We start from the raw sequence: 140394 nt of genomic DNA on the forward strand, positions 1-140394 counted from the left end.
TTATATAATCAGAGTGAAAGAAAGCTATTTTCATGGGGGGAGTACTGGCAGGTATAGGTCCTTAGGGGACTTGATTTAATGAGCAAGGAAGATCGATATTTAATTAACATATCAATTGCTGGCATGTCAACTGATGTTTTCCCAAATCCTTGAAGTGTAGGTTCTCTTAAGTAGCCAAACTGTCATCTGAAACATTGTTTATAATTCTTCCATTTAACTAAGGCTGAGGAATGGATTGATTACAAATGCCAAAGCAGGAGAGGATTAAAGAAAGTTTTATTGAAGTGCATCAAACGACTGCCTGTCCAGTGCTCATCCTAGTTTAGAATTCTTTCACCAAGCTATCTCTTGGCACCTTCCCAACGTGGCTACTATTAATTTCGAACTTTTTGAACTTAACATTTTTTTCTCTCTCTTTCCACCCCTCTCTGTAGTGGTTCTTAAAGCTCCGTTTTAAATCTTCTTTCTTGGTTTTGCCATCTCCATTCACCTTACCACTACACCTTACCACTATCCTTTGGGGGACATTCTTTTACTTCTCCTCCTCTTTTCTCTCTCTCCACCATCCTGCCAGGCTCAGGGAAGGCTGCAAATGTCCAGTCCCTGTCTAACACCACGTTGAACAGACTCTGGGGGAATATTGAGGTCAGCTGGGAGCTGGCTTCTCCTGTTTTTTTCCCAACTTTTTTTTCCCTCCCTGTACTGACCCAGGGGACACTGTACCACCGAGCTACATCCCAGTCCTTTTTGTTTTTTAGATTATCATCTAGTTACTGAACTTCAAATTGTTGATCTTCCTGCCTCAATCTTCGGAGTAGTTGGGATTGCAGGCATGGGCCATCATGCCCAGCATCCCAGGATTTCTTGAGCATTGCTGGGTGTCCCACGTGGTGGTAAGGATTCAAAGGCGAATAAGGCAGGATCCCAGAGAAAGGGGATATGATCTGTGCTCCCCTGGACAGTGTGCACAAGCAAAGATGCCGTTGATGGGGGCAGGGAGAACAGTTGGTAGGACTTGGCATATGCTAAGGTCTAGTGGTTGTTCAAGTGTGGTCCCAGACCACCACCAGCAGCATCACGTGGAACTTGCTGAAAATTCTAATTCTCGGGCCCCATCCGTGATTTACCAAAGTAGAAACTCCGGGGGTGAGGACCAGCGATAGTATCTGTTTTATCAAGTCCTCCAGGTGATTCTGACGCAAGCTAAAGTCTGAGAATCACAACTCCAGAAGAGTCGGAAGATGCTTAGGATGAGACAGAAGGAAAGCGGTTCCAGGATGCTTAGGATGAGGGAGTGGAGAAAGGCCAGAAGCTGCTTAGGATGAGGGAGAAGAGAGCAAAGGGTGTTTTTTTGAAGGGCCTCGGAGCCAGGCGACCGGTGAGACTGTCCTGGGTTACGGCATGAAGGTTTTAAAACAGGGCCTTGCGGCACTCACACAACCACTCCCAACTGGCTCTTCTGGGGGCTGTAGCATTCCCTGTGACCCTGAGGCGGAGAGCTTACCCGCAGGCAGAGCCGGGCTCCCCCACGCCCCGCAACACCGGGCAAGTGAGTAGTTGGGCCGAAGACCCTCCGAACCCCTGTACAAGGGGCCTGCTGTCCAGGAAGAGGTGAGCACTGGCGGGGGCGCACACCGAGACGTGGAAGGCACGCCTGATGCAGACCCGGCGTGGGAAGCCACGCTGAAAGCCAGCTCAGGGGCCCAAGCCCACAGCAGCCGGGAAGGGAGGTTCAGCGGTCCGGGCCCGGCCTGCGAGGCGCTGTGCTTCGGGCCCCGCCCTCGGCCCCCGCCCTCGGCCCCGCCCAGGCTCGTGCCCGGCCCGCCTCCCTAGGCCAGGAGGAGGGCTCGGCCCCGCACCCGTGCGCGCGCCCGCGGCGGGGTTGCAGGGCTGGGCGCGCGCCCCGCGTCCCGGGCAGGAAGATGGTGGCGAGCGCGCGGGTGCAGAAGCTGGTGCGGCGCTACAAGCTGGCGATCGCCACCGCGCTGGCCATCCTGCTGCTGCAGGGCCTGGTAGTGTGGAGCTTCAGCGGCCTGGAGGAGGACGAGCCAAGCGAGGTGCTCCAACGGCCAGGCGGGCGGACAGGCCGGGCGCGGGGGCGCGCGGGGTCCTGGCAGGGCTGCGGGCGGCCGGGATCAGCAAGTGGGGCGCCGGCAGCGTGCGTGCGGGTAGCTGGAGGCCGCCTGGAGCCCGACGTCCGGCTCCTGACTCCCCTTTCGCAGGCGGGCCTGGCGGGCTGAGCTCCCGCGTGGTGCGTGACCCAGAGGCCCGGGCCGCGGGCGGACTGGGGGCCCGGGCGGCAGGAGCGGGTCTTGGTGGGGTGGTCTCCTGCCGCGGGAGCGATGAAGGTCAGGCGCGGGGAGCGGAGCTGGGAGGCGGGGCTGGGCCCAGCCTGCTCCGAGGTGGGGAGCCCCAGGCCAAACTTTCTGAAGTTGGGAGGGGGCGGGGGTGTGCGCGCCGTGGGCGGAGGAGTGGGGCGGAGGGACCCCGGTCGTCTGTGCCCAGCTGCGCCTGAGAGGCAACGACCCATGGGAAGGTGGAGCTCGAGAGTGGAATAGGGCCTGTGATGAAGTGTGTACTCGCGAACTGGGGGAACAGGGAGTGACCCTGAGGGGGAAAACTGGAGTGTCCCCCAGGTGTGGTTTCTCAGCTAGGGTTTTGGGAGGGAAAAGTTGAGTTGACCTCAGGACCTTAAGGAATCCGGGAGAGACCCCCCTGTGACTGAGGGAATAGGGACGACAGCAGCTGGTTCAGCGGAACCCAAGTTCCCTGATGCGAGAGGCTTCCTCACTCTTGGCTGATGTGGTTTCAGCTGTGGGCCCAGATACAGCCTCCCCAGTGTGGGTCGGAACTGAAAGGGCAGAGAGGATGGGCCATACTCTTAAGCTGTGGCCACAAGTTAAAATTCCCTGCTCCTCCCTCGACTTCTGGTGCCTTCAGGGTTCTGGACCAGAGGCTCTGCTTGCCCTGTCCTCTTGCGCTTCTCTACCTGGCAAGTGAAGGCCAAGGGAGCTCCCATGTCCACTTAGACTTCCTGCATCTTGGCAGTTGGAAGGCCTCGTGTGGAGACTGGAGAAGAGCTGATCTCTCTTCTTTTGGGGGAGAACTAAGAAGCTGGAATGGGGAGGGGAGCAGGAACAGTCACATGAGACCATAACTCCATAAGGAGCTGAGGGTGAGGATTGGGGAGGCTGGCTCTGACTTCTGAGGGAATGAGCTTGTAGGAGGAAGAGAAGAGTTTCAGGCCCAATATAAGAAGTCTTTTGGGACAGATAAGACACGTCAAGATGGAATGGCTGCCAAGGCAGTTAGAGCCCTCTCACCTTGAAATATGTGAGCAGAGACTGGTGACCACTCTGGGAGGGAGATGTCAGAGCACTTGAGCTTTCTCAGAAGCAAATGACCCTGTACTGCATTCACTTGTGAGTCTCTAGATGGTCTGCAAACCTTGCTACCCTGTTTATACCTTGGCATGGAGAACTGGCCCAGTGGAGAGGTTGGGATACCTGGAGCCTCACCCCTTCCTCCTGCTTGGAAACTGGAGGAAACTGACAGAGGAATCCTGGACTGGAATGGAAGAAGATCCCAGTGACATAATGTTGAGCATCAGGCAGCCTCTGATACTTGAACCCCTCAGCAGCCACCTCACCAGTGGTGAGGTACCAAACAGTATGTGCTGCCTCCACTCGGGTTTCTCTTAGATGGGAAACCTCCCCAGCCCTGATTGGGAACCTCTCAACATCAGAAGGCTGGCTGAGTGCTGGGCGCAGAGGACCTGGGTGCCAGGGTGTAGGAGTGGGGCTCTGGCCTGAAGGTGGCTGTTGGGTTCTTGCTGTGCTCAGATGGGGAGACAGTGGAGGTCCTAGGGAGGGGAAGGGCAGGGAGAGGCTAAGTGTTCGAGGGTCTTGGACCTCTGTTGGCTTCACATCTAATTGTTTCCTCCTCCCCTTCCAATTACTAAAATGAAAAGGATGGCACAGGGGTTGCCAGGCAGCATAGCACAGTGTTTGGGAAGGCGAGTGCTGAAGTGGGACTGCCCTCTTCACCCCCGTTCCAGCTCTGCTGCTGAGCAGACCACCAGTGAATCACCTCTCCGCTTTCCATATCCTCCTCAGTACCCCCTCAAGGCTGGTAATATAGTAGCACATCTCTTGTTGGATGATTATACAGATGAAGTGAAACGATGCCTGTGAGAATTTGAAGGAGTTCCTGGCACATACTAAGCTGTCAGTATGTAACTCTTATTATCTCAGCCCTGCACGTAGGGGACAGGAGTTCAGTCGTTCAATCAACAAGCATTTTTTATGTTGTATTCACACCAGGCACTGTGCTAATATGGAGATGCAGAAATAAAGAATAGGTGAGTCCTGGCCCTCATGGGCAGAGTCTACAGAGAAAGACAGACAGCAAAAAGGTAACTCATCAGACTAACAAGGAAGCTGGTTTAGATCAGGAGGTTGGGAAAGGCTTACTGCAGGAAGAAGTGGGCAGGGGAGTTTGGGCAGAAGGCCCTGAGAATGGGCTGAGCTGGTCACCCTTGAGGAATGGACAGGAGGGTGTGGCACTTTCCCTGAAAATGGATCCATACTATGTGGCTGAAGGGACCACAGTAAGGGGCTCAGGTTTTATTCTAAGTGCAGCAGGAGAGTGCCGCACCGGGATCCAATGTGCATTTAAAATGTGCACTCTGCTGTCTGTGGAGGCTGGAGTGGCTACCTGGGATGATCGCGAACCTCCAAAGAGCCACTTGATAGTTTTCAAAGCTTTCACAAACATTGTCTCCCCACTTGTTTTATCACCACTTGTTTTAAATGCAGTCTGAGGAGTCCAAGGAGGTGGGGTGTGGGGCGGGCATTGCTGTGTTCACTGTCTCCGTGGCTCAGAGAAGGATTCCGAGGATTCTCAGAGCCAGGAAGTGGCCAAGGACTTTAAGTGCCTCTTTGGTGGGGAGGAGGGGACTTTGAGGCCAGAATGCATCCAGGCTTGAGGACCAGTCCCTATCCTTAGTAATCCGAGGGGGCCCTGCAAGTGAGCAAACCTGAGGCCCTGCTGATGCTCACGTGGACGTACCTGGGAGAGGATGGGGTAGGGGCTGTCCACTGGGGCCTCTCTCATTCCTCACTGCTGCCTCCTGGTCCCCTAGCCTCCTCTGGGATTGTCCTTCTCAGGGTCAGCCAGCTCCCTGCTGCAGTGCAGGGCACCAACATGCCTGCCTCCTCCCACATCCTGTCTCCCACCGCAGCCAGCCTGGCCCTGTGCCCTGTGCCCTGCCCTCCTGACCAGCTTCCTGACTCGCTGATACTGGCTTCCACCCTGGGAACCACATCTCTCTGCCATCTCTACTCACCTAAGCTTGGGAATCTTTCTCTGCTTGCTTTGTAGCCAGGCTCATCTTTCTAGAGGGCTTCCCAACCCGGGTGCCCTTCACAATGGGGGTACTCAAACAGTATGTGCTGCCTCCACTCGGGTTTCTCTTAGATGGGAAACCTCCCCAGCCCTGATTGGGAACCTCTCAACATCAGAAGGCTGGCTGAGTGCTGGGCGCAGAGGACCTGGGTGCCAGGGTGTAGGAGTGGGGCTCTGGCCTGAAGGTGGCTGTTGGGTTCTTGCTGTGCTCAGATGGGGAGACAGTGGAGGTCCTAGGGAGGGGAAGGGCAGGGAGAGGCTAAGTGTCCGAGGGTCTTGGACCTCTGTTGGCTTCACATGTGATTGTTTCCTCCTCCCCTTCCAATTACTAAAATGAAAAGGATGGCACATTTAAAAATACCGTATCTAAGGCAAGGTATTGACGTTCACTGGACCAGTGCTTACTGAGGGCCTGTGCTCACCAGACACTCCTGGGCTCTAGGAATGCGTCAGTGAACAAACCAGCCAATATCCCTAGAAAACACAATATAAATAAATGATAAAAGATATCAAGTGCTGTGGGGAAAATAAAGCAGAGGATGGGGAGGGCCAGCATGGGCCAGCATGGTTGCGGGGGGGCTTGCTGAGAGGATCCTGGGCACAGTTGAAGGAGGCAAGGAGCAAGCTGTGGGGAGGGGCTGAAGTCCTGGGTGCAGTGCGTGAGAAGGTGGGATGAGGGGATGCTGAGGAGGCCCTTGTGACCAGGAGAGTGGGACAGAAAGGGTCACAGGGACTGCCAGGTCCCACAAGGGGAAGCCACTGTCTGTTTCCAGCAGAATGGTGAGATGGCACCTAAGTTCTAACAGGAGCCCTGGTGGCTGTGATGAGAGACTGACAGAACAAGAACAGGATCCAGGAGACCGGGGAATCCAGGCAGAGGGCATTGGAGAAAGTCCCGAGAAGTTCTGCATGTATTTTCAAGACAGCTCCAACAGGACTTACTGACAGCTGGATGTGAGGGAGAAAGGGATCCAAGCTGACTCCCAGTGGGTTTGGCCTGAGCCACTGAAGGGTGGGGTTGTCATTAACTGAGGTAGAGAGGAAGGCGGAAGGAGGGGCAGGCTGGGAGGAAGAGCAGGTGCTCCCACTTGGACTTGTGGGTCAGAGATCTTTATGCTCCCAAGAGGGATGGCAAGGAGGCTACTATTTAAATGCCTCAAGTGTGAGGGATGAAGTTTAGACACTGAGACTGAATGAGATCACTGAGAAATGAAGGCGCCAGGCCAAGGACAAGCCGCAGGCTTCTCCTTGGGAGCAAGACTGATGGACGAGAAGTGGGAAGGCCCAGGAGGGTCTCTTGGAAGCTAAGGGAAGAGGGTGCTCCACTGAGGCGTGCTGTCCCCAGGCCATGTGAGGAAACTTTGCTCTAAAGAGCTCTTGCAGGGCTGGAGGAGAGGGGCCGTGAGGAGAGCTCACACAGGGTGGCAGGAGGGGACTGCGCAGTGGTGGAGACAGCCCTCTCGAGCTGCCTGCCTCAAGCTCTCTCTCGACTCTCGCGCACAGCTGAGGGAGTGTGCTCAGGGAGGTTGAGCAGCTGCTGAGGGGGCAGAGCTGAGTGCAGAGCTCTGGGGACTCCAGAGTACTCACTCGGGACCTCTCTTTCCTCTATCACTTCCACATCTACCAGCCAGATGCCTATGTGTGCCAGCTACTCCACTAGGCTCTGGGAAATGGGGTTGACATGGCTCCCCTCAAGGAGTTCACTGTCTGCTACAGGGACATCCAGGGCCTCAGATCGCAGAACATCCCACTCTGGGGCAAATGTGATGGCTGCCCGCCAGGGGACTTGAAACTGGATCTTAAACAATGGGTGGGATTTGGCCAGGCAGGGAAGGGGAGACAGGGACTGGAGAAGAGGGTGGTTCGAGCTGACCAGGCCATCTGGGGAAGCGCCTGGGTTGGAGAAGAGGAAGCAGGCTCCAGAGCACTTAGAGCCAGGAAGCAGGGGTGCGGCTGGCCCGTGGAGCACTTGTTTCCTTCAGGAGAACCTGCTGCAAGTGCAGGGGTGGACAGCCTCCAGCTGTGGGCCTCAGCTCAGCCTCAGCTTTCCACCCAGGGACCAAGCATGGTGGTGGTTCAAGGGTGCACACTTACAGGCAGACCTTGCACCAAGTTCTTGGGTGCACAGGACTTCCTCTAGGGAAAGGGTGGGCAGGAGTTCCTAAGTCTGAGGGTGCCCCCTGCCAAGGTGGAGCTCAAGGAGCCAGAGCAGGTGAGTAACTGCCCCAGTGACCTCTGTCTGCATATCTTTTACAGAAAGGAAGGCAGAGGAAGCCACGACCATTGGACCCTGGCGAGGGCTCCAAGGATACAGACAGCTCAGCAGGGCGAAGGGGCAGCGCAGGCAGAAGGCATGGGCGCTGGCGGGGCCGTGCCGAGAGCCCAGGCTTGCCCGTGGCCAAGGTGGTACGGGCAGTAACCAGCCGTCACAGAGCCAGTCGGCGGGTCCCCCCTGCCCCACCCCCAGAGGCTCCAGGTCGCCAGAACCTGAGCGGGGCAGCAGCTGGGGAGGCACTGGTAGGGGCTGCTGGCTTCCCACCACATGGAGACACAGGAAGCGTGGAGGGTGCTCCCCAGCCCACAGACAATGGCTTTACCCCTAAGTGCGAGATCGTGGGCAAGGATGCACTGTCTGCTCTGGCCCGGGCCAGCACCAAGCAGTGTCAACAGGAGATCGCCAACGTGGTATGCCTGCACCAGGCTGGGAGCCTCATGCCCAAGGCTGTGCCACGGCATTGCCAGCTGGCTGGTAAGGGACAGGGCACTCTGGTCCTTCCTAGGCATGGATGGGGAGGTAGCTTGGCTCGGATATTCACCCTTATTTCCCAGAGGGCCCATCTCTTTGCCCAAGCTTATGTTAAATGTATTAAGTGACAGAAAAGGGAGCAGGGACCCAGGGCTCCAAATATGGGCGTCTTCCGTTGACAGGCGTCTCACCCATACCCTGACCTTGGGTGGACCTAAAAGATGTTCCTGTTTTCTACTCTCAGGGAAGATGAATCCTGGTATCCAGTGGGAAGAGATTCGGGCCCTGCCTGTGGATGGCCCCCCAGTACGCATCGCCTACATGTTGGTGGTTCATGGCCGCGCCATCCGCCAGCTGAAGCGTCTCCTCAAGGCCGTCTACCATGAGCAGCACTTCTTTTATATCCATGTGGACAAGGTACTGGGGGCAGGAGAGAACAGGGTGTCTGGAGTGAACACAGCAGAAAATATAGGATCACAGATATACAGGGTCTCTGACCTGGCTCAGATAGCCAAGAGATAGGGACACTGAGGCTCAGGATGGGGATGTATCTGGCAGCAGGTGGCATAACCTTTAGGAACTAGAGCCCTGCCCTTTGCTTTCTCTACTCCATGTTACTTGCGCTCTACCCCGGGGTGGAGTTGGGGATTATAACCATAGGGCCCAGCCACATCTGCTGAGTACCCCCTCTTCCCCAGCGTTCCAACTACCTGCACCGGGAGGTGGTGGAGCTGGCCCAGCGGTATGAAAATGTACGGGTGACACCCTGGCGCATGGTCACCATCTGGGGTGGGGCCAGCCTTCTGAGGATGTACCTGCGGAGCATGCGGGACCTGCTAGAGGTACCTGGTTGGGCCTGGGACTTCTTCATCAACCTCAGCGCCACTGACTACCCAACCAGGTGTGGGGATGGGGCTCTGAACCTCTGGGTGGGAGGGGGACCCATCCGGGCAGTCAGGGTTGGAGGGCCCTGATGGGCTTCTCCTCCTCTGAGCCTCATTCTGGGATCCACACAGCCTAGACACGATCCACTCCACCCCATGGCCCCAGCCGTGTATTAGAGGAGGAGTCGGTAAAAGACAATCTGAGGATTGGGAGTGATGAGAAGGGGAGGAGCAGCAGCCAAGGTCTGTACCTGGATGCTGAGTCAGACAGCAAGGGCTGGAGGATGGATGTGATCTTTCTTGAGGACCTCAAGTGCCCACCACCAGAGCATCAGCGAGGGACGGGTAGGGCACATGACCAGAGAGCTCTCGGCAAGAGAGAAAGGTTCAAGGGAAAGTGCTGGAAGAAGTCTGCTTGGGCCAGTGACTGAGCAACCGCCCCTCACACCCCATTCCTTCACCAGGACCAATGAGGAGCTGGTGGCATTCCTATCCAAGAACCGGGACAAGAATTTCCTCAAGTCACATGGCCGGGACAACTCCAGGTTAGAGAGGTGTGGAAGGAGGCCCTAGTGTTTGGTCACCACCCCTCCCACACAGGGGGGACCACTGGCCCCAGCACTGGGTTCCTGAGTCTCCAGACTAATCACAGATGGAGGAGTGCTGAACGCCAGGTGGATGAGAAGGCCTGGCTCCCACTCTGCGAGTCCCTCAGCCATGGTCCTTCTGCCACCCACAGGTTCATCAAGAAACAGGGCCTGGACCGGCTCTTCCATGAGTGTGACTCGCACATGTGGCGCCTGGGTGAGCGGCAGATCCCTTCAGGCATTGTGGTGGATGGTGGCTCCGACTGGTTTGTGCTGACACGCAGCTTTGTGGAATATGTGGCGTACACGGATGATCCACTTGTGGCCCAGCTACGCCAGTTCTACACGTACACGCTGCTTCCAGCTGAGGTGGGTGCCTGGGCCGGCCAGAGAGGGTGCGGGTTGGGCTACCCACAGCTCACCTTCCACACCCCTGCCACCTGCAGTCCTTCTTCCACACGGTGCTGGAGAACAGCCCAGCCTGTGAGAGCCTCGTGGACAACAACCTGCGGGTCACCAACTGGAACCGCAAGCTGGGCTGCAAGTGCCAGTACAAGCACATCGTGGACTGGTGTGGCTGCTCCCCCAATGACTTCAAGCCTCAGGACTTCCTACGGCTGCAGGTGCTTGCCCATGGCCTGAGAGGCCTTGTTCGGCCTTCACCCCAGCTTTTCCCCGTGAACCTTCCAGGGTCAGAAAGGCAGGATGGGCCTCCACCTGGAGCAGCCCTTGGGTCTGGGCCTACAACAGCAGCAGGAAAAGCCTGGGGAGGCTGATTTCTAGGCAGTGCTGAGAGGGTCAGCCTCTGCCATGCTTTGGGGCCCCAGAGCCCTTCACCCTCCTTGCCTCTCCCTCTCCAGCAAGTCTCCAGACCCACTTTCTTCGCCCGGAAGTTTGAGTCAACTGTGAACCAGGAGGTCCTGGAAATCTTGGACTTCCACCTGTATGGCAGCTACCCCCCTGGCACACCAGCCCTCAAGGCCTACTGGGAGAACACCTATGACGTGGCCGATGGCCCTGGCGGACTCAGTGATGTCATGCTCACCGCTTACACCGCCTTTACCCGCCTTGGCCTGCGCCATGCTGCCACTGCCGCACCCCCACCGGCCACCTCACTCTGCAAGTGAGACCCCCTTCTGACATACAGCAGGTCCTCAGGGTGTGGTGCCCCATGGGGAGGCAAATCAGAAAGACAATCCCTGCCCTCAGTGAGGCCCCAGTCTAAGGCAAGGAAAAATGCAAAAAATGCAAAAAAATAATGATAAAGAAGACAAGAGCCAGACACATGGGTGCTATGGGTTGTGAGATGTGGGGCAAAGGAAGTGCCTAGGGATGGGACTCCTCAGTGCCCCCTCCTTGGGACTCCAGGCTGAGTCAGGTGTGCTGATGGCATCTCCCTTTCTCCCTGCTGGAACCTTAGGTTTGAGCCCAGGGGTTTGCCGTCCAGCGTGCACCTGTATTTCTATGACGACCATTTCCAGGGCTACCTGGTGACGCAGGCGGTGCAGCCCTCAGCCCAAGGGCCGGCAGAGACGCTTGAGATGTGGCTGATGCCCCAGGGGTCGCTGAAGCTGTTGGGGCGCAGTGACCAGGCCAGCCGGCTCCAGAGTTTGGAGGTGGGACAGGTCCTCCCCCTTGCTTTCTCTTGACCCCCAGCAAGACATGGGGAGTGGGAAGAGAGGGGCAGATTCTAAAGGAGGAGTAAGGACTCCATCAGACCTCTGTGAGCTGGGTTCACTGGAATCTCCTTTCCCAGTAATGGCAGCCTTGATGATGCCCCACACAGACATTCCTGTGTCACCCGCATGGACACACTGAGGAGCCCTCCCAGATAGAGACGCAGGACAGGCAGTGAGGAAATTGTCATTCCATTATAACATAAGCCCAGTCCTAAACTACAAGGATCCTTCTAGAGGGATGAGGATGTTCCAGTTGGGCCATGAGGTTGACCTTTTAAGGTGTCTCCTCATTCCCTTTCCTAGATGGCTTCTGTGGGGATGGTCTGCCTATGGATCCCACCACTGTAGAGCACTTCAGAATAGAAGCCTAGAACAAATCTCAGAGCTGATAGAAATTAAGATTCTCCTAGTCTGACCCTTTTATTTTGCATATGGGGAAACAGTGACTGGCCTGGGGTTACACATTGAGAAGCAGTATCAGAAGATAGTAGGACATTTCCCCCAGGCTCCTACCAGCTCCTTCCTCCCTACAGGTTGGCACTGAGTGGGATCCCAAAGAGCGTCTTTTCCGGAATTTTGGGGGGTTGCTGGGACCACTGGATGAGCCTGTGGCCATGCAGCGCTGGGCCCGGGGCCCCAACCTCACAGCCACTGTGGTCTGGATCGACCCAACCTATATAGTGGCAACATCGTATGATATCACGGTAGATGCGGAGACTGAGGTCACACAATACAAGCCTCCACTGAGCCGGCCCCTACGGCCAGGAGCCTGGACCATTCGACTACTTCAGTTCTGGGAACCTCTGGGTGAGACCCACTTCCTCGTGCTGCCCTTGACCTTCAACCGCAAACTACCTCTCAGGAAGGTAAGGATCTAGTACCTAAATGATGACCCAAAGACAGAATAGGATTTGCCAGGGAGCTGACTCCGAAGAAGGCGTCCATCAGAAATGACCCCATCCTTAAGACAGAGGAAGGAAGGAGATTGCAGCCTTGCTCTTCTGTCCATTAGCATGCAGGGCCCTAGGTGTGATATGGGGGAGAGGAAAACTTTAAGGTCAAGCAGACTTACATTTGGAACAGGCCTCTGCTGCTTTCATTGGACCTTAGAAATTACTTGATCTTCCTGAACCTCAGTTTGTTCACATGTGAAGAAGGACAGTGAAACTATCAGACCTCCTGGGTGTGTGGGACACATATCACTTAAACAAGCTCAAGTTTAAAAAGGGAAATCATTGGAAGAAGGCAGGGTTCTCTTTCACAGAACCCAGAAAACATCTTAGATTTCACTGGGAACCAGAGGTGCTTTCTGTATCCTTCTGGGATAGCTTGTCCCTTGCCCTAGCCTCTCTGAAATCGGCTTCTTCAGACATGGCCTTGCACAGCAGCAGAGCCTGATCAGGCCCTCTGGGTCCCCAAGTTCCATGATCTTGGGACAGCAAATGTGACTGGCCATCCCAGTCTACTGTGTGACTGAATGAGCAGGGTCACATGGCTCTCCCCCGCCTTGGCTGAGGCTACGGAAGCACACTGAACAGCAGCAGAGGCTGCACAGCTTCCTGCAAGGAGCTGGAGATATAGGGATGAGTGCTGGGTAACAGCTGCGGGTATGCAGTGGGTGCTCAAGGCAGATGTTTCCTTCCCCCACCACATCTTCTCACAAGGAGGGGTAACCCAGGATGGGGGGGACACTGGAAGGTTGGGGCAGATCAAGGGCAGATGAGCCACATCCCCAGCTCTCCTGGAACTCAGTCTGGTGAAGGAGACAGAGGAAGGAATGGAGGCAACTCTGCTGGTGGGGACTGGGACTGGGTCTCCAGGACAAAAACAGCATGTTCTAAGCTGACGGAACAGAGCTGGCAAGTGTCTGAGGAGGCAGACCTAGAGTACAGGGGAAGTAGGTGCATGGGGGAGATGGGAAGGCAGGTTGACCAGGCAAGTGGCCACAGGGATGTTCTAATAGGTTGCCAAGGGCTCTGGGAGCCACTGACAATGATCAGGAAGGGATGTGAGTGACACAGACCAGGTTGTCACCTTATTTTCTAAAGTGACTTGAATTTTCTGTTTGACTTAATGAAACAGTTGAGAATTCAGGGAGTACTGCCTTAATTTCATATAACTAACAATTTTATAGACACAGAAGGTTCCTTGGATTAGCCCAAGATGGTCCATGAGATGGGATTCAATGGCAGGGCTGGGAACTGGGTTACACAGACCTGACTCCTGGGGTCTGACCTCGTACTTATTGCCTGCTCTGCACCCCCAGATGATGCCCTCTGGCTGCATGCAGGACCACCCCACAATGAATACTTGGAGCAGAGTTTCCAGGGCCTGAGCGGCATCCTGAACCTGCCTCAGCCAGAGCCCATGGAGGAGGCCGCCCGGCGGCGCACAGAGCTTACAGGTCCTGCTCTGGAGGCCTGGACAGATGGGGAACTGAGCCGCTTCTGGTCTGTGGCAGGACTGTGTGCCATGGGCCCCTCTGCCTGCCCCTCCCTGGAGCCCTGCAGACTGACCAGCTGGAGTTCTCTGTCCCCGGACCCCAAATCAGAGCTGGGGCCTGTCAAATCAGACGGGCGACTCAGGTAGCAGGGCCCCAGCCAGCACACCCGGAGAACCCGGGGAATTGCACCTTACAATGGAGGGCTGTACCCTCCCACGGGCAGGAACCAGAGGCCTCAGTGGTATACCACATCAGCCATCCAGAGCCGGCAGACGGCAGCCAAGGTGGGCTACTGTCTCTAACAGGGACCAGAGGGTTGGCAGGAACGGGAGAAGGGCTCCAACAGCATTCCACACCCAACTCTCTTCCCTGTCCTCTCTAGTTTGTTTGTTATTTTTATTTAAAATGGTGTGTGGGGGAGGAACTAGAAATAAAAGATGTGCAATAGGGCTCAGAGCAGCCCCAGGAAGTGGGCCATGGCTGGGGGGGAGCAGGGCCTGTTGAGCCCATCTGCTACTGCTCTGGAGAGGCTGGGCCTGCCTCACTCTCCAGGGCCTGGTCCTCCAGCCTGGGCTGTGGTGCTCATGGCTGAGGCCCTGCAGGGGTACAGGTGCCGTGCCAGGCTCTGAGGCCCAGAAACAGGTGTGTTCAGGAGCCACTGTGGAGCTGGGCTCTAGAGGGAGCCTCTCCTCTGGTAGCCAGGGGACCCTAGAGCAGTGAGGGGGTCTGGCTCTAGGACTTTCTAGCACACCCTGCCCCTTGATGGGAAAGGCAGGGCATCAGGGCCTACTGAGACCATTACAGTTTCCCAGGTACTCCAGGTGTGCCCTGGGGCAGTGAGCCTCATTAGCAGTGTGGGAAGACTGTCAAGGCGCTCAGAAGAACCCAGAGTCGCATTGTGCCTGAAACTCGGTGTGTGAAGTCTGAAATATGCAACAGAAGAAATATATCTCTATCTCTCTAAGCAGCCTCGTGTTTTTCCTCCTGCATGTTGTCAAGGATCCATCACTGTTCCCAGGGCTGCCGCCTTTTAGAAGTCTTAGCTGCTATTTTGATGGCCCTGAGAAGGCAGAAATCCTAGTCCCCCAGAGCAGGAACAGCTTCAAATCCATCCCAGCAGAAGGCACGCAAAACTCATCCAGTGCAACCCTCTTTTTCTGAGAAGTCAACAGACCCTGGGAAGCTCAGAGACTTCCTCATTGACACCGAATCGGCCAGCATGAGGGGAGCTTAGTTCTTGAGAGTCCTGACCCAGCACTCCCACCTCGCCAGTGGGCCAGGCTACAGCTGATATTGGCTTTTCTGCCTTCAGTGTCACCTGGGCCCATCCTGGAAGCCCTCATTGTTCTGTTTCATGAAGCACCCCTAAGAGCAGAGGCAATAACAGCCATGGCCTGATGGTTACTGCTAGAGTTTGTCCCTTTAAAGCTGGAAGCAGGACTTGGATCCCTGGCCTAGGATCTGAAAGGACCTTATCAAAAAGGTTTATCTATCCCCCTCCATTTCTTGAGCCCCCTCCACACCTCTGACTCTCCTCCTGTCGTTAGCAAGGGCTCAGTATCATTGTTCTTCACACCTTATGTAATGTGGGGAGTGAGAGTGAAGGTTTCTAGACCTAAAATCACCAGTGCTGGTCACGTTGGTCTCAGCTCAGCTCAGCTCAGCTTAGCTTGGTATATTAAAGAGCTCAATTTCTGCCAGGCTGCCACATGTCATTTTCCTAGTTGCCAGGAGAGGGTGCTCCTGAACACCAGTAACAGCAGCAGGGTAGGTTGTTCAGCCACCCTGCTGACTGCATGCAGTTCTCATTTAATCCTCCCAACCCCTGGAGTCAGGCACTTTTATTATCTTCTTGGGGCCGATCAGGAAAATGAGGCTCAGAGCTGTGAAATGACAAGCCCAAAGTTTGTCATTAAGTAGTGGTAGCAGACTTCAGAAGGGGGTAAGAAGCCTGAGCCACTCAGTCACTGTGTTCTCTCCTCCTGAGGGCTTGACTAGGCAGGTAGCCAGAAGGGGCTAACAGCAAGAGCATAGAATTTATGATGTTTGGGTTCAGCAGTATGATTGTGTTTTACTCCTATTTTAGTGAATATCTGAAGCTGTACTTTAGTTCACCATATCATTGGGAGTTTTGTTTCTCAGCATCAACTTTTAAGGGTTTGGTTTGTTTGTTTGTTTGTTTATGGCACTGGGGATGGTACCCAGGACCCTGTGCACTTGAGGCAAATGCTCTACCACTGAGCTACATTTCCACCCCAACTCTTAGGCCAGTAAAAAGAAAAATTACTAACTGGGCTTGGCATATTAAACACAGGCAGTAAATACCAAAACAGTTGAACTGCTGGCCCAGAGCTCGAAAAGCAGCCCACAGTTAATCCAGGCTGCCTAGCACAACGGTTCTCAAAGACTGTTGTTTTGGCTTGGATGGCTCATGCACTGCCATCCCCTGCTATTCCCCATCATGTCACACCAGGACTTAGTTCCACATTGTTCTCACCAGCTGCAAACATTCTGCGTTTGTATTCCTATTTAGCCTGGTAGATCATGATTCTGGTTTAACTTGTCTAACAGTCCAACAATGGTTACATTTTTACTGCCCACCAGGTGATGTTCATTTGCAGGCAGGCAGAAAACTAAGAAAGTCTAGTCTTAGTCCTGCTGCTCTGGATAGCTTGTCTTGGCTTCACTGAACTAGAGCTCTGCAGGACCCAGGACCAGGCTCAGGACTCTTACCAACAGGCTTAGAAAGCAGGCTTGGGGTGGAGGCCCTCCTGGCCTCCCTTCCTCTGTTCAGGTCACTGAGGCAAGTTTGAGAGCAGTTTCTCTGCCAGATTCTCTAGTAATGTTCCCCACATGTCTTTTAGAAGGGAGGGTTAGCTCAGCCTGGAGGCTCAGGCAGGCCAAGTCCCCAGAGCTGCACAATATTTGCTCTGGAAGGAGGAAGAACCCAGGCAGAGAGGCCATTGTATTTTGTGGTCCACAAGCCTGGTTTCCAGGGCAACCATGGAATCCACAGTTCCATCAGAGGTGGGAGCCAAGACCAGAAGACAGCCAATTGACACCCAGAACCCAGTTACCTAAACCAATAAGAAGTGGAGGTGGGCAGAGTCAGGCTGAGAGGGGATCTGGGACTGAGGAGTGCAGAAACCTGGGCAAAGTGGAGCTCCCCTACCTGGCTGTCAGGTTCAGCAGAAGCCAAGCCCTTTCCTACCAACCCATTCTCATGAAGAAGACAGAGGGGCCCTCATAGCTGCAAGGCATGCAGAGGGGAGTGCCACCTACAGGGAACCAGGTCATGGCCTAGTACTGACCAGGACAAGTGGGCGGAAGGGGTAGAGAACCTGGAGAGGCACTCACAGGTGCCAGGATTCTGAAGGGCTTGAACCTCTGGGTTAGGGTTCTGGAATAAGTATGTCCCCTGGGGGAAAACCAGCCCCGTGGTCCTGGTGGCTACCCTCAGGATTGATGTCCTTTCCTGGCACTCCATGCCACTATTTCTGTGTGTGCCAAGACTACCATGGACAACAGCCTCCTAGCCATAGTCATGACCATGGTGAGTACCTACTATCATTCCAAGTTACAGGACTGGAGCAGGTGCACTCTGAGACCCTAACTATAGACCAGAAGCCCAGCCTCATCAATAGGTAACCTATAACAGCCTTCTCAAAGCCACTTGAGAAGAAGGCTGCATGGAGGGTCTATGACCCCCAAGCCACCACCCTCTCCCATCAGTGCCAGTCTGAGAGGAGAGGACTGAGTACCAAGGGTTGAATTCAGGCTCTTGGGTCCTCTCCTGCCTTCTCATACCCACTGTTTCTAGGGCTACTTGTTCTTCCTAAGTGCATCCCTTTGTAAAGCCTCCCTTACAGCACTGCTTCCCTGGGCTGAAGGGAAACATGGGACAAAGCCATTCTGCTCTCCTGGCCCGGGAGTTGATGCAGCAGCAGAAAGGAAGCTGCCTGCATCCCAGTCTGCCCTGTGTGTTAAGTGGGGTCATTCCCACAACAGCTTCTGGAGTGGAATTCTAACCTGGGGAGGAAATGGGCTATAGGCAGTCCCAGGCTGTCCCTGACTGAGCCTCTGGAGGGTAGTTTTGTCCTTGGTATTCCTCATGCCATCCTACTGCTACTGTACCAGTGCTTCCAGTGTACCTCAGTGCTGCCAGGTCCTCTGCTCCTGTATCTTCTTTCATGGTCCCAGCCAATATGTAAGCACCCTTCCCCAGCAAACCCTTGCTCCAAGTCCTTCTCCCCAATTCTGACAAGGGCCCCTGCAGTTACTCAGTAAAGGGGCTTTGGGGATCTCCTCTGAATGCATCTTCCTCCAGCCTAGGTCCCCATGGGTCAGGGCAACAATATGGAAAGAGTTAAAAGATCCTGGCCACTATTAAACTGTGCAGGGAACCCTCAGTGCAGAGTTTCAGTGAAATGGTATTTTCTCAGGTCCCCAACTCCCAGGGGAAAGCCCAGAGGCCCAGCTTCTATAAAAGGGGCAAGTGGCAACTTCAGTCAGGGACAAGGACAGGGCACAAAGGCAATCTTGAGCTACAGTCCCAACTCTGCACCAGGCCCAGGATGAAGGGGGAACAGGAGGATGAGGTCTTTCTGACTCCCTCGAAAGCTCATCAGAGGTGGCTGCCAGGTTGTGAGAAAAAGCCAGTGGCCTGAAAGGGGTAGAATCTCTTTAAACCCATATGCATCTCAGAAATGCTGAGGGTCTGAGTTGTGGCCTGGGACTTGGTGGAAAGGATTAAAGGATGGGGTGGAGGGTACAGGGGACAAGACAGTGCATTTGAACTCTGCTCTCTTGCACAATGATCCTAAGTCCTGAGTATCACCTTGAGTTATCCTTCATGACTCAAGCTTGATGGCTCCAGCCCTACCTCAGCTCCATGAAATGGCACTATGGAGGAGCCAAGAGTCCTGGTATGCAGATGAAGAAAGGTCCTTGGGACTACCATCTGGGAGTATGGAAGAGGTGTGTGCTGGGTTCCTAAAGCAAACAAGGAGCCTGGTGTGGTTAAGGAGACTATGAAGAATGTAAGGGAAGGAAAGGATGAGGTGAAGCCTAGAGAGACTTCTTGGGGAGGGAGTGTGGGACCCCTAGTCTTGGGCTCAGTCTGTTCAGGGGGATCCAGGCAGAAGCTGGATAATGGTGGTGCATGCCTTCCTGACTCCACTGGTTTTTCTCAGTCACGGGGCTATCCCCAAGAAGGTATGCTGTGTGAGGGTGCCCAGGAGCCATCATGGCCCCCGTGCAGCTGGTTCACCTACCCAGTTAGTGCTTGACAGGACTGGCAGCAGCAGACTCACCAGCTGATGGTACAGCTTTGTGCTCTGGGCCTGCAGAGGTGGACATTCAGTCCTCCTGAGATTTGGTTGGAGGCTCCACTTCCCTTTGTGTATCAGGAAGGATGACAAACCTCAGCCCAGGGAGGTCTACCAGATTCCTGCAAAGAGGTTTTCAAGAAGCCAATAGCTCTAGGATCCAACTTATTTCCTGGAAGGACCAGTCACTGGGGGAAGAGACAATGCAGACTCAGCAGTTAAAAAAAAGGATGTGTACATACGTATACGGCTAATACCTTTGCTCTTCTATCACTCCGACTGTTACCAAGTTATGAGGAGGTCCTGTCACGGCCTGAACCACCCCAACTGTGGTTCTGCTCACCTGTCCCAGGAAGCAGTCATGTGCCTTGCTCAAGGAAACATCACTGTAGGAGGGAGTGACCCCATCCTGTCCCTTCCTATTTCTTCAGGGGCCTTGAAGACACAGCATGAGCGGGTGGACAGTCCCCAACCAACATCCCTTACCTAAGGACTAGCCCTGCTGAGCCTTTCTGGTACACACATGGAAGAATGCTAAAGTGGACTCCCAGAAACCCCAGGCTACTTTTGCCAAAGATCTATGGAAGTGGCGATTCTAGGGTCATGTCCTGAGACAACAAGGTGACAAGTTAAGGCAAAACTTCAGAACAGGAAGACTTCTCTGCCTTCAAATAACGAGCTCATGCCTACAGGCAGAGAAGAGTCCTTAAGAAGGAAGTCACTGGACTCTATAAGCTCCTCTCTGGGGCTACAGCCAACCCCACAGGAATGGCTACCGTCCCTGGCTGCAATCGCCTTCCCAGTCCCTCCACTTAAAGCCAGGCCTTTTAAGGTTCTGGTTGAGTTGACGGTGAAGGCCTGCCCCAGCCTGCTCTGAGTCCTCAGTAGGTATTCCTAAAGCCAAATCCTTTGCTGCTATATGGTTTGAGATAGATCAAGAACCAGAGAAGAATGTGGGCTTACTGTGTCCAGCTACTGGGGTAGGCAGGAAGAAGTCACTTGTCACCTACTTGCCTCATCAGTGGAAGGATGCTGGTCAGATGGGGCCTGACTGAGCCTCTTGCCATCCCACAAGCTCCCTCTGCTCTGGGCTCACAGAGGCAGGAGCCTACCATGTAGCCACCTCTGAAGCCTGTCCTTTGCATGTGGCTTTAAGAAGAAATACAACTGTGATGCTTCCTCTATTGTCCTCTCCCTCTTCTAGGACCCAGCCTCTGGATTTTTAGGGGATACAAGGAGAAAGTAGCTATGATAGCCTAGAGCCCAAGCTCTCCCCTTTTCCTCTGGGAAATGGTACCAAAGTAATCCTCTCTACAAAACAAAGCCCCCCTTTTCATTTCCTCACTCTGACAGGCTTCCTTCCTGCTTTCCCCCTTTGGTGTGTACAAGAGAACATGGGTAAGAGCCAACAAAGCAGTGAGCAGTTACATCTAAGTTTGTCCCCAAGCAGCACAGATTTGTGATTCCAGCAAGCTTTATTTAGGCCCAGGTCAGATCTCCCAAAAGGTGTCCTGGCAGTCATTCAGAGTCTCCTGCAGAGTCAACTTCCAACAGACCTCTTCCTCAGAGGCCCTGTTGTGACCCCAACACTTGACTTCTGGCATCACCTTCTCCTGTCACCTGGATTCCAGTCTCTGCCCAAGGCCTCAAACAGGACTTCAAAGCATAGCTACCAGTTTGAAGGTGCCCTCAGGCTTGGCAGGAACAACATGGACAAAAGTCTTGTAGAGCACAGCACCCTTGGGCAGTCTGGTGACCAGATCTACTGCCTCCAAGTTATTGGGACTGGGCACGTAGACTTCTTTAGTGTAGTGTACTATCCCCTCCTCCAGGGCATAGAGGTACTTCTTCTTCCCCAGCCCCACCTGCAACACACAGACCTCGTTAGCTGGATGGAGAGCCAGGTGGTACATCCCAGGGCCTCCACATAGACCTCTCCCCCAGATTCAGGTCCTGGGGTTGAATGTAAGGTTTAGACAACTCCATTTCACGTTTCCCTTCCCACTGCTTGGTACTTTTTTGCCTTCTGCTCCATAAAAGAGAGGGAAAAAGAAAACTCCAACAGCCAAAACCATTGGCTGCTCAGTCTCAGAAGGCTGGTCAGAAGTCACACTAAATGGATCCCAAAACCAGGGCCAGGGAAGATGCCCCAAGTCATTGTCCCTGGGAACATGCTTTATTTAGACTTTAAAAGACTTCAAAGGAATTGTTATATTAAACACCAATTTGATGTACATTTTCATTTATATAAAGTTCAGGTTTTATGGAAAATATAGATCAATGTTATATGGATAATGTATATGTTAATAAAATAATAATAATAATGACATCAGCTAATATAGTGCTTATCATGTATAAGCACAGTTCCAAGCCTATACATGTGTATCTATATACACACACACATATACACATGTGTATCCATATACATATACACACATGTGCATATACATGTATGTATGCATGTGTATATATACATATATACAAACATGTATATGGGAAGATAATCACGTACACACATGTACATCATATGTATATACATACATACACACATAGGAATAGTACATGATTAAAAAAAAAAAGGCGGGGGAACTGAACTATTACTTAAAATAATGTGAAGGGGGCTGGGGATATAGCTCAGCTGGTAGAGTGCTTGCCTTGCAAGCACAAGGCCCTGGGTTCAATCCCCAGTACCGCACAAAAATAAATAAATAAATAAAATATAAAAATAAATACAAATTTTAAAAAATAATAATAAGGTGAAGGGTATGGTACAGTTCTATCTTAACAAAGAACTCTTCTATCTCATGAAATAATCTCAACCTGCTGAAACTGCCTGGTATGAATCTAATTTCTGACACACACACTGAATTGTTTTTATTAAATTCAAGTAATCGTTCAACCATATAGCAGGTTTATACAAAGAAAAATTTCTTAGAAATCATGAAAAATGAATAAATTGAACTTAATTTCCTAAGACTTGAAGAAAATATTTGAACTCACGAGGCATCTCACCCTCTAAGAACTGAGGATTGGAAAGGAGAACCAAAAACACTAGGCTAACACAACTCTAAGGCAAACATGGCTAGGCAGACCCCCAATTCACTACACTGCTGCTTATTGTTTTATTCAAGTTTTTAACAGAAGAAAAATAATTTACTGAATTTGATTCTAGAATTAAAAACTCCTTTGAGTCATAAAAAGAGAAATGTCTACTTTAATATTGTGCATTATTATTATTATTATTATTATTTTTTTTTTTTTTTTTTTGGGTGCTGGGGATCGAACCCAGGGCCTTGTGCTTACAAGGCAAGCACTCTACTGACTGAGCTATCTCCCCAGCCCCTTGTGCATTATTATTTAAAAAAATTTTTTTTGGTAGTGGAGATTGAACCCAGGCGTATTTTACCACTGAGCTAAATCTCTAGCCCTTTTCCTTTTTTTATTTTGAGACAGGGTCTCCCTAAATTGCCTCAGCTACCATCGAACATGTGACCTTCCTGTCTTAGCATCCTGAATAGCTGAGATTATAGGTGTGCAATACCACACCTGGCTTAGAATTGTACATTAATAAGAACATTTAAAAACATGTATCTTTTAAAAACATTTAAAAACTGCCATCTTTGCATTTCTATATTTTTTTTGTTTTGTTTTTAAAATAGCATTTATTTTTTAAATGTTAATGTGTATGCATTTCTATATCTTAAGCATACTGCTTCTCAGTGCTCAGGTAGCTGCAACTGCCCCATACATCAAATTATATAACCCACTCCTATTTCCCACTGAAGAGAAAATGAGGCATAGAATGTGCAATCATCCTCTAATGTTAGACAAATCTCAGCTGTCACTTGGGCCCTGCCACTCTCTGGCTTTTCACCTGTGAAATGGGGATGATCCCCACCTCACAGGGATTTGGAAAGAGAAATGAGATAATAAGGGCAGGAATAAGCACAATGCTCAGCATATGGTAAACACCCAATAAATGCAACTGTTATCATTACTGTACTTAGGGTCACAGAAAGGTTGTTCTAGAAAAGAAAAAAGGGGGGCCCCCAAGTAACTCACATGGGCACCTGGGTGCCAGCGAAATTGGCGTTGAGTCCCAAGGATGTTGCCAGCATGAACATAGTGACCTAGAAGAGAAGTCCACAAGTGTGCTGTCTCTGAGCCCCAGTGATATGGCAGCACAGCAAACTTCTAGGAAAACATGTTGGCCCAAGTGCTGCATACCAACCTCTAAGCAGGTCCCTGACCAGAAACAACTGCCACATGGTCCAACACAAACAGTGCCCAATCCCCTACCCAGCAGCCTTTTTGCTCTAGTTTCAAGGCTAAAGTTCAAACTCACTCCTCTTCCAGGATCCCTCACCCCTCCTCAGATCTTATCTGCCCCCTCAATCTAGAGCCAAATGCCATGGTGAACAAAGAGGAGAGGTCAGAACCAGGCACTTGCAGAATGGGTTTCTTGCTTTTCTAAGAACAACCAGGAGCAGCAGGACAAGGTGCAGCTGGGTAATGGAAGCTAAGATACATTCTCACCTTCCATTTTCTTGATGCCATAATGTTTGCCTGGTGACTTTCCACCAAGGTTTTTGGAGCTACCACCTGTCTTCTTGGACGCACTTCTGACAGCAAGAGTTACCGCTATAGGAGGGCTCAACAGGGCTGTAATTGCAAAGAGAACAAAAACACTGTTAGATCTTTCTCTGCCTCTATGGCCCATTTGCTAAGAGGTGGCAGGGGAGAGGAGAAAGATGTGTGAGGGGAACAGAAATGCTAAGTGTTAAGATTTCAGGAAATGCCTGAAGTCCTTTGGCCTTCTCCCATAGCAGGGGACCACTCATTCCTTGTACTGCTTGGAGATTAAGTGCTGCATGAGGTAGGGGCCTAGGAGTGTGTGTGTGTGTGAGAGAGAGAGAGAGAAAGAGAGAGAGAGAGGGAGAGGGAGAGTATGTGTGTGCGTGTGCATGCGCACATGCAGGAAGGAGGGGTACACAGGGGCGGGGAGAACAGGAAACTATAAATTTAAAAAAAAAAAAAATCACACGCTCTGGGTCCTGGCACATTCAGTACTACTGAAGAGAAACAAAACTGTAGAAATCAAAGAAGCCAGCAAGAGGACACCACAGCGCTGCCTGTTTCAGAGCCTCACTCACCCTCACACCCATGGAGAGGCACAGACAACCTAGAGAGCCCAGTAACAGGGCACTGAGAGGGTAGCGACGGCAGCAGCCTCCCCACCCTATTGAAGCTATCTATTCACCCACTGCACACCAGATACCTGCATACAAAGAGGGCAAGCTGGTTGGAGTGTGGCTCCCATAGGCTCCTGGCCATTTCAGAAAGTTGCTTCGTTTTTCCCCCAAGTACACCAAGCAGAAGTCCAAAAGATCAACACAATGTAAGAAGTTAATCTGACTTCTCTGCACTCATCCCAAAGTGCTCATTTATTTTAAATTGATAAGAACAATTGTAAGGCTAAGAAATCACTGGCATTTATTTTAAAAAGGAAAATTAGTTCAAATTCATACTAACATGAAAGCTTCTTGCTGTAGGACAAACCTAGGACCAGTAGGTCTACCTTTCAGATCTCCAGACCAAGAAGGGTTTGAGTACTATGCAAGCATCTTTAGGGAAGATTTTTGGGTGTCAGAAGCCTGAATTCAGAGTTCTGGAAGCCTAGGTTTCTGAAGTTTTCATGAGGAATAAATCTAGGTGGAACAAAGGAGCATGGATAAGAATTAACAGAGAAGACAGGAAGGGTTGTGCAACCTTTGATCCCAGCAACTGAAGGGCCTGAGGCACGAGAATCCCAAGTTTGAGGGCAGACTCAGCAACTTAGTGAGACCTAGCTTAAAATAAAAAGGACTGGGGAGGGGGGTTGTAGCTAAGTAGTACACAGCTTGCCTAGCGCGTGTGAGGCACTGGGCTTGATTCTGAGTACCGCATAAAAATAAGGGTATTGTGTCCATCTACAACTAAGAAAAAATATTAAAAAATAAAAGGGCTGGGGATGTAGTTCAGTGCTAAAGCATTACTGGGTTCAATCCTGACTACAAAAAAAAAATTAGAGACATATTAAATGTCCAGCAACAGGATCTCTACTCATTCATTCACTTATTAACATAAGAGACTGGGCTTTTGCTTTACCTACACTATCTTGTTTGTAAATCTTTGTTCTCCTCCTTTCTCCCCATCCTCCTCAGCAAGCAGTGCCGTGATCTATCCAGCTCAAGCCAAGGGCGCTCGACCACTAAGATACTTCCCCAGGCCTTTTTATTTTTTATTTTGAGTTAGGGTCTCAGTAATTTGCTAAGATTGTCTGGAAGCCTCAGTCAGTCTCAGTCCCCCTGGGATCACAGGCGTGCGCCACCGCGCCCCGCCTCCTTTTGTTGTTAGGTCTAAACTCAGTTATTTCCTCAAAGAACTTTTCAGATGTACTTTCTTCACAGCATTTTTCCAAATTTACAACTATTTTACTTACACATGCTTATTGACTCATCTACTAGAAAAAACTGTCTAGCGGTTTGAGACCAAGTCTTCATATTTTTTTTTCTGATAGTCGGTACCAGTGTCTGACACAAGGAACGACCTAAATCTGTTGAGTGAATAGATTTACGTTTTTGGATTCAGTCCTTTTCACAGGTAAAAGGGTCCACAAAAACCAAGGGAGAGAAAGCTGCGTGCCAGCGTCACCGACCGACAAAGAAGTCTTCTGTACTCGGGATAGGGAATGACACGTGCTTCTCCAACCCCGCCTTGCCCCCGCGCAGGAGCGCCGACGACCTGTCACGTGATCAGTGACAGCTTCCCCCCACCCAACCCTGGCGTGTCCCCCACTCCCCCGCTACGCATCCAAGGTCATCCGCGGGGACAGTTACCACCTCCCGGCCCCCCTCCCGGTTGCCCCGCAATGACTACAGCACCTCACTTACCAGCTGCCCGCGTCCTCAGCGCCAAAACAGTCGACGCCATGTTTGCCTCATACTCACTTCCGGTCTTGAGAATCTGCTTCCGCTACCGGGAGATTTATTTCCGGGTTCTGCATGCCAGTTGAAGGAGTGGCGCGGGAAGTTACAGGTGAGCTCTCCGCGTAACAGACCTTCGGTGGGTGAAGGCTGTAGGTCTGAACACCACTGCGGAGGGGGTGGCCAGGGCGTGCAGGGAGTTCTGCTGCGGACCGCCGGCCTCCGCCGTGCGGAGCGTGACCCACAGGGGTCCGCTTGTCCCACTCCCTCGTTTTGCAGGAGAACCGAGGCCCAGGGCCCACTCTCTAGTCATTCAACTTACTTACTTAGTCAAATAACCCTGTGCTAGGTAATGCTAAGCACGGTAAACGTATTATTTCATTTAATTCAAATCAACAAAGTTGGCATTGTTATTTCTATTATACTAAAAAATAAAATGAGGCCCAGGATAATTACAAGGGTTATCCAGGGCCACACACACAGTGTTAGTAAATATTTTTTCCAAGAGTGACTCTTGCATATGACCCAGCAATTCCAGTCCTAAGTATATACACAAGAGAATTGTGAAAATATACCCACACAAAATTTATACATGAATGTTCAAAATAATATTATTCATGATAGTAAAAAAGGAAAGAAACCAAATGTACATCAAGTGATGAATGTATACACAAAATGTGGCATATCCATACAGAGGAATATTACATGAAGCTAAGTGAAAGAAGCAAGTCACAAAAGGCCACATATTGTATGATTCCATTTATAGAAAATATCCAGACTAGGCAAATTTATAGAAACCTTTTGGTTGTCAGGGCAATTAATTTTTTTGGCTGTGCTAGGGATTGACCCAGGAGTCTTGCACATGTAGGCTGGTGCTGTACCACTGAGCTATATTCCCAGCCTTCTTATTTAATTTTGAGACAAGATCTCTCTGGATTGCTCATGCTGGTCTCAAACTTGGGATCCTCCTGTTTCAGCCTCCCAGGTTGCTGGAGTAATAGGTATTCACCACTACACCTGGCTAAGGTGATGACTTCTTAATGGCTATAGAATTTCTTTTTGAGGTGATAAAAATGTTCTGGAATTAGTGGTAATGGTTGCACAACATTGAATGTACTAAAACCACTAAAGTGTGCATTTTATTTATTTTTACAATGCTGGGGATCAAACCTAGAGACTTGTGCATACTAAGCAAGCACCCTGCCACTGAGCTACTCCCCCTCAACTGAATTTTTTCTTTTTCTTTTCTTTTGTGTGTGTGTGTGTGTGTGTGTGTGTGTGTGTGTGGTGGTGGTACTGAGAATTGAATTCAGGGTGGATTCTACCACCGAGCTACATGCTCGGCCCTTTTTTTCTTTTGAGGCAGGGTCTCACTAAATTGCCAAGGCTGGCCTCCAACTTGCAGTCCTCCTGCCTCAGCCTCTTGAGTTGCTGAGATTACAGGCGTGCACCACCATGCCTGGCTCATTTGTTTTCATAAAACTTGGCGATAAGAACATATCTAGTGAACTGAATTTGACATTACCACCTATGTCTTTTCCTTTTAGGCAGTTAATGTGATAGTACGTGTTAGTGGCTGTAATGAAGTCACTAGAATCCAGTGAGAGTGATTCCGATGAGTTGCCAACATTTTCCTTTCTGAAGAAGGAACTGTCTTCTACAGAGAGAAGGCAGCCTCAGAGGGCAGAGAAGATTGTAGTGATTGACTCCTCAGATTCTGAGGCCTCCTGTTCTCCATCACCAGGATTGAAAGATCCACCACCTGTCTCAGACACTGATGAAACTTTCACACAACCAAAGCCAGTCAGAGTACTAAGCAGCGAAAGTGAAAGTGAAGAGGAATTGGTTCCCCTGGCTGAGAGGCTTAAGTGTAAGTTTTTGACACACAAGTGGCTGAGCTCTGAGGACTCTAGCTCCCCAGTTGAAAGTGTTTTGGATCATCAAAATAATGAAGGAGCATCATGTAACTTGAAAAAACAGCCCTTTTCAAAGATCCCTGATGTTCCCGTCTATGATACTTCAGAGAGGAGTGTGTTAGGTCACCAGGACCCTGTCTTAGACAATCCATGCAGTCAGCTTCCAGCTTACCGGTTTACCCACCTTGTTCAGAACAACAGGCTGGAAGTAACCAAAACAAATTCTGATGTCCCCCAACCCCAGAAGAGAACCAACCACAGGAAGAAGGTCCTGAGAAGAGACTTGCAGGGATGCCAGCAGCAGGAACAAGGAAGCCAGAAGGAAGGCACCCCAAGACAACAGGAAAGAAAGAAGAAGGCAGCGCTGGTCAACAGGGCGACAGTCCCGAGGCCAGAGGAATGCTTAAAGCACATTGTTGTGGTGCTGGATCCAGGTTCTCCTAGCGTCTGTCTTCACCCTAAACTGAACTGTCTGCTTCCTGGACCACCCTCTGATAGGCTCTTTCCCATCTGTTGCAGTGCTTCTACAGATGGAAGGTGGGGGCCAGCTCCTGGGAGCTCTGCAGTCCATGGAGTGCTGCTGTGCAATCGAAGCACAGGCTGTGCCTTGCAGTATCACTTGGAGAAGGGCAGGACTGGCCGAGGTAAGGGTTTTCTGGCTGATGGCTGTTCTCTCCTTCTACCCTTTAGAGCTACAGCATAAGTAATGCCTTTATGTTAAAGGATATACATCACTTAGGGCTGCTGCAGGAAAACAGATGGCATACTCTGCTTAGGATAATTTGAGGAGGATTTAATAAAGAGATTGTTTCCCAAGGCTTGGGCAGGGTACAAGGAAAGGACAAGGGACAGCACGGTGGCTCAGGGTCTTTTTTTTTTTTTTTTTTTTTCAATATTTTTAGATGTCGATAGACCTTTATTTTATTCACTTATTTTTATGTGGTGCTGAGAATCGAATCCAGTGCCTCACACATGCTAGGCAAGCGCTCTACCACTGAGCCATGACCCCAGCCCAGCTCAGGGTTTTTGATAGCATAATTCATGGCTTCTCTACCTCAGTACTGTTGACATTTTAGATCTGATAGTTTTTTGTTGTTGTTGTTTTGTTTTTTGTTTTTTGTGGGGTGGGGGCTGTGCACTGTAGAATGTTTAGCAGCATCCTTGGCCTCTAACCACTAGATGCCAATAACCCCCAGTTGTAACAGTCAGAAAAATGTCCTTTGTGGGGAAATTCGCCCTGGTTGAGAAGCACTGGCGTAGCAGTTACAGTCCTCCTCCAACCTGAGGAATGAGATGATAAAAGTGGTTAGCAGAATCTGAAGAGACAAAGCCAGGTGCTGTGGCACACGCCTGTTATCCCAGCAACTAAGGAGGCTGAGACAGGAGGATTACCAGTTCAAGGCCAGTCTCAGCAACTTAGTGAGGCCTTATGCAACTGAAGACTTTATTGTAAAAAAAATACAAAAGGACTGGAGATGTAGCTCAGTCGTCAAGTGCCCCTGAGTTCAAGTCCCATTACCCACCCTAAGAAGACCCTGAAGAGAGAGAGAGAGAGACAGCCCACCTTCAGAGAAACTATATCCTATGAAAGGGTATAGCAAATGCCAGATGATCCCACTGGGCGGGAACCAGGGAAGGAAATCCCCTGACTTCACGCTCTTCTTCCCTTCTAGTCCCCTACTTTGGTTCCCAACTGAGGACTCAAGGACCTTGTTGATGTCTGTAGAGATCACCTCGCTGGGCAGAGTGGGGCAAGGGAAGATAATCCACGTAGGATTCTTAATCCTCTAACTGGGCTTTGGGAACGGGGGCCTGTGTTTGAATCCCAGCTTCCTGGTCTTATTGCTGCTACTCTGAGTAAGTTATTTGGGTAAGGCATATTTTTGTGCCTCAGTTGTCTCATGTATAAAATGAGGACACTATTTCATCCCTTTCAGTCCTCCTGATGTGGGAACTAAGATAACCCAGCACCAGTCCCTAGTAGACCTACAGTGCGTGTCCCTCCCCTGCCTAGGCTCCCCAGGTTATTATACTTTACCTATCATGTCTCATATCAGTATGTGAATCCCAGTACTCTGCCCATCATTTTCAAGAGTTTTTGGATGAAACAAGATTTTTCCCCCTCTCTTTTTGGATCTCATAACTTTCTCAGTAATTGAGGACAGTAACCTTCACTTTTGACTTGAGGGTATTAGCAAACCCTTACATTCATCTAGCAGTATATCCTTTCTAAACACTTGCATATCCTCCCTTGTGTTTCAGTCTCAGTTATCCTATAAAGTAGGAGTTCTCTGCACATGACAGGTTGGGAAACAGGTTCAGAGAATTTAAAAGCCTGGTTCAGAACCACAGCCAGAACTAGAACCCAGGGCTCCTGCCATCTACACTTTGCTGTCTGAGGGGTCTTGGTTTTGCTTATAGGGAACCAGTCAGAAACCTTCCTGCTCTGTAATCTCTCCGTCACACTGTTGCTGTTGGATTGTTGGCCCTGAAGCAGCCTTGGCTTTGACTGCGCCCTTGCTATTATGAAGAATTGTTCTCACAGAGGTTCCCCTGGGATTTTTTTCATCCACAACCTGTGTTCATAGGGCCATTCAGCTCAGCCTCCACCTTCAAAGTGGAGTCTTTTATTTGTTTCCTCCATTTCCTATTCAAAACACATACAAAATATGGGCCGTTGCTTCTCAGCCCCTTTAAATGTGCTAAGTTTCCTTTCTTCTCCCTCTTCTTCCTCCTCCTCCTTCATTTTTTTTTTTTGTTTGTTTGTTTGTTTTGGTTTTTGCTTTCTTTTTTCTTTCTGTAGGGTGAGATCTCATTCACTGAGCTGGACCCCAATGCTAATGTTCCTATCTAATTCAGTGTTTCAGAGGTGCAGTGCCCCAAGGTTAAAGAGTTGAGGCTAGGGCTGGGGAGATAGCTCAGTCGGTAGAGTGCTTGCCTTGCAAGCACAAGGCCCTGGGTTCGACCCCCAGCACCGCAAAAAAAAAAAAAAGAAAAAAGAAAAAAAAAAGAGTTGAGGCTAAGGCTAAGGAGGGACAGAACACTAGTGTGTTCTCCTTGCCACCTTGACTTCAGTCAAGAAGAAAAAGATTGGGAGTAGTAGCACGTGGCTGTAATCCCAGCTACTTGGAGGCCAAGGCAGGAGGATTGCAAGTGTGATCCTCCTGCCTTGGCAATTTAGCAAGACCCTGCCTCAAAATAAAAAATAAAATAAGCTGGGTGTGGTTGTGTACACTTGTAATCTCAGCGACTTGGGACGCTGAGGTAGGAAGATGGCCTCAGCTATTTAGCAAGGACCTAAGCAACTTAGTGAGCCCCTGTCCTCAAAGTAACAAATAAAAAGGGTGGGAATGTGACTTAGCAGTAAAGCGTCCCTGTGGGGGATATAGCTTAGTGGCAGAGCACGTGTGAGGCCCTGGGTTTGATACCTAGCACTGAAAAAGGGGATGGGAGAGTGCATGCCTGAGTTCAATCCCCAGTACCAAAAACTAAAAATAAAAAATAAAGGACTGGGGACATAGCTCATTGATAAAGCACCACTTAGTCCCCAGTACTTGGGGGGACAGAGGTTGAAAAAGGAAGCTGGGCACAGTGGCACAGACTTGTAATCTTAGCTACTTGGGAGACTGAGTCTGAGTCGGAAATATCACAAGTTTTGAGTTCACCCTGCGAAACATAGTGGCAACTTGTCTCAAAATAAAATAATAAAAGAACTGGGAATGTAGCTCAGTGGTAGAGCACTTGCTTAGCATGGGTTCAGTCCCAAGCACCACAAAAAAGGGGAGGTGGGGGAGAAGGAGGCAGCACAAGAGGCAAGGAATTCATTCACCCAGAAGACCTGGCCACTCATGGATGTCCCACACCTGCTGACCTCTGTCGCAGTGTTGTGTTCTGGGTCCTTTGGCAGGATGGAGAGGACTGGGTGGAGGAGCAGTTGATCCTTGTGTTACTCCTGGCAGAAGCTTTTGTGTCCATGATCTACAACTTTAAGCAGGTGAGCAGGGCCAGAGGAGCAGGGCTGAGGCGTGGAACAGAGCAGCCCTCTTACAGGGAGGAAGTATCAATGCGCTTTCTGCCCCTTCACACAGGGAGGTCCAGGCAGCACCGAGAAAGGGAAGGACACACTTCGGGGCTTCATAACTGATGTTACAGCACGGACAGCAGGGAAAGCTGTATCACTGGTGGTTGTGGATCAGGAGAAAAGCTTCAGGTTTGGATTTGCCCGGGAGGCTTAATCAGTGTTAAACCAGGTAGCTCTTGGGCCAGTAAGGGTGAGTTTCTTCACCCCAGCTGTAAGTCAGTGCAAGAGGTGTCCCTGACAAGTCCTGTGGGACGCGCTGATTCACTCTTACACCCCCCGCCTGAGTGCAGTCTGGAGCTGCTGTCCTTCACTTTCCTCCCCTGCTCCAGGGCTCAGAATCCTCCAAGGAGAAGGAAACAGGGAGCAGCAAGTAAACGGGTCAAGGAGAAGCAGCAGAGAAGAGAGCCCAGCGCAGGGCCTATGGTGTCCAGGGTAGATGTGGAAGAGGTAAGAACTTCCTGTTCAGGTTGATACTCATTAGTCCTGTAATTCAATTTGCTACTGAGAGAAAAAAGTACCCACTGGACACTGCTTTCTACACTGGCCTAAGTAGGAGAGAGGGGATCAAATAAAGAACCAAGGGGCTGGGGTGCAGCTTCTGTGAACAGCGCGAGGACCACTTCCAACTAGTCTCTTTGCCTTTCCACTCTATTATTGTTTTTGGGTTTCTAGGCATTGGTGGATCTGCAGCTACACACAGAAGCCCAGGTTCGGATTGTGCAGAGCTGGAAAGAACTGGCTGACTTCGCCTGCACGTTCACAAAGGCTGTGGCTGAGGCACCCTTCAAGTGAGTGCCCCCAGCAAAGCCTGCCTCCATGTGGGAACTTGCCTTTGAGGATAATTCTTGCAGCTACATGGGCAAGGTGGCGCATGTCTGTAATCCCAGCAAAAACTAAGGAGGCTAAGGCAGGAGGATCCCAAGTTCAAGGCCAGCCTCAGCAACTTAACAAGACCGTCTCCAAAAATAAAAAGGACTGGGAATGTGGCTCAGTGACAGAGTGCCCCTGGGTTCAATCCTCAGGACTAGTCAACAAAATACTCTCCTTTAACTTACAAGAAGAATCTGGTACCTTCTCCTGTAATGAGAGGGTAGATGCAGTTTCTTTTTTTAAATACTTTTTTAGTTGTAGATGGACATATCTTTATTTTTATATGATGCTTAAGATCGAACACAGTGCCTCACATGTTCAAGGCAAGCACTCTACCACTGAGCTACAGTCCCAGCCGTTTTTTTTTTAATATCCTTTAGTTGTCAGTAGACATTTACTTATATATATGCAGTGCAGAGGATTGAGCCCAGTGCCTCACACATGCCAAGCAAGTGCTCTACCACTAAGCCACAACCCCAGCCCTAGATGTAGTTTTTTAAGGGAAACCACAACTTGACATTGTGCTTGGGAATGAGGTAATCACTCAAATCACTGAAGGCTCAAACTGGCCAGACATAATACAGTATCCACCTCCAGGTCAGTGGACAGAGTGCTTTTTAATCCTTATTTGAAGGGGCGAGTGTAGGAGTAATGAGCAACTCAGCTCCCCAGCTGTGTTGTCTGCAGGAGACTCCGAGATCAAACTGGCTTCTCCTTCTGCCTGGAGAGCGACTGGGCTGGAGGGGTGAAGGTAGACCGCTCTGGCAGGGGACTGGCACTAGTCTGGAGAAGACAGATTCAGCAGCTGAACCGAGTCAGCCTAGAAATGGCCAGTGCTGTTGTGGGTGCCTATCCCTCCCCTCGGCTCCTGGTACAGGTATGCTGTTTCACGGTCACCCCCTACCCTGCATTGGCCTCAGTGGCCCCCTAGATGACTTCCATGGACAGTGTTGTTGAGGACCCAACGATGCCTCATGTGTCAGCAGTGTGGGTTGGCTCTGTTCATGCTGACCCAGGGAGGGACCACAGATTCTCATTCCCCAGCCCAAGCCCACCAACCTTCTGCTCATGGATGGGGACAGCTGTGGACAGTACAGTATTAAGAGGTCATTTCTGTTTTCAGGCTTATCAGAGGTGTTTTTCAGAGCAAGAACGCCAGAATTTGCTGGCAGACATACAGGTGCGCCGTGGGGAAGGTGTGACATCCACTTCCCGCCGTGTTGGGCCAGAGCTGTCTAGGCGTATCTACCTTCAGATGACCACTTTGCAGCCAGATCTCTCTTTAGATGGTGCTGACTGATGCTGGTTCACAGGGACAAGGATAAAATGCTGATTTGTACCTCCCCAGCCTTAGAACCTGACTGTAATGAAGAGAATGGAAGCACCTCTTGGGGCTAGCCAAGAGGTGGCCCAGTCTTTCTCCTTACTTGTCCCCTTCCCTGTGAACTCAGGGCAGAAGGCTGAGACATTTGGTTCTGCTCTTCTCCCAGCAAAAATCAGCTGCTACCCCTGCCCCAGCCAACTCTCGAAACACAAAGAAACAAAGACAGACCACTCAGACATGGATTTAATAATTGTAGAAATCCAAAAGAATCAGCATCAAATCTCGAAGTCGGAGTGAACTCTTGCCTGCAGGTTGGCTCAGCCACTGAGCTGCCTCAACCAGCCAAAGAAACTATGGACTAGGCTGACTTCTGTATTTTCATAATCTCATTGTTATGTATTACGTGTTTAGTTTCAATAAAGCATTTATACCAATGGCTCTGGAGCTTGGAGGAAGACTAAGGAATGTGTAGTGATTCTGAGTAAGGTGTGGACCTGCGTGGCACAGCTATCCTTGGGGAGGAGAGAGCAAAGTCCTTTCTTCTGGTATCGGGACAGTCATGAGTGGGAGAACTACCCAGATGGGCCACTAGGGCGAAAGAGCTGGACCCTGCCCCCTGTCTCTAAACTATGACAGATTTTTGCTCCCTATGGAGAGAGGCAAAGAGCTATTGGGAGTTTTCAGTGAATGAGCACTGAGACACGGTACTTTCTGATCCCTTCATTCAACTGTTTGTAAAAAGATGAGGAAGAGGCAAGAAAATGCTTAATCTAGCAGCCAAGAGAATGGACAGTGCTGCCCTTGTTTGTGCTAGTCTTTAGTTTTATGCACCACTTTTCAGCTCCACGTTGCTACTTGTTTCCCTTCATTTCCTAGTTTCCATTCATTCCTTCCCTTCTGTCATAGGTCTAGAATCAAACAATTCTGAACCTAAGTGTCTATGAAGCTGAGTGTTCAGGTTGCCTCTGAGGTATTTAGTCACACCTAGTGCTAATGGAGCTGTCACAGACAATGAAGCTTTGCAGAGATCCACCTCCTCACTTCCTGGCAAACAGGGAGTTAATGCTCTGAACCTGAGGCGAGGAGCTGGGCCTGCCGCCATTTTTGGAAGCCATTTAAGTTGGGGCAGGACTCCACAGGAACTGCCCAAGACCCTGATGGCATGAGATCTCTGTGAGTCATGAATCTGTCTACTGTGAAAGTTTCTATACTTTGAGAAATAATTCTGGTGTGAGTTCTGTTCTCTGAACATTATAGAGGAGGCCAAATGATGTCAAGGAAAGAATACCAGAGTGGGAGTCTGGTTCTGCCTTAGACTATCTGGGAGACTGTGGGTGAGTTATGGAAGGCCTCATTTTCTCTGCCTACAAGTGTTACGTTAGGCTGATGGTTGTGAAGTTCCTTTCACAGCCAGAAATTTTATATGGTCACTAAAATGCTTGAATGTCTCATAGGTCCTTTAGGAAACAGGTAATCTCCTTCCCAATTTCAAATGGATTTGCTGAATGTGGTGGTCCCTAATCCCCAGTAACACACTGCCTCCTGATCTGCCTGGGCTACCCAGGGAGGAATGAAAGAAAGGGTCTGTGACATACAAAAGTATAAATGTAGTGACAGCTGACCATTTAGTAGAAACAAGCCTTGCCTTCACACAGCTTAGTATAATAACTAGAAAAGGCTGTTTTCTCTCTCCCCACCCCCAAGCCTACTCCTTTAGGCATGCAGGTAACTATCCCTCCCCAGCTCCCATTTCTTCTCATTCCACCAGGGAACCCTGACTAAGGAACAACAAGAAGTCCTACAAAGGGGAGGTCTCAAGTACCAACTGGCAGCCATTTGATGATGGCAGGTAGGTCTGACGCTAAAAAGGTTGTGTCCAGCAGAAGCCAATTCCACAGGAATCCGAGCTCCAAGGCCGGGAGGCAGCAGGTGCAGAGGACAAGCTCACTGCTGGGAGTCGGTCTGCAGGACCCACTGGAGGATCTCGTGGCGGCGCAGACCCTGCACAGCATTGTCGTAGATGGTGTTCACACTGGTACACAGGGGTTGCTGCTGCAGTGCTGTCACCCGACACGCAACCAGCCCACCAGCCACACACAGCAGCAGCAGTGGAAGCAGCAGCTTCAGCACAGCCCAGGACCGAGTGTGTTTCCGGGGTGGTGGCTTGCGGGGACGGGAGCCAGACTTAGATTCTGGAGGGATAAAGTCACAAGGGACAAAATGAAGTTCTGTTAGTTTGAGGAGACCCATTGTCTACAATCTATGCAAGTCTTCCTGCAGATCCACTCCCCTGCTCCTCGGGCCCTAAAGAGAAAGATGTCTTATGGATATTAAAGCTCTTTAAGAGCTTGCTACACAGAGACTGCAACATAAACACCTCACCCCTGGGATCTCAAGGGACTACCCTGGAAACGAACTCATTCTGCATGTCTCCTGTAGCTTAGTCCCCAGGTTCCTACATTCTCCTTAGTAACATGGAGATGATCCAGGCCCCTTGGGAGCAGGAGGGGCTTATCAGGGTGTTCAGCAGGGATAGACCACTGTGCATTTGGGAACAGGGTCCAGATTTACTAATACGGTGAATGTCATCATCATTATATAATACATGTATAAAAAGCCTGAAAGGTAATACAATTCCCTACATTGTAAACAGCAATCACTACTGGGAATGTATCATAGGTGACTGCTATTTTCTGAGATGATATCTTTTGTAAATCTCTACAATGAACACATATTATTTATAATCAGAAAAAATAACAGGCTTTGGAACCTCAGCCCTGGAGAAAGTGAAACTCCCCGCTCCACAGTGCTCCAAGACACAAGTGACTGGCACTGGCACACCCATATGTGGCACTGGGAAACAAGACAGCCAGCACTAGCTCCCTCCATGAGTCCTCCATTCCCTATGACCACACTCTCAGATTCCCACGCTGCTCCCAGGTGTGACTACAGTTTATGTAACTGTGGTCTGTGAGCTTGCTCACTCATTTGTGCCTGAAAACACACGCATGTCTGCCCTGTGCCCAAGCTACAACCTAGACCAGACAGCAACTTACTGGGGGCCTGATTTGCTTCCTTCTTGGGCTTCTTCTCCTGCTCCCGCTTGGAAGCTTTGAGGGCATCATACTCCTTCCGCCGACGCTCCTTCTCTTCTGCCTTTTCTCGCTTCCGCAATTCCCGCTCCTGAGCTTCCTTAGCTCGCTGTTTGGCCTCCCGCTTCTTCTCTGCCTCTACAACAAAATACACTAAAACATAACTCCTCTCCCCCAAACCTTCCAGCAGCTTGCTTTCCTCAGTAATTAAAAGTGAGAATTCAGCTGCCTTTTGCTTTGTGCCATGGGTCACATGAGAAATAGAAAAAGGAGAAGTGGGGATATAGCTTGGTGGTAAAGCACTTGCTTATTAGCACACACATGAGGCTCTGGGCTCTATGCAGCAAAAAGAATAAGTAAATAAATAAAACCCTCAAGAAATAGAAAAAGGAACCAGCCATCTGGGTTCTACTCTCTAGGAAGCTCTTCCTAAAAAATAATAAACTCCCTCAGGACTTGCTGCATGGATTATTAAGGGCTATCCTGTCTACAAGCAGGAGAGACTGGAGTGAAATAAGGGGAACCAAGACAGGCACAGGTGTATGACAGGGCTGTATTCCTCTACAAAGGTACTACTTCAGAAGGCACAGCAAGCCAGGCACAGCAAGCCAGGCACAGTGGCGCACCCTGTGGTTTCAGCACACAGGAGGCTGAGGCAGGAGGGTCTCTTAAGCCCATTTTAACACCAGCCTCCAGAATATCAAAGACCCTGTCTTTAAAAAAATAAATAAATAAAGCAGCCAGGCGTGGTGGCACATGCCTGTAATTCCAGTGGCTGGACAGGAGTCGGGGGGACTGAGGCAGGATTGTAGGTTCAAAGCCAGCCTCAGCAAAAGTGAGGTGCTAAGTAACTCGGTGAGGTCCTGACTCAAAATACAAAATAGGGCTGGGGATGTGGCTCAGTAGTTGAGTGCCCAAATTCAATCCCCGGTATCCCCATAAAAAAGAGCAAACAGCAGAGCAATTGACAACCTTCTAGAACTTAAACATGAGGAGAAGGAACAGTGGAAGGGCTGATCCTACAGGACCCTATCTTCCCAAGCTTTAGAAATCAAATGTGGCATGAGGAGGAGGGCAAGTAAGAAGAACATGATCACTCCCACTTAGGGTTATAGCTAACAGCAATATTTTTCTAAAAAGTGACACAAATGTTTTGTCAGTTATCCACCAACTTTAACTCAGGAATCTGTTACACACTCCGATTTACTTAACAGCTCAAGTATGCTTACACGTAGCACTCAACTTCCAAATTACTGGGTTCTAAGACTGTACTTCCAAATCAGTTATTTGGAAGCCTAAAATACATTTTTTCCAAAGCCTAAATGCCACAAAATGGTGGTTAAATGTTCTTTTGGGGCTTGGAAGCCTATCAGAATCATCATGTAGCTGAACAGGACTGTAAGTACTGGAGCTTTCCACTGCTTCTCTATAGCCATACCAGCTCCACATTCTGACTGGGCACCAAGAATGCCAAGAACCCACCACAGCCAGCCTTGAGAGAACATGCACCATCAAGAAGCAAAACAGGAAGGGTCAGAGTGAACACGGGCATGTCTGCCATGGTGGCTGGGCGTGGAGAAGGGACACCGTCACTTAGGCATTGTGAGCTCAAAGATTGCCTGTAGTCAGTACTGCAGGCGTCCCTCCTCTAACCATACAGTTCTTCCTAAGGGGGATCAGAAGTCAGCCAGTCAACAGAACACACACTTCGTGCCAGGCACCATTTTGAGCATTTGAGAAGCATCAGTGGAAGAGGCAGAGCAGGTTCTAGCACCTAACACAGATGGAGACACACAATACATAGGCAAACCCAGTAAAGACAGGGACATGTGCCATCAGGAAAACAGAGGAGGTCGGGGAGATACAGTAGGATGGGTACTCTAGTTTGGGTGCTCTGGCAAGGGTTAAGGTTGACCTAAGCCAACAATGGAGCAGACATGAGGGATCACAGGAAGCCAGTCATGTAGCCAGCTGAAGGGAAGGAACCAAGCAAAGCCCCAAAAGTGAGATCATAGTTAGTGTATCCAAGCAACAGCAGAAGCCTGAGTGGCTAAGTTAATGGCACTAAGGAGTAGCAGGCAACGTTAGGCCCAGGTGGCCTGTGGGCCCAATGATGAATTTGGACTTTATTCTAAATTCAACAATGTCGTTTGAGGGTTTTAAGCATACAAGTAGCACTGCTTTTTAAAAAGATCCCCCTTCAGGCTGGAGGTCTAGCTCAAGGTTAGAGCATTTGCCTAGCATGCATAAAGCCCTGGGTTCAACCCCCAGTACCACACACACACGCAAATAAATAAGAACAAAAATAAAAAGATACCCCAGGCTGCTGTGTAGAGAATGGGTCTATAGATATGGCACAGTCAAGTCCTCTTTCAGAGGTGGCACTGAAGGTAGAGAAAGTGTCACACAGAGGAATTGCTGATAGTCTAGATGTGATAACAAAAGAAAGGGATCCATCTTTCCTATTTCAGGTTTGAATATCTACAATGATAGTGACTTCCTGTTTAGGGAGAAAGCTAGGAAGGGCCGAAGGGGAGAGGGGTCTGCTTCAGTCATGTCTGAGATATCTTTTTTTTAATTTTTTTTTTTTTTTTCTGAGATGCCTTTTAATCCTCTAAGGACAAGGATGGAACTCAGCAGAGAAGCCAGGACTGGAAACAGTCATCAGATAAAGATGACCCATCTACCAGCATACTGTCCATCAGCACTTGCTCTTCAGCACAGCACCTGAAGCATGAAACTTAACTGGCTGGGATAAGGACTAGAAGATAACCAGTTGGGGGACAGCCACCTACCTCGTTCCACTTCCAGCTGCCGTTGCCTCTCTCGCTCCTGATCCGCCTGCACTGCCTTCATGTGCTGTAGCACCTATCAAAGGAAAGGAGGGCTCTGAACTACTCCAAGTAGCAGTGTTCACAGCTCATGTTTGCTCAGGAAAGAGCTCAGGATCCCAGATTGCCAGGGGCCCTAGCAATGCAGAACTAGATGAGTTAAACCCATTTCTGCATCCTAAGTTATTGCACCAAACTCAGCAGCAGGAGAGTCCTATGAACACAGTTCATTAAAGCTGTCAGGAAAAAATATTTGAAACACAATACTATTATCTGTAGATAATCCTGCCATTTACAATGACTTTCAAGTACATGATTTCATATGATCCTCTCAGAAACTCCCTGGCCATCAGGAACAGCACTCCCTCCAACATGCTTTCCTAACTCTCTCTTGCCTTTAGCTACTTCAGGAACCCTCTTCCCTGTAATTCCTTGCAACCTATCCGTCTCAGTCTTAAGACTGCAACTGCCTGTCCATAGGTATCTCTTGTGGCTAGCATAGAGTGTAGGTAACTGGAGGCATCTGATATGTGACACCTCTTCCAAGAGTTTATAAAAATGGCTGCTCAGCTAAAGAGGGGCAGGGCCTGAAGAAGGGCAAGCACGACAGTAAGGATAGCCCAAATTCAAAGCTTCTGACTCACTCCAAAATCTAAATACTAAACAAACACACAACTACCCAGTTGAGCTGGCTAAGAGTTGTCCCTTTGGACAAGTGCTACCATCAGGAGTTAATTATCTGAAAACACAGGTAGTTCAGAAATAGGAGGGACTGCTCCAATGTAGACTATGAGCCACCAGAGGACAGATTTTGTCCTAGAGACCAGCGACCTCAGTCTGACTGGTCCAACCCACTCCCCTACAATGCCTACAGCATGCTGCAGCTACGAAGCCAATGTGCCACAGACTGTGGCCTAAGTTATGATATCCACAACGCCTGGTGCTACCTGGTCATGTCTGAAAGGCACGTGCAAGCAAAAAAGACCTTTGCATTCAATAAAAACTATTTCTGTGAGTCATAAACTGTGAAATAACAATTTCATATGATCCTACATATCTGCTAAATGAATGAAGAGCTCAATGACAGTGTATGCATGCTGAGTGTTTCTCGTGTCAAGAGAAATAGAGGCAATACCTACTTCCCAGGGTTAGAAGGACTATGAAATGACATACACAAAGCATCTAGCACAAAGGAAGAATAATCAGTGGTAGCTACTGTCAGTTTTCAGAATTGACATCACTTCTAAAGTACCACGTTCTATTTCTTTGCAGTATAGGGGACTGAACCCAGGGGCACTTTACCAGTGAGCTATGTCCCCGGTTCTTTTATTTTTTGAGAGAGGGTATTGTTAAGTTGCTGAGGATGGCCTTGATCTTGCAATCCTCCTGCCTCCACCTCCAGAGTTGCTGGGGTTACAGGTATGCTATTACACTCCACAAAAATGCTGTTCTTAATGAGCAGGGAGGGCAGGCAGGACATCGTCATGGTTACTGGCCAAAGGCAAGGTTTGCCTTGTGTAATGCCTACAGTTCCTCATTCCTCTATCAGATGACCCCAACTATAATCAAATGCCATGTCTGCCCTAGACATGTCTGTTTATAGGTATAAATTTATAAATCCCCTCCCCAACTGCTGGGGATTGAACACAGGTCCTTCAGCATACTAAGAAGCACTCTACCACTCAGCTATATCCACAGCCCTAAATTTAAATTGGAATACTTTTATTATCAAAACTCATACAATAACTGTGCCTCAAAAACGTTATAGCCCCTAACCCTCTTGTCCCATTAAAATAAATATCAACATAGTGTTCTAAAGCAAAGTTCTGTTTTCTTTTCTTTGCTTCATTCAGTCATTCAATTTACTAGGTTTTTTGTTTGTTTTTGCTGGGATGACATCCAGGGCCCTGCACATGCTAAGCAAGCACTCTACCACTGAGCTACACCTCTGGCCCAGGTCCTGGTTTCTTAGGAAAGGAAGTACTGCAGTAAAGCAGAAGATGGTGGTATTACAGTACTTGTAAATGTAGAAACAAATCTCCCCAGGGTTTAACAAATGAATTCCACTGAGACCTTGGTGCTTTAGTCAACAAACAGCTATCAGTGCCCTGGAAGGGTGGGGCGGGGAGAGAGAGGAAAGTCCTAGGGGAACATGTGAAGGAGATGCCTGAGAGTTTCGTACTTACCTTGTTTGCACACTGCTTACACTGCTTCTCATCCAAGCAATCACCAGCCACTTTGGCCAGGACAGGGTCCAAGGGGTTGTCCTTCAGGTCCAGCCACTTTAGGTTCTAAAGAGATGGGCAAAGAGGCTGGCTAAGTCTGAGTTCACACATGTCATCCCTCTAGGTAGAGGAGCAGGCAAGAGGGAAGCTCCTCTGTGTTCCATCCCCAGGATTCCATCTGAGACAGGCCAGCAAGGTGGCATTTTTCACCACTTTCTCAGGGTCACGTGCAATCAGTCCCTGGGCCTGGTCACACATGGCTGTGCAACCACGGTGCATGGATTCTTACCTTGAGCTGAGCAAAGCTGACAGGCAGCGTGACCAGCCTGTTGTTGAGGAGATCCAGGTGCTGGAGGTTGACCAGACGGCCAAAGTCAGCTGGCAGATGCTGCAGCTTGTTCTTACTGAGGTCCAGCTTCACCAGGTGTGTGAGGCCACAGAAATCCGACTAGGGCCCAGAGAGAGACCACTTAAGCCTGGGGTTCACACCCTTTGGTTTAATAGCTGGGGAGTCCCCAAGTTAGAAGTACCTAAGCATAAATCCCAACTCTACCTTTCACTAGCTGTTCCTCCTAGCATGAAAATGGAGAGAAGACCTGCCACTGCTGGTGGTAGTGACTGAAGCATGAGCATAAGACAGCTTAGTACCAGGAGCAAAAAAATATGTACATCCCTTCCTCCTCTGTTCTCCCTCCTGCTCATCTTTCCTACTGCTACTAGAGTGACAAGGGACCTTTCTGTCCTCCCACAGCACCCTATCTTAATCTTTTCTAAGATCTTTCAAAATACAGTTTATAAGCATTGAGTACTCAATCTCAGTCTTGTTACTTGTAGCACCTAGCACAGTACTTTGCACAGGTACTCAATGAGTGCTCTTGGAACAGGTGGCTGACTGCCTAGGGCCCACTCTGCCTAGAACCCGGCTCTTCTTCAGTACATGCCAAAACATCCCCAAAATTCAAACTTTGCCCAGCACTCATCTGAAAGCAATGGTACTAGCTGGCTAACAAGGCACTACTTATGCTCTCTGGGGACTTGTAAATGCCAGGGGATCTGCACTGCAGAGTAAAATGGAAACTGCTGGGACAGACAACAAAATAGATTGAAAAGTGCACTTGCGGGTGCTGAATGACTCTGGTGATGTGCACAGCAGGTGAGAAGCTGTGAGGAGTTGCTACCCTTCTTTAATTAGAAACAATACTTTCCTGGAAGAAGTGGGACTTCAGATGCTTCCTGAACTGTTAGAAACAGTTTTGATGAGCTGTGAAAAGATGCTACAGACAGTAAGTGAGGCTCAGGAGAATGCCAAGAGGGAACTGGACTAATGATTCAAAGAAGAAACTGCCAACTTCTGAATTTGATCCCTAAGTCGAATCCAGTGGGAATCTACCCTGGAATAAAGCAAGGAGTGGCAATGCTGAAGAGAAGGGTGGAAGAGGCAGCATCGACAAGCAAACACAGGCTAACTAAGAAGAAGCAATGCTATGAAGGAGAGAGTCATTACCCAGCAGAGGTTGAGGAGGCTGAAGGAATCTAGCACCTGCCCAGGTGGAGCAAAGGGAGAACTGGGAGAAGCGATGCAAGCAAAATCAAAAGGCTTCAACACAGGATGAATGTGCCCAACAAAAAACAGCAACAAAACTGAAGTAATTCAAGTCCTTGTTTGGGAGGACAATGGTAAGGCAGTCTTATAAAATCACGTTCTGTCTTGTGCCTCACCAAAAGATGCACGGAGGGACTGGGGGTATACAAGGAAACTATTTCAACTTTCTCCGTGAAATGCAAAGCAACTAACAAAATGGTCTCCAGCCTACTCTATGAAATAGGGAGGTAAACTATTTATCAAAGGAAAAAGCAAGAAAAAAGATGAGCCCTGTAAGTGACTCAGTCAGCAGCTTGTCGACTTTAATTTTCTGTGTCCTGACTTCCCCACTGCTAGAATGAGGCCTGTACCTCAATTCCGTTCCCTCTGAGATAAGTCACTCCCCTCCACCCCCTCCCCAACATACTCAGATTAGCTGGAGCCTGCCTGTAGGCCGATCCTGAAATTATACCTTATGACACCCCCACCCCCGGCAACAGGAAGGCAATGCATCCAGGCTCCAGAAGTCATGGTTGCTTGCCAATCTTACCGGTAGACTACTCAGTTTATTGCAGGATAGATCCAGTATGGTGGCCTTTGGCAGTGCAGCCTAGAAGAGATGAGAAAAACATGTCAAACCAACACCTGGAACAATTCAGTGACATCTGCTCATTTTCCAAAGAAAGTTCCCACGATTAAGAAAGGCTTTAAAAAAAAAATGGCACTAAAGTATCATGTTCCTGGGGATAAGAGGAAAAAATGAGCCAGTCAATCGCAATCTAGTGAAGAATGCACAAAGGAGGGATTTAGTTGTGGAATTTCTGAGAAAGAAAAACGTCAATTCTTAAGAAATTCACCATAGCATTTTGAAATTTTTCTCTATCACTCCCCTTACTAGGTTGTGGAGCAGGGACGATGTTTTAAAAATCTCTGCAATTTGCATACTCCCCAGTTTAGGACCGTCCTCAGAGAAGGCACTGAATATCCCCTATGTGATGGCCAACTCATGGCTGAAGGAATGCCAGAAGGAAAGAAGGTCCTCATGGCCCACCTCAATTTTTCCATGGTGTCCAGTGCTGAAGCTCTGCAGAGTTGACCACTGCCCCCCACACCCCCGGAGATAATGTGCACTGACCGTTGGAATAAACAGTTTCAGAGAGCAGGCCTAGAGCCAGGCTAAAACAACGTTGGCCATCTTTCTGGGGTGGGAAGTGAAGCGAACATTCAATTAAAGATCCTGGGTCAATCTGACCTTTCCAACTGTCAAAAGTCCTCAGAATAAAGTGTGACCAACCAAAAAAGTTTTGGATACTACAGGGAGAACACCACAATAACAGCTACATATATCAGTACTTACTACCTTCCAAGCATTTTACATTATAATTTTAATCCTCATAAAAAGTATATGAGCCTGGGGCAATGGCGCATGCCTGTAATCCCAGTGGCTTGGGAGGCTGAGGCAGGAGGATCATGAATTCAAAGCCAGCCTCAGCAACTTAGTGAGGCACTAAGCAACTCAGTGAGACCCTGTCTCTAAATAAAATACAAAATAGGGCTGGGGATATGGCTCAGTGGCAGAGTGCCCCTAAGTTCAATCCCTGGTAGCCCTCCTCCAAAAAAAGTTTATGAGATGGGAACTATTAGTATCATTTTATAAATAAGGAAATCTAGACATAAAGGTTAACTAACTTGTCAAGGGTGCTCAGCTATTAAGCAATGGAACTGTGATATGAACTGAGAATCCCATTCTAGTCGCCACACTAAAAGCCACAGTGGAAGGAAGACTGGGCCAAGAGTCAAGGGCAAATGTAATTCGCTAAAGGAAGAAAGGAGAGTGTAGGTCATCCCAAGTCAGGCAGGCCAGAGGGGTAGGGGTGGGGGTGGGGAGCTCTGGTTTATAAAAGCAGGGATGTGGGACCCTGCTCTACAATGGCAACAAACTAGGTGTGTGATCTCCTTGGGGCCCCAGACCTTAGCTTGGGGATGGAGTGGGTGGTCGGCCGGGATTCCTGCCAATTTCAGCTCAGGTGGGAAGAAACCTTGCCAGTCAGGCAGAGGGACTTCACCTTCTTCACGGAACGCCGTCTCAAGGCTGGGGCAGCCAGCTGGGATTGCCAGCTTCCTAGAAAAGCTGGGTTCTGGGCCACACCCAGGTCTACCAGGAGGCCTACTTTCCCGGACGAGTCATTCATTCATTCTCAAAAACACCCAGCAACCACTGCGCCCGCTCCTACCTGGGGTCCAGCACCGAGCGAGGTGCCGTGAAAGCCCCCAAAACGGGGGCAGATTCACTCTTGGCCCTTAAAATGCCCAGGGTCGGACAGGAAAATCCTCCCTATCTTCTGGAACGGCGCCAAAGTGACACGTGTACGTCCCAGGAACACTGGGACCGGACGCAGCAACGCACCGAGCACTTAGCACTGCCCCCGCCACTTCGTTTTAAAGATGGGAAACTGAGGCTTGAGGAAGGAGGCGACCACGCAGGGGCCAGCGCCAGGCACAGTGGGCTCCTGGGCCTTGTGGGACTATACTGACCAGCTCCTTCACCGGGACCTCATTCAGGTCGCTGAGGCTCAGGTCCAGCTCGTTGCCGTCCAGCTTGTCGCGAAGGTTCCCGCCCTTGCTCCCGGCCTTGGTCATGATGACGCCGGCTGAGCGGGCCCCCTTCGACCGGCAGGATAGAGAGGTTGAAAGGTCGCTCGTCGTTCAGCAGATGAGCACCCAACGGACCACGCCTGTGCCCTCCGCCGCCGCCGCCACTGCAAGACCGCCGCCCGTCCGCCCGCTGGACGCACTCCGAGCCCCGCGCCCCGCTCCCACCGGTGCAGCCGCGACGACGACCACTTCCGTGTCCACGTCACCTTCCGCGGCCACTGAGAAGGGCTGGGCCAGAGCGGCCCGAGCGGGTGCGGGCGCGCCCCCTGGCGGCCAGGACCGTGCACGGCGCCGCTCGGCTGGAGCAATTCGGTTGCCAGACGTGGCAGTCCTATTCCCGGGTGGCCTGGTGCCAGGTGGCGAAAGGTCATGGTGCTGGAAGTAACAAGACGTGGGGTGGCAACCCAAACTGACCTCATCAGATCACCCCAGCTCCTGGATTAGGAGCATAAACTGGGTGTTCTCCAAAATTGTTGCCTTCTTAACCCCAAATAACCATTGACTTCCTGGATTTCTCTTCTCTCCTCCCCACTGCCTCGCCCTTGTCTCTGTGACTCCCATCTACCCTCACCCAGCTTCCGGGATGGGTTTTTAGAAATCGAAGTTTCTTCTCTGCTTAAAACACTCGAAACCTCCAGCTGCCTCTGGGATATGAACCACTGTCGTTTCTAAGCTGGGCCCTGCCTGCTCTGTGCCTCCTCACAAGCTCCTGTCCCTGCCTAGACTTGATGTTGTGAACATTTTCTCCCAAGTGACTTCCATGCTTTTTCCTCTCCAGCAGTAGCTAACTCTCAGTCCTTCAGGAAACCTCCCCTGACCACTGTCCCTTCTTGGGGCTCTGGCAATGTCAAAGGTGTGCAACCTTATTATCAGAGTAGCATTAGAACTTTACATGGCTAAGTGGAATCTCTGGCACTAAACCAACCGGGTATGAATTCTGCCTCTTCCACCTGCTATCTATGAAGCCTTATGCAATCACTGTACTCGGTCTTATCTGTCAATCTCTGAGAAATGTGGATAATATAATTGTCTAACTCATAGTTTGAGGAGGATTGAATGAGTAAAACACATGACAAGTGACAGTCTCTTCATAAATACCAATGAGTATAAACTATAATTCTCTGTCTACTTTAGTCCACTTTGTGTCTGTCCACAGTGGGCTGTGAGGGCAGGGGCTGTCTTAATCATCTTTGTATCCCTGGAGTCTGAGCCTCCCATGCATGGGAATTACTCATTCAGATATCTGTTGAATGAATGAACGAGATGCTTTCCCCCTTCCAAACCTCAGTTTACTCCTCCCAAAATGGGAATTTAAAGTTTATCTTGGGGAGAAACTGGAGACCAATAAAAGGCAGTGAAATCACCTATTATTTAATAAATGATTATACACAAACCTCCCACTCCAAGCCAGACACTGTACTAGGCTGCTAGGAGGAAGACAAGTGCAATTAGAGAATAATACATTAGCATTTGGCAGTCCCAATCCTCAGGCATCCATTATCCTACCTTGATAATGTACATGAGATGACAAGGAGGCCCATTCTATTGTGATTCTGATCTAAACAGAGGAAGAAACCAAAGCTCAGAGAAGAAAAGTGACTAGTCCTCAGCCATCCAAGCGGTTGAGGGATGGACCCAAATCTTGTGATTTCAAATCCTGTTTCTGCTGGGGATATAGCTCAGTTGGTAGAGTGCTTGCCTCACAAGCACAAGTCCCTGGGTTCTAAATCCCCAGCACCACAAAAAAAAAAAAAAAAAAAAAAAAAAAAAAAAAAAAAAAACCACAAACCAGATTCAAATCCTGTTTCTTTTCATTGCACCATGTTTTTCCTGCCTCACAGAAACCTACAGTCCACACAAATAATTATCATAATAGGTGTGTCAATGTGTAGGACTGTGTGTGTAGACGCTTGGCGTGTGCTACGTGCAAGAGCATCCTTTGTGCCTAGAACTGTGATTTACATATACTGTTTCTTTTTCTTTCTTCTACTTTTTTTTTTTTTTTTTTTTTTTTTTTTGCAGTGCTAAAAATTAAAACCAGACCTCAGGGCCTTGAGCATGAGTACCCTGCACTGAGCTACTGTCCATAGCCCCCTGTTATTTCCTTTTTCTTTCTTTTCTTTTTCTTTTTCTTTTCTTTTTTTTTTTTTTTTTTTTTTTTTTTTTTTTGCACTAGGGCTTGAACACAGGGGGACTCTACCACTGATCTACATTCCCAGCCCTTTTAGCCCTTTTTATTTTTTATTTTGATCCAGGGTCTCTCTAAGCTACCCAGGCTGGCCTCAAACTAGAATCCCCCCTGCCTCAGCCTCCTGAGTTGTTAGAATTACAGGCACTATTATTTCTTTTAACTCAGTCCTCCTACAGTTTTATAAGGCACTTTTCCAGGTGAAGAAATGGAGACTCAGAGAGTTCAATTAGAGGACAATTACAAGAAGGAAGTGAATGTAGGTAGCTCATTTCCAGTATGGTGGGAGGAGGAGCCTGAGAGGAAGAAAGAAATCTGAAGGAGGAGGAGCAGATAAGCTGGGCTTTGAAGAATGGGTCAAGCCTGTTTGGTGGTGCAATTTGTAGTCCCAGCTACTCAGGAGACTGAGGTGGGAGGATCACTTGAAACCAGGAGTTGGAGTTCAGCCTGGGCAATACAGCAAGATGGATGGAGGCAAGGAAGAGAGGGAGGTGGGGAGGGAGGGAGGGAACAGGGCTGGAAACCAGTAGCTTTGTGAGAAAGGGAAGACTCATTCATTGGCAGGCTTTTCCCTGGGAACAGCTACTGGCCCTGTACTGTACCCCCTGCTAGATCAAGTGCCTGTGTGTCTAAGGCTGTTGGGAGCTACAAAAGAACACCCGTACCAGCAGCCCTGGAGAAGCCAGAGATCATGATCAGGACAGGAGGCAGATGCTCTCCGAAAAACCCTTAGATGTCAGACCAGCACTGCCACTGTCAGCCCTAGGGCAATCTTGGCAAGTTACCACAGACTCCCAAGTCACTAGGATTACAGACATGCACCACCGCACCACCAGCAGAAGCACAGTGTTTTAAAAAGGCAGATGAAAGCCCTGAATTAGAGACCTCAAAGTATTGTTTTGTTTTGTTTTTTGTTGTTTTTTTTTTTTGGTACCAGAAATTGACCCCAAGGGTATTTAAGCTCTGAGCCACATCCCCAGGCCTTTTATATTTTTTATTTTGAGACAGGGCCTAGCTAAGTTGCTGAGGCTGGCTTTGAACTTATCCTCCTGCCTCAGCCTCCCAAGTCTCTGGGATTACAGACATGCACCCTCACACCAGTTCTCAAGGTATTTTTTTTTTTAATACAAATGATCTCTGTTTAGAAGTTTATTTATATAGACTCGCTTTAAATAAATCTACCTATAGAGAGAAAAGTAAAGTCCCTTCTCAAGGTAACCTTCCCATGTGAGACAACTGCAATTAGAAATTCCTGTAACAAGCTGGGCCTTCTAGACCAGCCTGGGCAACAGAGTAGAACTTGTCTTAGAAAAAAAAAAAATCTTTATAACAAATTAGATTTTTGTTTTGTTTTTAGAACAATGTAAAAATCATCTTAAAATGCATCTGGAGGGATATGGACACGATTGTATTTATTTATTTATTTATTTATTTACAGTACTAGGGATTAGAACCCAGGGCCATGCACATGCTAAGCAAGTGCCCTGCCACTGAGCTACACATCCCCACCCCAAAAAAGTATTTTTAACACAAAGATGCATCTGAAGGGAAAAGAAATAAAGTTCATATGAAAATATGAATATTCAAAAATTACCAAGAACACTTTATGAAAAAAAATAGCAATGAAGAGGATGTGGCAGTGCACACCTGGAGTCCAGTGCTCTGCAGGCTGAGGCGGGGTGATGGCTAGAGTGCAGGAGTTCCAGGTAACTCAGGTGACAGAGTGACTCTTCATCTCAGGGAAGAAAAAGAAACAGAAAGAAAAGAGGGAAGGAGGGAAGAAAGGAAGGGACGGACAGAGGGAGGCAGGCAGGAAGAAAGGGAGGGAAAGAAAGGAAGAAAGAAGGAAAGAGCAACCACATCCTGTCCTACTAGCTATCAGACCTAAGAATAAAAATCCAGGGGTGCCAGGTGTGGTGCTGCACACCTATAATCCCAGTTACTCAAGAGACTAAGGCAGGCAGATCATAAGTTTGAAGTCGACCTGAGCAACTTAGCAAGATTTTGTTTCGAATTAAAAAAAAAAAAAAATTTTTTTTCTTTCATTTTTTTTTTTCTGGTTCGGAGATTAAACCACTGAGTCCCATCCCCAGCCCTTTTTTAATTTTTTAATTTTGAGAAAGGGTCTTACTAAGTTACCTAGGCCTCCCTAAGTTGCTGAGGCTGGTTTTGAACTTGTGGTTCTCCTGCCTCAGCCTCCAGAGCTGCTGGGATTAGAGACATGTGCCACCAAACCTGGCAAATTTTTTTAAAAATTTTTTAAAAGACTGGGGGATGTGACTTAGTGATAAAGTGCTTGTGAAGCCTTTGGCTTGATCTCCAGCACTGTAATCATCATTATCGCTGTATGGATGTCTTTAGTATATAATGAAGATTCCGGGGCTGGGGCTGTGGCTCAGTGGTAGAGCACTTGCTTCGCCCCTGTGAGGCACTGGGTTCCATCCTCAGCACCACATGAAAATAGATATTGTGTCCATCTACAACTAAAAAGTATTTTTAAAAAAGATTACATTCATAATCAAGTCCATGAAAAGGGGAGTGGCTGAATAAATTAGAATGTATTTATACAATGGAACATTACTGTGGAACATTTTTTGTCTTTAAAGAGAGTCAGTAGGAACTATATATGTTGACTTGGAAAAAAATGTTTGCTGTGTATGATCAAGTAAAAAATGCAAGTCACTGAGGCCAGCATGGTGGTACACACCTGTAATCCCAGTGGCTCAGGAGCCTAAGGCAGGAGGGTCACAGGTTCCAGGTCAGTCTCAGCAATTTAGCAAGGCCCTAGGCAACCTAGCAAAAACCTAGCAAAGGAGAAAAAAAAAAAAAAAAAAAAACAGGGCACAAGTGAGATGCATGGTGTGATCTGCTAACACTGTAACACTGCACAAGAGTTGCTCTATCTCTCTGTTTCCCTCTGTCTCTAGCTCTGTTTCTCTCTCTGTGTGTGCACACACTCTATACAGACACATATCCACGTGCATGCAAACACATTTCTGAAATTAATTTAAGAATACAGACAACCCCCAATTTCCAATGGTTCAACTTACAACTTTTGTTAATTTTACAAGAGTATGAAAATGCTATGCATTTAGTAGAAACTGCACTTTGAATTTTGAATTTGGATCTTCTCCTGAGGTAGCCATATGCAGTACAATACTATTACACTACATCTAATATAAGGACTTCATTTGATTTCATCAACTCTTTGGCATGATCATATGTATATATAATCTTATATATTTTTATAAAAATAAAGGAAATAAATCCTCATCTATATGTCTACATGTTCATATCAACCTAGGAAAAGATACAGAATAATGTGAACACTTTTCAAAAATTTTTTTTAGTTGTCAATGGATCTTTTATTTTATTTATTTATATGTGGTGCTGAGTATCGAACACCGTGCCTCACACATGCCAGGCAAGTGCTCTACTACTGAGTCACAATTCCAGCCCAAAAGTGCATAGTTTTAACTTTGTTTACCTTGAAGATTTGTTACAATGAACCTTATTACTTTTGTAATAAATTATAATATAGAAGAGTCCAATATAAATAAATAAGCACTTAAAGAATGAATGAATGAAATAATATATTGAGACAGATCTGAGATCAAATCTAGTTCTACCAACTTTGGACACATACATAATCTCTCTGTATTTTTTCACTCATAAATCTCCATCTATAAAGCAAGCTATAAAAAAATACAGACTTGAAGATACACACACACACACACGCACACACACACACATACATACACCAGGGATTGAACCTAGGGGTGCTTAACCACTGAGCCACATTCCCAGCCCTTTTTTATATTTTATTTAGAGACAGAGTCTTGCTTAGTTGCTTAGAGTCTTGCTCAGTTGCTGAGACTGGCTTTGAACTCTGAATCCTCCTGCCTCAGCCTCCCAGGTAGCTGGGATTACAGGCATGTGCCAACATGCCCAGCTGAGCAAGCTATACTTTAAATAAGGATTAAATGGAAAGAAGGTTACCTGAAGTTCACAGTTCCTAGAAAGTGCTCAAAAAATAATTCCTGTGAAACTTTCCAACTCACCTCCTCTTCCACGCCCCCATCTCCTCCCCTTTGCTCACTCTGTTTGGCTTGGGATGCCCACTCCTCTCTTGCTACCTCCCCAGGAAAACTTGCCTAGTCACCCTGACCATGAGTGAGCTATTTCTGCTGATGCCTCACAGTGCTTTTGGCCACAGCATGGCTCACAGCACTATGTCCTGTTTGCACTGGAGTTTTTGGCACGGGTCACTATGATGACAAGGAAATCCAAGGCAAGTCCATAGGGAGAGCTCCAGAAAAATGCTTCCCTTGCTAATCAAAGACTGCAGAGCTTCTACGCTGGTTGCATTTGTGTGTGATGCTTGAAACTGACACCTTGAGATCATGAGGAATGACACTAGCTCCACATGGCAGATGACAGAGTGGCAAGATGGATTGACTTGGGTTTTGGTAGTAGCATCTGGAAGCCACCTGACACCCAGTCCCAGGCCTGAACACCTCACCTCTTGGTTTGAATCTCCAAATGGAAATCCTCTTTATGTCTCTGACAACTACATGGTAGCCATTCTATGAACAGTCTTCATTGGTCATTTATCCTACTCAAGTCATCCAAAGTATAATGAATACCAACCACATGCCACATACTAGTCAGGGGCTTGCTAGGAATAAAATCCATAATCATTATGACATAGGTGCTGCCTGCCTCATTCATAAGGCTCTACCTTATTTCTTACTATTCTCTAATAAGTGCTTTTTATTCTCCTAACAAAATTGCAAGAAAATTCCAGAATGTACATGCTTCTGCCTTTACATATGCTTTCCTCTTATAATCATAACATCCCATTGACTGTCCACAGATTCTCCTGCAAATCCTATAAATGGTGGACTGAATAATGGCTCCCAAAGAGATCCATGTCCTGATCCATTGAATCTGTGAATATCTTATATGATAAAAGGGGCTTTTCAGGTGTGATTAAATTAAGAACCTTGAGATGGAGACATTATCCTGGGTAGGCCCTACAAGTATTTAAAAGTACAGGGACACTCTAACACTGAGTTACATCCCCAGTCCTTTCTTGTTTCTTTTTTTAAATTTTGAGATAAGGTCTCACTAAGTTGCCAAAACTGGCCTTGAACTTTCAATCCTTCTGCTTCAGCCTCCCAAATTTCTGGGATAGCAGGTGCGTACTTATAAGAAAGGAAGAGGGAAATTTAACATAGAAGAGGTGGCAATGTGACCGTGGAGGCAGAGATTAGGGTGATGTGACTACAAACCAAAGAATGTCTAGAGCCACCACAAACTGGAGACCAGGGATGGATTATTTCCTGGAGCATCAAGAAGAAACCAACCTGGCAAACACCTGAAGTTTAGTCCTATAAGACTCACTTTATATTTCTGGCCTCCAGAACTGTAAGAGAATAAATTTCTGTCATTTAATCCACAAAAATGTATGTAATGAGTCCAGCAAAAAATAGCAGAATAACACTGCTCATTTCTCACGACTCAGCTCAGACCTCCAAGAGGCCTTCGGCAATCTGCCTAAGGCGAGTGGCTCTCCCCAGTCACATAGCACTGGTCACACCATGTGACATTGTCAGTCCCAGGGTTAGGGTCCTCTCCTAACAGTGAGGTCCTGGGGGACACTCTGTCGCATTCATCTTTCCAGCCCTAAGCTCAGGATTTTGCCTGCCATTAAGTGGGCATTCAATGAATGTCTGTTGAACTAATAAATAAGTAAAAGATAAATTAAACTTGGTCTTATAACATGGGGTCTTTACCCAAGATTTCACATTTGACTTTAGCTCTTGACTTTGACCCAAGAAGAAATAAGTTATATCATCCAAAGAGAGATATTTGCTTTCTTCTCTTTACAAAAGTAAGGCTTTCACAACTTTTGGCAGATGCTGGGGTTGTGGCTTATTTAGCTTTTCAATTTGGAAATGTCAACAAGACAATACTGATAATTTAAGATCACAGGGCTGTGGGGTGAAGCTCAGGTGGTAGAGCTTTTGCTAGCATGCAGGAGGCTCTGAGTTCAATCTCCAGCACAGGAGGAAAAAAAGATGTCAGATCACATGTGCCCATATCTACCATCAATCATGAGTTGTGATCAGACTAGTTTTACTCTACACAGTAGTTCAGAGCAAGTTCCTTATTTTCACTTTCAGTTTGAACATCAGGAACATCTGTTTTTAGAACAATTTTTATCAGTCTTGTTTTTTGTTTTCGGTTTGTGGGGTATTTTTGGTACTGGCTACTTTTATCTGTTTGGCTCCTTTGACAGAATGTAAGCCTATGGTTTCCGCCATTTAAATTTCTTTTTTGAAAGTTAAAACTCCCCCATCCTTCTCTCTGCACTTTTCTATGTGAATGATAGCAGTCCCTCCTGCCTCTCTTTCTCCCTCTCTCTCTCTTTCTCTCCCCCCCCCCCTTTCCCCCTCTCTCTTTCTCTCCCCCTACCCCCTGTTAGTTCTGGTGATGGAACCCAGGGCCTTTCACATGCTGGCACGTGCGTCACCTCTGAATTACATCCCCAAGTCCAGAATCTCACTTTACCTCCACTCTTTCCTGATCATTTCTTCTTAGACAGCTTCTTTCTTAGATATTAAGTGAGGAACCTTCTTTAAAAGGGACATTTTTCACCTGCTGCTTGGAAACAGTCAATTACAACAGAGAGCTATGAAAAAAAATTACACCAGAGAAAAGTGATTTCTTCCAGGCCATTGCCAGCAGCCAGCTGGAGCCTCTCCAGATCCAACTTCGAGGAACCCCTTTGCTCTAATTCTTCTTAGCAATAGGAACCTTATCAAACATCAGTCCCTGCCAGGCATGGCGGCACACACCTGTAATCCCAGGGACTCAGGAAGCTGAAGCAGGAGAACTGAAAGCTTGAGGTCAAATTCTACAACTTAGTAAGACTTTCAGCAACTTAACAAGACCCTATCTCAAAGTAAAAAAAAATAATAATAATAATAAAAAGAGCCAGGGATGTGGTTCAGTGTTGAAGCATCTCTGGGATCAATCCCTAGTACTAAAAAAAAAAAAAAAAAATCAGTCCCTGTAACCCATGGATGCCCCTAGCAGGAGACCTCTCTTGGGCCTGTTAATAATACATTTTAAGTTAAAACATGTAGAGTTGAGGGTGTAGCTCAGTGGTTGAGCATTTGCTAAGCATGTCTGTGGCCCTGGGTTCAATCCCCAGGACATTGGGAAATAAGAGGGGAAATAAAACATGTTTACCATCTTAGAAAATGAAAAAAGAAAAAAATATTTTTTTAATAAAAAGCAGCAGGTCTCTGGCCCCTCCTGTCCTGAGAGAACTTTGACTCTCTAGGTTCCTCCTGCAGGTGAAATCATCCAGTATTTCTCTTTTTGCATTTCTTATTTCACGTAACGTTTCTTCAGGGTTCATCTGTATTAGAGCAGGTGTCAGCCTTCCTTTTTAAGGCTGAGTAATAGTCTGTTGTATGGATGCACCACATCTGGGCTGTTTCTGCCTTTCTGTTCTTGTAATTCTGTTACCAACGCACTGTCCCTACTTTCAATTCTTTGGGGTATATTTTCAAGAGTGGAATTGCTGGATCATACTGTAACTCTATTTTTAATTATTTGGGGCCCCCATGCTGTTTCCCACAGTGGCTGCACCATCTTACATCCCATCACGCACAAGGATTCCAGTTTCTTCGTGTCCTCGCCAACACTTGTTGTTTTTGCAGTGCTGGGGACTGAAACCAGGGCCTTTAAGGTACCAGGCAAGCGCTCTACCACTGAGTTACAATCCCAGTTCTTTTTGTTTTTTTGGGTTTTTTTTTTTGTTTTTGTGGTGCTGGGGATCGAACCCAGGGCCTTAAGCACCCTACCAACTGAGCTATCTCCCCAGCCCCCCAGTTCTTTATTTTATTTTATTTTGGCATGAGGGATTGAACCCACGGGTACTTAACCACTGAACCACATCCCCAACCCTTTTATTTTTTATTTATTATTATTTTTTATTTTTTTAGTTTGAATATCCACAAATATTTTCACATACATACTCCTATATATGTTTATATACATTCATATATATATATATATAATATATATATATATATGAATATACCCTAATGGCAACCAAATTCCTGCTCGTACATTTTCATATCTATTCAGTTTCAGAAAAAAAAAAAACTATAACTAAAACAAATTGTACACATCCATCACAAAAGAAAAATAACTATATACACATTTATATCCATTTAAATATTTTCATATATATTTTTATATCTGTATTCCTATAATATGAACAAAAATGTTCAATCCCTAAACTAACCCTATTTTTCTACATTAGTCCTATACCTACCAAAACACCTCAGAGAAACCTCTCTCTATATAAACCATAACATTTTACATGAATGTACTTATGTATTTAGGGGTATGAGTTCATAAATTCATATTAAAAACCCATAGACATTTTGGGCTGGGGCTGTAACTTAGTGGCAGAAAGCTTGCCTAGCATGTGAGAGGCACTGGGTTCAATCCCTTACCACCACATAAAATTAAACAAAATAAAGGTATTCTGTCAATTTACAAAAAAAAATTTAAAAATTTGTATATGTATATACATATTTTATATATATACACTCATTTCCATAGGCATAATCCAGATTTCACACGTAATATAACAATATTGCTTACCTTAAAAAAATAGGTAGAGGAGAGATCCAAGATGGTGGACTAGAGGGAGGATGGATTTCTTGTCACTCAGTAACTCAGGTTTCAAGTAGAGGAAACACTGTTTCTCTGTGAGACAGTCATCATCCGCTGTTTACCCCATTTGTCCACCGTGATCAACGGCTGTCTGCCAGCACATTGCCTGCTTTTTGAGTGCGGATCACTCACTGACTGCCACCTATCATCCACCATTTGCCCGTTTGCCAACCTCTTGCCTGCTCATCACCCACCTTTCACCTATCCATTGCCCGCTGATTGTCCGCCATTAGCCTCCAGACCACCCATAGACAGCCAGCAGATCTCCTGCTGCCCACTGCCTGGGAGTCCACTGTCACAGTACCCACAGGTTTGGTTACACATGGCTGCTGCCATCTTGGGACACTAGCCAGGGCCTACAGGTTTGCCAAAATGGCCACCACCATGGCTATTAGGTCTTTAGGTCAAAGTAACTCCATTTTGAAAATCAGCACCTGCCCACCCAGGCATAACCTTCCTGGTAGGCCCCACCCAAAAGAGTCCCTAACTACCCAAACCACAGCAAAGACGTCAAGTAACAGTCACAGGGCCAGACCAGTTATGTTTTCTACTCCATTGTACATGACTATATAGTTTAGAAGTTTTCCCTGCAGGCTGCTGCGCCATGCAGAGGGGCAGCCTGGCAGACTCCCTCTGTCAATAAACCTTTTGCCTTAACTCAGAGCTGTGTGTCTTGTGGGTATTTGTGCCAGCTACCCTAACAGTGACCACCTCGGTCTGGGGACTCAGGCCAGGGCCTGGAGATATATTGGGGTATCTACAGGTCTGGTTGCACCTGAGGTCTTTCTGCCACTGGAAGTGGCTGCCATCTAGCTGCCTCTTTGCAGGTTGCTCCTTTGTGTGAGCGCATGCCTGGTGGTCTCTCTGCAAGTTGGAAGGGTAGTGAGATCTTGGAACTGTAGCAAGACAGGGTCTGGGAAAGCTGAAGCCCAGGTCCATCAGATTGCAGCTGGATTTGTGTGGGCGAGTCTGGGTCTGGCAAGCCTCTGGAAAGCTGGAGACTAGGGGCTGTTCCCCAGGGGGAGCACAGGTTGAAGAAACTGGAGAAAACTGGTCTCTCTCCACCCACTTCTCCATTCCTGAAGTGTGCGGGAATGGTAGGAGCCAGCTACAAAGGGTGAGAAGACTGTAAGAGGGTGTGAGGGCATCTTGCTATCAGTTCACCCCGACCACTAGTCTAGCACCCACTGGACTAGAGCTAACATCAAACTTCAGACAACCCCACCTATCAGTGGAGAAGGGAAGTTGAGAAAATTTTTGAAAACTAATGGAAGCAATCATTCAATTTTCCATTGAGACTTTCCTTTTCTTCTTCTTTTTTTGCCCTCTGTCTCACACCTCTACCATCTTTGAATCCAAATACTTTTCATGCATCAATTTATGGAGGAATGGGATGTCTGAATAGTATATGACAATTTTTTGTGTATTCCTATATTTTTACTTTCTTTTTAACAAAAATCTGTACATATTTTTTTCTCTCACCTACCTGACTCCCAAGATTCTTTCTCACTTCTCTCATACTAACAGCCAACCTCTATTAATTCCTCCCTCTTACTATAAATTTTTGCCTCTATATTCTCTCCCTCTCCCTCATAAACATCACATCTTACACTACTTCTGTTCCCTCATTGTCTATCATTTTAAATGATAAAATCCTTTTAGCACACTTATCGTTTATATTGTAGACAATAATTGAACACTTTATTTCTGTCTATTGTGACAAAACTGTAAATGCCTTAATAGGAGTCATTTGGTTTAAGTGGTATATCCTTTGCATTGGTTGCTGTTAATATTGGTCACCCCCTTAAAGGTAAGGTACTGGAAGCCTTCAGGGACACTAAAAACTACAGGGTAGAATCTGTACTGCCTTAGCTCCATTCTGCTAGATGAGAAGACACACAAACATGAAAAAACAAGGGAACAAAGTGCTTCAAACAAACCAAGATGTTCCAATAATAGAAACCATAGACATCACAGTAGAAGAAATGTCAGAGAAGGAGTTTAGAAAATGCATAGTTAGATTGATCTTCAAAATAAAGGATGGTATTGGAGAGAAAATACAGAAAGTGAAAGATCACTTCAATAAAGAGGCAGAGATTATAAGAAGGAACCAGACAGAAATCCTTGAAATGAAGGAAATAATGAAGTAAATTAAAAATTCAATGGAAAGTATCACCAACAGACTAGACCACACGGAAGACGGAATGTCAGACAATGAAGATAAATTACACACTCTTGAAAATAAAGTTGAATGCACAGAGAAGATGTTAAGAAACCCTGAACGGAACTTCCAACAAATGTGGGATAACATGAAAAGACCAAATTTAAGATTTATTGGAATAGACAAAGGCATGGAGATACAAACCAAAGGAATGCACAATCTTTTCAATGACATAATATTAGAAAACTTCCCAAATCTAAAGAATGAAATGGAAGTCAACTACAAGAGGCTTACAGAATCCCAAATGTACAAAATTACAGTAGACCCACACCAAGGCATATTATAAGGAGAATGACTACCATACAGAATAAGGATAGAATTTTAAAGGCTGCAAGGGGAAAAAAATCAAATTTCATATAGAGGGAAACCAATTCAGATTGCAGCTGATTTCTCAAACCAGACTCTCAATGGCAGGAAATCCTGGAAAAACATATATCAAGCTCTAAAAGAAAATGAATGCCAACAGAGAATTTTATATCCAGTAAAATTAAGCTTCAGATTTGATGATGAAATTAAAAACCTTCCATGATAAACAAAAGTTTAAAGAATTCACTATACCCTGCATAACAGAACATTCTCAGCAAAATATTCCATGTGAAGGAAATGAAAAACTAAAAAAAAAGCAATGAAAATCAGTAAAGGCAGGAACTACACTAAGGGAAAGGTCAATCAAAGGAGAAACTAAGTCAAGCGGAAAACCAAAAATAAATCAAAATGATCTGAACACAAATCATATCTCAATAATAACCCTGAATATTAATGGCCTAAACTCATCAATCAAAAGACATCAACTGGCAGACTGAATTTTTAAAGAAGACTCAACAATATGCTGTCTTTCAAGAGACTCACCTCCTAGGAAGACATCCACAGATCGAAGGTGAAATGTTGGGAAAAAACATATCACTCACATAGACTGTATAAACAAGCAGGGGTTTCCATCCTCATATCAGACAAAGTGATTTCAAACCAAAGTTAGTCAAAAGGGATAAAGAAAGACATTTCATAGTGCTTAAGGGAATCACACAACAAGAAGACATAATTGTAAATATATATGCCCCAAACAATGTAGTATCTACATACATCAAACTAACCCTTCTCAATTTCAAGAATCAAATAGACCACAACACAATAATACTGGGTGACTTTAATACATCTCTCTCACCACTGAATAGATCTTCCAAACAAAAACTAAACAAAGAAACTGTAAAAATAAATGATACAATCAATGATTTAGACTTAACAAACATATATAGAGTATTTCATCAATCATCAAGCAAATACACTTTCTTCTCAGCAGCACATGGATCCTTCTCTAAAACAGACCGTGTTATGCTACAAAGCAAATCTCAACAAAAACAAAAATTTGTATCTTATCAGATCATAATGGAGTCAAACTAGAAATCAATGATAAAATAAAAAAAAAAATAGAAGCTACTCCAACACCTGGAGATTAAATAGCAAGCTATTGACTGATGAATAGATAAAATAAGAAATCAAGGAGGAAATAAAAAAAATATTTAGTGGTAAATGAAAACACCAATACAACATATCAAAATCTCTGGATCTCGATGAAGGCAGTGCTAAGAGGAAAGGGGAAAAGTTCATAGCATTGAGTTCATACATTAAAAGAATAAAAAGTCAACAAATAATGACCTAACATTACATCTCAAAGTCCTAGAAAAAAGAACAAATCAACACCAAAATCATCAGAAGACAGGAAATAATTAAAGTCAGAGCTGAAATCAATGAAATTGAAACAAAAGAAACAATTGAAAAAATTGACAAAGCAAAAAGTTGGTTCTTTGAAAAAAATGAATAAAATTGGTAAACCCTTAGTCACACTAACAAAGAGAAAGACAGAAAACTCAAATTACTAAAATTTGTGATGAAAAAAGAAATATCACAACAGATACCACTGAAATACAGAAGACAATTAAGAAACTATTTTGAAAATTTATACTCAATTAAAATAGAGAAATTTGAAGACATTGACAAATTTCTAGAGACATATGTTCTACCCAAACTGAAGCAGGAGGACATACACAAATTAAACAGATCAATTTCAAGCAATGAAATAGAGGATGCCATCAAAGGTCTACCAACCAAGAAAAGTCCAGGACCAGACAGATTCTCAGTCAAGTTCTACAAGACAATCAAAGAAGAATTAACACCAATACTCCTCAAATTATTCCATGAAATAGAAAAGGTGGGAAGCCTTCCAAACTCATTCTATGAGGCTAGTGTCATGCTTACACCAAAACCAGACAAAGACATATCTATGAAAGAAAACTCCAGACCAATATCCCTCATGAACATAGTCACAAAAATTCTCAATAAAATTCTGGCAAATTGGATACAAAAAACATATTAAAAAGATAATGCGCCACAATTAAGGGAGGTCCATCTAAGGGATGCAAGGTTGGTTCAACATACAGAAATCAATAAACATAATACATCACATCAATAGACTTAAAGACAAGAATCATATACTTATCTCAATAGACACAGAAAAAGCATTTAACAGAATACAGCACCTCTTCATGTTCAAAACACTAGAAAAACTAGGGATAGTAGGAACATACCTCAACATTGTAAAAGCTATCTATGTTAAGCCCAGGGCCAACATCATTCTAAATGGAGAAAAATTGAAAGTATTTCCCCCCAACTGGAATAAGACAGGGATGCCCTCTTTCACCACTTCTACATCATCCTTGAAACCCTAGCCAGAGCAGACAGATTAAAGAAATTAAAGGGAATAGGAAAAGAAGAATTCAAACTCACTATCTGCTGATGACATGATTCTATATTTAGAAGATCCAAAAAGTTCCACCAGAAAACTTCTACAACTCATAAATAAATTCAGCAAAGTAGCAGGATATAAAATCAAACACCCATAAATCAAATGCATGTCTATACATAAGCAATGAATACACTGTAAGAGAAATTAGGAAAACTACCCCATTCACAATAGCCTCAACAAAAATAAAATACTTGGGAATCAATCTAACAAAAGAGGCAAAAGGTCTGAACAATGAAAACTACAGAATGCTAAATAAAGAAATTGAAGAAGACCTTCGAAGATGGAAAAATCTCCCTTGCTCTTGGATAGGCAGAATTAATATTGTCAAAATGGCCATACTACCAAGAGTGTTATACAGATTCAATGCAATGCCTATTAAAATCCCAATGACGTTCTTCATACAAATAGAAAAATTAATCATGAAATTCATTTGGAAAAATAAGAGATCCAGAATAACCAAGGCAAGAAGAGCGAAGCAGGAGGCATCACACAACCAGATCTCAAACTATACTACAGAGTAATAGTAACAAAAACAACATGGTATTGGCCGCAAAATAGACATGTAGACCAATGGTAAAAAATAGAAGACACAGAGACAAATCCACATAAATATGGTTATCTCATACTAGACAAAGGTGCCAAAAATATATATTTGAGAAAAGATAGCCTTTTCAACAAATGGTGCTAGGAAAACTGGAAATCCGTAGGTAACAAAATGAAATTAAACCTCTGTCTCTCATTCGGCATAAAAATCAACTCAAAGTGGATCAAATATTTAGGCACTAAAACAGAGACCCTGAACCTAATAGAAGAAAAAGTAGACCCAAATCTTCATCATGTCGGCTTAGGACCAAACTACCATAACAAGACTCCTAAAGCACAAGAAGTAAAATTAAGAATCAATAAATGGGATGGATTCAAACTAAAAAGGTTCTTCTCAGCAAACAATCAATAATTTGAAGAAAGAGCCTATAGAATAAAAACAAAAATCACCACAGATAGAGCACTAATCTCCAAGATAAAGAACTCAAAAAACTTAAGACCAAAAAAACAAATAAGCCAATCAATAAATGGGCTAAGGAACTGAACAGATATTTCATAGAAGAAGAAATACAATCGATCAACAAACATATGAAAAAATGTTCATCATCTCTTACAATTAGAGAAATGCAAATCAAAACTACTCTAACATTTCATCTCACTCCAGTCAGAATGGCAATTATCAAAAATACAAGCAATAAGTGTTGGCAGGGATGTGGGGAAAAGGTGCACTCATACATTGTTGGTGGGACTACAGATTGGCGCAACACTTTGGAAAGAAATATGGAGATTCCTAAGAAAACTTGGAACGGAACCACCATTTGACCCAGCTATCCCACAAGGACTTAAAATCAGCATACTATAGTGACACAACCACATCAATCTTCATAGCAGCTCAATTCAGGATAGCAAAACTATGGAACCAACCTAGATGCCCTTCAACAGATGAATGGATAAAGAAAATGTTGTACATATGTACAATGGAATATTACTTGGCCTTAAGGAAGAATGAAATTATGGCATTTGCAGGTAAATGGATGGAACTAGAAAATATCATGCTAAGTGAAATAAGTCAATCCCAAAAAACCAAAGGTTTTCTCTGATAAGTGGATGCTGATCCATAGTGGGGAGTGGGTAAGGAAGAATGAAGGAAACTTGGAATGTACAGAGGGGAGTGAGGGGAGGGGTAGGGTGGGTGGGGATGGGAAAGACAGTAGATTGAGACAGACATTATTACCCTATATACACGTATGAAAAAATGTTTTAAAAATATTTATCACTGTCAAAAAAAAGATAATGAAAAAGTAAATCAATAAAAGTAATAAAAAATATCCATAGAGCCAGTCTCAGTGGTGCAAGCCTGTAATTCCAGTGGCTGGGGAGGCTGAGCAGGAGGATGGCAAGTTCAAAGTCAGCTTCAGCAAAAGTGAGATGCTAGCAACTCAGTGAGACCCTGTCTTGAAATAAAATACAAAATAGGGCTTGGGGTGTGGCTCAGTGGTTGAGTGCCCCTGAGTTCAATCCCTGGTACCCGTCCAAAATTATATCCATAGATAAAAGTATATATATATATATACTTTTATATATATGTACATATATATAAATTTTGGTATATATTACTTACATATTCATATATATTAATATATATGTTCCAAAGGTAACCCATCCCCTAAACCAAAGGCATAACTCAGAACTAAACCTAACCCTACCCATAATCATGAACCTTTTAAACAAAAATTATAAATATTACTGAATATCCATATATGTTTTCACATATATATTCTGTGGATACATTCATATATTTATGCATATATGTACCCTATGGCAACCCAAATCCTACCCATATATTTTCATATATATTGAGTTACATAATCATATGCTACATCTTACCAAAACTGTAAACATCGATCTCAAAAGAAAGATAACTACATATAAATCCATATTTATTTAAATATTTTTATGTATATTTTTGCATATATTCTCATTTGCATTCATAGATATGGGTAAAAGTGTTCAAACCCAGTATTATTGTGTTGTGGACTATTTGATTCTTGAAGTTGAGAAGGGTTTGTTTGATGTATGTGGATGCTCCATTGTTTGGGGCATAAATATTTTTGATTGTTATGTCTCATTGATGCATAATTCCCTTAAGCAGAATGAAATGTCCTTCTTTGTCCCTTCTGATTAACTTTGGTTTGAAGTCCACCGTATCTGATATGGGGATAGAAGCCCCTGTTTGTTTACACAGTCCATATGGGTGATATGTTTTTTTCCCATTCTTCAGGAATGCCTTTGCCTATGAAGTAAGTCTCCTGGAGATTGCATATTGTTGGAACTTGTTTTCTAATCCAATCTTCCAGTCTATGTCTTTTGATTGATGAGTTTAGGCCATTAATGTTCAAGGTTATTATCGAGATATGATTTGTGTTCCCAGTCATTTTGGTTTATTTCTAGTTTTTAATTTGAATTAGTTTCTCTTTGATTGACGATTTCTTTAGTGTAGTTCCTCTCTTCACTGGTTTTCACTTTTTGTTTTTTTCTCATTTCATCTTCATGGAACATTTTGTTGAGAATATTCTGAAGTGCGAGTTTTCTGGTTGAAAATTCTTTTAATTTTTGCATATAATGGAAGGTTTTTATTTCATCTTCAAATCTGAAGCTTAATTTTGCTGGATATAGGATCTCTAGTTGGCATCCATTTTCTTTCAGAGCTTGGTATATGTTGTTCAATGACCTCCTAGCTTTGAGGTTCTAGGTTGAGAAATCAGCTGAGGTTTGTACTGGTTTCCCCTTATATGTAATCCGATGTTTTCTCTCTCACAGCCTTTAAATTCTATCCTTATTCTGTTTGCTAGGCATTTCCATTATAATGTGCCTTGATATAGGTCTGTTGTAATTTTGCACATTAGGGATCCTGTAAGCCTCTTGTATTTGATTTTCCATTTCATTCTTTAGATTTGGGAAATTTTCTGATATTATGTCATTGAAAAGGTTGTGCATTCCTTTGGTTTGTATCTCCATGCCTTCATCTATCCCAATAAATCTTAAATTTGGTCTTTTCATGTTATCCCATATTTCTTAGAAGTTCTGTTCATGATTTCTTAACATCTTCTCTCTGGGGTCAACTCTATTTTCAAGATTATATATTTTGTCTTCATTGCCTGAGGTTCTGTATTCCAAGTGGTCTAGTCTGTTGATGATGCTTTCTATTGAATTTTTAATTTGATTTATTGTTTCCTTCATTTCAAGGATTTCTGTTTGTTTTTTTTTTTTTTTCAGAATCTCTTTTTATTGAAGTGATCTTTTGCTACCTGTATTTGCTCTTACACCATCCTTTACTTTGCAGATCAGTTTAACTATGTATATTCTAAACTCCTCTGACATTTCTTCCACTGTGGTCTCAATGGATTCTATTATTGGAGTATCTTGGTTTGCTTGGGGTGATTTGTTCCCTTGTTTTTTTTTTAATTTTTTTAATTGTAAACAAATGGGATACATGTTATTTCTCTGTTTGTACATGGCGTAAAGGCATACCATTTGTGTAATCATAAATTTACATAGGGTAATGTTGTTTGATTCATTCTGTTATTTATCCCCTTCCCCCCACCCCTCCCACCCCTCTTTTCCCTCTATACAGTCCTTCCTTTCTCCATTCTTGCCCCCCTCCCTAGCCCTAACTCTAACCCTAACACTAACCCCTCCCATGCCCCATTATGTGTCATCATCCACTTATTAGCGATATCATTCGTCCTTTGGTTTTTTGAGATTGGCTTATCTCACTTAGCATGATATTCTCCAATTTCATCCATTGGCCTGCAAATGCCATAATTTTATCATTCTTTATGGCTGAGTAATATTCCATTGTATATATATATACATATATATATATATGTGTATATATATATATATATATATATATATATATATATATATACCACAGTTTCTTTATCCATTCATCAATTGAAGGACATTTAGGTTGGTTCCACAATCTGGCTATTGTGAATTGAGCAGCTATGAACATTGATGTGGCTGTATCTCTGTAGTATGCTGATTTTAAGTCCTTTGGGTATAGGCCGAGGAGTGGGATAGCTGGGTCAAATGGTGGTTCCATTCCAAGTTTTCTAAGGAATCTCCACACTACTTTCCAGAGTGGCTGCACTAATTTGCAGCCCCACCAGCAATGTATGAGTGTACCTTTCTCCCCACATCCTTGCCAACACCTGTTGTTGCTTGTATTCTTGATAATCGCCATTCTAATTGGGGTGAGATGGAATCTTAGGTTGGTTTTGATTTGCATTTCTCTTATTACTGGAGATGTGGAACATTTTTCCATATGTTTGTTGATTGCTTGTAGATCTTCTTCTGTGAAGTATCTATTCATTTCCTTAGCCCATTTGTCAATTGGATTATTTGCATTCTTGGTGTAGAGTTTTTTGAGTTCTTTATAGATTCTGGAGATTAGTGCTCTATCTGAAGTATGATTGGCAAAGATTTTCTCCCACTCTGTAGGCTCTTTCTTCGCATTGCTGATAGTTTCCTTTGCTGAGAGAAAGCTTTTTAGTTTGAATCTATCCCAGTTATTGATTCTTGCTTTTATTTCTTGTGCTATGGGAGTCCTGTTGAGGAAGTCTGGTCCTAAGCCAACATGTTGAAGATCTGGACCTACTTTTTCTTCTATAATCTGCAGGGTCTCTGGTCTGATTCCGAGGTCCTTAATCCATTTTGAGTTTAGTTTCATGCATGGTGAGAGATAAGGGTTTAGTTTCATTCTGTTGCATATGGATTTCCAATTCTCCCAGCACCATTTGTTGAAGAGGCTATCTTTTCTCCATTGCATATTTTTGGCCCCTTTGTCTAGTATGAGAAAATTGTATTTATTTGGGTTTGTGTCCGTGTCCTCTATTCTGTACCATTGATCTACCTTTCTATTTTGGTACCAATACCATGCCGTTTTTGTTACTATTGCTTTGTAGTAGAGTTGAAGATCTAGTATTGCGATACCCCCTGCTTCACTCTTTCTGCTAAGGATTGCTTTAGCTATTCTGGGTTTCTTATTCTTCCAGATCAATTTCATAATTGCTTGCTCTATTTCTGTAAGGTACGTCATTGGGATTTTAATTGGAATTGCATTGAATCTGTACAGCACTTTTGGTAGTATGGCCATTTTGACAATATTAATTCTTCCTATCCAAGAACATGGGAGATCTTTCCATCTTCTGAGGTTTTCTTTAATTTCTTTCTTTAGTGTTCTGTAGTTCTCATTGTAGAGGTCTTTCACCTCTTTTGTGAGATTGATTCCCAAGTATTTTATTTTTTTCGATGCTATTGTGAATGGGGTAGTTTTCCTAATTATTCTTTCCAAAGATTCATCTCTTATGTATAAAAATGCCTTAGATTTATGTGCATTGATCTTATATCCCACTACTTTACTGAATTCACTTATGAGTTCTAAAAGTTTTCTGGTGGAATTTCCTGGTTCCTCTAAGTATATAATCATATCATCAGCAAATAGGGATAGTTTGAGTTCTTCTTTTCCTATTCGTATCCCTTTAATTTCTTTGGTCTGTCTAATTGCTCTGGCTAGAGTTTCAAGGACAATATTGAATAGAAGTGGTGAAAGAGGGCATCCCTGCCTTGTTCCACTTTTTAAGGGGAATGCTTTCAGTTTTTCACCATTTAGAATGATATTAACCATGGGCTTAGCATAGATGGCCTTTACAATGTTAAGGAATGTTCCCACTATCCCTATTTTTTCTAGTGTTTTGAGCATGAAGGGGTGCTGTATTTTATCAAATGCTTTCTCTGCATCTATTGAAATAATCATGTGATTCTTCACTTTAAGTCTATTGATATGGTGAATTACATTTATTGATTTCTAATGTTGAACCAACTTTGCATCCCTGGGATGAAACCCACTTGATCATGGTGCACTATGTTTTAATGTGTTTTTGTATGCGATTTGCTAAAATTTTGTTGAGAATTTTTGCGTCGATGTTCATTAAGGATATTGGTCTGAAATTTTCTTTCCTCAATGTGTCTCTGTCTGGTTTAGGTATCAGGGTAATATTGGCTTCATAGAATGAGTTTGGGAGGGTTCCCTCCTCTTCTATTTTATGGAATACCTTGAGAAGTATTGGAATGAGCTCTTCTTTAAAGGTTTTGTAGAACTCGTCTGGTCCTGGACTTTTCTTTGTTGGTAGGCTATTGATGACTTCTTCTATTTCATTACTTGAAATTGGTCTATTTAAATTGTGTTTGTCCTCCTCATTTAGTTTAGGCAATTCATATGTCTCTAGAAACCGTTGATGTCTTCAAAATTTTCTATTTTGTTGGAGTGTAGATTTTCAAAATAGCTTCTAATTATGTTTTGTATTTCAGTTGTGTCTGTTGTGATATTTCCTTGTTCATTCCGAATTTTAGTGATTTGGGTTTTCTCTCGTCTTCTCTTTGTTAGTGTGGCTAAAGGTTTATCAATTTTGTTTATTTTTTCGAAGAACCAACTATTTATTTTGTCAATTTTTTGTATTGTTTCTTTTGTTTCAATTTCGTTGATTTCAGCTCTGAGTTTAACTATTTCCTGTCTTCTACTACTTTTGGTGCTGGTCTGTTCTTCTTTATCTAGGGCTTTGAGCTGTAGTGTTAGGTCGTTTATTTGTTGAGTTTTACTTCTTTTATTAAATGTGCTCCATGAAATAAATTTTCCTCTAAGTACTGCTTTCATAGTGTCCCAGAGATTTTGATATGATGTTTCTTTGTTCTCATTGACCTCTAAGAATTTTTTAATTTCCTTCCTAATATCTTCTGTTATCCATTCATCATATAATAGCATATTGTTTAGTCTACAGGTGTTAGAGTAGTTTCTGTTTTTTACTCTTTCATTTATTTCTAACTTCAATTCATTATGATCTGACAGAATACAAGGTAGTGTCTCTATCTTCTTGTATTTGCTAACATTAGCTTTGTGGCATAATATATGGTCTATTTTACAGAAGGATTCATGTGCTGCTGAGAAGAAAGTGTATTCGCTCTTGGTTGGATGGTATATTCTATAAATGTCTGTTAAGTCTAAATTATTGATTGTGTTATTGAGATCTATGATTTCTTTGTTCAATTTTTGTTTGGAAGATCTGTCCAGTGGTGAGAGAGGCGTGTTAAAATCACCTAGTATTATTGTGTTATGATCTATTTGGTTTCTGAAATTGAGAAGGATTTGTTTGACATACATGGATGAGCCACTGTTTGGGGCATAGATGTTTATGATTGTTATATCTTGCTGATTTATGCTTCCCTTAAGCAGTATGAAATGTCCTTCTTTATCCCTTCTGACTAACTTTGGCTTGAAGTCCACATTATCTGAAATGAGGATGGATACTTCAGCTTTTTTGCTGAGTCCATGTGCATGGTATGTTTTTCCCCATCCTTTCACCTTTAGTCTATGGGTATCTTTTTCTATGAGGTGAGTCTCTTGCAGGCAACATATTGTTGGATTTTTCTTTTTAATCCAATCTGCCAGTCTATATCTTTTGATTGATGAATTCAGGCCATTAACATTCAGGGTTATTATTGAGATATGATTTGTATTCCCGGTCATTTGGTTCATTTTAAAAATTTTATTTATTTATTTATTTATTTATTTATTTATTTATTTATTTTTTGACACGACTTGGTTCCTCCTTTTTTGACAATTCCTTTAAGATAATTCCTCCCTTTGCTGATTTGCTTCTTTGTTTTTCATCTCTTCCTTACAGAATATTTTGTTGAGAATGTTCTGTAATGCTGGCTTTCTTTTTGTAAATTCTTTTAGCTTTTGTTTATCATGGAAGGATTTTATTTCATCGTCAAATTTGAAGGTAAGTTTTGCTGGGTATAAGATTCTTGGTTGGCATCCATTTTCTTTCAGGGCTTGAAAAATGTTGTTCCAGGTCCTTCTAGCTTTTAGGGTCTGGATTGAAAAATCTGCTGATATCTGTATTGGTTTCCCCCTGAATGTAATTTGGTTCTTTTCTCTCACAGCCTTTAAAATTCTGTCTTTATTTTGTATGTTAGGGAGTTTCATTATAATGTTCCTTGGTGTGGGTCTGTTGTAATTTTGTGTATTTGGAGTCCTATAAGTCTCTTGAACTTGATTTTCCATTTCATTCTTCAGATTTGGGAAATTTTCTGATTATTATTTCATTGAATAGATTGTTCATTCCTTTGGTTTGTTTCTCTAAGCCTTCCTCAATCCCAATAATTCTTAATTTTGGCCTTTTCATGATATCCCATAGTTCTTGGAGATTCTATTCATGATTTCTTACCATCTTCTCTGTTTGTTCAACTTTGTTTTCGAGGTTAAATATTTTGTCTTCAATATCTGAGGTTCTGTCTTCCAGGTGTTCTATCCTATTGGTTATGCTTTCTATGGAGTTCTTAATTTGGTTTATTGTTTCCTTCATTTCAAGGATTTCTGTTTGTTTTTTTTTCAATATCTCTAACTCTTTATTGAAATGATCTTTTGCTTCCTGTATTTGCTCTTTTAACTGTCGATTGGTGGTATCATTCAATGCCTGCATTTGCTCTTTCATCTCATCATTCAATGCCTGCATTTGCTCTTTCATCTCATCGTTTGCTTCCCTGATCATTTTAATTATGTACATTCTGAACTCCCTTTCTGTCATTTCTTCTTCCATGCTGTCATTGGATTTTATTGATGTAACATCTTGATTTGTTTGGGGCATTTTCTTCCCTTGTTTTCTCACATTGTTCAGGTATCAGTGGACCACTAAGATATCGCAGATTTCCTCTATTGACTTATAATGTCCCTGAAGATTTCTAGTATATCCCCTTTTAGCCTTCAGTAGCCTGAAGTCTTGGAGGAAGTTGATAATGCGGTGCTCCACAAGGAAGCTGCCTCTCTAAGGGTGGTGGCCTTCAGGTGGGGTATATTCCCTGCTAGTGGGTAGAGGTGCCTCCACTTGTTGACCAGTGGTCATCCAAAGGGGACCGAGGCTGCGGGCTGAGGCAAGGCCTGTTTGTGCCTGTGTTTGTGGTTTTACCGTCCTTGTGGGAAAACCTCACCTGGCAGGGAAGACTCACCCGGTGGGGAGGTCTTGCTGGTCAGTTCCCCTCCTAGAGGTTCCCCTCAATCTACAACTACTGCCTGGGCTGGGCTGCCTTCCTCTGCAACGTTCCCAGGGGCCCGGACCTACCTCCTGGGCCTGGGAGCCTCACCCTTCGCAGACGAGTCTCCTTAGGCTGCCTCTCCTCAGAGAAGCTGCCCGCAGTCCTTGAACCTTCGCTCCGCCCCTAAGCGTGTCTCTGTGCGGCTCTTCCACCAAGAAGCCTCCTAGGTCCTGGGACCCTGCTCTGCACCTAATCACCTGGCTATGCGGCCCCTCCTCTGAGCAGCCACCTGGAGCCCTGTATAGTCGCTCCGAGTTCCAGCGACCCGCCGCATGCCTCTTCCTCTGGACAGCTGCCCAGTGTTCCGGTGCGGTCACTAGGAGTCCAAGCAACTCACTGCGTGCCTTCTCCTCACGCCAACCACCCGTAGCCATGGGCAGTCACTCCAAGTCCAAGTGACCCGCCCCGTTCCTCCTCCTCCTCCTCCGGGCAGCCCCTGGTGTTCAGGAGTGGTTGCTTTGTGTCCAAACAACTCACCACTCACCTCCTCCTCTGAGCCGCCGCCCGGAGCTCTGATGCAGTCACACTGAGTCCAAGTGACCCGCCGCACTCCTCCTCCTCCTCCGGGCAGCCCCCTGGTGTTCAGGAGCTGTCACTCTGAGTCCAAACAGCTCGCCACGCAGCTCCTCCTCTGGCAACCGCCTGTAGCTCTGGTGCAGTCACTCCGAGTCCAAGCGACCCGCCGCGCTTCTCCTCCTCCTCCAGGCAGTCCCCCGGTGTTCAGGAGCAATCGCTCTCAGTCCAAACAGTTCGCCTCCCGAAGCCCCAGGGGTTGCTCCAAGTCCAAGCATTGTGCTGAGCCGCCTCCTCTACGATACTCTCAGTTGTCTGAGTTCACTGCTCCAGCAGGGGGAGGGGTGTCTCGTTGGGCAACTCTACTTCACAAAGTTCCCTGCGTTCCGGGACTACCGCCCCATTCAGGACGCCTCCCAACGGGAGAGACTCACCTGGCTGCTTTGAGTTGGTCCCAAGTCTCTCAATATCTCCTCTTTTGAATCCTGAGTCCTGGAGAAACATGAAATGCAGCCACCCTCTAGTCCGCCATCTTGAAACCTTCCCTTGCTTTTTTATGTTGTTTGTGTGTCTACTCATCTAACAGTCTGGATTTGAGGCAGTGGAGTTTCTATCCTGTGGGCTTATAGTGTCCCTGAAGATTTTCAGTACTTCACTGTTTTGGGGGAAATAAATAATAACAATGACAAATGCAAACAATTTACAGCATGAAACCAGATAATTCCTACTATGACATCTACAATGTTAATTATCACAATAAACAGAAATGATGTGATTCATTATTGCCTATAATAAAAACAGCAAGTTTGCAAATGGGTTTACATTTTCAAATGGTAGATAGGGAGAGAGCAGAAGTGATATAGGATGTGATGATAATGAGACAGGAGGAGAGAAGACAAAAGTAAAAGACTAAAGGAAGAGTGAAAGAGAGAATAATAGATGTTATGGTGAGATTGCAATAAATCGCCGAGTCAATCTCAATGCAGGACATGGAAACATTTATTCACCAGAGGGTAAGCTGCAAGTCTGCACTCTCCAACCTACTCCAGTGGTAGAGCAAATCTTTTATAGTTCAAAGCCATCAGCAAAGCATATCATAGCTGTTACTATGGTTCAAAATTATAAACGCAAATCATGAGATGTAAAATCATAAACAGAAGGGGAAGTGGGTCAAAATGAACCTAGTTGAATACAATTTAAAGAATGGTTACTAATGTCTAGACAAACATTCTTTGACATTCTATACTATTAGGGTACATGGCACAAGTACAGTATATAAGAATTGCCATTTTGCGTTGCCAAACATGCTATGCTAAGCAACTGTTGGTGGGTACAGAGAAGCATTTCTTGGATGACATGGAGTCTCAGGGTAAAATGGAGTCATTGTCCACATAGCCTGGCCCATAACACGCCCTCCCCCACCCTTTTTCTAGAAACAAGCAAATCCTTGGTTCATCTTCCAATTTACATATGGGGTTTTAATGGCCATGCATACACATTAGTTTGACTGAAGAAATGCATTGCTTGATAAATTTAACAAGCCAGTTTAAAATACAGGGAGCAACAAGTAATACTATAAGCATTAGGGCATGGGTCCAGCTAGGCCAAGGAGGAGAGGGGTCAGTCAGGGATTCCATTCAAATAACCTTTGGAACCACGGCTCTTTTTGTTACAATTCATGGTTCATTCTTTGAATGTTTTCTCTAACCTTGGCCAGGGAACTCTTAGTAACTCCAGATTTATTGTTTTAAAAATTACAGGATTTTTCCAGGGCTACTCAGAGTCCCCCTTGGGATATGAACAAAAGATCTAGACCCTCCTAATTTGAAGTAGTTCTTCAGCCAGAGTTTGAACTTGCTTACATAAGTGGTTGATAATTTGTTTCAAATGGTCAAAATCTTCATTTACCTCTTGGGTTAGGGAAGTGAGCACTTGTTCTCCCTTTATCAGGCAGCCATCCCAAATGCAGCTGATCCCATTATACCCAATCCTATTAGAGCTGAAATAAAGATGGGAACTGTCTTTTTAGTTTGGTGATATGCATCTTCAAGTTCCCTGGTTGATAGAAGATGAGTTCCCTCTGGCACGCTATAAGCATAAATCTGGGGCAATGCAAGTACAATAATGTAAATACTCGCATAATGAGTAAGGGAAGTGCAGTGAGTTAATCCAGTATCACAGGCAAACCAAGTCTCATTGGGAGTAAAATAGGACATAATAGAGCTACCAGTAATATTATAAGAACAAACATCAGCAGGGAAGAGTGGGGACATTCTTCCATTATTAGGGAAGGTGAGGCAAGTTGCATTTCCTGATACATTACCTAGAGTGAGGTGTGGTCCCGGGTTAACACAAGCAGAAACATTATTTTCTGTTAGGGGCTTTTGTGTATGGTGAAATTATACCAAGGAGGTTCAATAGCCTGGGTACTATAACATAGTTTAAGCAATAGAAAAAACAAGATTAGCATCTTTTCAGTCTTATCTTTAGAGGATGGTTGGGTTCTCTGAGGGCTGTCCATTCTTCTGTAGGAATCCCCTTTGCTGTGTTAACTCAAGTGTGATGGATGCATGCTGTAAGTCTGTCTACCTTTATGGCCATTGGAGTGGTCAACATGACTGAATAAGGTCCTCTTCAGTTGGATGCTAGTCCTTCTTTTTGGAACTGTTTGACATAGATATAGTCTCCTAACTGAAATGGGTGCTGGAAATCAATAGTCTCTAGGGTCTTTTTGTTGTTGTTGTTTGTTTTGTTTTGTTTTTTAAGGAATTTGTGAGCTTCCAGTTGAACATGTTGGAGAGACTTAGCAACAAGTTGGAGAAGAGCAGATTATCTTGGTAAGTGTGGAGAAAGGACTCTGGAGGTATCAACATTTTAATCCCCCAGAGGTGGTCTCTAACTTTCTAGACCCAAACAGGTATCCATTTTTGTGATCCAATCTGATTACCTATCTACGCTGACTGGAATTCTTGCTTCATGGCCACCTCTAATTTTAGGAACCTCTTATTGCTGTAAGGAAAAGGGTGATGACCACTCTTACTGCTTGGAGCTGAGAGAGAGTGGGGCAAGCAGTTTGGAGTCCCCTTTTGTAAAGTCATCTGGGGGTGGGTGTTTCTTTCTATGAGAGAGAAAAAAAAAAAAGACTTGAGTAGTGAACTGAGATTAATACAAAATAAATGTTGCAGCATCTGGAAAATGTCAATGAATATCATGAAGATGATAGAAATCAATGATCTCTCACCAGGAGGTGTAAGAGTTGAGTTGTGCCCATAATAAGACCTGAACAAAACCTAATAAAGTCAGAGAGGACAAGGACTTTATTTGGGAAGGTAAATCTTTAACATTGCCAGACTTATCAGGAATGTAAACACAACATTTAGTTAAGCTACTTAATGTCATTTGATTTTTATTGGCATGACCTCTGTGTTTAGTAGATTCCTCTGTCTTTGTTACTCAGGATAGATAATCATACCAGCAAACATTGATTAAGCCTACCTGTGAGGATGTTAGGAAGATCTGTAGGTCTTAAACTGACTAAAATCTTCCAATTCTGGCACTTTCTTTTGGTAGTTATTAGGCATTTCTGCCTAAGAATCTCTCTTTGGTAGCCTCCAGCCTTACTTATTCTTGGGGAGGCTAACACAAGTGTACATCTTAAGTTACATTAAAATAACTTTTTTTTTTAATGACCAGGAATTGTTGTGTTTTTGGTTTAAATGGTTTTGCTAGGTGTTTAAGATCAAGCTGGTCAAATTGATCTTGTTCCTATCTATTGTTAAGTGTCAGCTGAGTTCCCTTGGGGGAACACTCTCGGGGAACTTGTGAGCAGCCTTTTAGTTCCTCTAGTGCCATCTGCCAGGATAAGTCAAGGTCTTGCTGACCATGTGACTTCCCTGGGAAGCATCAGGGATGTCTCCCTTTTTTGCAGTATAAGCACTGATTGGCTTTTTTTTTTTTTTTTTAAGGTCTCAGTAATCCCCCTGATTGGGAGGTCATGTGACCCAGAGTTGTAAAGCTCTTAGAGAAGTTCCCTTATTTCTTGGGTTCAAGCCAACTCAGAGGGCAAGAGCCAAATATTAGTTTTCTTGACTCCTTTATTTTAACCTTACTCTGTAAGTCTTGGTCTTAAACATTCAGCAAGCCAGTTTTACCAGTCTTAAAGTAAGAGTACTGGGTTTCAACTTTAATGTTTATAACCTTACAGTTATTTTTATTCCTTTTATTTAATTGGGGTCTGTATTAGTACTGGAAGTTAGTATTATATACTATCTGCCTATAGATGTTGGCCTAATATTTCAAATTAACCTAGGTTGTTATATTGAATGTTGTACTTTTGTAAGACACTAACAGATAGCAGTTAAAGTTTATAAGGAAAGCTCAAAATGAAATTAACAAGAGTAAAAACAGAATTTGTACAAAATCTTGAACCTTGACTGAGTTATACATTATATCCCCTGTTTGAGATCACAGCAATCTTTACAGTAAAAACCAACCCTTTGCTACAACTTTAAATGAAGTGAAGTCTGGTCTGTTTTGGAGCCGTTTTAACATGTAGTAAGGTGGGAGAAAGAACTTTACCAGATAGGGCGGGGTTCTTCATAAATCTTAAAGTGTTCTAGTTCTGAAACTGATCTTTGCCTCTTTTTAAAATATCATTTTATAAAGTTTACATATATCATTTCCTGAGTCTATATGAATGTTAGCTAACACAGTATGATATTACATCTACAACATGAATCAAAGAAAGGCTAAGAGAGCCTTTAACTTTTTTGTGTGTGTGGAAAAGTGGCAAAATGTTTTTATGTCTTTCATTATTAACCTTTAAACAGAAATATATTTACATTTTTATATCACTGTGTAAAAGATAACACAAGGGTTAGGTTCAGTTACAGAACATCAAATGATATAAATAAATTTCCAATTAAATTTGTTATCCTTATAAGTCTAAAATTATCATTACACATAACTTTAGTTTGAAGAACACCAGCTTGATGAAATGTTCTTTTAAACCTTCTACTTTAAAGGTTTGTATACCTGGAAGATATGAACACATTTACTATAATGTAAAGTTGCTCCCCTGCCCTTTACGCTGCATTCATTTCCCCGCCTCCCAACTACTGTCAGTCTGTGAACATCCTAGCTAGCTATTGGTTCATCAGTCAGCTTGCAAGTGTCCTTCTCCATTATTGGTCCCCTGTGAGCCCTGCGGAATTCAACTGCTTAAAGATAGCTTCCCTGCCATCTTTTCTCATGCTCTCTCTTCTCCTCTCCTCACTTGCATGCTTCTCTCTCTCTCCTCCTCGCTTTCATGCTGTCTCCTCCATTTCTCTCTCTCCTGCGCACGAGCCCTTTCTCTTTTCCTCTCCTTTTCTCTCTTACCCTGCAGGGAGACACTCTCTCTGTGTGCTTAATAAACTCCCTTATGAGACTTCCTGTGTCCTGTGTGGTTTTCTAGGTTCTTACATTTACTATATAAAGAAGAGTACTATCACCACAATTGCTTGAGGTTTTTATACTAACCAAATTTAGCTTTTAAAGAAAATTTAGATTTTGTAATGTAGTACTATACTCTAAAATAACAGTTGCTTTTTAACCAGAGTTGTACAAACCCTAATTTCTTTAAGACTAGACAATAAAACTTAACAGACACAATATTAAGAGTGAATTAATGTTTTAAGAAATCTTTTTCATTTTAACACATAGATTAAACTTTGTTTAGTTTAGTTCATTAATATTTGATCTTAGGGAAAAACCATGAATACTTTAACTGCGTTACTTATATATAACCAACTTAGTTACACATAAACCTTTTTAAATAAATTTACCCTTTATTTACACAGACCTTCTATCACTTAAGTAGAACCTCTCATTGTTTACTTAGATGTATTATAACTTTGGCACATAAAGACTTTCTTACCTAGAAATGTTTTCTTTTTCCTTTTACTACATATATATTTTGCCTTAAAATTTTAATTTTTTTATCAATTTATGAAAACATTAATAATGTTTAAGTATGTTACCCTATGGAATTTAAGGAGTTAAGAGTAACAGCATTTTAATTTTGTAAGTTAAACAGATATTTTAAAAAATATTTTTAGTTGTCAATGAAACTTTCTATTTTTATTTATTTATTTATATGTGGTGCTGAGAATTGAACCCAGTGCTTCACACGTTAGGCAAGTGCTCTGCCACTGAGCCGCAACCCCAGCCCCTAATCAGATGTTTTTAACAAACACATTTATAATTAATCTCAGATATGTGAAATCTAATTTATTTATTTTTTAAAAACCAAGATATCAGACAAGTGTATTGAACAACATTGGCCATCTCTTCCTTGTTGAAGAAAAATCCTATAAACAATGGTATTAGACTTTTTATAGACAATAACATTTTATCAGTTGTTAAACCACCTAGGGAAAAAAAAAATCTGTGAGTGAGTAACTTTTAAGATATCTTGGATTTAATTTATTTATACCTGTTGGGACTTTCAACTCTTAGTAACCTTGTTTTTAGTGATGACACAAAGCAATTTTAAACCCTTTTTTATTTATTAAACACATGTAGACATGACAATACGCTGGTGTACATACATACACAAAACAGACAAAGGTCTTGTAGATTTCTTTTCTTTAAACTTATTAGACTGAGAGTTAACCCTTGCAAATTGACCTCTGAATAAAGCAGAGTGTCGAAAAAATCTTTATAGTTGGATCATGAACTTAAAAATATTTAGAATTTTAAAAGCCTTCCTTTGTCCTGAGGCAGTCCCGCTCATCAGAGGTGAAAAGAGTTTGAGAAGAGGAATGAGGAATTGTGGACACTCAGAGAAAGGAGGATTTTTGATTAAGGGGATATAGACAAATCCATGATCCCAACCATTCTAGAAGGAATTTCCCCAAGAGGCCTCAAGGAAGCCTGCTTTCATTGGTCTTTTCCAGAGCGTGGTCTAAACCGGTTTTTCTGGTCTCTTGGATAGCTGCTACCAAAATTTCAGCCTGGTGTTTTGCAGCTTTATCAGCCGGACTGTGATGATTGAAAACCTTCTGGGTCACCTCTGTCATTGCATATGCTTGCAAATCCTTTAAGTTTTGGAGTTTTCTGTGAACATCTGGGACTGACCAAGAGATAAAAGCCAAATTTATGGCCCGAACATTTTTCCCCCCGAGGCAAAATGATATGGCCGTTAATTATTTTAGTAAAGCAGCATGAGAGAGGGAGAGAGAGAGAGAGAGAGAGAGAGAGAGAGAGAGAGAGAGAGAGTGTGAGGGAACGAGAGAGCCCTGAAATCATTTTTCTCCCTGCTGCAACCAGGGAGAAGTTAAATGGACACTTTTCCTTTCTTTCTTTCTTTCTTCTTTTTTTTTTTTTCAGTTGGTAATCAGGCCAGGTTCAAATTAGGTTTCTCATAACAAGGCTAACAATTAAACCAATAGGCAGAAATAAAAGAAAGGTGAAAGACAAGAATTTGACAAAGCACTGAGTTTAAAGAGAGCAGGCCGGGAATTGCTAATGAGTCCAATCTGTCAAAATAAAAGGAAAGTAGGTGCTGGGGTGGACAGTCAGATGACTGTCAGGAACAGAGATGGACATGAACAAACAGAAGAACAAATGAAAGAATAAACACCAAAAAACAAAACATGGGACAGACACTCTCTCCTCCAATCCCAGACCCCAGATGGTCGTCACAGTCTATTTACCAGGGTCTCTGGGTCAATGACTGGGGGTCTTGTCAGACACCTCGTCCCAAGTGCTGGGATTATAGGCATGAGCCACGCCAGACACCTTTAAAATGGAGAGCACAAATGAGGTACCTCCAAACACATGCAGTTCCATGTCCCTTTCTAAAACCTCTGGGATTACCGGTGTGAGCCACACCAGATGTCTTTCACAGGCAAGCTCGAATTGGTCACTGCAGGGGACCCAGACCCTTGCAAGGCAGATAGATAACTCCAACAACTAGAGAGCTACAGCCCGAACTCAGGCGAATCGCTGGGGCCTCCAAAATGTTATGTCAAGATTGCAATAAATCACCAAGTCAATCTCAATGCAGGATATGGAAACATTTATTCACCAGCTGGTGGGTCCCTGGTGGGTCAGAGGGCAGGCTGCAAGTCTGCACTTTCCAACCCCCTCCAGGAGTTAGAGTAAATCTTTTATAGTTCAAAACCACAAGCGAAGTATGTCAGTACATCGATCATAAGTGATTGTTGCTATGATTCAAAAATATAAACAAAAATCATGAGATCCAAAGTCATAAACAGAAGGGGAAGTGGGTCAAAATGAAGCTAGTTGAATACAATTTAAAGAATGCTTACTAACAACTAGACAAACATTCTTTGACATTCTATGTGGTTAGGGTACCTGGCACAAGTACAGTGTATAAGAATTGCCATTTTGTGTTGCCAAACATGCTATGCTAAGCAACCTTTGGTGGGTACAGAGGTGGGATTTTCCCATGGCAGAAGCATTTCTTACATGACATGGGGTCTCAGGGTAAAATGGAGTCTGTTTGGTCATTGCCCATATAGTCTGGTTCATAACAAAGAGAGAATCAAAGGAAACAGATAAATAAATAAATAAATAAATAAATAAATATATATATTATATGAAGTAAGATTTTTTAAATATTAAAAATAAAAATAAAAGAATACAAAACCAAAATATATGAATCAAATAACCTAGTTCACCAAAAACTAATCCATTTAAAATAACATGCTAGAGATTAGAAGGAAAAAAAAATAGGAAACTGTATAAATGTCCATGTACCATTAAGGTCACAATTAAACAGCAAAAAACAATTAAAAAAGAAAAAGAAAAAAAAATCTTGATGAAAAGTTAAAGAATTCTTTCTGTTGGAGTTCAAAGTATTCTCAGTTTCTCTTCTCAGCAGTGTGATGCTCCACCCTCTGGGTTGCTGGAGCGAGAGAGGTAGTCCCATAGTTGGAGTTCCTGGAAGCAGGTTTAGGCTTAGGCGGGCTCCAGGCTCTTTGCTGAATGCTAATTGGAGATTTTAAATCAGCACACCTCCAGTGCCCAGTATTGCTGGTCCATGCTGGAAGACTTTACCCTAGGGATCTCCCCTGGGTTTAATTCATGTGATGGGGGAGCCAATGCTTAGTCCCCTACATCACCTGCAGACCCCATGTTTCCTGGTCTTGGATTCACTCTCCAAACAATTTCTCCTGCCCCACCCCCCTGTCCCCACACCCCTGCCAGGCCAGATGTGTCTCTCCCAGCCTGGCCAGCAAGCAGTTGGATAGTCAGATTCCAGGGAGAGGGTAGAACCAGGTGGGTTTCCATGACCAGTTTTCCCGTAAACCTCTCTCCATGTCTGATTTTCTTCTGGTCACCTAAGCACACTCTATGTCGTGCGGCACGTGTGTACTGGGCCTGTATCTTGAGCCAAACCTGAGTTTGCCAGAATTGGCTTTCTCAGTTGCTGGTCCCTAGAGCCCCAGCTACAAAATGGTTCCTTCCTTTATCCTCCGCAAACCCACCTGGAGAGATTGCGGCTTCTTTCCCCACACATCTTGCCGCAAGTCCTTCAGATTTGTTGGGCAATGTCCTTGGTCTCTAAATGCTGCTTACCCAGACATGCCCTGGGCCTCCAAAAAATGAAGGTTCCTTTAATTCCCTCCACTATGCTCACAGAAGGACCCCTCTGGCTGTGCCACTGGGGATTTTTCCCCTTATTTTATTATATCCAACCTCCTGTGTCCCTGGTCTGCTTTGAATGTCCAATTTTAAGTTCCAGTAAAGTACACCACCCGCCTCTTTTTTTTGTTCACCCACCTTGCAGAGAAGCTGCCTGTCTGCTTTCTTGGTTTCATGGCATGGAGCAGCCAGGAATGTGACCTCCTCTATTCCGTCATCTTGGATCTCCTATTTATTATTTTGATACAGTGTCTAGCTAAGTTGCTGAGTCTGGTCTCAAACTCTTGATCCTTCTGCCTCAGCCTCCTGAGTAGCTTGGATTACAGGCATGCACTACCATTCCTCGCTTGTTGTTTTTTAATAGTAGTTATCCTAATGGGTATAATGTGGTATCTTGTGGTTTTGATTTTTTTCCTTACTAATTAGTGATATTGAGTACCTTCATGTACTTATTGGTTATCTGTATATCTTCTTTGGAGAAATGTCTGTTTAAGTTCATTTGACCTATTCTAACCTATTTAATCTTCTCTTGCTACTTACCTCTAAACATTTTCCTAGGCTGCCATTTTTTTGATTTTCTGTTTGAGAAAAGAATTAGTCTATCCTGATATAGCCTCCTAACACAGTTTTGTTGTTGTCGTTATTATTAATATTACTATTATTTTGGCACTGGTGACTGAACCCAGGGGTACTTTACCATTGAACTACAACTCCGGTCCTTTTTATGTTTTATTTTTATTTTATTTTTAAAAAATAAAATATTTTAAAAAATAAAAATATTTTTAGTTGTAGATGGACACAGTACCTTTATTTCATTTATTTATTTTTTCGTGGTGCTGAGGATCAAACCCAATGCCTCACAAGTGCTAGGCAAGTGTTCTACCACTGAACTACAACCCCAGCCCTGTTTTTTTATTTTGAGACAGGTCTTGCTAAGTTGCTGAAGTTCTCACTACGTTGCTAAGGCTGGCCTCAAACTTGCAATCCTCCTGCCTCAGCCTCCTGAGTTGCTAGGATTACAGGTGTTGGTCACTGTGCCCATCTATCATCATTATTTTTGTACATAATAGCATGCCCCTTTATTTTATGCACTATCATCTATAGACAAGATCTCTTGACGCCTCATTTTATAATGTAAGCAATTGTGCTTTCACCACCCCCCTTTACCTTTCAACTACTGTCAGGTATAACTTCTAAGATTAATAACAATATATTCTGTTCCCTAACAGTGGTTAAGATTTCTGGACTTTATTCATTTGTTCATTTAATAATTTTTTAAAAAATCAATAAATGGTGTTTATATGATGAACTGGTTTTTGAAGCAGAGAAGGGAAGGATATTGGAAAATGGGAAGGAATTGGGGTTTTCTTGGGGTAACCAGTGGCATGAGCAAAATCCCAGGGACCATAAACTGTGCAAGTCCTGTGTTGCATCTGGCAGACACACTTAGCTAAGACATAAAGACCCCCAGGGAGCAAGAGGGTCTGAGTTGGTATAGGAGGTTGGAGGGCCTGAATGGTCTCCACCCTGCTCCCTACTTCCAGGAGAGCCCAGTGTCTGGAAGCTCAGGATGGAGCTCAGTTCAAGACGGAGCTCCTCCCTTGCCCCGGCACAGACCTTTAAACTAGCAAGGGAGAGCAAGGGCCTGTGGGACCAATATCTACCCCTCACTTCATAGGGAAAATGATTTACTTGGAGCAGGGCAATGATTTACCCAGGGTCACCCAGCAGCCAGTGGCAGAGAAGCCAGGCAGGACTGGGAGCCTGGATGTGGGATACGTGCCAGCACTCCACATTCCCTGGATCCCGCTATCAGGGACAACCAGTTTCTGGTTAGGAAGACATGTTTGTAAGTCCAGCTCCTCAACATCTCTCTGATCCTTTGATTAGCTGCCCCGATCCCATACAATGTAAAATGTAGGGTCCATCCTCACAAGTCAGTTTTCCAAGGGGATTTGAAGTCACTCTGAGTATCATAAAGAGGAACAGCTGAGTGACCTCCGTTGAGCCAAAGCTCAAAGGTTCCTCAGGCCAGGCTCCACTCTCAGGGACAGCTTCTACCTGGCCTGGTTTACTTCATGACCTCCAAGTCAGGAGAGGAAAGGTCACCTGCCATGACCTTTCTCCCTTTACTCTTCCCTTCCTCCTCTGGAGGAAGAGTCAAGGACAGTTCACGACCTAGAAGATATATAAACTGTGCCAAATTTTGATACCCAGTGCCACCTTTTCCCGTCAGGCCCAGATATGGACCCTTTCTCTGAATTCTGCAGCTCTGATCCAGTCTTTCTACCCTTTCCACACCTCTGGACCTCAGAGGACCAGGAGAAGGTGCAGGGGACAGAGTGAGGAGGCTCCAGCTGAGCCTCCCGCCTGGGTGCTTTCCATTCAAGTCTCAGGGAGACTCAGAGAATTGAGTTTTAGGCCCTAAGTTAGGACAGGAAGATGGCAGATAGGATACACATGTCCCACCGGGCAGTGCACTGTCCTCTAGCCCTACTCGGTGGCGGGGGAGGCGTCAAGGCAGAGACATAGGGGGAGAGTGTGAGATGGGGGCACTGGCTGAGGCCGATGCCTGGCCTCCCCCGGGACTTGACCCCGCGCCTGCCGGCACAGAGGATTCTTTCGCGGCACTCTTTGTCCCGGCGCCTCCCGCCTGCCTCGGGCTCTCTGTTCCAGCTGGCAGGTCTCGGGGCACTCGGCGTCGCCTCCTTTAGCCTCTGGCCCGCCACCCGCAGTGGGTTCCCACGTTGCCCGCGCGCTAAACGGGGTGCAGGGGACTGATCAGCCTTGACCTTGCCATCTGGCTCAGCACTGAGGCACCGCTGTCTTCCCCTTTATAAACTTAACAGACTTCTCGGTCCCCTACGCCCGGGCCCCTGATGGTTGGGAGGGGCCGGTCTTGGGCTGCAGCCAGGCCTTCAGAGGGAAACCAGGGCAATTCTTGGAGGGTGGGCCCAGAGGGCCACGGTCCGAGGCGAAGGTGGCCCTGGGCGCAGAGTCGCCACCTCCCGCCTCGCCTCGCTCCGCCCCGCCGGGACCCAGTCCTCCGCACCCCATAGGCAGAGGCGACCCTCCCGCCTCCTAGCCCGTTCCGCGCTCGCCCCGCCTCGGCTCACTTTAAAAGTTTCCTCGGGCCCGGACTCGCAGCGAAGCGAGCCGAGGCTGTCTATGCCGGGATGCTGCGCCTCGGGAGACTGTGTGCCGCCAGCCTGGGGCTGCAGGGGCCCCGGGCCGTCCTCTCTCGGGGTTGGAGGGAAGCGAAGTGGCAGCACGTCCGTCCGCTCAGGTACCCGCCCCGGGGAAGAGAGGGGGCTGGGCAGTACCCCGGAAAGGAACTTGGGGGATCCTGCAGAGCTTCGCTGGGGACCCATCCCACTTGCTGGGAGGCCCGTGGCTGGGCCGCCTCTGGATGGTCCTCACTGGCACTCCCACCCCGTTCTCTAGCACCGAGGCAACAGGAAAAAACTGGCCAGGCCCGGGACTAGGGCCGCCGAGGCTACAGTGGTCCTGCCTTGAGTCTGATCTAGTCCACGACTGTAGATTCTTCCCTTTATGGCCCAGGAGTGTGGGTCTTTAGCAGTCTACCCTGAGGGGCAGGGGCAAGGACCAAGGCACGACTGCCTCTGAACTGCAACTCCCTGGGAATAAACTTGGGGATCATCCTCTGTGCAGCCCCTCCCCCCACTCAGGCCACTGAACTCAGCAGTCTCCCCTGTCCTCATCAGCTGCTGGCAAACACTGTCCTCTATTCCTTGCCATCTACTTCTGGGCCTGTTCTCTTCCATCCTCAGTGCAAAGGGTTGGGGACTGGCAGGTGGAGGGTGTAAGTAAAGCTGATTGGGAAGACCCCATGAGGCTGCAAGAGGGAGGCCTTGGTTAGGTGGAGCTGGCTCTCCCAGGACATTAGTGGTGGTATTACCTTCATCACCCAGCAGGGGGAAGGCCAGGGTTCTGCCTGCCCTGCCACCCCTCTGGGCAGGGTGCTAAATCTGTGATCAGGGCACCATGTTTCCACATCATCTGGGCTGTGGGCCTGAATGTGGAAGAAGCCTAACAGGACTGGGTCGCCAACAAGTAGATTTGGTATTTTAAAAAAAAAAAAAAAAAAAGTGGCTAGAGGGGTTCAAGGGAGATGCACATTCCTTTTAGGCCAGTAGGCCAGAACTCTTAGGATCACAATTTTTTTTTTTTTTTTTAACTTACTGGTGTTCCTAAAAGCCTGAAAACACAGGATACTTTAACATCACTCTGTTTCATTTTGTGAGAAAACCCAGGGGATCCAGTCCTGCCAACAGATGGGACCTGGCAGGAGAGAGCTGGGTTCTCTTCCATCTGTGTCCCTCCTTCCCTCCCTCCCAGTGCCCTCCTAGCTAGCTCAGCCCTCCCCCACCCGCAGCCTCCAAGCCTCAGTTTGAACTCCTGTGTGCCCCTCTCAGGCCAGAGGACTCTGAAAGTTACTCCCCAAAATGTATGATGCTAAATCAGGTTCATAGGCTCCTAGGGCCACACAGCAATATTCTTGACCTTTGACATTTTCCTGTGTTAAACAAAGCTAGTCACTTTCCTGCCCCAGGCCTCTGATCTCTGAAAGAGGGGGACACCAGGACTTAGAGATATTGTCTCTGTGTCAGGAAGAGATATTTATGTAGGGAGATAAGATTTCCTGAGTGTTTGGTCTAACTGTTTTCATTCCTTCCATTCCCCCTCTCTTGTGCTCTTACCCAGGGATGGTTTTGTCTGATTTCTTCCTTACTTTTCTGTTCAGAAGCCTCAGCTGTCTCAGACATTCCACAGGCATTCCTGAAAACACACACTGTGTCCAGCACCTAGTAGGTGCTGTGGGTATGGAAGCCTTAGAACTCAGTTTCTAAGTCTTCTAGGATCTTGTAGTCCATCGAGTTAAAAAAGCAGTCCGTTGAATTAAAAAAAAAAAAAAAGAAAGAAAAGAAAAGAGAGAGAGAGATCAAGATGATTCCTGTGTAGCGCTCCAGGTACCATGGTGTGGAAGCTTCTGGACTTCTACCCTCCGCTCTTTCTGATGTGGTCACATGTAGTTTCTTTTCTGCTGCCCAGCACACGAGGTCTGTGACTTCAGGTCACTGGGGTTGCCTGACAGGAAAGAGCAATAGCTTTGAAGCCAGACCATCTTGAGTGACAGGCCTGGCTCCTCCACTTCTGGGTCATGTTTCCTAACCTCTGAACCCGGGTTAGTTTGTTGCTAAATCACTTGCTGGTTTGTTGAGTATATGGGCAGAAACTTGCTTTGGGTTCAGCCTTTCCTTTGAGGCAGGGCTCATTCTAGAAAGCTAAGCTCTACAAGTTGTATGCACCTTAGCATTTCCATCATGTGACAGTGTTTTGACAGTGTCTACCCCTGTCTGACACCTGGGCTCTCTTCCCCTGGGGCTCTGTACCAGTGTGTCTCAAGGGGAAACCTGAAGCATTGATGCCTCCTGAATCCAACTGTTTCAGGCCTTCCAAAATGTCCCCTGTATTTTTTGTTTGTTTGGTTGGTTGGTTGATTGGTTTTGGTGCTGGGGATCAAACTGAGGGCTTCATACATGCTAGGCAGAAACTCCATGACTGAGCTACACCCCAGCCTCATCCCCTTTCTTTTTGAGGGAGTTTGCTGGACCCAAATAACAACTTCCTATGTCCTATATACTTTCTCTACATATCCCAAAGACACACACACCATTTGAGATGCTGAGAATGGATACCGCCACCAATAGACTAGCTCGTTCAAGAGCTTTATTGTAACCCTTCCTTCCTACGCAGGAAGTCTTTGTAGTCTGCGTCTTTCATAGGCTGTAGATTCCCTCAGGAGGGTTATGTTGGGCGGTGATCATAGGGCTTTATGATATAATTACATACAGTAAATTATACTATAGTTCACTAAATTTTAATTGTCTTTGTTTTCTGTTGGCCCTAACTGAATACTACAACCTGAGCAGTGTATAAAGAATAGAGGTTCACTTTGCTCACAGTTCTGGAGTCTGGGAAGTACGAGAGTATGGAGTCATATTGGCTCAGCATTTGGTGAAGGTCTTCCCACTGGTTGGGACATAGCAGAAAGCATCACATGATGAGATGGGGAAGACAAGCCAGGGAGAGTTTTTTGTTTTGTTTGTAGTACTGGGGATCAAAGCTAGGTCCTCAAACATGTGAGGCAAGTGCTCTACCACTAAGCTATTTCCCTGCCTGTTTTATTTTTGAGACAGTGTCTCACTAAGTTGCCTGGACTGGCTTTGAACTTGTGATCCTCCAGCCTCTGCACATGCGCAATTACACCTGGTTTTGAGATGTTAATTGATGATATATTTTCTTTTTCTTTTTTTTTTTTTTTTTTTTTTGCGGTACTGGGGATTGAACCCAGGGCCTTGTGCTTGCGAGGCAAACACTCTACCAACTGACCTATAGCCCCAGCCCGCTAATTGATGATATATTTTCTTTAACTTAATGTGGCTAACATGTTATTTCAATGTGTAGTCAATCTTTTAAAAATTGTCAGTGAGATACTTTGTTTTCTCATAATGTGTTCTAAACAGGATGTGCATCTAATATATATGGCATATCTTAATTCCAACTAGCCACATCTTAAGTGTTCCATAGCCACATGTAACTAGAGCACCATATAGAGCATATAGCTCTAGAAATTTCTCTTCTGCCCCTTTCAAGTTAATTTTTTTTTTTTAACCAAAGGCAACCACTGTTCTGATTTCTGTCTCCTTAGATTAATTTTGCCTGTTCTTGATGCTAGAATATATACTTTTGTCTGGCTTCTTTGACTTAAAAACCAAGGGGAGTTTTGACTAATTAAGTTGACAAAAATGCATAAAAGTGAGATAATATATTAAACAGCTCAGTGTTTCAGAATTCCTTATGTATTCTTATCCCTTGTCAAATATGTTGTAGTTGGCAAATATTTTTTCTTACTCTGTAGCTTGTTTTTTTTTTTTTTTTTTTTTGCTCTTAATACACTTCTTTGAACAGCAAACTTTTAAAATTTTGATGAAGTCCAGCTTATTAGTTTTTCCTCTTATGTATCATTCATTTGATGTCAGGTCCAAGAATTTTAATTCCCTGTTCATTTTAAGTTATCATCATTATCATTATTTTTATTACTATTTTATGTAGGTTATAAGACTTGATCAAAGTTCATTTTTTTTACTGAGAACCTTTTCTTTTCTCCCCACCTCACCCAGTACTGGGGATTGAACCCAGGGGTGCTCTATTACTGAGCTACATCCCCAGCCCTTTTTATTTTCTATTTTGAGAGAGGGTCTGGCTAAGTTGCTTAGAGCCTCACTAGGTTGCTGAGGCTGGTCTTGAACTTGTGATCCTCCTATCGCAACCTCCCAAATTACTGGAATTATAACATAGGCCATTGTGCCCAGCTATGCCTTTTTTTAAAAATTGATGCCTAATAATTACACAGGATAGTGTGTTTCATTGTGGCAAATTCATACATGCACATACCACACTTTGATTAGTTTACCTCCTCCCTTTACCCTCCCCCCCCCGTCCCCGCCCTCCCTCTGGCCCTCTTCTTCTACCCTACTGATCTATTTTCATAAGATCCCTTTCCCCCTTTTTTCTCGCTAGCTTCCACATATAAGATATATGAGAGAAAACACAATCCTCAACTTTCTGAGTCTGGCTTATTTCACTTAACATAATGCTCTCCAGTTCACTTGCTTTTCTGAAAATGATGTAATTTGGTTCTTCTTCATGGCTGAATAAAACTCCATTGTGGCTGGGTGTGGTGGCTCACGCCTGTAATCCCAGCAATTTAGGAGGCTGAGGCAAGAGGATCACAAGTTCAAGGCCAGCCTCAGCAACTTAGTGAGATCCTGTATCAAAATAAAAATAAAAAGGACTGGAGGTGGGGGTGAGAGGAGAGGAGGGAGAGGGAAGTGCTGGGGAATGATATTGGCCCATTTATGTTATTATATTGTTTGCATGTATGAATATGTAACAACAAATCCTACTAGTACGTACAATAATGCACCAATAAAAAAATGTGGAGAAAAGAAAAAGGACTGTGAAAAAAGAAAAAGGACAAAAGAACAAGCAACCCTGGGTTCGATTCCCAGTGGCGATTTAAAATAAAAACGAAAGAATTCCATCATGTCTATTGTTTTCTTTGTCCATTCATCTGTTGATGGACACCTAGGCTGGTTCCATCACTTGGCCAGTGTGCATTATGTTGCTGTGAGCATGGGTGTGTATGTATCTCTATTGTATGCTGACTTTAGTTCTTTGGGGTAAATACTGAGGAGTGGTATCACTGGATCATATGGTGTTTCCATTCCTAGTCTTTTTTTTTTTTTGCGGTGCTGGGGATTGAACCCAGGGCTTTGTGCTTGCAAGGCGAGCACTCTACCAACTGAGCTATCTCCCCAGCCCCAATTCCTAGTCTTATAAGGAAAGTCCACACTTATTTGTATGCTTGATGATTGTTATTCTTTTTTTTTTTTTTTTCTGTGGTGCCGGGGATTGAACCCAGGGCCTTGTGCTTGCAAGCACTCTACAAACTGAGCTATATCCCCAACCCCCATGATCGTCATTCTAACTGGAGTGAGATGAAATCTCAACCTAGTTTTAATTTTGCATTCCCCTGTTGGCTAAAGACATTGAACAGTTTTTTGACCATTTGTATTTCTTTTGAGAAGTGTCTGTTTAGTTCATTTGCCCATTTATTGAATTGGGTTAGTATTTTATTTTATTTTTTTTTGGTGTTGAGTTTTTTAATATTCTTTATATATTCTGGGTATTAATCCTCTCTTGGAAGAAGAGCTGGCAAAGATTTTCTCTGATTCTGTAGGTTCTCTCCTCACACTATTCATTGTTTCCTTTGAGGTTAAGAACCTTTTTAGTTTCATGCCATCCCATTTATTGGTTCTCAGTATTATTTATGAGCAAGGAGTCCTATGAAGGACATTGCTGCCTATGTCTTTGTGTGTGTGTGTGTGTGTGTGCCAGGGATTGAACCCAAGGTACATCCCCAGCCCTTTTTATTTTTTATTTTGAGACAATGTCTCACTAAGTTGCTCAAGGCCTCTCTTAAATTGCCAAGTCTAACTTTGAACTCGCCATCATCCTGTCTCAGCCTCCTGAGCCACTGGGACTACAGGCCTGCGCCACCACACCTGGCGGTTGTTGCCTATGTCTATTTGTATTTTCCCTATATTCTCTTCTAGCAGTTGCAAAGTTTCTGGTCCTTTTCCAAGGTCTTTGATCCATTTTGAATTAATTTCTGTGCAGGGTGAGAAATAGGAATCTATTTTTAATCTTTTACCTATGGATATCAAGTTTTCCTAACACATTTGCTTAAAAAGACTCTTCTCCAACATAAGCTTTTGGCACCTTTGTCAAGAATCAGATGATTATAGCTGTGTAGGTTTGTCTCTGTCTTCTATTCTGTTCCATTGGTCTATGTGACTATTTTTACGCCAATACTAAGCTGTTTTGGAACTATGGCTCTGTAGTGTAATTTGAAGTTGGGTATTGTGATGCCTCCAACTTTATTCTTTTTACTCAAAATTGCTTTGGTTTTCTGGGCCTTTTGTTCTTCCATATAAATTTTAAGATTTTTTCTCTAGTTTTGAGAATACCATTGGTATTTTGCTAAGGATTGCATTGAAGCTGTAGATCTCTTTTAGTAGTATGACATTTTAACAATATTAATTCTGCCTATCCACATACATGAGAGATCTTCTGGTATCTTCTTTAATTTCTTTTTTCAGTGTTTTATAATTTTCCTTGTAGAGTTTTTCATCTCTTTGGTGAGATTTACTTCTTTTGAAGCTATCATGAAAGGAATTGTTTTTCTGATTTCTTTCTCAGCAGATTTTTTATAGAAAAAAAGTGGTGGACAGAAAAGCTGGTTTTGTTTGTTTGTTTGTTTGTTTGTTGTTGTTTTTAAATGTTGATTTTGTATCCCGCTACTTTGCTGAAGGTATTTATCAGCTCTAGAAGTTCCCTGGTGGAACTTTTAAGACCTTCTAAGTACAGGATCATGTCATTTGCAAACAGGGACAATCTGATTTCTTTCTTTCCTATTTGTAGCCCTTTCCTTGCCTTCTCTTGCCTAATTATTCTGGCAAAAGTTTCAAGCACTATATTGAATTGGAGTGGAGAGAATGGGCATCCTTATCTTGTTCCTGATTTAGAAGAAATGCTTTCAGTCTTTCTCCATTCAGTAGACTATTAGCTTTGGTTTTGTCATATAAAACCTTTATGATGTTAAGGTAAATTTCTTTTGTCCATAGTTTATTCAGGGCTTTTATCATGAATAGGTGTTAAATTTCATCAAAGGTTTTTTCAGCATATATTTCAGCATATATCGTGTGATTTTTGTCCTTGATTCTGTTTAAGTGGTGTATAACATTTATTGATTCATGTATGTTGAACCATCCTTGCATCCCCGAAATGAAACTAACTTGATCATGATGTACAATATTTTTAATGTGATGTTAAATATTATTTGCTAATATTTTATTATGCATTTCTTTTTTTCCTTGCAAAATTGGCAGTTGAGTCAGGTGTGGTGGCGCATGCCTATAATCCCAGCGGCTCAGGAGGCTGAGGCAGGAGGATTGGGAGTTTAAAGCCAGCCTCAGCAAATTTAGCGAGATACTTAGTAACTCAGCAAGAACCTGTCTCTAAATAAAATATAATGAAGGGCAGGGGGTGTTACTCAGTGGTTAGGCACCCCTGGATTCAATCCTCAGTACCAAAAAAAACTGGGGATTGGACTCAGGAGTGTTTTACCACTGAGCTGCATCTCCCAGCCCTTTGCATTTATGTGGCTTATTGTTAAGCACCCCAGGTTCAATTTCTGGTACAGAAATAAAATAAATAAATAAATAAATAAATAAATAAATAAATAAATAAATAAAAAAAAAAAACACACACACACACACATATATATAATATCTGTTAAGTGCACTTGATCTATAGTATGATTTAATTTGATAGTATCTTTGTTGACTTTATGTCTGGATGACCTATCTGTTAGTGAGAGACAGGTATTGAAATCACCCAGTATCATTGTATTGGGCCTATCTGAGCCTTTATGATGAATACTATTTGTTTATGTAATTGGGTACAGTGACATTTGGGGCAAAAATGGTTACTATTGTTGTATCTTGTTGGATTGTTCCCTTTACCAATATGTAGTGATTTTCTTTATCTTGTCTAACTTATTTTGACTTGAAGTCTGCTTTGTTGGGTATGAGAGTAGCTACTCCTGCTTGTTTTGGGATTATATTTGCATGAAATAATCATTTCCCATCCTTTCACTTTTAATCTGTGGGTGTCTTTGCCTTTGAGATGTGTTTCTTGCAGGCAATGTATCATTGGGTCTTGTTTTAAAATCCAATCTGCCAGTTTATGTCTTTTACTTAGAACAATGAGTATATTTACATTCAGTGTGATTATAGAGGTGTATACTATCTCCTGTCATTTTGATTTACTTCTAATAATTGTTTTGATTCTAATTCTCATTTGCTTATCCAGTTTTCTAATGACACTTATTCTTTTTTGAGCACTATTGGCTAATTTTATCTTCTTCAGTTTGTAGGAGTTCTTTAAGTATCTTCTGCAATGCTGGCTTAATAGTCATGGATTCTTTAGTCTCTACTTATCTCGGAATGTTTTTATTTCTTCATTGAAGATATAGCACTCTGGATATAGCACTCTTGGTTTGTAGTTATTTTCTTTCAGGGCTTGAAACATGTCATTCCAACCCCTCATATCTGATGTTCTTTTGATTGATTTTCTACTAAATGTGACCTGGCATCTCTCTCTTCTGACTTTTAAAATTCTTTCTTTGATCTTGTACTTTTCTCATTTTAATTATAAGGTGTTGTGGAGAGGCTCTGGTCTTATCTATTTGGGGTTCTAAATGGATCCAGTATCTGAATACTCATTTCATTCCCCAAGTTTGGAAAATTCTCTTCTATTATTTCTCTGAATAAGCTATCAATGTCATTAGCCAGTATCTCTGCTCCTTCCTCAATGACTGTTAACCTTACATTTGGTCTCTTAATTTTGTTCCAGAGTTCTTGCATATTCTAATCACAATTTCTTATTTTTCTTTAATATGATTTGATTGTTCAAGGCTGGCCACCTTGTCTTCAAGCTCCAAGATTTTGTCTCCCACTTGATCTGATCTAGTCAAGAGACTTTCAACTGAATTTGTCATTTGATTTATTCAACTTCTCATTTCCAAGATTTTTTTTTGAGAATCTCTATCTCTTTACTGAAGTGCTCTTTGGTATCCTTTATTTTCTCCTTTAGTTCATTCCTTAGATCTTCTTTTAATTCATTGATCATTTTAACAATCAACTTTTAAAACTGACTTGTTTCTTAAAATTTTCAAAGGTTCTATGTTGTTTAGCCATCTGTTTTGATGGATTCCCCTTATTATGTAAGTAGATATCTCTTTACACTCTTCCCTGAACTGGGGGTATATCTGAGAATGAAAACCTCCAGATTAGCATAATCAAGATAATCAAGATTTCAATACACCTTACTCACTAATAGGTCATCCATTCAAAAAATCAACAGAGATACTACAGAGTTAAACTATACTTCAGATCAGATGGATTTAACAAACAGCTATAGAAAATTTCTTTTTTTGGTGGAGAGTACTGGGAATTGATCCTAGGGGTGTTTGACTACTGAGCCTTTTAATTTTTTTTTTATTTTGAGATAAGGTCTCACTAAGTTGCTTGGGGCTTGGCTAACGCTGGCTTTGAACTTGCAATTCTCTTGCCTCAGCCTCCCAAGTTGCTGAGATTACAGATGTACACCACTGCTCACAGTTTACAAAATATTTCATCAACAACAGCTGAATACATTTTCTTTTCAGCTGTTCATGAAAATTTCTTTAAAATGGATCATATTCTAAGCCACAAAGAAAGTAATAGCAAATATGAAAAAGCTGGAATAATTCCTTGCATCTTATCAGATCATAATGGAATGACATTAAAAATCAACAGCAGGAAGAACTACAGAAACTGTGCAAACACATGGAAGTTGAACTTTCGAATAATGAGTGGGTCATTGAAGAAAGCAGAGGAGATATTTAAAAAACAATCATAAAAAAATCAGTTTTCTCCTTGCTGAGGTTTTAAAAGTGGAGACATTTCTTTCCAGGGTTTCAATTTTATAATCCCCCCAGCTATAAGAATGTTTGTATTCTTCTATTGCTCATTCACAGCTTTGACTCAACCTAGCCAAACTTGTTAGGGGAGTCTGTGTGCTGAGCTCCACCCGCTCCTGGCCTGCCCGCAGGTTTTGGTGGAGTATTTCTTTTGGAGAAGAATTTGCCCTCAATTTGGTTGACTGTGTTTTTGTTTCTGAGTATGGGAACAGGGGCTTCTTACCCACGCTCTCACCTGGGGAGCCTGTGGATCACCCTGGACTGCCCGGTACTCTTTATTCTGAGAGCCTCAGTCCATGCACTGGGCAGAGCTGTATGGAAAGTGCCCAGGCCACTTCAGCAGATCCTTCAGATACTTCTGGGTGTTGGGGAGGTGGCCAGGTCTGCAGTATGACGTGGTGGGTGCAGCTTTCCACTCCATCCCGACCCAACCCAGTTCTACTCTATGTTGCTCTTTCTCCTTAGCACAGATTTCAAACAGCGGTGCTCTTTGCTCGTCTCCATTCTGCAGACCCCTAGACTGGAAGCTGCTGCTCTGGGTCAGTACCTAGAGCTTCCCCTGCGCCCATGTTACCGCCTCACACCTGCGCTCACATCGACACAGGTCGGGTGTCCACCGATCCAGTGGAAAGTAAAGCATTAGTGGGTGCTACCCAGAAAGAGAACAAACCAAGAACAAGACCAACAAAAATAAATAGAGGGACAAAAAAGAAAAGTGAACAATAACTGCGGGGACTTCTAATCTCCCACTCAGAAAGTCCAAACAAAGAATCTCGAAGCTGGGACTGCTTCCTCACTTGTACTAACTCCACTAGGAAGTGCCGGGCCTCTGTCCACGCCTGCTCACTTCACAGTACCTCAACTTTTCCTGTTCAGATTGTGAATTTGCTGGACGGTGGATCCTGCTTTTCTTAAACTCACTGAGAAATTTTCTTTCAGGTCATTGGAGGGTAGGGTCCCCTTTTCACTAGTCACCGCACGCCAGCTGCTACTGCAGTCTATGCCTTTTATTAATTCTCTTCCCTCTAAAACCCAGTATTTCTGGTTTTCCCCTGGTTGCTGGCTCTCTGAGTCGGTTTCCTGTGCTTTCCCACAGTCTTCCTACCTCATCATACTGCAGAACTGCCATTTCAATTCAGTCTCAGAGAGCAGTTACCATGTGGTGGGTTCCTCTAGTCCACCATTTTCAGAACCCTCTAGAGCCTGCCTTTCAACTGCCGTGAGTTCAGAGGTGCACTGGACCATTTTGCTGGAACATAGAGTGTGGTGGATGAGGCTTCCTACAGTATGGCCCATGAACTTCATGGACAGAGTGGGGCTCTTCCTCATTGCCTTAAATGTAGGTCTCCTGTCCTGCCAGGAAGTTACTCAGTCTTTCTAATGTTTTAGATACCCTTCTTAGGATGCCATGAAGCCCCTGGATTTATTTACTTTTTTATTTATTAATTTATTTTAGGAGACAGAGCCTTATTATGTTGCCAAGGCTGGCCTCAAACTCCTGAATTCAAACAATTCTCCTGTCTAAGTCTCCCCAGCAATCCCTTTGTATTTTTCTTCTTAAGGATTTCATATAAGATGTGTACCTATAATGGTGACTCACCAGGCTGAGGCGGGAGGATTGCAAGTTTGTGGCCAGTCTAGGCAACTTAGTGAGACCCTGTTTCAGAAAAAAAAGTGTGTGGTGTATGGTGGGGAGGCTGGAGATGTAGCTTAGTGGTAAAGCACCCCTAAATTCAATTCCTAGTATCCCCCCAAAAAATAAGAAATAAAGAGAATTTCATATAAAAATTTTTTAAAAATTAAAAATTCAAACGGAAAATATTTTAAACACAGTCACATGATAGAATAAGAACACCTGTATACCTGATTCAGAATTAAAATTTAACTGTGCTTGTTTCAACAAATTATAAATAGAAGAAATAAATCATTGCAGATGAAATTAAAGTCCATTTTATATCCTTCCTATGATAAATTTAAATTATGTTGTTTAGGAGCATGTATTAGATTTTTCTTAAAGCTGGGGATTGAACTCGGGCTTCAAGCATGCTCAGTGCTCTCTACCACTGAGCTATACCATAAGGTCCAGTGCTTTTTACTTTTTTTTTTTTTTTTTTGCAGGACTACGGATTGAACCCAGGGGTGCTCTACCATTGAGCTACATCCCCGGCCCTTTATTTTAATTTTTATTTTGATACATGATCTCACTGATTTATCCAGGCTGGCCTCAACTTGCAGTCTTCCTGCTTCAACCTCTCAAGTTGCTGAGATGACAGGCACATGCCATTGTGCCTAGCTGTGTTTTACTTTTAATATGTCCCTGAGTTCATAAACAGTATATTGTATCATTTGGTTTGTAAATTTTACATCTGTTAGGAATGAGCCAGTGTAATACCAATGACTCAGGAAGTTGAGGCAAGAGGATTACAAGTTCAAAGCCAATCTCTGCAACTTATTGAAGCCCTGAGCAATGTAGCAAGATCTTGTCTCAAAATAAAAAAATAAAATGGTCTGGGGATATATATAGCTCAGGAGTTAAGCACCTCAGGGTTCACTCCCCAGTAATAACAAAATTAAAAAAGAATGTAAAAGCACTTATAATCATACCATGTGAGTAATAAGTGCTTTTAATCTGTTTTGTATTCATAAACAATGCACATTATGCTTTATGATTACAGCAAAAAAAAAATTGCATTCTAGTTCCCTTGTGTTTTCACTTAATAGTATGTGCTTTTGAGATCTGTTTATGTTGACACCTGTTGATCTATTTTATTTTACCTGTTTATTCATTTTACCTGTGACATATTCATCCATTGCATGACTCTAGCAGTGGAATTGCTGTGTTGAAGAGTTGACATTTTCAGCTTTTCTAGATATTGCCTGGAGAATTTGTGCTACTGTGACCCCTAGCAGCAACCAAGTTTTGCCACTGTCCCACTTTGTTGCAAATACTTAGTATTGCTGGACTTTGAAGTACTTGCAGTACTGCTCTGGTAGGGGTGAAAGGGTATCTCATTGTGGTTTTAATTTACATTTCCCTGATTTCTAGTGAGATTGGGCATCTTTTGAAATGTTCATTGTTCATGTCTTCTGTGACTATTCTGTTCATATTGTTTGCTCATTTATTGTGTTAGATTGTTTGCCCTTATTGATTTATGTGTTTTTTTAAATGCAGGTTAAATATCAATCCTTTGTCTCTTATATTTAAAATGAAATTCATAAATGCAGGCATTTGCTTGTCTTTTATCCTTGTTGATGGTGTGTGTTTTTCTTAAAACCTGGGGACCAACTTTGTATCAGATACGAGTGAGGGGAAGGGACAAAGTTCAGTGTTAGTCCACGGCTTGGAACCGAACAGGATATTACTTCCAATATCACTTCAAAAGCTTTTTTGTGACTGATGTGACACTTTTCCCAGGGAAGGAGTGGTTGAACTCAGTTTGGAGATGTTCCTGCAGCTCTGTGGGTCCCATACCAGTCTTGCCTATCTCTCCTTCCTCCCGAAGAATTAGGAGGCCTTGTGCAAGGAGCTCAAACCTCTTGCAGGGCAAGGTCCACCCACCAACTGCTGTTCCAAGTTCCAAGTACCTTTCCCAGTAGGTAATATGTACAGGAGGCAAAGCAAACAGTGTCCCCTTAGATCTGTTTGTTTGGGCATTTGCAATCATCCCTACCTTGGGTGACTACTTCAGCACTCATTTCTTTTTCTTTTGTAGTTCTGGGGATTGAACCCAGGACATTTTGCATGCAAGGCAAGCACTCTTACCAACTGAGCTACATCCCCAGCCCTTCAGCGTGCATTTCTAATTGTGATTTCTTTCTGATCCCAACAGAATGATGTACTCCTTTGTGTCCATAGTGACTCCTTGGTCCTGGCTTTTGTTGTCAGCCCTGGGATGTCACAGAGTGTCACAGCTGTCCCACCTGGAGTTCCCTGAACCAGCCAATTTATGTTCTTTGTCTAGATTCTGCAAGGTTGGACCAGGCCTGGGGTATAAGTTTCTCCAATTTGGTCTGATCAGAGGGCTACTTGGGCAGGGTGCAAAGCCATTGTGGATTGTGCCAGAACAGGTGAGCTGGAATCATGAGAACAGAAGAGTGAGCTAAGAAAGGAGGAGCAAAGAGGATGAATCAGATGCCACAGATGAGTCATGGAGAGTTTGGGTTTATTTGAAGACATCAAGAGGTGAGGCCTACTGGGAACAACTGCTAAAGGAATCCTCCCTGGAGAGGCCCTCCACAGACCTGTGGCCCTCACTGGCCTCCAAAGAGGCTGGGAATGGGCTGCAGTAGCACGAGCAATGGACTTAGGAGGGGGTTCAGCAGTACTGGAAATTTCAGACCTCTTGCTTTTCATCTGCAAAGAGATGTGGTCCAGGACTAATAGAAGAATCACAGGAAGCACATGCGGAAGTCCATTTTAAGGCATAAGGCTCTACCAAAATTCATTTTGTATTGTATCAAGGCTTGGAAGCCAGACAGTCCTAGGGTAGGGTCCCAGCTTGACCACTGCCAGCTCCATAGCTTTGGGTGAGGGACAGCATTTCTTTGAGCCTCATTCCCTCATCTGCAGAATTTAGTGCGAATTGAATATTCATTCAGAATTAACAAAAGAATTTGCTACAAATTGCAGGGACTTCGAAGGCTCTCTTTTGAGATCTTTTTAGGCAATTTGCTGGAAACACCAACCTGTAAGTGCTTCTCGATCTGCAACCAGTCTCCCTCTCTGATTCCTAGGAACCAGGGAGGAGGCCAGTCTGGTGAGGGATGCTGAAGCTTGTTTCATAGGCTTCATGGCTCCAGCACTTATTGTCCCCCAAAAGTCTTGTGCCAGTTTACACTTGGGCACATTTCTCTACATCCTTGGGAACATTCTGTATTATCAATCATTCTTGTTTTTATGTTGAGATGAATACCATTTTATTAATCTGTGCTTATTGTCCCCCAAAAGTCTTGTGCCAGTTTACACTTGGGCGCATTTCTCTACATCCTTGCCAACATTCTGTATTATCAATCATTCTTATTTTTATGTTGAGATGAATACCATTTTATTAATCAGGGAACTTTAGACTTTTTTTTTTTTTTGGTGGTGCTGGGGATTGAACCCAGGGCCTTGTGCTTGCAAGGCAAGCACTCTACCAACTGAGCGACACCCCCCAGTCCTAGATTTATTCTTTATTTTTCCTTTTCCCCAGTGCTGGGGATTGAACCCAGGGCCCCCGGCTGGCTCTACAGGGGCTGAGCTACAGCCCCAGCCCCTAGATAGCAGGAGCATCATTACAATCCAGTATTCTATCTTATCCTGGGGTAAACTGCCTTACTGATTGCACAACACCAGCAGGAATACAGGTTGCCAGAATGAACTCTCATTTAGCTAAAGCTACTGATATTATGCCTAGGAGGGTTCTTTGATGAAATATTGGTCATGGAATTTTGAAATTAAACGTAGACTCCTCTAGAAAGACAACAATGTGGTTTGGGCAGAGGATTGCTAATCTGTTCATTTTGGTCTCTAGTAACTTTATGTTTATTACAGTATCAGACAGGCTGAATAATTTCCTCTCTATATCTATATCATAGAGATATAGAGATTTTTGGAATAAGGAATTTTTGGGCCCTGTACAATGCCAGTAATCCCAGCTACTTGGGGGCTAAGGCAGGAAAGATTGCAGGTTGAAGGCCAGCCTCAGCAATTTAGCAAGACCCTGTCTCAAAATAAAAAAATAAAAAGGTAGTGTTCTCAGTGGTAGAGTGCTCCCTGGGTTCAATCCCCAATGCCGGAAAAAAAAAAAAAAAGCTTTGGGGGTTCCATGTCATAATAATCCAGATAACTGGTTAAGGGTTGGATTTGAAATCTCAATGGCTAACAGATAGGTGGGTCTCTCCCCCCAGCCTGCATCCCCTTTCTCTGCAAACAGAGATACACATTTGTTTGAAGCTGAGTTGCAGACATGATATCAACGTTTTTCAACTTCACTCATCTCTTGGGGAACAAATGCCTCTTTGATGTGTTGCTTTGATTTGTGACATGGACAAATTTCCCTCTGCTTAGTGGCCATTTGTCTCCTATCTTCTATGATGTTGCAGCAGATTCAACTGTTTTTGTATTCCGTGTGCATCTCTTGGTCTGTTTTAGTAGAAAACTGTGATCTGATGATGCAGCTGTTTGAATCAACTTTTTTTTTTTTTTTTTTTTTTTGCAGTAACTTGGATGAGTTGTTTAATTTCCCTATCATTTTTTCCCATTTGTAAAACAGGGGTAAAAGCATTGGCTCCCTTGACTACTGAGATGATATGCCTGGGCCGCTTTCCAGAGGAGGAGCTCAGTGTTCTTCTCTCTCATGCTCATGTGCCCTGTAGGCTTGCCCATCTCTGCCTTCCCCTCTGAGAGTGCTTATCTTTTTCATAAAACAGACTCATTACATTCCTGACTTGCCCTTAAAAGTCTCCACAGACATTCTTGGAAATTGTACTGTGAAGCAGATGGTCATCGAGTGGATTCTAGTTTCCTACAGGAGCAATATTCCTGAAAGCAGTCTTGGGCTGCCTTCTGGACCAAAGCCTCGAGTCTAGTAAGCCATATTCTAAATAGTAAGCAATGCATCATGAGCTTCTCTATGCTCCTAACCCTGGAAAATGTACATAGTGTCTGAGATGGGTTGGAGGGAAATAGTCACAGTAAGCCATGAACTGCACAGGGAGTACATAAATTACTTTCTCATTTAATGGAACTCTTCAGAAGGAAAATACTACTACATTAAAAAATGGGATTATTTCTTTTCAACAGCTGGGTTCTGTGGTGCACACCTGTAATCAATCCCAGCAACTCAGGAGGTTGAGGCAGGAAGATTGTAAGTTCAAGGCCAGTCTTAGCACCTTAGTGGGACTCTTTTAAAATAAAAAATAAAAAGGACTGGGGATGTGGCTCAGTGGTAGAGTGCCCCTGGGTTCAACCCCTAGTAACACACACACACACACACACACACACACACACACACACACATACACAGAAAAAAAAAAAAAGAAAGAAAGAAAGAGAAGAAAAGAGAAAACATTTTGATGGATTTACAGAGAAACTCCATATCCTTTAGCTATCACCCCTCTGTCTTCCCATCCTCCCCAGCCATAAATAACCACTTAATCTACTTTCTTTTCTTTTCCTTTTTCTTTTTATGGTAATGGCGATGGAACCCAGGGGGGTACTATACCTCCAGTTACACTCCCAGATATTTTTAATTTTTTGAGATAGAATCTTACTAAATTGCTGAAGCTGGCCTCAAATGTACCATCCTCTTACCTCAGCCTCCTGAGTCCCTGGGATTATATAGGTGTGGTTTAATCTATTTTCTGACTATAGGTTTGTCTGTTCTGGATATTTTATATACATGGAATTATACTGTTTTCTATGGTTAAAACGAGGAGATGATCAGTAAGATTTCACAAATCACATGGTTTATTGCCACACAAATAGATGTTTCCTTTTTAATTCACAATGATTAAAGAGGAGGAGAATAACAAGAACAAATCTCACAGGAAATACACTGATTAGAGGAGGTACCTTAACCATACAATAAGTGAGTTCTAAGTTTACTAGGCTCAAGTGATCGTTCTGCCTCAGCCTCCAGAGTAGCTGGAACTTCGGGTGTGTACTACCACACTCTATATGTATTGGAGTCCAGTAGTTGAGGTCCCAAATGAGGTCTGCTAAAGTGAGACTAAAATTCCCCAGGAAGAAGGGAGTGTACTCCGTGTTCTTATCATGGCAACAAATGTGTAAGTATCTGGGATCATGTCAGAGCTGCGTAACACATGTGGCCTTTGCTTATTGACTTTTTTTTTTTTCACTTAGTGCAATATCGCCAGCGTTCGCCCGTGCATTAAAATGTATCAGTACTTCATTCCCTCTTATGGCCAAATAATACTCAATTGTAGAAATGCATTTGTGGTGTTTTGCTGATCAGTTCGTCTGTTGCTGGGCACTTGGGTAGTTTCCACCTTTGGGCTATTGTAAATAGTGCTGTTATAAATATTTGTGTTTTTATTTTGTCAAAGGAAAATCTTAAAAGTTTAGTTTAAATAGTTCATGGGTTTTTTGTTTGTTTTTGTTTTCAAGTTGGAATCGCACTATGTTGCCCAGGTTGGTCTCAAACTCCTGAGCTCAAGCCTGCCTCAAACTCCTTAGTGGCTGAGACTGCTGGGGCAGGTCACTGTGCCTGGCTAGTTTAAACATCACAATTGGCTTTATTTTCAGTTCTAGAATCCAGCAATGCTATGTTACGTGTGAGGCAAGAGCTTTACTGCTTATTGTACTTGGGAAGTCAACTTGTCAGGAAAATAGGTCTCTTCAAAACTAGCTTTGAAGGAAGGTGGAGGAGGCTTGCTATCTCAAATCTCCATCTTCAGAGAGTTCAAGGATGAGGCCAGCTTTTCTAATAGAAAGGACAGCAAAGTGGGACAAAAGACAGGAAATAGGCATACGCAGATTTAGTTAGCCAGGGAACTGGTCATTTTCAGCTTCCTTGGTCTGACCTCAACCAGGGGAAGTTTTTATTCTCGGGATGAGGAAGTTCAGAAGTTAAATCAGTTTGGAGCTCTGATTTCAAAAGGGGCTCTTTCAAATCCTGCAGAAAAACAAACAAACAAACAAAAACCCACAAGTTATCAGAAAGTTGCCCCTCATTTTGGAGGGAGTCTGTTTCAACTACATCCCATAAAATTTTTTTAAATACTTTTTTTAGATGTTGATAGACCTTTATTTTATTCCTTTATTTACATATGGTGCTGAGAATTGAACCCAGTGCCTCACACATGCTAGGCAAGTGCTTCACCACTGAGCCACAGCCCCAGCCCCATTCCATAAAATTGAGTAAATGTTGCAGTGGACAGGGCTGAAGAGGTTGGGTTTGTAGTTAGAGAAGGGAAAGCAAAAACAAAGAACAAAAAGCAGATTGGTTATTTCAAAGTTATTTTCCTTGTAAACTAAGGACAGGGAGATAGAATTATAGAAAAATAACTGATGGGTTAAGATTAGGTTACTTTAGATTTCCATATTTTGAATAAGTATCATTATCATGCTCATTGAAACTGGCCTGAGGGAAATTTGGCTGTTTTCTCATTTTTTTTCCTGGTTTCTTGAAAGGTCATATAAATGGCTTAGTTTTGTTTGACAATATGGTGCTTCAGCATGGGTGAATCCATTTGGGATTTTCCGTCTGGTCAGTTGGAGCCCAGTGCAGGAGCTGAGTTCAAAACAGTGACCTCATATCAATGTTTATAGCAGCACGATTCACAATAGCTAAGCTATGGAATCAACCTAGGTTCCCTTCAACAGGTGAATGGATAAAGAAAATGTGGTATATATACACAATGGAATATTACTCAGCCTTAAATGGAATTTAAGAATATTACTCAGCCTTAAATGGAATTTAAGAATGGAATTATGGCATTTACCAATAAGTGGATGGATCTGGAGACTTTCATGCTTAGTGAAATAAGCCAATCCCCAAAAACCAAAGGCCTAATGTTCTCTCGGATGTGTGGATACTAACACACAATGGGGTGGGTGTGGGGGATAGAAGTTCATTGGATGAGACAAAGGGAAATGAAGGGAAGGGGGGTGGGATGGGAATAGGAAAGATAGAATGAATTGAACATATCTTTCCTCTGTTCACATATGAATACATGACCAGTGCATCATGTTCAACCATGGAGTATAATGGGAAATTATACTCCTTGTTTATATGATATGTCAAAATATACTCTACTGTCATATATATCTAAAACAAACAAATTTTTAAAAAGGCTGATAAAATAGCCTCTCTGGATGTGGTGTTACATGACTATTATCCCAGCTACTGGGGAGGCTGAGGCAGGAGGATGGCAAGTTTGAGGCTAGACTGGACAACTTGGCAAGACCTTGTCTCAAAATAAGAAATAAAAAGGGCTGGGGGTGTAGCTCAGTGGTCAAGAGCCCCTGGGTTCAATCCCCAATACCTACTGCTCCCTCCCCCCAAATTTCCTTGCTCCTGACTTCTCACTTATAAGATTCGGGCCAACTGTCTTAGGGCAGGGTTGGGTGGAGTTTGTCCCTTACTCCTGGTTTCAGTCCCACTGGCTGTGGAAGGCCTCCTGTTTTGCCATCCCAATCTAAGTAGCTGACGACCTCACCAAGGTTGACTTGGGTTTTGTGAGTTGAGACCGGCTGGGCCTGCTGGTTCTCCTTCTCCCGCTCCTTAAGCTCCCTCCCTCCACACCCCAAAACAAAATGACAGAAAGGAAACCACCAAACTTTTTTGAGGGGGGAGCCTCCCCAAATCTCTTTAAAAACAGAAAGAAAAAAATGGCTGCCTATTTTGCCCCAGGTGACTGAGGTATGGGCAGGGAAGGAGAATCAGTTTGTGCTAGGACTTTTGAAATGACTAAATGACAGGGGTGGTTCCTATGTTTATGAGCAAATTGCATTGATAGGAGTTTCTAGGACTCTTCAAACTTCTTGGAGGAGCCACCTGTTTCAGCCCTCAGCCAGGCCCTACTCTGGTCTGTGTGTTGGAATCAGCTAGTAGAGAAAAATAAATATTTTGTGGAAAAAATATTGAGGTTAGATATTTTCTGCTGGTCAGACAGGGAATAAATTCAAAGTGGAAAGAGCAGGAAGTGCCCCTCCCCACGCCCTCCTCCCTGGATCAGGGGTGGCAGGGCTGGCTGAAAGGGTGAGGCAGTTGTAGTTCCATCGGACTCCCTGCCTGCAGCTGAGTTATTTACCATCCCTGCGGGCATCTGGCTTCTTTGCACTCAGCCTTTTTCCTCGGAGAAGGGAGTTCATGATTCTCACCTGTTTTCCGAAACACATTTCTGTGTATTCAAGCAACCTCGGGCATTTGACATAAAGGAGATTGTAAGGAATCCCACGAAAACCACGCCAGAAGCGGGAAATCACATAAGGGAGTTTATTAAGCAAACTGAGTGTCTCCCTGCAGGGTAAGAGAGAAAATGAGAGGAAAAGAGAAAGGAAAGAGAAAGGGCCCATGCCAGAGAGAGTGGCAAGCGAGGAGGAGAAAGAAAGCAAGTCAGGGGGAGAGAAAAGCAAGAGAGAAAAGATGGCGGTGAAGTTATCTTTAAGAATCCCGCCAGGCTAACAGGGGACCAATAACGGAGAAGGATACTTGCAAGCTGACTGATGAACCAATAGCTAGCTAGGATGTTCACAGATTGACATGTGGTTGGGAGGCGGGGAAAATGGCTGCACCAGAAAGGGCAGGGGAGCAGTTTTGTACATTACATTCCCCCATTTCTGTTTTTATAAGAAAATCTTTTGGAGATGACAGCTTCTTTTTCAGGGACAGTCCATCTGTGGCACCAGCTCCTTCTATCTTGTTGCCCTGTGGTGCCCGAGAGCACCATGTGTTGTTTTCCTGTCACAATTACCTCTGCTTTGCAATGTCATCTGAGAGTGGGAGCCTGAGACCAGGTGCCATTTGGAACACGGGGACTTTCCTCTTCATCTGCAGGGGGCGAGCATCTTGCTGGCATCTGGCCAAGCTGTCAAATAACAGGATCTTTCCAGCCACCTTTCCTGGGGCCACCATCTGCCTCCTAAACCCCTTGCCTATTCCATCTTTGAACTTGAGACCCAGAGGAGAGAAACAATGGCCCATCAAGGAGTCCAGAAGCCCAAGGTCCTGGATTGGCCTCTGGGTCCAAGCATGGACTTCACTGGTTCCTAAGGAAGGACTCCAGGGACTTCTTTATTCTCCGGGAGGCAGCGTGGGGTTGTAGTACAGTCACGCTTCGTTAGATCTCTCTCTGTGTAGGTGGGCTCACTCCCACAGACTTCCCTTGGGCACTTTATTTTTTCCAAGGCAGGCGAGGGAAGACCCCTTATCTCCTACTTAGAAGGACTTTGTCCCCATCCTACTACCTTGGAGTTATGCTTGAGGTTGGGGAAGGGTCACAGGAAGTGTCCGAGGCTTGTAAAAAGATCCAGAGAAAACTCTGTGCTCCAACACATTGTAAGCAACATGACCCCAGCTGGGTGTGCCAGGTCCTTGGTGGCAGGGAGCCAGCTTGGCACAGCCCAGACTATGACCCTCTCCCCACAGCTCCCAAGAAGTGGAACGTACCACCCCTCTGCCTAAAGGGGGCCTCAGCTACATTCGGGGCCACACCAGTTTCCCTCTTATCAACAAGACCGTGGGGCAGTGCCTGGATGCCACAGTACAGAGGTTCCCCGACCGAGAGGCCTTGGTTGTCCTCCATGAAGACATCAGGCTGAACTTTGCCCAGCTCAAGGAAGAGGTGGGTCCTGACCTTGAACCTTCAAAGGGGGCAGGTGCCAGTCCCCAGGCTGCCTTGACTGGGTGGAGCTGGAGAGTGGGTCATGACTATAAGGCAGTGTGCTGGGGCTGCCTGAGGACCCAAGCGACAGCCGGAGAAGTGGATGGAGCTGAGGCAGACATGCTCTGGACGTCTCCTGCCTCCGTAGCTCCGGGAGCACTGTTAACTACATGTACCCCAAGCTCCACTGCAGGCCCATGGAGGCGAATCTGCCTGTCCCTTCATTCCTGGTGATTCTGATGTGAACCCCTGGGCCAAGGCCAAGGGTGGGAGTCATGGGCCCCTACCTGCTTGCTCCCATCTCATCCCCTGTGCTCCATCTCTTTGCACCAGGTGGATAAAGCTGCTTCTGGTCTCCTAAGCATTGGCCTCTGCAAAGGTGACCGGCTGGGCATGTGGGGACCCAATTCCTACGCATGGGTGCTCATGCAGTTGGCCACTGCCCAGGCGGGCATCATTCTGGTAAGGAGGTTTGCATGGCAGAGTGGGGTGTCTGAGTGGGGGATGCCACTCAAGAGGAGCCCACTGTCCCCTTGGCCCCAGAACCAAACAAGTGGCTGGCTGGTTTCAGGTCAGGTAGTTCTTAAGGCCCACCAAGGAGACCTGGGTGGGGATACTACGTCGTGTCTTCTGAGAGTAGACAGGTAGCGGCAGCGTGGAGTGTCTGCCCAGGACAGACATACCCTCTTTGTTCCCCCAGGTGTCTGTGAACCCAGCCTACCAGGCTTTGGAACTGGAGTATGTCCTCAAAAAGGTAGGCCAGCTCCTGCGGGAGGAGCCCTGCTGGTGTCTGGTTCATGGGTCTTCGGTTGTTACAGAGGCTGACCTGGGCATGCAGCAAGGGCGACACTGTGCAGTGTCCCTCCTCCTGCTGTTTGTGGTTGGAAAGAGGGCCCAACTCCCTGGTGGTGGACCAGACACACAGCTGGCGTGGGTGTTGTTGTGGAGCACGTGGGTGTCACGTGGTCATGTGCATGTGTGATGCACACGTCTCAGGATGTGGTATCAGAACTGGCAGTTGTGCATTTGCTGTGGAGTCAGCTGCACGCGGGTGCAACTGGTGTGAGGGTCAGAGGATGGGGCATGTGTGCATGCATCAGGGTCATGATGCGTGTGTATAAGAGAGCAGCTGATTAGTCTGGAGCTTCCTGCTGACCACAAGTGGGGGGCACCTTTCCACAGGTGGGCTGCAAAGCCCTTGTGTTCCCCAAGCAATTCAAGACCCAGCAATACTACAACATCTTGAAGCAGATCTGTCCAGAGCTTGAGAAGGCCGAGCCAGGGGCCTTGAAGAGTGAGAGGTGGGTGTATCCTGGGTTTGGGGAGCACCACAAAGCATCCCAGATGTCTTCATCCCCCACTGCACCCCAGGGGTGGGACTGGCATCCCCTGGAGCAACCCCACCTCCCCGACAGCCCCTGCTTCTCACCATCCTCCCTATCCCCCAGTCTCCCAGATCTGACCACAGTCATCTCGCTGGATGATCCTTTGCCGGGGACCCTGCTGCTGGATGATGTGGTGGCGGCTGGTGGCACAGAGCAGCATCTGGCCCAGCTCCAGCACACCCAGCAGTTCCTGTCCTGCCATGACCCCATCAACGTCCAGTTCACCTCGGTAGGGCAGAGGTCTCCAGGCCCCAAGCCCAGCTGACACACGCCCCCTCCCACTGTGAGCCTTTCCCAGGGATGGGGAGTCAGTAGAGAAGTCAGGGGAGCAGGCACTCTCCTGACACTGGCCTCCACTCTCCCTCTCTGCCTTGGAAAATCACTGGGGTCCACATCACATCACCCCTTCCTGGCCCTCCTGCTCCCCAGGGCAGTGCAGACTGACTGAGCCACTGGGGCTCAGAGCTTAAAGTTGGTAGCACCTGCCTGTCCTTCAGTGGAAGCAAATCTGAGGCCCGGAGAGAAAATTTGTCCAAGCCCACCTGGCTAGTGGGCAGCAAAGTTCCCTGAGCTACCTCACGAGACTGAAATGGAGCGGCCTGAGCACCAGTCCTTCTCTTTCACATTTCTGGATCCCAACATCTGGCTCCATGCTGCCCGTGGTAGACCTTTTGTGCATATGCTAAAGGAGGAAACGGATCTGGGGCATCGATCCTGGGCAGTAGCCAAGGGTGGGAAGGAGATGGGGGAAAGGAGACCAAGATATCACCTGCTTGTCTTCGTAGGGGACTACAGGCAGCCCCAAGGGGGCCACCCTCTCCCACTACAACATTGTGAACAACTCCAAAATGATAGGCCAGCGCCTTAAAATGCATGTGAAGGTGAGATAGGCTGGGCGGGGCCAGGCTTAGAGGCAGTGGGAAGTGGGCAGGGGCGGGACAGCTTGCTGGGTTCCCCCTGCTGGCTGGAGGAACTGGCTTCTGGGGCTTCTGGCTTCCATGATAGACTCAGCCTCCTGTCTCCATCTTTAGCCACCAGAGGAGATGCGGGTGGTCATGCCCTGCCCCTTGTACCACTGCCTGGGCTCCGTGGGGGGCACCATGATGTGTGTGATGTATGGTGCCACCCTCCTTCTGTCCTCTCCGAGCTTCAATGGCAAGAAGGCGCTGGAGGCCATCAGCAAAGAGAAGTGGGCACTGGTGGACAGGCTACTCATGGGATGAGATTCTCCTAGTCATGGCTCCTGGGTCCTGACCTTTTCCAAAAGGTCTCCTTCTTCCAGTCAGGAGACCTGGGATTGGGTAGTAGGGGACTCCCAGGAGAAGACCAGTTCCTGCCTTGAGCTTCTACTTGTTCCCCACAACTTTGACTGTGGCCCTTAATGAGCATGGTGGGTGGGAAGAGGGAGTTCCCTTCCACTTCAAAGGCTAATTTTAAGCCCCTCCCTTACACAGAGGCTCCTCCCTGTATGGTACCCCAACGATGTTCGTGGACATTATGAACCAGCCAGACTTCTCCAGTTATGACTTATCATCCTTATGTGGAGGTGGGGTAGGGCCAAGGATGGCCAGGCATGGGGAGGGGGCTGCTTTCCCCCAGGAACTGGCCTAGGTGAGCCAGTCTTTTATGTAGGGGGCAGGAAGGGCACTATAGAAACGTGGATGGGAGGGAGGCAAATCCCCAGGCCAGATGGTGGGTGTGGAAGTAGACCCAGGATCAGGGAAAGAAGGGAATGTTCTCCCCACTAGACCTGGAGAGGGTGAGCTGAGTCAGCTTTGCTCTCTGATTCAGGTGTGATTGCTGGGTCCCCTGCACCTCCGGAGCTGGTCCGAGCCATCATCCACAAAATGAACATGAGGGAGCTGGTGGTGAGTTGTGGCCAGAGGCAATGGGAGAGGGGGGCTGTGGGTGGGGTGAGAACTGAATGACAGGCCTGGGGATGAGCTGAAGCCAGATCTCCAAAGGTCACCCCTAGGCCAGCCCTCTCTCCAGAAAGCAGAAATGAGAAAAGATCGTCTGACCTCTTCAGCACCTGACGAGGCGTGGAGATAGGCGACCAGGGAGCAAATACTATACATACATAAATTTATACTTATAGAAATCTGGGGCAGAAATGCAGCATGGGAGGATGTGCAGCCAAGCACTGGTGTCCTGTGAGAACGTCCTGGCAGGTGGGACTGGCAGAGTTGGAGGAGGGGCCTGAGACCATTTCTGGAAGCAAGGGGTGGGCTAAGGGTCTGATATTTGTTTCCAAATGGCAGGGAAAGAGGGAATAGAAGAAAGATGGTTCTGGGAGGGTGACCATCCTGATGATCACCCTGTTCTGGTCCTGCTGGACTCGAGGGCATTGGCAACAGCTTCTCTGAGAGGAGCCACAACAGGGCCAGCCATGAAGGTTGAGAGGGGCTGTGGGTCCTCCCCTGTACCCCCAGGGGAGCGGGGTTGGTGGTACAGTGCCTGAGGCCCTCTGCCAGGACGCGTGTCGGTGTGGCAGCTCTGTGCATCAGCAGAGGCTGTAGGGAGGAGTGGACGCGGTGGGAAGGTCAGTAGTCTTCTCCGGCAGAAGGCAGAGGCCAGTCACCAGGACTGGCTGTGTCAGCACCTGTGGTGAGGTGAGCACTGGTGTTAGGACTCCAGCATCACAGACGGTGTGGAGAGGACAATGGAAGTCCTGGGCACTGTCTTGTCCTCCCAGAGGGGACCCCCATTCTCCCCTCCTGTCCCTGCCCTGCAGAGATGGGGGAACCATAGACGATACCAGCTCACTTGCTAGAATCTCCAAAGAGGAAAAAGGGGGACCTTCTCCCCAACCCCTACCTGTTTAATGGCGGCCTGCTTTCTTGGACCTCTTGGTGGGGAACTTGCAGCTGCGGAAGGCGTCCGTGTCACGAATGTGCTGGCCCTTGAACTTGGCGGGTGAGGCACAGGTGGCATCTGGGCGAGAAGTCTTGGCTTCCAGCCATCTGGAGAAACAGAAAGTTGCTGGGGTTGGGGAACGCGTGTGGGAATGCTGGAGGGAAGGGCAGTGAGCTCTAGGGCCAGGATGGACTTGACCTCAGGATAGCCTGGAGCTGTCATTTTACAAATGGGGAAACTGAGGCTCCCAGAGTGCCATGCTTACTAGGTAGCAGATCTGGAATGTACGCCTAGGATAGCTAAAAGAAGGGCCAAATGAGGGGAGACTCTGAGGTGACATGGGAATATCCTCACCTCCGAAGTCCCCGGAGCTGGCAGGTACACTTCCAGGGGTTATTGGTGAGGGTGAGGGTCTCCAGGTTATCAAAGGGGAAGCTGGAGGGCAGCTGGTTCAGGCGATTGTTCTCCAAATGGACATGCTTCAGCGTGGTCACACCCACGAAGGCACCATCTGAGAACTAGGGAGGCGAGGTGGGCAGGAGTGAGTGCTCCAGCCCATGGCCAGCCTTTCCCAGTTCTGTCCCCACAGAGGAGTGAGGTCTTCCCCGGAACATAGGCCCTGGCACCTAGAGGAGTTGCAGTTTTCAAAGCAGGGTGATCAAGTTATCTAGATGAGCTACCACAAGGCCCTTTTCAGATAAGAGATGTTTCTAACAAGCAGATGGTGAATAGGAAAAAGTTCTGTCCCTTTAGTCAGGGTCACACTAGACAGTAAATAGTAGCCCTGGGACCACACCCCATACCCCACACCCTTCCCCTGGGCACCGCACTCCCTGTGCAAACACTGGGCTGGTGAGGAAGCCAGAATTTGGCCCCAGGAGCCCAGGCTGGCACACGGTGAACCTGGTCAGTGTCTGGCAGGGTAGGCAGCAGGCCCAGGCTGCCCACAGCTCCAGGGTCCTGGGACTTTCCCCAGCTCTATCCTCACTGCCCGCCAGACACTATTTGTGGAGCCACCTTGGTGGAGACTTTGGCCAGTTGGACAGCTCCAGAGGAAATGTTCCATTGGTGCCCACATCTTGGCCCCAGGCGCCACTGTTCCTGTCTCGCCACTCCTAACCCACCCAAAGTTCTGCTGCCCACCAAAAGCCCACTCTGAGGAGTCCACCTGCAATTGGGGCAGGACCTGAGCTAAAGAAGGGCAGGCTCTGGCAGGCTCCATTTACCCAGGCAAAACTGGCTGCTGCCCAGGTAGCATTCTGCCCTCTTCTCCATGCCTGTGCCCTCTCCTACAGCCTAGGTTGAGGTGTGACATTCTCTAGTGACCAGACTGTCCTCTACCTTGTCCTGGCCCCTACCAAACCTCCTGTCTGAAGCCTCTGTCCCAGGGTGATTTCCTAGTCTCAAGGAAGGGATCTGGCCAGACTGGCATCCCAGGGGAAGAAGGGCTAAGTGAGAATACAGACAGGAGACAGGTCTGTTTACTGCGATGGACAAAGGGCAGCCAGCAGTCTGGGGGACAGTGAGGCACAGCCAGTCTTCCCTGCGGGGAGACACCTGGAGTCTTGTGAAAGGACTGACAATGGTGTGCTTGCCTTTGCTCCTTCGTAGGGCCCTGCAGCCTGCGGAGTCTTTGGTTCCCATGCCTTGACATCCCTACAGAGGTGAAATGAACCTGAGGATGTCGTGGCGTGTGTGTGTGTGTGTGTGTGTGTGTGTGTGTGTGTGTGTTGGTGGGGGTGGCGGCAGCACATCCACCAGGACCTCTGGGCGTGTCCAGGTCTTCCTCAGGTATTTGCTCACCCTTCACTCCTCAGCCCCTGGGTCCACCTTAGCACACAGGCCATCCCCCGCCAGGAACAGGGTCTCTTTGTGGGCCTGATTTGCCCAGCAACTCTGGAAGGCTTCTCAATAAACAAACCTTTCTTTATGGGATGGTAGGTTTACTGGAGACTGGGGAAAAACAGCAGAGGAGGGGTGGAAGGCCCAACCGGAAGAGGTGGGCACCGTTCACAGTGGGGGTTTGGGAGCACTAAAAAGGCCTCCTAAGAGGCTATTTGTGGGGCCAGGGTAGCCCCACTCCTCTTAGATGCAGGAGTCCTGGGAAGGCAGTGAGGAGACAAGCAGCCAGATAGGAGTAGGGTGGGGATGTGACACAATGAGGGAGAGGTGGCAGAGCTTCTTGCCTTGAGATAACTAGAGGGACAGGGAATTTGAGGAGAGGGGGTGGTGCTCAGATGTGGTCCTGGCTCCCAAGCCTTCAGTGAGAGAAGAAGGAGACAGGGCGAGCTCTGCAGCCAAGCACTCACCTTCTCCAAGTTGGTGTTGTCCAGCCAGAGGGTCTCCAGGTACCTGCCAAAAGACTGGAAGGCGTTTTCCGGGATGCTCTTTAGGGGATTGTGGGACAGCTTCAGCTCCTCCACCACCCGCAGCTTGCTCAAGGCAGCGGAGGGGTAGCTGGACAGCTGGTTCTTGTCCAGATGGAACTTGGCGAGGTTCTCTACATCATCCAGGGCTCCGGGCTGCAGAGAACTGAGCGCATTTTCTGACAGGTAGAGCCAGCGCAGGTCCTTGGCACCCTGGAAGGCGCCTGCGCGCAACTCACGGATCTTGTTATTGTTGAGCTGCAAAATGAAGAGGTTGACTAGTGGGGACAGCAGCCCACGGGGCAGCTCAGTCACCTTATTGTGGTCCAGGTAGAGGTAGGTGAGCTCAGTCAGGTCGTCGAAGGCGCCCGCACGCAGCACGCGGATGTCGTTGTGGGACAGGTACAGGTAGATGAGCTGCTTGAGGCCGCGGAAAGCGCCAGCGGCCACTTCGCGGATCTGGCAGTGCTGCAGGTGCAGCGACACGAGGTTCGGCATGGCCCGAAACGAGTTAGCAGCCAGCACCGGAAAGTTGTTGCGCTGTAGGTTGAGCAGCTTGGTCTTCTCTGACACCTTGGGGATCTTCTGCAACCCCACCTTGTCGCAGATGACGTGCTGCAGGTCTCCGTGGCAGTGGCAGTTCTGGGGGCAGGCGGTCAGCGCCGGCAAAAGGCCGGCCAGAAGGCCCAGGCTGAGTAGGAGCATCGCGCGGGCCATGGCCGGGACGCCTGGAGCCGGGGCTAGGGGCAGCGACGGCCGAGTGCGGGCAGCGGCAAGTCCTGGGCGCTCGGGTCTCCCATCCTATTTATACGGTGGCCCTGACCGCAGCCGGCGGCCTGAGCCAGCTACTACGTGGAGCATCGAGGCCACCGGACTTAACTCCCTCGCGCCCAGAGATGACCCCCCCCCCGCCGCCCTCGACGGCGAGGGGGCCGGGCGCCCTTCCCCCACCTGGCGACCATGCATGGGGGTCCGAGACTGTACGCCTCAGTCCGGTCCCTTTGCTACCTGCTCTCAGATGCGATGCTCTTTCCCTCCCTTCCTCCTTTCCCTGGGTTTTTTTTTGGGGGGGGGGGGGGGGCGGGAGTGTGGAGGGCGGTTATGGGTGTGTCTAGAGCCCCAAGTTTACACCGGAGAGGAGGCGTTCCCTGAACTTATTTGTTTGCTCAAATTTGAGTCTCCACATCTCCCCCACCCAATGCACACTCGGCGGGGTGCCCTGAACCCGGGGAGAGAGGAAGAGCGGCCGGACAGCCGGATGCGTCTCGCCGCGGTCGGCCAGCCCGCGGCGCTTTAATGGGACTCTTGTGCGGCGCCAGCCGAGCGTGAGAGCTGTTCTGGCATCGGGCTCCCCCTTCTGGCGAGACACTCCAGAGCCAACCCTAAGGAGATGGGAGCTCCTTCTTCATCCAGGGCTCCTCCCTGACTCTTCTCTCCTAGTCCTAGGCTTGCGATTCTGTCCCGTGCACCCCACCCTCTTTTTCTAGGACTAAGGCTAAGCAAAGGAGTGGGGACTTGGGCTGAGGCGGGGGGAGTGACCCGCACTGGCAAAACATCTGGAGACCACAGGCCACTGAACAAGCACAGTCACACCATCCCTCTCCTTGATCTCCCCCAAAATATCCCGATCCCATCATCCCTACCCCAGTGGTCAGGACCCGCCCCTGAAGGGTCCCAGGGTGGCAGCCGAGTGGCGCCGAGGTGTACTTGGCAGAGGCCACCCCTGGGCAGTGGCCCCAGGACTGTGAAGATGGATGGTGGGGAGGTCAGGACCAGTCCTGGCCAGTTCAGGCTGCCAGATGCACTAGGTTGTGGGCAGCCCCGCCCCAGCTGGGCCAGTTCTCTGTGTGCCCACTTGCCAGCCACCATGTCCGGATTCCTGTGGACAGGGGAGGGTGAGCAGGCAGGTCACAGCTCTTGTCCCAGGGTAAGTTCTGGGCTGCCTGGCAGGAGGTATTGTCCATTTTAGGGGGTAGGGAGGAACTAGACCCCAGCTGTGTCAGAGCCACACCAGCTGATAGAAAGATCTAGTAGAATATAGGGTAGCCTAGAACATTCCCTGATGGTATTTAGGCTGGCTTCTGGTTTTTCTGATGCTCAGGCTGTTCCAACCACCGAAAGTGCGGGGGTGGGGCTGAGGGTTGTGTGTGCCACAGGCGTTTTGAATCCCTGCTCTGGCTGTATTTTATTTTGATGAAAGTAAATTTACAGGAAACTCTGCAGAGCTCAGGGCAGCCACCCCAAGGCCAGGCACTTGTCCCAGGTTTGGGGAGTGGGTTGTGTCTGTGCCACTCCCAGCTGGCCAAGGTGGACTGGCTTTCTCATCAAGTTTATGAGGCCTTGGGCTTGGAAGGGAGGGATGGAGGATGTTGGGGCCTGAAATCAGGAAGGTGGGGCTAAGGCAGCGCGTGGATGGGGGAAAGAAGTCTGGGGTGTTGGTGTTGCCAGGAGCCACAGACAGACATGTGACTACTCTAGGGAGACAGGACTGAGAGAGCCCTGGCTAGGAGACAGTGGCTTCCCAGATCTCAATTTTATTTCAGATCTGGGGCCCCTGCAGAGATCAATGTCTCTGTCCCCTTCCCCGGCCCCTCCCAACCAATGATGTCCTAGTTCCTACTATTCAGCTGCCCCGGGTAGCTCAACCATCCCTCTGCAATTGCTGAGCTCCCTTCAGACCCCCTTTCTGAACCCTCTAGGTTGTTTATGGAACTACAGAGAACAGTCCCGTGACCTTCATGAACTTCCCTGAGGACACTCTGGAGCAGAAGGCGGAGAGTGTGGGCAGAATTATGCCTCACACGGAGGTGAGCCCCCCACCAAGACCCCAGACCTCAACTTCCACCACTCCGGGACATTTATTGCTTTCCATTAGAGGTCCCAACAGCTCACAGAAGATGCTGAGGGCCCCCAGAAGCAGGGTCTTGCTGGGCCTGGCTGAGGTTGTCTGTGGGCTGAAGCCTGAAAGGGGAAGAGCTGGGAGAGAGGCCCTGAGCAGCGGCCAGCTGCCTCCCTTCCTGTCTGAGGTGTGTTTTTGCCAAGCCTACTGTCTGTTTCAGGGCAGCCAGGGAAGCCTCAAAGAGGAGCCAGAGCCCAGAGATTTTTCCTACATAGCTCTTTCTTCCCCATTGACCGCTGCCTCTCGCTTTGGTAGAGTTCCTCTTCTGGCTGGGTGTAGACAGTTTCCCAAGCACCCTATCCTCTGGGGGTCCCTTGCATCTCAAGACACTGCCCTGGAGCTCATCTCAATTTCAAATTCCCAGCCATGACTCTTTTGCCATACTGGTGCTTTATGCTAACACGCCCCCAGTTTCCCTGTCCCTGAGGGGTTACTGCCAGGGGTTCCATGCAGCTGCTTCTCCTGGGACTAACCCCTCCTCTGTCACCACTCTCTCCTGCCCTCCCCTCTGGAGCAGTCCCATGGGGAGTGAGTGTGCAGGAATATGAGCCCCTCCCGTGTGTCTGACAGCCTCATGCACATTGGGATATCCCACTGGACTGTCAACTGGAACTGGCATAATCTCTTCATAATCTGGATGCAGTAGCAGAGGCACAGAGACTCACTTCTTTTGACACATTGGCTGTGTCTCCTTTTTCTTCCTCTTCTTCCTTTTTTTTTTTTTTTTTTGGTACAGGGGATTGAACCCTGGGAGTCTTAACCATAACCACATCCCCAGCCCTTTTTATTTTTTGAGACAGGGTCTCACTAAGTTGCTTAGGGTCTCACTAAGGTGCTGAGGCTAGTCCTGAGCTTTCCGTCCTCCTGCCTCGGCCTCCTGAGTTGCTGGGATTGTAGATGTGTGTACTAGGCTTTCAGACTGTCTCTCCTGTTCACATGGCACTGCCACGCCACCCTCTTTGGCTTCTTTATTTGGTGCTTAACAGGAAGTGAGAGGAGACTCCCTTCCTTTCTGCAGTTTATAATTCTGCTGGCCTGGCCCTCCACAGGCTCTTCTCTGCCTGCTCTTCCCTCAGCACCCCTGGCCTGGGCCTTGACTGCTCTTTCATGCCCAGCTCAGGTCTCTGACTGCTGATGAGTCTACTCTGGCCTCTCTCCCTTCCCTGGACTGGGATGGGCAGAGCCAGAAGACTTCATTATTGGGTGAAGGGAAGGCAAAGCTTTCCCCATTCTCGAGGGCTGCCAATCCTGAAACACGAGGACAGGAGCCCAGCCTGAAGCTCACCTGTCCCAGGCCCGGATCGTGAACGTGAATACAGGGGAGCTGGCAGAGCTGAACACGCCCGGGGAACTGTGCATCCGAGGGTACTGCGTCATGCAGGGCTACTGGGGAGAGCCTCAGAAGACCTTTGAAGCAGTTGGGCAGGACAAGTGGTATCGCACAGGGTGAGAAGGCAGGACGGGGTGGAGACTCCGGCTACTGAGGGGAGGCTGCGGGTTCTGAGGCTGATGGGAACATTAGCACAAGGAGGGCATGGGTGTCAAGAGGGCCCCTCCCATCCTGGAGACTTGATTTCTAAAATGTGTACAATGTGGGCAGTCATACCTGGCATGGGGACAAGACCCCAGGACAGTGTGCTGTAGCTGTGCTCCCAAAATCGGAGCCAAGATTGATTCAGTCACTCGTTTGTTAGCACAGCACATTCTTATTACGCACCTCCTAGGGGCCAGCATTGTTCCTATTGCTGCTGCCCCCATGGAAAGCAAGATGAAAAGGACCCTACTTTTACTACCCACTTGTCTGGCAGAGGAAGACAGATCATTTTGAACTTCAAAAAATGAAATGGGGTTATAATTCTGTGCATTATAGAAGAAAAAGTGACTGTAATGGGGAGGAGAGCTTTCCTCAGACCCAGTGGTCAGAGAAAGCCTCTGGAAACTTGTTCTAAGATCTGAATGATGAAACAGAAACCAGCCTTGAAAAGCAAATGCACAGACAAGGAAAGAGAAGGAGAAAATATGTGATAGGTACTGTACTGGTTTATTTTTCTCTGCCTTCCTATCTAAACTGTCAGTTGCAGAGGATGTGTCTTATTCCCGCTGCTTCTCCTAGATCCTAGAGCAGTAGGGGACACAGAGCAGGTGCTCAATAAATGTTTGATGAATAAGTGAGCCAGCCACGTAAAGCAAAGGTGAGAGTGCATTCCTGGGCTTCGCCTACAGAGACATCGCCTCCATAGACGAGCAGGGCTTCTGCAAGATCGTGGGTCGCTCTAAGGACATGATCATCCGGGGTGGTGAGAACATCTACCCTGCAGAACTGGAGGACTTCTTTCACACACATCCGCAGGTGCAGGAAGTGCAGGTGAGGCACCCAGGCCAGGTAAGCCCAGGTGAGATCCAAGAAGCAAGAAACAAGCAGGAAAATGATGATGTCTGGTATTTGTCTCTGACCCTGGAAGGTGGTGGGAGTGAAGGACCACCGGATGGGGGAGGAGATTTGTGCCTGCATCCGGCTGAAGAGTGGGGAGACCACCACCGAGGAGGAGATCAAAGCTTTCTGCAAAGGGAAGGTGGGAGCTTCCACTCCCTCCATCTTCCCCACCCCTGAGTGTTTGCTCCCCTGCCAACCATCCAGGATCGGGGAATCTCCTGCCCTTATGAACATGACTCTCCAGCCAAGCGAGCCCTCCTGCCCCTAACCCTAACCCAGCGTCATGCTTTACCTTCCTGTTCTGCAGATCTCCCACTTCAAGATTCCCCGCTACATCGTGTTTGTCGACGACTACCCCCTCACTGTCTCAGGAAAGGTGTGTGAAGTGGAGATGGCCAGGGAGGGGCAGGGCAGTGTGGGACATCAGGTGGCCCCACCCATGCCTCTCAGTGGTGAGCAGGAGAGGCAGCCAAGGGGGCCTAACCTGTCACCTCATTCTGATTTGTCCCAGGCTTTCTCAATTTTAGCACCAAAAGCTGAAGAAGCCCTCAGTCCCAGGCAAACAGCTTGTGGAGCTGGGGTTGCCCACCCTAACAGGCAGGGACCACACCTGATTCTCACTCCTTTGTTTTTCCTTTAGATCCAGAAATTCAAACTCCGAGAGCAGATGGAAAGACATCTGAAATTGTGAATCGAGGGGAGGAGGGGTCTGACCAGGCCTGCCCCTCCCCCAAGCCCCTGGTCTTCTTTGTTACTTGGCATAAAGAGCTCTGTGTTTCCCAATCTCTGGATGGAGTGCTCTCTCTGGAACTACTGTGGATGGAGAAAGGAAGAGTCTGATGGGAAACCAGCTTCCAGATCTATTCCTCTGAGCACTACTTTTTAAGTAGATTACCTACTTAATCTAACCCTCACCCATCCCTTTGAAGTTGCAAACCCATTTTACCCATTCTTTTCTATTTTCTTCTTCTTCTTTTTTTTTTTTTTTTTTTTTTTTTGTACTGGGGATTGAACCCAGGGATACTTTACTGAGCTATATCCCCAGCCCTTATTAATTTGAGACAGAGTGTTGCTGAGTTACTAAGTCTGACTTGAGCTTGTGATCCTCCTGCCTCAGCCTCCCATGTTGCTGAGATTACAGGAGTGCACCACCATGCCTGGCTTCCGTTTTTTTCTTTTGTAAGCTTTACTTATTCCATCCTTTTCCACATTGTTGCCACATAAGTCCAACAAGAAATATTCTTCTTTTTTCTAAATCACAGCTTTATTGAGATATAATTCATATACTATTCAAAAATCCCATTTAAAACATACAGTTTTCCGGTGGTTTTTAATATAGTCACAGATATGTGTAACCACCACCAAAGTCAATTTTGAACATTGTCATTACCTCAAAAAAAAATACTCTTTAACTACCACTCCTCCCATCCTCCCCAATCAACCCAATAAAAATAAAGCAGGCTATCACTTGACCCAAGAAATAAAAAACAGCTGGCTTCCACAAGACACATAGGTATTGTTACCTAATCAGCCTGTTTTGCCTGCCGTGCAGTTTGCTGATCACTGACATAATGAGTTTTGCAAAGAAAAGTTTATTCATGAAGCATCCAAAGTGTGAGGAGATGGGAGAACCAGGCCTCAGATCCACCTCCCACTGGATAGGGCTTGGGATGTTTATGGGATAAAGAGGCAGGGCGATTCAGGCATGCAGCAGTGTGACTGGAAGCAAAGTGATCAGTGATCTATCTGTGCATCCCAAGTGTGATCACCCTCCCTCCCATGTACACTGGGGATTAAACTCAGAGGTGTTCTGCCACTGAGCTACATCCCCACCCCTTCTTCTTTTTCTATTTGGAGACAGCATCCTGCCAAGTTGCAGAGGCTAGTCTCAAACTTGTGATCCTTCTGCTTCAGACTCCCAAGTCACTGGGCATACTGGTGTATGCCATCACACCTCAGTGTAAGCAATCTTCATCGTTCTTCCTAGGACACAAGTTCAGAAAATGGGGGCCCTTAGCATGATCTGAGGGTGAGGTTTTTGGTCCCTTGACATCAAAAGGTCACCAACTGGATACCTGCACAGGCCCAAGTGAAGAATCATTGTTTTCAACCAAAGTAGCCTTTGGATCCCTGGAAAGTAACCTAGGCAACTGTAATAATCATGATCCACATATCAGGGGTGTTATCTACTACAGAACTGGTGGGAAACTCAATATATTGCTCCACTGCAAGCTCCAAAATTAGTGATTTGAAAAGTCAACTAAAAGCAAATAATTAAAAGCAAGTGAAGCTAGAGGGTTTATTCAGTTTTCCCTCCATTTCAGTTCCCAGTTCAAAGAGTCAGAAACTTTTCTCCTGCCTGCAGTCCTTACCTCCCAGGATGTCTGTCCCCAGCAACAGTAGCAACTGCCTAACTTTTTGAGAAATGATTACATATTTAGGATCCTCTAAGTGCCAGGCACTACACTAGATGTTTCCATATACATCTTTTGAAATCTTGCCAATGACTCTTATCAAGTAGGCATAGGCCCATTTCACAATCTCAAAGAGGTTCAGGGTCTTCCTGAAGGTCACACAGCTGGATTAGAATTCAGCTATCTGAAGAAGATTCACTGTGCACTGGTCACCAACTTGTCCAAGTTCCGTGAGAGAAAACACACACACACACTATATGAAGTGGCTGTATTACTTATAGATAGGAAACGGGATAACAGAAGCCTTGGATTCATTTCAAGCCAGTTGCCCCAAGGCTCAGAAAAGTTTCCTGGTGTGAATGGAGTCTCATCTGTGTGTGCCCTGCTTACGCCAGAGTTGAAGGGCCCTGGAAAGGAGCCTACTGTTGGCAATCATGTGACATGTTGGGCTAAAACACTGAAAGAAGTCCTCTGTGGGGCTGGGGACAGGGGGTACTAAAACAGAGCCTGAGCTGTTCTGATCACTTCCTCCTTATCTCAGTAGTTGTACCTCCAGCACATTCTACAGTCATTCTTGAGAACTGCAAGCTAGAAAAGGGGAGTGAGAATTGGGACTGTCCAGAGTCACCTGATCTGTCCTTCATGGTCTGACTCCAGAGTCCATGATCTTGCCACTTTGGAGGAGAGTTCTCCTGGGGCCTGCCTTCCCAACTCTTCACCTGTTCCCTGTCTGTCCTGCACGCACCATCCCTGACTGTCCTGGCTTGGTCTGACCTAGAGATCACAGCCTACTCTCCTGGCCAAGCCAGTTCCCCCGGGGGGGTTTTCTGATCCTTCAAGATCCAGCCCCAATGTCCTCTCCTCCCTCAGGGACTTCCATGGCTCTTGTAACAGGGGCCCTACCAGCACTGAGCAGACTGGCCTGGCGTCCAGCAGGCATTGCATTCATTGCGCTGTCTGTCTTGACTTGTTCGTTGGCTTCTCCCAATCGTATATGCACCTGGATGTCCTCAGCGCCCATCTCTGAGCCAGGCACCTGAAATGCGAAGGAAGTGATGGGACAAACTAAGCTCCTGGATGGCTCCGTGTACTTGCCCTGCCTGGCATAGGGTGCCAAAGATTGCAGCGTGCCCCACGTTCTTGGGAAAGGAAGGATAGGCAGCTGCGGTGAGCGCATCGGTGTCCGGCAGGTGGCGCAGCAGATCCGAGGCCTTCCCAGGCGGCGCGAGGTTACGCAGCCTCTTCCTTCCGCCTGAGCAACACAGGCGCACACCCGTGCGTCCCGGGCACGATCCCCGTCCACACTACGCTGTGCGCCATGGTTCTTCCCGCCGCCCGGGCCCGCGGCTTGGTGGCAGCAGCCAAGGCGGCCCAGAGGCGCCGCCGCGTGGACAGCAGGGGAGGGTCTCCAAGTCCTGAGCCCGCGAGCAGGCGCGCGGCAGTTTACGTGCACGTGAGTGACAGGCGGGAGGGCAGAGTGCTGCGATAGCTGTGGCGTACCAAACCCAAGTGGCGCTTGTCACGCCGTGAACCCGCCTGCTGTCTTTCCCCGTCCCCAGACGAGATCTCGGATAGAACCTGGTGCCCTGCAGGGAAATGTCAGGGTCAGGTACTCACCAGCTCCGTGACCTTGACCAAATAATTTCCCTTCCGAGCCTCAGTTTTCTCCTGCTAAAGTGGGCATAATAATCCCAGGGCGACCTGCTTTGGGAGAGGTGGTTTAGATGTCGTAACCACTGTGGACAAACCTTGGAATGAGGATGGGAATGTGTGCTATGAACCCAGAAGGCGCTCAGGGTGCCCGGAGTCACGGCTCACCCCACACATACACCCTCTGCCCGCAGTGGCCGTATTGCGAGAAGCGATGCAGTTACTGTAACTTCAATAAGTACATACCTCGCGGCGTGGAGGAGGCTGCCATGAGGAACTGTCTGGTGACCGAGGTGCATACGCTGCTGCGGCTCAGCGGGGTGCGACGGTCTGTACTGGGAAACTGTAGGCAGGGTTGGGATTGGAGAGGAAGAAGGATACAGAGCATCCCACGGGCCCCCTACAGGTGTCACCTTCTCCATCATCTTTCCCCAGGGTGGAGTCTGTGTTCTTTGGTGGGGGGACCCCCAGTCTGGCCAGTCCTCACACTGTGGCTGCTGTTCTGGAGGCTGTGGCCCAGTCAGCCCACCTGCCTGCAGACTCTGAAGTCACTTTAGAGGCTAATCCCACTTCGGCCCCAGCCTCCAGGCTGGCAGAATTTGGAGCGGCAGGAGTCAACAGGTTGTCCATTGGTCTCCAGGTAACCCGTCTCACCCACCCCATTCCAGTGCACCCAGACCTCCAGGGCTGTCTCCTCTCTTATTCATTGGGCAAACATTTCTGAGTGCCAGGGCTCAATATCAGTAGAGTCTGTGGTGACACGTTTCTCCCTAGTGCTGGAATTGGACCCTGAGCCTTGAAATGAGAGGCAAGTGCTCTACCCTGAGCTACATTCTCAGCCCTTGCAATGACACTTTTGTGACTGCTTAGTCATCTGCTGGGATAGAAGCTTCATGAGGTAGGCTTCTGGCATGCCTTTTTGTATACTAAGCACCCGCCATAGGTTCTGGAACATAGTTGGTGCTTAGAAATGACGTATTACATGATTGGAGACTCAGGGAGGCAGACACATGGTCAGATCATTGCAGCATGAAAGGGTGCCTGTAAAGGGGGTCTCTCCAGGAGGCTCTCAGAGTACAGCTGGAGGGCACCTTAGTCTAATGAAATCACAGAAGCCTTCTAATGAAATTACAGAAGGAGGTAATGGTTGAGAAAGGGGAGGAGTTCACCAGGTGAGAGAGTGTGGAAGGAAGAGACACAGGATATGGAGGAGACTGGCATGTTTTGGGGGAGCTGTGAATCATTCCTTGTGACCAGAGAGGCTAGAAACAGGACTGCACCTAGGCTCTGAAAGATCTCAGCACTTCCGAAGGAACTTGGGTTTTCTCGTAGTGGTGATAGGGCAGCCACCAAAGGGTCTTAGGGAGAAGCCAGTTTTTTCTAGATTCTCCTCTGATATTTCCTTATCTGGTTGTCCCTCACCTTCCAACACTATCACTTCCATTGTACTGTTTCCCATAGGGTCATGGGCTTTGTCTTGATTGAATATACTGAAAGAGACACAATTTCTGAGATATTCCTGCCCAAAATGTCTATCTTGAAACTAATTTTGAGGAAACATCAGGTAAACCTAAATTAAGAGACTCTCTGGGCTGGGGATGCTTCTCAGTACTAGAGCAGTTGCTTAGCATGCGTGAGACTCTGGGTTCCATCCCCGGCACACAGAGAGGAAGGGAGAGAATCTTAATTATTAGTGTAAGAAGCCAGGTGTGGTGGCGGCACACACCTGTAATCCCAGTGACTTGGGAGGCTGAGACAGGAGGATTACAAGTTCTAGGTCAACCTTACCAACTTAGCGAGGTTCTTAGTGAGACCCTGTCTCCAAATAACACATCAAAAGGGCTGGGATGTGGCTCAGTGATTAAACACCCCTAGATTCAATTCCTTATGCCAAAAAAAAAATGATTATTAATGTAAGAACAATGTGAGATCTGCCCTCTTAACAGTTTTATGTGCACAGTACAGCACTGCTAACTATAAGCATACTGTTGTACAGCTAATCTCCAGCATTCACACATTAAGAGACATTTTCAAAAGCAACTGGCTTATGCTCTTTGAAACTGTCAATGTCATGAAAGGCCAAGAACTTGGAATAGATTAAAGGAGGCTAAAGAGAAAATGACTGCTGAATGCCATGGGTGACCCCTGGTTGTAAAGGAGGAAATTACTACAGTAGACATTATTGGGACAGTTGGCCAAATTTGAATATGACTATGTATTAGATAATGGTGTTGCATCCGTGTTACATTTCCTGAATTCCATAATTGGATTGTGGTTATGTAAGAGAGTGTCCTTGTCCTTAGGAAATACACACTTCAGAATTTAAAAATTGAGAGATACAATATCTGTAACTGTCCAGCACAGTAGCCACTAGCCACAGCTAGTAGAGCACTTGAAATGTGACTATGTGAATTAACTTACATGTGTCTGGTATCAACTGTATTGAACAGTGCAGATATAAAAAATTTCCATCATCACAGAAAGTTCTGGGTAGTGCTGGTCTATGATTTACTCTCAACATAATAACAATAATGTGTCTGCACATTTAGAGAGAGACAAAGTAACTGGCCAGATGTTGCTGATGAGTCTAATGAAAGTGTTTATTGTACCTTTCAACTTTCCTAGAGGTTATTTCAAAATAAAAAGTAAAGGAAGAAAGAAAAGATTATTGGGTTCGGAGTCAGTCCTAAGTTCCAGGTCTGACTTTACAGTTGTATGACCTCAGATTAAGTGATTACCAGCTTTCTCTGAACCTCAGCTTTCTCATTTGTAAAATGGAGCTAATATTGGAGGATTATAAGGATTACATTCCCTTTCAGAGAATAGTAGCTCTAGGTACTGACTTGACCCCACCTTCCTCATCTTCCTGCTCACTAGGTACTGCATTGCCCCCATATTTGTGTCTACAATGTTGTGTCTGTGCCATGCTGTCTCCCTCTGAACTGGCCAGCACACTAACACCTGACCCTCTCTTCCCAGTCTCTAGACGACACTGAGCTGCAGCTACTGGGGCGGACACACTCAAGCAGTGATGCTCTGCGGACGCTGGCAGAAGCCCGGTGCCTCTTCCCTGGCCGCGTGTCTGTGGACCTGATGCTGGGGCTGCCGGCACAGCAGGTGGGGCCGTGGCTCAGGCAACTGCAGGAACTGTTGCACCACTGTGACGACCATCTCTCCCTCTACCAGCTGTCCCTGGAACGAGGCACCGCACTCTTCGCCCAGGTGCAGCAGGGTGCTCTTCCTGCCCCTGACCCAGAGCTGGCCACTGAGATGTACCAGGAGGGTCGGGCAATGCTCCAGGAGGCTGGCTTCCGCCAGTATGAGGTCTCCAACTTTGCCAGGAACGTGAGTCCTGGGGCTAATGGCTGGAGGTGTGGAATGGCAGGCTGAGCTATAACTAGGTAACGCAGGCCTTCTGAGGAGAAGGGCCCTGCTGGGTGCTCTCAGACCCAAGATGGTGGAGACATTCTAACCAGGAGCCCCTTACCTGAATAGAAACAGGGCACCCTCCTCCCTCTGTGCTGACTATTCCCTTCTTTTCCACAGGGGGCGCTCAGTACTCACAATTGGACTTACTGGCAGTGCGGTCAATACCTTGGCATTGGGCCAGGTAAGTCCCCTGTGAGCAACAGAAGGGATGACTTAGCAGAGGAATGTCATGACTGGGTGAACTTGGACCACTTACTTAACCTCTCCAAGCCTGTATTTCCTCATATGTAAAGTGCAGCAAATGATAATATCTACTTTGTAGAACGGTTAAGTATGTATTTTAAGGTCTTTGATTTACTGCTATTTCTGAGTCTTGAACGTGTATCAGAATCCTCTGCAGGGCTTGTTAAAATCCAGAATGCTGGGGGGCTGGGGTTGTGGCTCAGGAAGAGCACTTGCCTTGCATGCATGAGGCACTGGATTTGATTCTTAGCACCACATATAAATAAATAAAATAAAGGTCCATTGACAACCAAAAAATTATTTAAAAAAATCCAGAATATTGGGCCCCACCTCCAGAATTTCTGATGGATCAGGGCTGGAGTAGGCCTGAGGATTTACATTTGTAGCATATTAGATACTGTTGGTCCATGCTTTGAGAACCACTGATGTAGAGCTAGTAAGAACACAGTGTTAGCTCTTTAACGTGGGGTTCACTGTCGATGTTGTTAGGGGCCCATGGGCGATTTATGCTTCAGGGGGCTGAAGGCCATACCCGGGAGGCTCGGATCCAGACACTGGAACCAGACAACTGGATGAAGGAAGTGATGCTGTTTGGTCATGGCACCCGGAAGCGCGTCCCCCTGGGCAAACTGGAGCTGTAAGCATCTAAGTGCACAGGGCTCTTCACCCAGGGCCCCCCACGCCCCAGAAGCATCTCCACATGTACTTCTTTATGTCCTGCCTTGCCCTCCCCTCCCCCGCTGCCCCATACAGCACCATCCCCAATAGCCCTACCAACACATCCCAGCATCAGTGCGAGGCCTCCTCTCCAACATTCCTCAGTGACTTCTCTTTCAGGCTGGAGGAGGCTTTGGCCATGGGGCTACGCACTGACGTGGGGCTCACCCACCAGGTAAGGGCTAAGGTCTTGTATACCATTTCCTCTTCCTAAGCCTTGCAGTCAGCCTCTCTTTCTCTTCTTGCTTCCCGGTGTACACACACCCTTCCTATGCCTCGGGTTGACAGCTGAGGTGGGGACTTGGTCCAGCTGAGGCCTGATGGGCAGATGTGGTAGGTAGTGTGGCACAGGGGTAAGAACCCATGACTCCGGCTGCAGAGATCCAGCGTTGGCCCCTGTTCTCCTGAAATCTAGGGCACAATTCCTTTTACCTCTCTGAACCTTGATCTTCTCAGCTATGTGAGGGAATAGATCAGATACAGGATTCCCAAGTGACTGAAGGCCGTGCTGACACCTCAGATGGGACACGCAATAGATAATGATCGAGGAGACTCACAGCTGCTCTAGATGAAGTCAAGGCATAAAACCTGAGGCTGCTCGTACCCTGGCAGGCAGAGGAGAGTGAGGAGAGCGTGGAGGAGTAGGTGGAGATCTGGTTTGGCTGGGAGCTGGGTTTCCATCTGAACGTGCCATGCGGGTGATAGTGCCCCCCTCCTGTCCTGCTGCTGCTGAGCAACAGCTGCTCAGACCCCCGGGCTGGGCAGGATCCTCCCTCACCTCTCGCCACACCTGACCATGAGGCCCAGAGTAGCCCAGCCAGCTCTTCACTTCTGACCTTCTGCTTTCCCAGCACTGGCAGGAGTTTGAGCCCCCACTGACCCTGTGGGACATTTTTGGAACAAACAGGGAAGTAAAGGAGCTACTGGAACAGGACCTGTTGCTGCTGGACCACAGGTGTGTGGGGGCAGTGGGAAGAGGGGACTTAAGTGTTCCCCGGATCCCTGACTAGAGATCCAGAGACCAAGGAGAAGCGAGAAATAGCAGCAAAGCGGGGCCTGTGGGTGCAGGGGCGTAGGCACAGGTGGGGATAGCATTGAAATTGGTAAAATGAAGCTGTCACATCCAGGCTTCTTGGTTTTCCAGGGGTCTCCGGTGTTCCTGGAAGGGTCTGGCTGTGCTGGATTCTCTATTGCTGACCCTCCTGCCTCAACTCCAAAAGACTTGGCACCAGAGAACCCCGTCACTTGTGCCAGGAGGATGAGCAGATAGATGTTCCTTTATCCCAGGGGAATGCCAGGTGGACCTGGGGGGCTGGACCAGCCCTGCAGGCATCGCTGCTGACAGGTGCTGTCTCTGCTCCAGGTGGTCATTGCCTGGCCCTGCCAGGTGGGTGGGAGAATATTTCTTGTCTGGGAACTGGCATCCCACCCTGCTTTTAAGGACTCACCAATGTGTGTTCTATGACCAGGACTTGTTCTTCACCCATAACAGCCTTTCTTTGCCTTTCTTTTTTTTTTTTTTTTGTGCTCTGGGAGGGGTACTGGGGATTGAACTGAGGGGTGCTTAACCACTGAGCCACATCCCCAGATGTGGCCCATTTTATTTATTTTGAATCAGGGTCTCACTAAGTTGCTGAGGCTGGCCTTGAACTTGTGATCCTCCTGCCTCAGCCTCCCAAGCTGCTGGGATTACAGGCACACACCACCACACCCGGCTCTTTGCATTTTTGGTACCAAATAATGACCAGTAAGTTTGGAAATCTTTCTGTAGGCAGTTGCCTTCCTAAGGGGCCTTCCGTGGTGTGAGGTCCTGAGACAGCTGTATGAGTCAGATCCTCTCCAGGTATCTTAAGCATGAAGGTATTTAATATAGGTATGAGACATTTAGAAAACCATTGAGTTTTTCAGAGTCAAAGTCACTTGTCCCATAGAATGTCCCACATTCTGGGTATGTCTGGTTGTTTCCTGAGGATTGGATCCAGGTAGAATATTTTTATCTGGAATACTGAAACTCAGTGTTGTGTAACTCAGAGTCCCTAATGCCAGGCCAACGCACTATCAGTAATGCTAATTTTGACCACTTGATTAAGGGGATGGATGTTCTGTATCTCCATTGTACAGGTGCACTTTTTCCTTGAAATTAAATAGCACATCATCTGTTGTGTGATATCTTGAGACCGACTGAATATCCCATTCCCCAATAATCACTTGCCCAGTGATTTTGGCATCCGCTGATGATCCTTGCCCAAATCAGTTCTTAATTTAGAAGTTGCAAAATGTTAATTTCTGACTGTCATTCTTTCTACATTCATTAACTGGCATTTATCCATTAAAAAAAATAATAATAACTTTCCCTTTTTTTCAAAGGGCTGATCCTCCTCCTAACCTGGTGTGTGTGTGGTGGTGAGGTGCGGGGTGCTGGGAGTGCATTTTCCTGACAAGAAGCTGCATAACTTTTTCTTGGGAGGGGAACTGGGGATTTAACCCAGGGATAATTTAACACTGAGCTATATCTCCAGTCCTTTTTATGCTTTATTTTGAGGCAGGGTCTTACTAAGTTGCTTAGGGCCTCACTAAATAACTGAGGCTAGCCTTGAACCTATGATCCTCCTGTCCCAGCCTCCCAAGCCACAGGAATGCACCACAGTGCCCAGATAGGAAGCTCTATAACTTTAATTCCTTACCATGCCAAAGGATACCTTGATGCTAAAAGTAATCTAGTTCCACTGCGAACTGAGGCCTATAGTAGGTGATGGGGGATGGGGTTCCCCACCTCTCAGAGGTGAGCACGTGCCTTTCCCGTGTGCTCCATGGGTGTGAATGTCAGTCCTTCTCTGACCCTGTGGTAACATGGTATGCGTCACTCCCTCTCTTTTTCATCATGAAATATTCAGCTGGCACCAGTGGTGTGCCAGGCCCTGTACCAGGCTCATGGAGAGGAAGAAGACCTGTCTCAACCCTCAGGGAACTGGCTGTCATATTGATAGATGTGGAAGAGATTCTTCCCAGGTTGTCAGTCAAGGCATGCAGACAGGCTGTGGGAAGCTGAAGCACTGCTTGGTTCTGAAGAACTGGGAGCAAGAAAAGATGTGTTTCTCTTTTTCTTACCGCCTCCTGTGCCCCTACTGCCCTGGAAAGCATGGCCACAGGACAGGTGACCTGTAGGGTGCCTGGTAGGGTGACCCGTGCTGCCCAGGGACACCTCTTCCTGAGCCTTCCCCTGATCTTGATATTCAAGAAGTGAGCGTGGGGCCGAGCAGGTGTGCCATCAGATAACCTGGACCCACTCAGGTTTCTCCCAGCCACCGGGGCAGCTCGTACCACCTGAGATGTCCATGCTGGGCACCTTGTGAGGCCCGTGCCCAGGGCTGGGCACTTGCCAGGAGCAGGTATGGGTGGCACAGATCAACTTCTGTGACTCAACCTGGTCCCACCCTCACCTTATGAATCAGAATCTCCAGGGGGCAGAGCCCAGGAATCTAGTTGTTAAGTGCTTCCTAAGTGGCTCCTTCTCACAGGGGTCCTCCTCCTCCATAACGGGACTTTGATTGTCATAAACAGCCCACTTGTGTGTGTGTGTGTGTGTGTGTGTGTGTGTGTTGCTGGGGATTGAACCCAGGGCCTTGTGCATGCGAGGCAAGCACTCTACCAACTGAACTACATCCCCAGCCCAGCAGCCCACTCTGGTAATAGGGCGATGAGAGAAGTTGGGGACAAGCAGTATGCATGAGTGTGTGGTTACGACTTAAAGGATCAAAGCTTCTACCGCCAGTTCTAAAGGCCTGCACTTGAGCCCCCCCCCCCTGCAGGTGGTGTGATGTAGGCAGGGCAGCTGTTTAAAGTTCCATTTTACAGATGGGGGCATTCAAGGAGGTTCTCTAACTCAACTCCAGTCCTGAAAATGCAGTCATGTGTCACTTAACAATGGGATGTGTCCTGAGAAGGGTGCTGTTCAGTGGTTCATTGTTTCATGAACAGTGTAGAACATACTTACACAAACTAAGATAGCAAGGACACAGCCTAGGGACCACCACTATATACAGTATTTTTTCCCCAATATTTTCCATTGTCAGGTGGGCAGAGCTGAGATGCAGACCTCGTGGCTACAGTGGCCTCTGCATTCCCCCTCCTTGAGTAGCTCTAACAATAAAACCCCTATTACCCAGGCCACACCTCCATGACACTGCCCACTCAGACAGACCTGCATTCTCCCCCCACCTGATTCTGCAGAGAAAAGAAGGTCAAGTAATCAGATGAAATAACTTAGGCAGTAGATTGCATTATTGTTTAAAATATTTGCTACGCTCCTTGGGAGTGCCCTCTCTGAGGCCTATGGGAGGGTCAGATCCCTGCCTCCTCCCCCTCTTCCTTCCCCTCCCGACCTCCTCCTCTTTCTTCTATTAGTTTGGTACCATGAGTTGAACCCAGAGGCACTTAACCACTGAGCCACATCCCCAACACTGCCCCTCTTTTAAATATATTTTATTTTGAGACAGGGTCTTGCTAAGTTGCTGAGACTGGCTTTGAACTTGCCATCCTCCTGCCTCAGCCTCCCAAGCCACTGTACAGGCATGCACCACTGTGCCCAGCATCTCTGCCTTATTGAACCCAGGAAGGGCCATGAGACTAGCTCAGCCCTGATTGTCAGAGCTGGTGGGTGGTCCACCATCTATCTTGTCCTTCTGTCACAGTGACCTGCAGTGTTCAGATAGAGGCTGTTTTATTATCTGGGGTTCCAGAGTGAAGAAGATGGGCAGAGGAGCAGCCCGCCACAATAGACACAACTGGACAGAGAAATTAACATGTGTTAATTTACTAAATAAAGTAAGAAGGCTCCAAAGCAAGACATATATATTATCCCATTTTTGTAAGATTGTATTCCTAAGTATGTTCATTTGCATAAAAAAAATTTCTGCAAAGATAACACAACCGGAATTCTAACATTTGTTAATTTACATTTGTTAATTTCTACATTGTTCTGTTGTAAACCAGTAGAATTTTCAGGTTATTAGTGCAGCATAACTGAGACTACACTGATACAGAGGTGGGATTCCATCATTCAAAGATCAACCACTGTTAGGATCCTGGTGTGTGACTTTGCAGAAATTCTTATAAGCAAATGAACATACTTAGCTATATGAGCTTAATGAGATTCATATATATACACACGTCTAGCTTTGGGGCCTTCGTGTTTTATCTAATATGTGGTGGACGTCTTTCTATGTCAGTTTCATTTCTATGCCCTATTTTTAGTGTGGCTCCATAGTATACCACTGCATGGTGATGCCAAAAAAATCTAGTTCTGCAATTCCTTTTTTATGAAATGGGGTTTCGTTTTTTATTATTATGAACTCTATGGTGATCATCTTACATAAATAGTCTGATGTATTTGTTTGATCATTTCCTTAGGTTTAGGATAAATCCCAAGAGGCAGAAGTGCTGACTCTGAGGGTTTGCGCATGCTTTGTTTGGGTACACTGCGCCAGACTATCCCCAAGAAGGCCTGCTCAGCTCATGCCCTCACCAGCTCACGTGTGCTCATATCTTTACAGCCTTGTCAACAGCAAGCGCGATCAATTTTGCCAAAAGATCCCCAATCTGTTTTTTTTTTTTTTAAATGATGCTGGAGATTGAACCCAAGGTTTGGCACGTGCAAAGCAGTGCTCTATCTCTTGAGTTATATTCCCAGCCCCGGAAGAGCATTCTTAACTTCAGCATCAGCTAACATACTGCCTCCCTGACTTTGGTAACTGTTTTGATCCATTTGCTTACTGGCCCCACCAGGTAGAAGACTGAGCTAATGCAGCTTGCCCAGTGTTATAAATGACCTCTGAATTTTTCTTTGCTGGAAACCCTTTCAGAGAGTCCCAGCTTTCCCTTCTATCTTCCTCTCCCTGCCTTCTCTTTTTTTCCCTGAGGGGAATATTAAAACTAACTTTTAAATTTATTCTTAGGCAAGCAGTACGATAGAAACAGAATTGTAAATGAAAAGGAAAAAAGAAAGAAAGAAAGAAAGAAAACCTCAGCCACAATAAGTGGCCCCAGCGGTTGCACTGTTTTTATCTGCCTGTTTCCCTCCTGTCCTTGTCCAGGTGCACGCCATGTTTTGCTGAGCACCCAGGCACAGGTCTAGTTGTATATTCTGCCCCTTTCACTTCTCATTTTTCATAAGCAGTTTTCCACATTGCTCTGTGGTCATCATCTTTCTCATTTTAATTGGTGCACAGCGTTCCAATGAGTGAATAATTTAATAATCATTACCCTAATGTAAGTCACTTACATGGTTACTCGATTCTGCCTATTATGAATAATGCTGCACTGTGTGTTTTTATGGATATCGCTTCTTCCTTTATTTGGATTATTTCCTCAGGTCAGTGCCCCCAAGGGAGTTAGCTGAGTTAGAAGGTCTGAGTGCTTTCATGATCCCTGGCATGAATTGTTATATTGTTTTCCAAAGGGTTTTCTCTTATTTATTTTCCTGCCTCCCCCCACCCAAAAAAGAAAATGCATGCTTTCCGTCAACCATATAGAAGAAAGCAAAAATTGTACTATGAAAATAACCACTACAAAATTTGCACAACCATCCCTCCAGACATCTCTTGATGCATAGATATAGATGGAGAAATAAAAATAATTTTTCACCAGAAGGATCACACTTACGTGCCAATTTTGCAACCTGTTTTTTTAACTCAACAACATGTCCTAGGTTTTTCTAATTGGTTCTGCCACCACCCGAGCCTAGGTAGTAGCATAGTATAGTCCAATAATAGCTGTAAACCAGGCACGGTGCCAAGAATTTCTTCTGCATTAGCTCATTTAAGGTCCACCAGAACCCAATGAAAGAAGTTCTGTATTATTATGCCCACTTTACAGATGAGGAAGCAGGCTTAAAGACTTGTCTACCCAAGGTCACATGACCAGGAAGTGATGGGGCTGGCACTCAGGAATTCAAGGGGAGTAGCTGGGTCTCCAAAACATCCTTATACAAATAATACATGAATGTATCATCTTATAAAGAATAACAACGTGTGAAAGTCCCCTTTACATTTCCACAGGGGATTGATATATCAATTAGGTTGAAGTTCAGTTACATATAATGGAAAACCAAAATAGTAGGCTTAAACAAGGTAGGGATTTATTTTTCCTCACATAAAAGAGAGTAGCAGGGTGGGCCCATGGTCATTATCTTGAAAAACCAGCATCTAACTTTACACTCTGCATCCTCAGTTCATGGTTTCCATACCTAAGGTCTCCATGTGGTCTGTTCTGGTCCCTGGAGTTCCAGCCATCATGTCTGTATTCCAGGTAACAAAAAAGAGAAAGACTGGAGGGGCAACAGCCTGTTGGCTCCTGGATGAATCAGCTCCTTGTAAAGAGCTTTCCCTAAAGTCCATCCCCTCCATGATATCAGCTTGCTTCTAATTGGCCACCTTTATCTACAAGGGCCTCTGGGAAATGTAGTTTTAAAACTGATAATGTTGCTGTTTCCTTACCCACACTACCTGATTATACAGGAGCTTGGTTAATAAAAACGGGGGTGGAGCTGGGAATGTGACTGAGTGGTAGAATGCTTGCCTAGCATGCAGGAAACCCTGGGTTTGATCACTGGAAAAAGTAATATTTAAAAAGTAGGAAAAGGGAGATGGATATTCACAGGCAATTAGACAACTCTGCCATCATATAAATCCTTAATCCTTTTCTATAAATGTAAATATTTAAATTATATATATATATACATATATTAAAATAGTCTAACATGTTAGAGGCGCCTTGTTTTACATTTTAAAAGTTTATCAACCAGGTTAAATTATTCTCTATTAAGTTTTTGTTTTGTTTTGTTTTGTTTTCTACTGGAGATGGAACCCCAAGATGCTTTATCACTGAGCTATAGCCCCCAATCCTTTTAGTTTTTATTTTGAGATAGGGCCTTGCTAAATTGCTGAGGCTGGCTTTGAAGTAGCAATCCTTTTGCCTCAGCCTTCCTAAATTGCTGGATTGCAGACATGTGCTACTGTGCTCAGCTTCCATTAGATATTTGTTTAGTAATTATCATGTTGTGTGCATATTTAAGCTCTTTATTTAGCCAATTAGAGCCTGATTTCTTTCTTTCTTTTTTCTTTTTTTAATACAGGGTGTCACCACTCACCAAGTTGCTTAGGGCCTCACTAAGTTGCAGAGGCTGGCTTTAAATTTGCAATTCTCCTACCTCAGCCTCCCAAGCCACTAGATACAGGCGAGCACCACTGGACTGGTTTCCTGATGATTTCCTGATCAAGTCAAAAGGACTGTCTAGGTAGATTGATTGGTCGATAGACAGATGTTACAAATACATTAACTCTTTGTCTTTCTTGCTGTGTATATTGCTTCTGATATGCTCCCCTTTGATCTTTTATGGGTTGTTACTTTTTTGGAAGTGAGTTTTCTAGCAGTGTCAAACATATTTATATAGTTGAGTCTACCTGTTGCCTGTGACTTTTTCTACCAGTTCTGGGCTTGGGCATATTTGTTCCACTTCCAGAGATACAGTCAGTGTTTAAGTTGGCTTTCCCCTCCCAGGAGAGGCGGGATAATGTTAGTTGGTTCACCTGGATCCAAATCTCCACTCTGTCACTTCCCATCTGAATGACTACATGGAACACTCCCCTCTTCTGAATACTGATTTTCCTGGCTGGTGAAGGGGTTGGACCAGCCTTGGGTCCTCAAATTTGTTTATGCATCAGAACCACCAGGGCTCCATAAAATACACATTCCTGCCCACCCACTGTCCTGTATCTGGAGAAGCCAAATCTCTAAACCCAGGAATCTGTATTTTTCAGAGGTCTCTAGTGAGTCTGCTGCTCAGGCCTGTTTCAGAATCACAGGACCAGCCAAGGTCTGCACCTGCACCCCGCTGAGTAGTTACTCAGGGAGGGGGAGTAGCAGCCCTTGGCCACTGTGTCCCCCAGAGCCAGCTGGCCCTGCTTCTCCCTCTTGGTCAGAGGTCCCATTTCAGAACCAGCCTGAGCAGCAGCCTCTGCTCCCTGCTTCCTCAGCGGAGGGGTGGTCAGGATCCTGGAGGGCCACAGCCGTGCCCCTGGGAGGGGCCCAGGGCCACCTACTAGCTGGTTGACCTTAGCTAAACCACTCACCCTGTGAGTCTCAATTTCCTCACTGTTGAAAGCAGGGACAGTACCTTTCCTGCAAGGCTGCTGTAAGGTTGGTGATGATGGATGGCTGGGCGGGAAGAGCCTAGAGCGGTCCCTGGCTCAAAATGTGCATGTGACACATGTCAGCGAGGATTACTGCTGGTGTTGTCATTGTGGTTTACAGCTGTAGGGGAGGAAAAAGTGCACCTCTATGGTCGCGGGGTTTCTGGGTTGGACCTGAGAATTAAACCCCAAGTAAGACAGATTGACAGGAGAAAACAAATGAGTACAAGGTTAACCTGCAGAAGGAAGGGGGCCCAAAGGCTGAGAGCTGAATACATAGTCTGAATTGGACCAAGAGTAGTGAATGATGAAAATGTGGCAAGGCAGAGGGGCTTGGGCGGTTAGTTGGGTAGAGAAGCAACTAGAAAGATGAAGATTTATACCGTTCTCCCTTGGCCTCAACTTTGCATTCTTAATGAGGTTGATTTCTAGGACAAAGAGACCTCCTTCACAAGGGAATGTCATTTACTTTTTTTTTTTTTTTTTTTTTTTTTGGTGCTGGGGCTTGAGCCCCGGGCCTCATGCCTGCTAGAGCAGCCCTCTATCACTGAGCCACAACCCTGCCTTGTCATCCTCTACTTTTAAGAAAAACAGAGAAGGTCAGAGTGATCTTCTTGCACCTGCTGTCTCTCAAGTGCCTTCAACTTGAAACAGTCAATATGCCAGAGTGGCATATTTTGGGGCAGCGTGTTCTTAACTGCTTCTCGGTGTCCTGGGCATGTTGGCCCTAGGGAATGAGTGTCCCCGACAGGAATTCCTGGTGCCTGACAAGACAGACAAAGACCTATAATTTCCCTGTGATGCTGAAACTTGTCAGGAGGAAGCCCTGGGCTCTTGGAAAATTTTCTCCCTGGCTCAGTATAGACCTTGCTGCCTTCTGGAAGGGTGTGTGCCACAGGGCCAGCTAGCCACCTCCAGGCAGTGGGCACCCACACTGTGTGACTCCTCATACCACTGCTCCTTGCCTTCCCCCAACAGGTCTGACAGGAATGGCCCCATTCCTCAGGTGGTTAATCAATCCAGGGAGGGACACCCCCACCTGCCACCCAGACCCCTGATCCCTTGGGTGCCCAGGAGCATGCCTTTCCTTTGCTCTACCCCGGGATTAGGTCTCTCCTGGTGCCCTTCCTGGGACAAAGGGCCTCTTCACCTCCATTCCTGGCATTCTGACTCCACCTGGGGCTGCTGCCTGCCCTTGAACTTGACCAACTTACTCAGGCCTCTCACATCCTCTACTGAGCTTTCTTACTGTAAGTAAGACCCCATTGAGAGGCCAGAGCCCTTTACTGAGGGTCTTAGCAGCACCAACGAGGTCTCAGTGACTTTAGAGCACTGAGGACGTTGCCATGGAAACGCCCCTCCTCCTAGTCCCCACCACCTGGACCGTTTAGATTAATCTTCACGAACAGTAAAAGAGCTATGGAAACTGTTAAGTCCTAATCTTGAGCAAGGTTGGGAGGTCCTGAGACAATTTGTGGGTCCCACTCATGTACCCCAGCTCGAGCACCAGGGTTGTGAGAGTGGATGGGGTGAGGCTGAATTCAGATCCCAGTTTTGCTGCCTATGTGCTGCTAATCTGAGACTTAGCCTTTCTATGCCTCAGTTTTTTCATCTGAAAAATGGGGATATTAATTATGCTCTCCATGTGATTGCTATAAACATTTAAGAAGTTAGTACTTGCTGGGATCAGTGGTGCATACCTATAATCCCAGCGATTCAGAGGGTGGAGGCAAGAAGATCACATGTTCAAGGCCATCCCGGGCAATTTAGTGAGACCCTCTTTAAAAATAAAAAAGGCTGAGAATATAGCTCAGACTGAGTAAAACTTGCCTGAGTTCAATCCCTTGTACCACAAAAAAGAAAAATGAAGGGGGGGGAGGAACTCATTACTAAAACAAAGAAAAATAGGTAAATTGGATTTTGTCAAAATTTTTAACTTTGCATGTCAGAGGACAATATCAAGTAAGTAAAAGAAATCAGGCATGATGCCACGTGCCTATAATTCCAGCTGTTTGGGAGGCTGAGGCAGAAGAATCACAAGTTTACGGCCTGGGCAATTTAGCCAGACCCTGTCTAAAATAAAAGGGCCGGGGATGTAGCTCAGTGATAGAGCACTTAACTAGCATGTGCAAGGCCCTAGGTTAGGAATGAAAAGAAAGTAAAAGTAAATTCACAGAACAGATACTGAAAATCACACCTCTGATGAGGGTTTATTATCCACAATCTATAAAGAACTACAGCTCAGTGACAAAGCCAGTCCCATTAAGAAACAAGCAAAGGTGCTGGGTATTGTGGTGCCCTCCTGTGATCCCAGTGACTCTGAAGGCTGAGGCAAGAGGATCACAAGTTCAAGGCCAGCCTCAGCAACTTAGTTTGACCCTGTCTCAAAATTTAAAAAATAAAAGGGATGGGGGTGTAGCTCAGTGGTAAAGCACCCCTGAGTTCAATCCCTGATACCAAAATAAATAAATGGGTAAAGGCTTTGAGTAGAAATTTCTAATAATAAACACAAATGGCCAATAAACACATGAGAAGATGCTCAACATCATTAGCCATTGAGAAATGTAACTCAAGATCACAATGAGCTACTACTACACACCCACTAGGATGGTTACAGTATGTTTTTTTTTTGTTTTTTGTTTTGCTACTGGGGATTGAACCCAAGAGCACTCAACCACTGAGCCACATCCCCAGCCCTTTTTTGTATTTTATTTAGAGACAGGGTCTCACTGAGTTGCTTAGGGCCCCTCTAAGTTGCTGAGGGTGGCTTTGAACTCACGATCCTCCTGTCTCAACCTCCCGAGCCACTGGGATCACAGGCATGCACCAACAAGTCTGGCTACAGTATATTTTTT

General features: G+C 46.1%; 7 protein-coding genes and 1 non-coding gene across 13 annotated transcripts; 4 read left to right on the plus strand and 4 right to left on the minus strand.

Moving 5' to 3' along the window:
• Positions 1-1891: 1891 nt before the first annotated feature.
• On the plus strand, positions 1892-14719 carry Xylt2 (xylosyltransferase 2). Its single transcript, XM_047547155.1, has 11 exons — positions 1892-2057; positions 7663-8155; positions 8397-8569; positions 8851-9053; positions 9501-9581; positions 9776-9992; positions 10070-10246; positions 10484-10746; positions 11044-11239; positions 11836-12167; positions 13567-14719. The coding sequence occupies exons 1-11, from the start codon at positions 1923-1925 to the stop codon at positions 13889-13891; spliced, it is 2595 nt and encodes an 864-aa protein (XP_047403111.1). The 5' UTR covers positions 1892-1922; the 3' UTR covers positions 13892-14719.
• Positions 14720-20532: 5813 nt separating this feature from the next.
• On the minus strand, positions 20533-26068 carry Mrpl27 (mitochondrial ribosomal protein L27). 2 transcript variants are annotated; one of them, XM_047544499.1, is made up of 4 exons: positions 26005-26068; positions 23609-23734; positions 23135-23202; positions 20533-20937 (listed from the first exon to the last, which is right to left on the minus strand). In XM_047544499.1, exons 1-4 carry the CDS (start codon positions 26042-26044, stop codon positions 20731-20733), a joined length of 441 nt encoding a protein of 146 aa, XP_047400455.1. In that variant the 5' UTR covers positions 26045-26068; the 3' UTR covers positions 20533-20730. The 2 variants fall into 2 exon arrangements, with proteins under 2 accessions (XP_047400455.1, XP_047400454.1); XM_047544498.1 differs by lacking the exon at positions 26005-26068 and adding an exon at positions 25554-25572.
• An 8-nt stretch (positions 26069-26076) lies between these two features.
• Positions 26077-35220, plus strand: Eme1 (essential meiotic structure-specific endonuclease 1). The gene is made up of 9 exons (XM_047544501.1): positions 26077-26149; positions 27585-28387; positions 28473-28597; positions 31861-31947; positions 32042-32163; positions 32364-32481; positions 32707-32822; positions 33592-33781; positions 34028-35220. Exons 2-9 carry the CDS (start codon positions 27619-27621, stop codon positions 34202-34204), a joined length of 1704 nt encoding a protein of 567 aa, XP_047400457.1. The 5' UTR covers positions 26077-26149; positions 27585-27618; the 3' UTR covers positions 34205-35220.
• On the minus strand, positions 34454-46820 carry Lrrc59 (leucine rich repeat containing 59). Its single transcript, XM_047544502.1, has 7 exons — positions 46494-46820; positions 44509-44568; positions 42666-42824; positions 42338-42442; positions 40116-40188; positions 37285-37458; positions 34454-36420 (listed from the first exon to the last, which is right to left on the minus strand). The coding sequence occupies exons 1-7, from the start codon at positions 46596-46598 to the stop codon at positions 36173-36175; spliced, it is 924 nt and encodes a 307-aa protein (XP_047400458.1). The 5' UTR covers positions 46599-46820; the 3' UTR covers positions 34454-36172.
• On the plus strand, positions 46600-121404 carry Acsf2 (acyl-CoA synthetase family member 2). The gene is made up of 17 exons (XM_047543795.1): positions 46600-46962; positions 85514-85740; positions 107724-107919; positions 108292-108420; positions 108659-108712; positions 109141-109259; positions 109407-109572; positions 110129-110224; positions 110375-110532; positions 110798-110889; positions 111135-111211; positions 117265-117372; positions 118759-118910; positions 119688-119829; positions 119927-120037; positions 120206-120274; positions 120539-121404. The coding sequence occupies exons 1-17, from the start codon at positions 46600-46602 to the stop codon at positions 120587-120589; spliced, it is 2310 nt and encodes a 769-aa protein (XP_047399751.1). The 3' UTR covers positions 120590-121404.
• Trnaa-ugc (transfer RNA alanine (anticodon UGC)) lies at positions 100710-100782 on the minus strand. The gene has a single exon. It is a non-coding gene; the product is annotated as a tRNA-Ala (tRNA).
• Chad (chondroadherin) lies at positions 111419-115576 on the minus strand. Its single transcript, XM_047544702.1, has 4 exons — positions 114509-115576; positions 112554-112717; positions 112161-112306; positions 111419-111945 (listed from the first exon to the last, which is right to left on the minus strand). Exons 1-3 carry the CDS (start codon positions 115280-115282, stop codon positions 112165-112167), a joined length of 1080 nt encoding a protein of 359 aa, XP_047400658.1. The 5' UTR covers positions 115283-115576; the 3' UTR covers positions 111419-111945; positions 112161-112164.
• Positions 121405-123552: 2148 nt separating the features above from the next.
• Positions 123553-137376, plus strand: Rsad1 (radical S-adenosyl methionine domain containing 1). Of its 5 annotated transcripts, XR_007107703.1 has the most exons (11): positions 123553-123765; positions 124157-124290; positions 124398-124602; positions 126942-127307; positions 127509-127572; positions 128124-128271; positions 128457-128526; positions 129203-129306; positions 129496-129738; positions 135579-135656; positions 136483-137376. XR_007107703.1 is itself a non-coding variant. In XM_047544699.1 (9 exons), the coding sequence occupies exons 1-9, from the start codon at positions 123631-123633 to the stop codon at positions 129611-129613; spliced, it is 1344 nt and encodes a 447-aa protein (XP_047400655.1). In that variant the 5' UTR covers positions 123553-123630; the 3' UTR covers positions 129614-129877. The 5 variants fall into 5 exon arrangements, 3 of the variants coding, with proteins under 3 accessions (XP_047400655.1, XP_047400656.1, XP_047400657.1); XR_007107704.1 differs by lacking the exon at positions 135579-135656; XM_047544699.1 differs by lacking the exons at positions 135579-135656; positions 136483-137376 and having other exon boundaries at positions 129496-129877.
• Positions 137377-140394: the final 3018 nt, after the last annotated feature.

The sequence above is a fragment of the Sciurus carolinensis genome, chromosome 3, assembly GCF_902686445.1.
Source record: "Sciurus carolinensis chromosome 3, mSciCar1.2, whole genome shotgun sequence".
NCBI classification, from domain to species: Eukaryota; Metazoa; Chordata; class Mammalia; order Rodentia; family Sciuridae; genus Sciurus; species Sciurus carolinensis.

Coding starts and splice junctions, on each gene's coding strand:
- Xylt2 (XM_047547155.1), top strand. CDS start 1,923: ATGGTGGCGAGCGCGCGGGTGCAGAAGCTGGTGCGGCGCTACAAGCTG. Junction 8,156..8,396: donor ACGGCATTGCCAGCTGGCTG/GTAAGGGACAGG, acceptor TTCTACTCTCAG/GGAAGATGAATCCTGGTATC. Junction 8,570..8,850: donor TTTATATCCATGTGGACAAG/GTACTGGGGGCA, acceptor CCTCTTCCCCAG/CGTTCCAACTACCTGCACCG.
- Lrrc59 (XM_047544502.1), bottom strand. CDS start 46,598: ATGACCAAGGCCGGGAGCAAGGGCGGGAACCTTCGCGACAAGCTGGAC. Junction 44,569..46,493: donor AGGTCCCGGTGAAGGAGCTG/GTCAGTATAGTC, acceptor CATCTCTTCTAG/GCTGCACTGCCAAAGGCCAC. Junction 40,189..42,337: donor GTAAGCAGTGTGCAAACAAG/GTAAGTACGAAA, acceptor TTCCTTTGATAG/GTGCTACAGCACATGAAGGC.
- Eme1 (XM_047544501.1), top strand. CDS start 27,619: ATGAAGTCACTAGAATCCAGTGAGAGTGATTCCGATGAGTTGCCAACA. Junction 28,598..31,860: donor GAAGGGCAGGACTGGCCGAG/GTAAGGGTTTTC, acceptor GTCCTTTGGCAG/GATGGAGAGGACTGGGTGGA. Junction 32,823..33,591: donor GTGGCTGAGGCACCCTTCAA/GTGAGTGCCCCC, acceptor TGTTGTCTGCAG/GAGACTCCGAGATCAAACTG.
- Mrpl27 (XM_047544499.1), bottom strand. CDS start 26,044: ATGGCGTCGACTGTTTTGGCGCTGAGGACGCGGGCAGCTG. Junction 23,735..26,004: donor GCTGAGGACGCGGGCAGCTG/GTAAGTGAGGTG, acceptor TTGCAATTACAG/CCCTGTTGAGCCCTCCTATA. Junction 23,203..23,608: donor TGGCATCAAGAAAATGGAAG/GTGAGAATGTAT, acceptor CTTCTCTTCTAG/GTCACTATGTTCATGCTGGC.
- Acsf2 (XM_047543795.1), top strand. CDS start 46,600: ATGACGCCGGCTGAGCGGGCCCCCTTCGACCGGCAGGATAGAGAGGTT. Junction 85,741..107,723: donor CAGCACGTCCGTCCGCTCAG/GTACCCGCCCCG, acceptor CTCTCCCCACAG/CTCCCAAGAAGTGGAACGTA. Junction 109,573..110,128: donor TCAACGTCCAGTTCACCTCG/GTAGGGCAGAGG, acceptor TTGTCTTCGTAG/GGGACTACAGGCAGCCCCAA.
- Rsad1 (XM_047544699.1), top strand. CDS start 123,631: ATGGTTCTTCCCGCCGCCCGGGCCCGCGGCTTGGTGGCAGCAGCCAAG. Junction 124,291..124,397: donor CGGCTCAGCGGGGTGCGACG/GTCTGTACTGGG, acceptor ATCTTTCCCCAG/GGTGGAGTCTGTGTTCTTTG. Junction 129,307..129,495: donor CTGTTGCTGCTGGACCACAG/GTGTGTGGGGGC, acceptor TTGGTTTTCCAG/GGGTCTCCGGTGTTCCTGGA.
- Chad (XM_047544702.1), bottom strand. CDS start 115,282: ATGGCCCGCGCGATGCTCCTACTCAGCCTGGGCCTTCTGGCCGGCCTT. Junction 112,718..114,508: donor ACAACACCAACTTGGAGAAG/GTGAGTGCTTGG, acceptor TCGCCTCCCTAG/TTCTCAGATGGTGCCTTCGT. Junction 112,307..112,553: donor CAGCTCCGGGGACTTCGGAG/GTGAGGATATTC, acceptor CTGTTTCTCCAG/ATGGCTGGAAGCCAAGACTT.